This window comes from Lissotriton helveticus, chromosome 1_2 (assembly GCF_964261635.1).
Source record: "Lissotriton helveticus chromosome 1_2, aLisHel1.1, whole genome shotgun sequence".
Taxonomy (NCBI): Eukaryota; Metazoa; Chordata; class Amphibia; order Caudata; family Salamandridae; genus Lissotriton; species Lissotriton helveticus.
This window is the reverse complement of record NC_136058.1, coordinates 407,941,028-408,085,206: the sequence shown is the minus strand read 5'-3', so window position 1 is coordinate 408,085,206 and position 144,179 is coordinate 407,941,028. Positions and strand designations below refer to the sequence as shown.

General features: G+C 46.4%; 1 protein-coding gene across 1 annotated transcript; it reads left to right on the top strand.

The window, feature by feature from the left end:
• Nucleotides 1–74,398: 74,398 nt before the first annotated feature.
• On the top strand, nucleotides 74,399–131,737 carry LOC144806698 (uncharacterized). Its single transcript, XM_078672995.1, has 2 exons — nucleotides 74,399–74,548; nucleotides 128,638–131,737. Exon 2 carries the CDS (start codon nucleotides 129,552–129,554, stop codon nucleotides 130,719–130,721), a length of 1,170 nt encoding a protein of 389 aa, XP_078529121.1. The 5' UTR covers nucleotides 74,399–74,548; nucleotides 128,638–129,551; the 3' UTR covers nucleotides 130,722–131,737.
• Nucleotides 131,738–144,179: the final 12,442 nt, after the last annotated feature.

Genomic DNA, 144,179 nt, shown 5'->3' with positions numbered 1-144,179 from the left:
CCTCGCTTGAACCTGATTAAATCCGCGACGCGGTCTTTAACCTATCTAACGGCAAATCCCCGGGCCCAGACGGGCTCCCGGCCGAATTTTATAAAGCAGGCTCGGATATACTCATCCCAGAACTTCTGAGGATGTACGCTGCGGCAGCGGAGGATGCAGCCTTACCCTTAACGCTGAATGAAGCGACCCTGATTTCCATTCCTAAGCCTGACAGGGACTGTACACGGATGGGCTCTTACCGCCCACTGGCGCTGTTAAACACGGACTATAAAATATTGGCCTCCACACTAGCCCGGACACTGGCCCCCCATGTGCCCCGCCTGGTGCACCAAGACCAAAACGGCTTTGTCCCGACACGTCACACCTCCCACAATATCCGCCGCCTTTTCCGTATTCAGGAATATGCCACCCAACAGTGGCCCAGAGCAGGTTGCCTGATCCTAGACTTAGAGAAAGCCTTCGACTCGGTTGAGTGGCCGTACCTGGGAGCAGTTCTGGAAAAATTCCAACTGGGAGGAGGCTATGAAGCCATGGTAGGCCTACTGTATGACAAACCAACAGTGCGTGTCCGCACGGGCACGCTACTCTCGGACGCCATCCGGGTACGGAGAGGCACCAGACAGGTCTGCCCCCTGTCGCCTCTATTGTTCTCCCTGGCCATGGAACCCCTGGCTACAATCCTCAGGACCCAGGGACCTGAATGGGGAATCCCACTAGCGGATAGTCTGCACACAGTGTCGCTGTACGCCGATGACTTACTGCTGTACGTCCGAGACATAACAGACATCCCTGACTCCCTAGCCGACGTCTTTCGAACCTTCGAAGAGATGTCAGGGTTGCGAGTTAACTGGTCCAAATCGGGGGCTTTTTCCTTTAGTCCGGACACGCCGGAGTGCGATGTGCGCTTAGGCGGAGGTAGGTTGCAGTGGCATCCCACTACGTTCCGCTACCTGGGGATACGAATATATCGAAGCCCACTAGACATCTTGGAAGGGAATCTCCTGAGGGCCATCGCCTCGTTTCGGGCGCAGATTAAATTCTGGAACACCCTACCCCTCAACGTACCAAGCCGCGTAGCGCTTACTAAAATGATAGTGCTGCCTAGGCTACTATACTACTTCGCCAATATACCCATGTACGTGCCGAATAAAATATTTCGAGACCTGGAGGTTATGCTGCGTAACCTCATTTGGAACTCGGGCCGGCCCCGCGTGACGCTGACCAAGCTCTACATGCCTATGGAGTTGGGAGGCCTGGCGGTGCCTAATATGGAGCTATATTACCTGTCGGCACAGATGCAGTGGGCGACGGGGTGGCTTAGCGGCAAACACCTCGACGACACTACCTCAACCACTGCTGCCTGGACGCAACCGCAAATCTGCTGGCTGTTCCACCCGCTGACCCGAACCCCCTGCCCCGCGCAACTGCACCTGGCTGTGGCGCGCAAATGCTTCTTGTGATGCCTGAGACTCACCCGGACAACAAAGCCATACGCTCCAATACTACCCATCCTGGGCACTCCGGGACCAACAGACGCACTGACTGTGACCAGATTGGCTAGCTGGACGCAGGCAGGGGTGGACACTCTGGGCGACCTGTACACCGACGGAACACTACTTACTTTTGCGGAACTAGCCACTAGCACTGAACTCCCTGCAGGCCAGTTCCTGTTGCACGCAGCTCTCTTACGTACACTCACTACATCCTGGGGAGACATGACGGAAGAATTACCGATGCACAGCTTCATGCAATATCTGCATGGGGAACGGCTCACACGTAATCCATTGGCTGGCGCAGGCCCTACAGATGCACTCGCAGACACCCACGTTGTCGCTACGAGATAAATGGGCGACACAGGGGTAAGGCCTGGACTGATAAAGAATGGGCGACGATCTTGGCCGGACCGACATACATCCCGCGCAACCCCCGCTTTAAAATCATTCAGTTTTACATCTTACAGCGCGCTTATCTTACACCTGACAAGATAAATAGATACTTTGCAACCACTGGTGCCGCTTGCCCGCGCTGCTCCCTGCATGGAGCAGACCTTCTGCATATGCTGTGGCACTGCCCCGACATTCACGCATACTGGGACGAGGTCATAACGCTACTTACGCGTAGCACTAGCGAACAATTACCGCAAACATGGGAGGCGTGCATCTTGGGGCTGTATAAACGCACAAAACTAAACAAAGTACGGGAGCGCTTTTGGGACATGGGGCTCATAACGGCCAAACGCCTGCTTACCAAACACTGGAAGGCTGCGACTCCCCCCCACACTCGGCACTGGCGAGCCTCCTTCACCAACTGGGCGAGGGCGGAGAGCACGGTGCTCCTCCGAGAGGAAACGGCGGGACTCCGGAAGTTCCCTATCGCTCAGCTCTGGGATGACCTCCTCAAAGTATTCCAGCGCAAATGCCAAGAACGGGGGATCACTTGAGGAGACAGACCTCATCGCCCTTGTAACATCGCTCGCCCCCCGGGAGCGAATGCGGCCCTGTCACCCTCTCCCCCACCCCCTCACCTCTTCAGAAAACACGACCTACACTGCTGGACGCAGCCACCGGACATTCTCAGATACACGCTGGACACCCAAGCAGCACTGCACACCCACCATTGCCTCTGCTCTAGCCTACCTGGGACGACTGTATGTGCTGACAGGGAGTTACCCCCCCCCCCCGCCCCACGGGAGGACGGCCATCATGTTGATAGACGACGCCACCGCCTCATGACGGACTAACTTGCACTCCGACGGCTCCCCACAGGCAGAACCTGCCAGCCCCAACCTGGGAATGATACTCCCCCCCCACTACATACCTTGCAGTGCTAGATGCCTTGCCACGCCCCACCCCGCTGTTGCGGCCACCTATGTGCACTCGTGACGATCTCTCTCACTTTCCCCCCTCCCCCCCCCCCTTCCTACCCCAGGTTTTCCCCGCCATTGTATAGGCATAGGGGACAGTTTGTTCGCTGGTCATGTTCCCCGAACAGACCCTTTACTCAACCCGACCGAGGACACTACATACAACACGTCACAATCGGGAAGCGATGCCTTTTGACTATATGCTACTCACACTCTGCAGAGATGCGACGACACTTCCATGGCATGTGAAGAGTAGACTGGCACTCACGCTCGCGCATGCTAACTAAAGGCACGCTACGCGGCTTAACAACCACGGCCACGTCCACTGCCACCTCCCAACACCATCACTGGGAAGGAACACAGACATCGCATTACTGGCCATCTGAGCCTTGACCGGAATGGCTGCAGACCAACCCCGCCGCGCACACTCGCCTACTATTATGCCTCAGTGAGCTATACCACCACACATCTTGCCTATTCTTGGACAGCATTGCGAATGTGGTTCTGGTGGAAAATCACATACTAATCACCCCCCCTATTATCGGCTCACTACTAATGCCTCTCGGACCATCTGTGGGGACAAGGGAGATTGCTATCACGGCACCAATGCTGGGTACAAACAGAACACCCACTTTGGGCAGAAAAGACAAAATCCCAAGATCTATTGTTTATGTAACTAGATACCAGATGATCACATGCCCATGTACGTTAGTTTTGCCGCCGGACCCCCGGGTTGCCGGCTAAATGGCTGTGTCATCCAATTAGTAGTTTACATGCTTGTTCTCTGCTCGGCTGGCCCTGCGGGCCTTTACGGATATTTTGTAAGATGTACACCTTCCCGCATAATAAAGGTCTTCAAAAACCAAAAAAAAAAAAATCAAAGGCAGACGCATCTTGATTGGGATATCCTATAAGTAATGGGAGCGTTTCCTGTAATTCTAGACCCATACGCTTGGGTGAAACCTTCCTCCAATTTCTTCTCTCTTCAGCATCCAGACTGGACTGATTAGTGCGGACTAAACTAGTGAGGGTGATGCATCCAGGTCATCGGTAAATAATCTAGCACTTTCATGGTGTGGTCATTGTAGAAAATCAGATCCAACGTGTGGTCGGCTGCGTGGGTAGGTGCAATCACCATTTGTGCTAGATTTAGCCCGTTGAGAGTGTCAGCCAGTTGGAGGGCCTGTGGACAGTTAACCTTATCCATATGGACATTGAAGGCCCCAAGAAAAAGGAAATTAGAGTATTTTAAGGTAAGTCTGCAATCGTATCAAACAACTCCGTCCAATGAGAGGGCACGGAGTCTGGGGGTCTGTAGATGAACAGGCCCGCATAAGAGGAAGTAGGAGAGAATCTAACACTAAAAGAGATTGCCTCTAAAGATCCTGCCAACTCAATTTCTTTTGACAAGATGTCCTAATCCTTTCTAAGAATTACTGCTAGCCCACCCTCGCCTGTTACCGGCATGATTAGCTGTTACCATACTATAACCATTCCGAGATGGACAGACCTACATCGGGGTTGGAACTTTCTTTTAACCAAGTTTCGGTTAAAAACATGGCATCCCAAGACTTAGCTTCGAGCTTGAGCCAAATCTGGTCTGCATGTTTTGGCAGGGATCTGCAGTTGATTAAGCAGGCCTGCATGTGAAACCACGGTATCTGTGGATGTACTATAGATGGCTGCGGCGAAGCAGCAGCCATGCTCCTACTGCCATCTTTCCCTTGCCATCTCTCCAAAGAAAAAGCGCAGTAATCACATTGTGGCCTCAGGTCGTCTTTCCTTTCAGGTGGTTCAGTGATCTCTGTCGAGGGGCTGTTGTGGACGGATGTGATCATGTCTGTGATCCTTGAATAATAATCTAGTGGGCAGTAGCCCCTCTTGGGACATGGTCATCTTATCTGCCCAGTAGGCTAAACAGTAGCAGGTATCAGAGCTTCCTACCTGTTACCGACCCACTGTGTGTCATAAGTTATCGCATCACTATCCCTAATCCCTGGCCATGCAAGATCGGGCTGAAGATTTAGTGGGAACGGCACCCCCAGAGCACTAGGACAAGTTAGGCTCCCATCTTCTGTGCTGCTGTAGAGACCCTAGAACTTGGAATTCTACTTCATTCCCTAACCGGTGTCATTCTCTGCCATGCCAGCAGGGGCGCAGCATCCAGGGGTGGTATTTAGGGTGTTACATCTCACTAGTAAATGTATTTCAGCTAAATAGTTGGGCACAGGTGCTTACAGTCGGGTATGGTGAGATGTCTGTCGCATTTCGACAGGAGTTTTTATCTACACACCGACACAGACGCGCGCACACACTTTTCCCTTTCTGTTTTGAAAGTCTTCAACAATGTTGGTTGTTTTACAAAATAATGTGTTTTCTCTCACTTCGCATGTGTCTCCTTTCCATTGCCCCGTTAGGCACTCTCATGCACCCTGCTTGTCGTATAATGTATTTTAACATTATATATATGCTGGCTCCATTCATGGAAAATCTACAGCTCACCCCTCCAATCTTACTGCCCAAGATATGCTCCTGCCTGCCAGTGTCTCATTATTACCTATTTACTTCAGTGTCAATGAGGTGTGTGCTGTTTACGTGTGTGAGTGTCTTTTAGCCTGTGTGTTTGCTTATATGTGCATGTTTGTGTGCATCTATTTGAATATCTCTTTGTGGGTCTTATTTTTTTCTATTTGTATTTATGTGTTTATGGGTAGTTAGGTGTCTGTGTGTTCATGTGTGGTGTGTGTGTTTGTGGGTCTGTGCATCTCTTTGTATGTGTATTTCTTTGTGGAAGCACTCTTTCTGCCTTTATCAATGTAGATTACAGTAAATTACATTAGCACGCACTCATTTTTCTATGTATTCACAATCAATTAGTAGGATACCATTTTCAGTGTAAGGACTGTACTTGTAAATCATTATTTTTATCACAAACACAGATTGTTTATCCTCAACTCCAACTTTTAAACACAACACGTAAACTAGAGGCATAGCTTCCATTGGTGCAGCAGGTGCAGTGGCACCAGGGCCCACTGAACCCTAATTATTGCTGTATTTCACAGTTCAAACAGGGACCAAAGACGGCATTTCTTTCCTTTCTTTCACTTGGGCCCCTGACACACTGGCTACTGCCGTCATCTAGCCTTGCTGTATGCTGTATGAAAGAGTAAAGACTCGTTGGATATTGATCTACTCGTGAAATACACCTGCTTTAGAGTTGGAAATGATTATCAGCCCCCTCAGTGGCAGGAAGTTCCATTGAGGGGGTATGGCAGTGCCTACCAGGACTGAATGTGAACACAGCTAATTACAAGAGGCTGCCGGTGCATTACAGGTCCCATAAGGAAGCCACACGGCCATTCTTGCCCATCGCTATGGCCAATGATCAATGTCACAGTCATGCTGTTGTTAAGTTCTAGCCATTTCACTGACATTAGTTTCTCTTATCTCTACAGAACAGCATTCTAATTCATAAGGCAGTGAACTTAACGAACACTTAGGATTATCAGGTGAACTCTGTTATTGTTCCTTTGCTTTATGGGTGTCACTTTAGGATTTTTTCTTTATCTTAATTCACATTGCAGTAGTATCCAGTTGTAAGGTCCTGATGAAAGCAAGAGACAATTACTGTCGTTCACTTGCAGAAACATGTTGACCAAATATGCAGCTGGGTAGTCCAACATCTATTCGACTACCTTGCCTACTTTTTAGAGTAGACAAACGGGCAGCACCAGAATAAACTATTTAAAGTGCCCGTTTATCCTATTTTAAAGTCACTCACTCTTTTCATTCTTTGTTCCATCACTTTTTGTACACTGCAACACCAGTCACCCGTGTTTATACCATCTACACTACTAACATCACATTTGAGTGAGACCCTTACATCTCTAGGGAGGGATTCAATCCAGCTATGGTCCCTGAACCTGCGGGCTCTCACTGTGAGATGGTCCTTTAAGGAAACCCAAATGATGAAGGGCGGTTCCGTGTGGTGACTGATGGACATCCGGACCAAACACCATGAGTTGTCTTCTAGTTGGCTGACCCCTAGTTTAAGTACACTTGGGAGTTTAAGAGTATAATTTTCTGTCTTTGCTTTCTGGCTAATACTGTCAATAGGCATCACTATACATGTTGACCCCCTGACATTTTGTTGTGTTACTGGTGCATTACAGGTGCCTGTATATTCTAGGCCATGTCAAAACGTTTCGAAAACTTTATGAGAAACGGAGATCTCCGTATGTGCTGCAAACAAGTACACTATCCCGCCAAGATATTAAGGCATAAAGAGCCTTGTTCCTTGGGGAAGTTTACTTGCGAACCATAGAGACTCGAAGAGAGAGAGATAGCTAGATAGATATTTTCACTGAAAAAAGCAAAGGGTACAGGGACGAAATAGGTAGGAAATAGCATAAAAAACCTTAGAAATACACGGAAAAAAACAAAGGTTACAAGGGCCTTTTTCCTTAGGTTCACATTTTACACACTCAAAACCATAGAAACTGAGCAGTTATAGTTACCTGGGCTAACTCTAACTTACACTCCCCACAATGCACTGCTTATGAAGCGGGCAGAGAAACACATGAAAACATTGCTCCTGCCCGTAGAGCGCAGGATTGTAAGCTGCTCCCTACGGGTAGGAACAATACTGGCTCCCGCTGGCATCACCGGGGCTTTGGGACACCCCCCTGGCCCTCAACAATGATCATGTGGGTGCCCTGGGTGGGCTCAAGGGCACCCTATACCGGCAGGGCCATTTTTGTAAATCTTTCTTTATGCATGGTCAAGGCATATGCATGGTAAAGACTTGCGTGGTAACGGTGTTACGTGGTAAAGGTGTTACGTGGTAAAGGCATTTGTTGGAATGTATGACATTATAATTACTCTAATCCTGCACTATCTCTTGACTTGAAACTAAACCCATGGCCTTGATAAACTGAACATAGACAGCTCAAAAAAGGTGTAAAAGCAGGTTTAGTGGGAATGTCATGTCACATTGTCATCACATGCCATTTTCCCAGTGCATTGTACCATTTCCCCAGTTTCCCCCAGATAAATGGTGCTATGAACCGTATAGCACTACTCGCCACCACGTTTAGAGGGTGATCCATTTCTCTTCCTACCCTGGATGGAGAGTTACTCCAGCATTTTGTTGAAGTGAAACTCTAACTGTTTCCAGTGTCATAAAGAGTCAGATTGCAGTCTGTGAATGCTCACTTACTCCCAAGTTACCGTTCATTCACAATCTGGCACGGCGAAGCATGCGTGCGCTGCATTTACTAGTGTGTGATTCTACACATGCAAAACATGTACACCTGGCAGCAATCACCTGACTAATTTTGTTTTCAAACATTGTTGAAAGAGCTGCTTAGTCCTAAAAACTCTAACTCTTTGTGCATAAATAGAATAAGCTGTAAAAAACTCTTCTGGGGACACAGACAAGCCCACTGACACCAAGAGAGAAACAGTAGTAACACTTATTCACAGGCCCTGGAAAGCCCCTAGTCCTGCTCATCATACAGACCCATCTCCCTCCTAAACGCTCATGCTAAACTATTCACAGGCATTCTGGCACACAACTTAGTCCGTTCATAATGGCCTTATGACTGCAAGCCACAGCAGTGGTGAGATAATACTGTGCCATTAATAAAATGGATGCTTTCCAACAGTGAAAAGACACTGGACACAATGTCCGCCAAGGGCCCGATTTATATTTAGGTGGATGGTTTATTCTGTCATAAATGTGGCAGGTGTCCCGTCCACCCTATTAAAAGTGTATTATATCCTCTGGCAATTGTAATAAAGCGGACAGGATCTGTCATGTTTGAAGCAATAACCTGTCCGATAAACTAAGAATCAGGCCCCATGTCTGCACCAAGTGTTGTAGAAGGAGCAAGAGCCAGCATTATAGGAAGAGGGCCTCGAAGCAGATATAGTCCCAGACTCACTGAAGCACCTACCTGTTCACTTCCTCTGTTTATACCTCATAAGCACCTACCTGTACACCTGCTCTGTTTGTACCTCATAGGTACCTATATGTGCACCTCATCTGTTTATACCTCACTAGCACCCACCTGTGCACTATCTCTGTTTATAGCTAATAGGCCCCTTCCTGTGCACCTCCTCAGTTAGTACCTCCCAGGCGAGCTTCTGAAATGAAGCTTGTGAGCTCCGTACTGCCAACGACGGCCTCTTCACTATCAGGCCATTATCTGCATCTGCTCTGTGCATGCTTCAAGTGTGTCCCCTGCCACAGCTAACAATGAACCCTGTAGAGTGAGTACACAGACCAAGGGGAGGAGGGCGCTGAAGGACATGAAATGAGGTAAACCTGGATAAAAGAAAGATGGGAATGGAGAAATGTGACTTCACCTGTGCACAACAGACACCTCCTCCTGCTCAACCAAAGCCCTGTTGAGTCACAAAGTAGCATCCTGGCCGTCAGACAGACCACAATAAGTCAAATATCTTGTAAATGTTGAAAAACAAAAACAATTATTAATATGCACACTGTTGGATGCTTGATATTTCAGATAAATTATTGCTTGTGATGGATTCTCTATAAGGAATAAATGACTGATATTGTTGCATATTACATTTCATGAATTAATATTTCTTTGCCATATCTGTGTGCGCAATATAAAGACGGGCCATTAGAATTAACCCCTCATTCTGTTTCACAGAAAGCCCTGGAAGGAGCTGCTGATTGAAATACAACAGGATCTTAACTTTACCTACTTTAGGAAGAACTAAAGACTCACTTTTTAAGTTGTCTTTCAGAGCAGAATCAGTCAATAGTTCAAGGGAGATGGATATATATTACGCTGATAGAAAATCCACCTCAACTCAGGATAATGCTCCAGTCTTCCAGGTTAGAAGGATCCAGAAATGCTTGAGCCAGGAGGGCTGTAGAATGTGTTGAAGGTGACTTAGGGCCTTATTACGAGTGTGGCGGTCTTCCAATCGTACTACCACTGCGAAGGTACCAGGCAGACTGCCAAGCCCATTGTGAGCCCGCCGCCGGAATATGACCTAAATCCAGGGTGGGTGGGCGGTGCAGCAGCGGTCTCACGGCGGCTGTATTAGGCTCATTAGAGAGCCTTAACAGCATACCACCACCTTAAGACTGCCTGCAGCACGTTCCTGCACCATGTCATGCATGCCACTCTGTGCAGGAACAAGGGTGCAATTCCATGGGGTGGCGCAACATGTGCCCCGTGCATGCAACCCCAGAAGCAGAATCGGCCGGGGCCCTGTGAGGGCCCCCTTACCTGCATGTCCTTTATCCTTTTCATGGTGGGGTCCCGGCCATGAAAAGGGCGGTGAATATGCAGACCGTAATATGCTCGGCGATGTCGGCATTGGCACTGCCAACATATTCAGGGTGTTTGCAGACCGCCTCCACAGCGGGATCCTTGATCCTTGCGGGGTGGCGGTCTCAGGGCGGTCTCACCACCACACTCATAATACAGTAGTCAGACCGCTAGGATGGTGGCAGTTGGATCGCCACCGTGAGTACAGCGATCATGAGGGCCGTCGCACTCGTAGTAAGGCCCTTAATGAGCTGCATGGTAACGGCGGGAGTTGGCATTTGAACTGATCCAGTGTGAACAGGAAAGCATTGTGGAAAAAGGTGTCTGGAGTTACCTTTGTCATATATACTTCCTAAAGAGCTACCTTTGTCATGTATACTTCCTGAAGAGTTACCTTTGTTATACACTTCCTGAAGAGTTACCTTTGTCATACACTTCCTAAAGAGTTACCTTTGTTATACACTTCCTGAAGAGTTACCTTTGTTATACACTTCCTAAAGAGTTACCTTTGTTATACACTTCCTGAAGAGTTACCTTTGTTATACACTTCCAGAAGAGGTACCTTTGGTAGATACTTCCTGAAACTGAATTAAAGGCAGCGCTTCCTGATTCCTCTCTTTTTCCACAATCTGCTCTGTTTAAATGAAATCTTGTCCATGAGTATCTACCTAAAACTCTACCTGTAGCACGAGTGCTCTGTGGCTGCCCTTTCTTTAGTAAGTTACTCTGTGAATAATGGTAAATCACTGCCTTTTCAGAAGTAAATACAATGTGACATGTTCAACCGCAGTTTTAATGAAATAGCCATGTATGGTAAAATGTTCCTTACAAAATTTCAAATATGGTAGAGAAGAGATGTCTTCTACAGCTGGTTAAATATTGTGTATTCACATTGTATTACATTTGCATTTAGTAATATTGCATTTCTTTACATCCAACAGAAAATAAGCCTTAAATGCACGGATTGATTATGAATAATAAAGATAACACATCAAACCTGCAAAAATTATCAAAAATAAGGAGCTCCAAAAACATCAGTGCAATCAGAGGCAGATGACAGATCCAGGAAGACGCAGTCAAAGGCAATTCAGTGAGTGTCCGAGTCTGAGCTCTGCACCTCGACATCCCAAGATAAAGAAACGACCTCTACAAAATTAAGGCAACAAAACTGACAAACCACCTGCTGTATAAACAAGCGTGCAACACCAGCTTTGATCATGAGGCCGGTATGAGAGTTGGAGGAAGGTCTTGTGTCTATTTGGGATCCATAGCTTGGAACAAACTCCCTCTTCAGCTTTGAGCTATTAGTAACATGAAAATGTTTAAAAAAGGTTGAAAACTTTGCTTTTTGTCCATGTTTGAAACAAACAGATTTGCTTTCTTTTCTGACCTGTGCTTTGCCCCGGACACACATTGGAGTAGCTGTACACATTACAAGTCGCTTCATCATCATGATATGGCTAGAGCAGTGCTTCGCTATCTAAACTGGCAACAGACCAGCATTCAGTGCTCTAGGTGTATTGCAAACACTTTCTAGCCAAGCCACAGGAACCAGGGAAAAGCACAACGAAGTAGAGCCTAACAACTGAAGGCTAAAGGAAAGCGAAGATCTGCTCTCTGAAGTACAGAGTATTGTCCCAATTAGCACCTACCGGAACGAAGATTAAGCTTTACCCGCAAGCATGCGAAGCCATTATCCAATCTAAAGATGCAATCACCCACAAGGAAGCCTTACTGATATTATGAATGTGTCAGGTATTTAGTGAGCCTGGTATTTTATTGTTAAATTGGAAATCAAGTGTCCAAAATATCACACATATACATGGATTGTGAAATTAACGCAAGTGGTTTATTAACTATGCTGACCCTTCAGGAAACACGGTCAGGAGAAAAGTTGTGCGATTCCACTGAATATGTCAAGAACTTTAGCAAATTAGAAACCATAAAAGAGCATCAGCGAATACAAACAGGGGAAAAACCATACCATTGCAATGAATGTGTAAAGAGCTTCAGTCGGTTATCACTCCTCCAAACACATCAGAGAATACACACAGGGGAAAAACCATACCATTGCAAGGAATGTGGGAAGAGCTTCAATCACATTTCAAACCTCCACACACATCAGAGAAGACACACAGGGGGAAAACCATACCATTGCAGTGAATGTGTGAAGAGCTTTTGTCGGTTACAAGAACTCCAAAAACATCAGCGAACCCACACAGGGGAAAAACCATACCATTGCAAGGAATGTGTAAAGAGCTTCAAACAAATTTCACAGCTCCACACACATCAGAGAATACACACAGGGGGAAAACCATACCATTGCAATGAATGTGTAAAGAGCTTCGGTCAAATTTCAAACCTCACACACATCAGAAAATACACACAGGGGAAAAACCATACCATTGCAGTGAATGTGTGAAGAGCTTCAGTCGGTTAGCATATCTCCAAACACATCAGAAAATACACACAGGGGAAAAACCATACCATTGCAGTGAATGTGTGAAGAGCTTCTGTCGGTTACAGGAACTCCAAAAACATCAGCGAACACACACAGGGGAAAAACCATACCATTGCAAACAATGTGTAAAGAGCTTCAATCAAATTTCAAACCTCTACACACATCAGAGAATACACACAGGGGAAAAACCATACCATTGCAGTGAATGTGTGAAGAGTTTCAGTACGTTAGCAAAACTCCAAACACATCAGCGAACACACACAGGAGAAAAACCTTACCATTGCAGTGAATGTGTGAAGAGTTTCAATCAAATTTCACAGCTCCACACACATCAGAGAATACACACAGGGGAAAAACCATACCATTGCAAGGAATGTGTAAAGAGCTTCAAACAAATTTCACAGCTCCACACACATCAGAGAATACACACAGGGGAAAAACCATACCATTGCAGTGAATGTGTGAAGAGTTTCAGTACTTTAGCAAAACTCCAAACACATCAGCGAACACACACAGGCGAAAAACCATACCATTGCAAGGAATGTGTGAAGAGCTTCAGTCAATTATCAAGCCTCCATAGACATCATAGAATACACACAGGTAAAAAACCATACCATTGTAAGGAATGTGTGAAGAGCTTCAATCAAATTTCACAGCTCCACACACATCAGAGAATACACACAGGGGGAAAACCATACCATTGCAGTGAATGTGTGAAGAGCTTCTGTCGGTTACAAGAACTCCAAATTCATCAGCGAACCCACACAAAGGAAAAACCATACCATTGTAAGGAATGTGTAAAGAGCTTCAATCACATTTCACAGCTCCACACACATCAGAGAATACACACAGAGGGAAAACCCATACCATTGCAGTGAATGTGTGAAGAGTTTCAGTAAGTTAGCAGAACACCAAACAAATCAGCGAACACACACAGGGGAAAATCCATACCATTGCAGTGAATGTGTGAAGAGCTTCAGTCAAATCACATGTCTCCGCACACATCAGAGAATACACACAGGGGAAAAACCATACCAGTGCAGTGAATGTGTAAAAAGCTTCAGCCAGTTAACAGACCTCCAGAGACATCAGCGAATACACACTGGGGAAAACCCATACAATTGCAGTGAATGTGGAAGGAGTTTTAGGGTACAATCAAACCTCCACACACATCAGAGAACACACACAGGGGAAAAGCTATACCAGTGCAGTGAATGTGTAAAGAGCTTCAGTCAGTTAACAAACCTCCAGAGACATAAGCGAATACACACTGGGGAAAAACCATAAATTTGCAGTGAATGTGGAAGTAGTTTTAGGTTACAATCAAACCCCCACACACATCAGAAAACACACACAGGGGAAAAACCCTACCATTGCAATGAATGTGGCAGTAGTTTTACTTACTCTTCAGCATTAAGAAATCATCAGCGAGCTCACAAAGGGGAAACAAATCTTTTAAATGCCATGAATGCTTGAAACGCTGTAGTCCATTATCTATCCTAAACAGGCTTCAGCGAACACACGCAGAAGAAAAGCCTTCAAGTGCAATGTGAAGAAATTTAGTCAACTATCAAGCCTATGTAGACGTCAGCTTACACTCACTCTGTAAATACCGTACAACTGTAGTGAGTGTAGAAGTACCTTTAGGAAATCTTTCGCATTAAGGATTCATGCGTTAATGCACACAGAGAAAAAACTTTTGAGGTGTAGTGAATGTGTGAATATCTTCTGTCATTTATTAAACCTACGGATACATCAACTAACATACACAGAGTAAAAATGGGCATTGCAATGAATGTCAGAAGTGATTTTGTCAATTGCAAACACACCTGGGGTAAACCTTACAATTGCACTAAAAGTGTGACGAGCTTTTGTCAATTTCTGATCCTACATAGCCTCAGCGAACACACACCTTCATTTAACTCACTTAGAAATAATCCTAGAGATGCAGTGAATTCAAAAAGAACTTAAGAACATTAACAATAATATTGACTCATCTGAGGACATAGACAGGAGCAGAAAAGTGCAGTTATTGTGAGATGAAGGAATTACAGGAACAAGTATATAATCATGTGGGTTATTCAAATACCAGATGAATGAAGACTCAACTAGAAGAAATGAAGAAAACCAAAGATTTGTAGAATATTGAAAGTGTCTGTTCCCAGTGATTGTTCACTTCGGTACACATAGAAAAAACAACGTGATATAACAGACTAGCTCAATGTGGAATAAAAGAAAAGAAACACTGGTGGTTTTATTTGGCGATGAAGAGTTACAAAGAAAAACATCCAAGTGTAGGGATGAATATGATTCTGCCTGCACACATTGCTATATTACGATTACACATTGCTATATTACGATTCAGAAAAGGGGGTGGTGATGTCTGAATTAAGCAGACCACTCTTACCCAGTCCAAAGATCAGGGCTTGATCCATCACCGTTATTTAGCTCACTGCCCCATCCCAGCTCAGAACCTGGCTATATTAGCATAAGTGAGTTAGTTGCGAAAACGCCATTTTGCTGCTTTTGCACATGACACTACATCTCTGTTTTTATAAAGACAAACTGCTTGCTTTTCCTTCACATGAGAACGGTCTGTTCTTCATATCTCTAGACTCACACTGTGACCTCAAGTCTGCACAGAGTGTTCAAGGTTAAAATAACAATGTATGCCGTTGATGCAGGTTGATCGGCCCACGCTCTAGACACAACACAAACACAGCTGCTCATTTCTGAAACTCAGGTGCTTTTAATATTGCACTGCATGCATGAGACTAGCACTTGGAAAAAACCTTTCAATCGACAAAGAGCTGTGCTGATCTGGGATATGATTCACTTCACCTGACTTTCGAGGTATGGGGTTCCCGGTTTTAACCTCGAGATCTTCTATTATTATAATACCTAGCTCCTAGCAAGGGGAGGGTGGTACACAAGGCGCTATAGACCTGGTTCCACTATCATTATAATATAATTTCTCCCTTTGTATTTTATGGAATTGTAACAATGTTGATTGTATTGATTTTATGCATCTTTTTAGTTATGTTAGCAAAGATACTGCATCTTAGAGCACGTAGTTGAAATAAACATTTTAAACTATACCATCTCTCTGATTGCTCACGTTGTGGACATTTATGAGAATAAAAAGAGTGTTCTTGATTCCTACTATTCCTGAGAGGTCCCAAAGTCGCTTGTTCATTGGTAGCTTCGCTGTAGTACGGAGAATGAATGAGACACTGTTGCTAGTCGGATAGAGGTTCTGGGCACTGAGGTGGATTTTTGGTACACCACAATACACTGAGGTCCTGGTTTCCTGCGCATAGTTCTGTGCATGAGCAGAATTCCCGCAACATGGCGCCCAAAGTCTTGATTAGCGCTCGTATCTGTCCACTATACCCTCAACACCTTTTCCGGTTAATAGGCGTGACGGATTACCCTACCTATACGAATGTGTTATTGGTTAATTCAAGCATGAGATTTATAAAAAGGTTCACATTTTGAATTACTACCCTTTTTTGTACTGTAATTTATATAATTTTTTTTTCTTTATGTCCTCATGGATGATATTGACATAGCTCAGCATAGTAGGGCAACGCTCCTGCGTCTTCTGACGCAGTTTGGAGTACCAGGCAATGGTATGTCTGTTATCTTTTTGGTGAGTGCTGATTCGGCGTTCCCCTTTGAGCTTTCCTACTCTTGGGTCACGTTTGCTGCAATAAATGCGGATGAGGATACGTTTCATACATACACTCACACTGCGATTCCTGTGAGCTATGCTCCATATAGGACAGAAGAGATTCCAATTGCGGCATGGCAGCATCGTGTTTGGTTTAATGGCACCCTCCCCCACACCGTAACTCCGGTTCGGTTTGGTCTCTTGTCAATTCCTGGGGCCCCTTTGCCAGTCTTAGCCGGGTTCACACCATATCCACGTTATCTCAATGCCCCGATTGACGACTTGTGTCAACTTTATACCTCTTTTGTTGGGGTACATAGGGCTTTAGTATGTTTCTTGCAGCGGAACAAGTTGGACCGGCCGGGATGTCGATTAGTCCAGTCATGGTTAATTCGGTTAATTCGGTAATGTGCAAGCACCCTCAAACTAAGTTCGATATGCCTTATTGGCTTGCTGAGAAATTTGACCAACTGGAAGCAGTGTTTCCTAATACCACTCCTGTGGAAAAACATAGGATTCTCACAATTAGTTTGCAGAAAGACTTATTGCCAGAGGTAACAGATTGTGAGATTTGGGGTAAAGTATTTGCAGCAGAATATGCGAAGTGTTTCTGCACGCCGTCTATGAATGTCTTGCCCTCTGTGATCAAGCATGTTCCGGATGAGCACAGTGCGGAAGGCGGCTGTCGTGTTGGGAATGAGGCTCAGTGGAGTGTTTGACATAGTTGCTGATCTCAACTTTTGTAATGTAAAGGGAGATGCGGTTAACTTTCAGGTGTCGAATGCTTTGCGCCTTGTCCAAGATGTCGACAAACCCCGAGTGTTACCGTGAATTATTGCGGAGGCTTATAAGACCATTGGCCGCAATTCACCCGCAGACTCAGATAGCAAAGTCTACTAAAGACGACCATCCAAATTTTCCAAAACAGAATTGGAAGAATAAAAATCAGGGGGAGCTGCAATAGAAACAGGGGTCACGTCCGGCGTCGCCGATACCAGTGTCTACTGAGCGCACTTATGATTTGCACGACCACGCAAGAATTAGGTCTCCTGATAGATTTCAGGTTCCTGAGCAACGTTCTCCTCGTTCTTCACAGGAAACATTGCGCGCAAGCTGGTGGAGGAGAACACGGCGGGGGTCGGGGTGCCTCACAAGTACGTGAGCAGCCCCGCCCATCTGATGGTAAAGGCAAGCTGGAAGACTTGCCACGTTAACGCCCTCATTTTTAGAAAAAGAAAGTTGCTGCGTTAACCGTAAGGTATGCCACGGATAGTGAGAACACAGCTTCGGATACTGACATGGGCATTAACGCTGTTTGACAGCGCAGCGGAGGTTACAATAGTGCGGCAAGCACTGCATCCATATCTGAAGGCGACAGCAACTGACACTTTTATCACAATGGAAACTGCTGACAGTAGGGTGGCTCCCCCTGACAGACTATATGATATAGGTCCATATGTATCGAGGAACCAATTTGCGATTATGTAATAGCGATTTTTAAGAAATCGCTATTTCAGAATCGTAAATTGGTATGTATCAGGAAAATCGCAATTTTTTAGCAATTTCTTAATGTTCCTTAATTGCGAATTCGCAAATTGCGAATTCGCAATTAAGGAATACTTTCCCATTCATTTCTATGGGCCAGGAGACCCATAGGAAGGAATGGGAATTTATTCTCAATTTGCGATTCGCAATTTGCGAATCGCAAATTGAGAATAATTTCAAGGGTGCAGGGGTGTCCAAAGGACACCCTGTTGCACCCCTGAAATAAGCATAGGTGCACATGTGGTCACATGCCACTTTGGTGGTAATTTGCAATTCCTTAAGGCCATTTAGCAAATTTTGAGAAGAGTTCGAAGTGCAGATGTTTCCAAGATGGCCACCGGTCAAGCGCAATAGAGAGAGCACCCGTCCTACTCACAAACAGTGATTGAAGGTATTCCTCAGAACAAAGCTTTAATTAATTTTCTTAAAAAATGCCGACTCTGTAAGCGGCACCATGCGCGTGAATTTAAAAGCTACATGCGGTAAATAAGTGGAGAAGTGTGGCTCAAATGGTTAGAGCGGCAGACCCTGATGCAGAGATCTGGCCCGGGACCAGGGTTCAATTCCCGCCTCGGCGGGTCTTGGGCTCAATTTCCTCGGATCTGATAATTCTCGCCTCGGTGCCTATTCTAATCATGGGTCCCACTCTGCGACTCTGGGCAATAGCTTGCTTAATCTCCACAACGGCCCCAAAAGCGCTGGGATGCCTGGTTTCACCCTGGGGGTGCCCAGGAGTGGACACTCACAGGGAAAACCAGGAAGGGTTCCTAAGTGGTATACGGACAGCGCCGGGACACTACCTCAGGGAAGAAGCTGTGCGCTCTATAAATACCGGTACATTTACATTTATTTACATTTACATAAGTCTTGTTATAATTTTAGGAGCCGTGCGATAAAGACAAGCTATCCCGGTTACACCTTTAAAGAAAAGAATCAAGTATGTACAGCCCACCTCATGTAGGAAGCCGTCCGTTTGGACTTAGACGTGTTTCTCAGGTCGGATACAAATGTATCGATCTTTTTTCTTGACACAGGGAGCGTGTGCCCCTGCCGGGCTTGGTGATTGATGGTAATCAGGATATAGTAATTCAATCCAGTACCTACGCATTGACAAAGGTACGTTATATAGCAAACTGGTGGCAACAAACGAGGCTGGTGTTGGGTACACAAGATTATGGGTCCAATATTGTTGCAATTTCTTTTATCAGAACCTGCTTTTGAAAACAGAAGCACAGGCGAACCACTTGCCGCTATTAAGACTCTGACCCTGGAACAGAGGTAGGAATGAGTAAGATTGTATCTTCTTCGTCCTCCCTGCTTCTTGTACATAAATGAGTGGAGAAACTCAGACTTTTTCCTTCTATCACAGGCAGTCAACATAAAATGTCCTGTTTCACAGCTTGAGCCACTTCCTTGAATACAAAGATTCATAAAAAAGTTTTCCCTGAGCCTGACGATACCGTGAGAGGCCAGGACATCAGAGACCAACAGGTACATACTTTAGATCGTTTAGTGCAATACCAGAAAGAATAGAGGCTTCAAGCTAGATAATTAAAACTTTATTGTTTTTCTGCATTTTACACAGAAAAGTGACAAAGCCCTGACGACAGTCTGGGAACTGGTTTCCTTGGACTAGAAACACGTCGGCACATCTGAGGGAGCAATCAATATCACTAAGCATTTGAACTAGCTCTGGCTGGTTGTAAAAGTCATCCTTATTTTAGGACGGGCTCCTTCCTTTTGACTTTGTCTCTTCATTCTTTATGAATTCAGATTAACTTTTTTGAAAATTTCAATTGTTTGTGTTTGTATAGTGAATTTTTTGTGGAATGTATGATAATTGTGTATATGAATTGTAAATATTTTGTTTGTAAATAGTTAGATGTTGGAATTTAAATGTGTTGAATGTACAGTTTTTTCCTTTTTTGCGTAACTTTCAATTGAAGAATGAATTTTTCGGTATATATAAAAATACTGGGTCAAACTCAATAAGTTTGTGTTTTCCCTATGATCTGAAATAAGTTTTTGGAAATTATTTGGGTGTAGACATATTCTTGTGTTTTCTGGTTTTGGATTATCGACATTTAAATTCACATTGTCGAACATGTGCGGTACAGAACACCCACAGTTCAGCTCTCATTAACAGTCTGATGCGAAAAAGATTTAAGATCACACGAGACATTTCAAATGGCTTTTTTAGTCATAACTTGTCCTCCGTTAATAGTCAATGGACAGCTTTCCCTTGTGGCGTCAAACAAACAAACAACTATTTAAAAGATTGACCATGGGCTATAAAAACAGCCCAGGTGTCTTTGCCGCATGTGTCATCTCTTTCTTAGATGGCATTGATCCTGATGCGTACTCGTACATTGATGATATTTATCTAATGGACGACGAATTATGGCCGCATCTGTGTCGCATTGACCGCATCATAGTTATGTTTGCGGACTTCGGTTATAAATTTATCTTTGCAAAGTCAGACATTGCGGAGTTCACAGTGTTGTTCCTGGGCTCAACAATGAAGGTAGAGGTCTTACACCTCACTTCCTGGAGAAATGCGCATGTTTATGGTCTCCTACAACTCTGCTGGGATTTTTCGATTTCGGGCATACTTATATTCCTGATTATGCCCAGCGTATCAAACCTCTATATGCTTTGATACAACCAACTTTTACCAAGTCATGCTGGCTGCCTGAACAATCAGCTATTCTGCAATTTTCGCAGTCTGATCTTCTTGAATCTAAGTACTTATTGACTCATGATAACCACACTAACTTGGTAATAAGAATTGTGCCTGGTGCCGTGGGTGTCACGTACTTGACGTTTAATGAAGGAGACACAGTGCCTATCGCTTACAAGTCACACTTGTGCACTTCGGCTGAAAAGCGATTTTCTTCTGTCAATAAAGTCTTGACAGCTGTACAGATGGCGATTCTAAAAGAGAGAGCGCAGTCACAAGGAAAACACATGTTGGTTGTTACACCTTATACTGCATTTGAAGCAGTGATGAAAGCCAGTGTACCAAATTCTAAAGTTTTATATCATAATTGGATGCAATGGACAACTTCGTTGACATTTCCGGATGTCACATTTATCTTTGACCCCTCATTGCAAACTCAGGAGTTCTTACAGTATTAGTTTGTTCATCCTGCTCCTCTGTCCATGCGCACGCTTGAGGATTACCATTGTATCATTAACACTCACGGTGCGGCACAACCGGCGATAGGATCTAAGCATTCTTATTCAGTGGCCTGCGTAATCATGGCTGGTACCATGGGGAATGGAGAATGCAAGTCCGATGTCGTGAACACGCAGACATTAGGTGACTGCACCGCCCAGTTGGCAGAGCTACGTGCTCTAGTGCTTGGGTTAGTGAGAATGAGGGGTAAAAGGTCCCAATCCCTTACTAGCCGTTTTTTGAGCAATGGTCCCTCTTTTTTGTCAAGCTTGCCCTCGGCATGGGGAAATCCCTAACCCCCTATTATTGCAAAGTTTGAGAAAGGTGTGTCAGGGCAAGCTTTGTTTTTTATAGTCTATTATGGAAAAATTCCAATCGCACGAGACGGCTCGTACCGGCATTACACCAAAATCAGGGAATCCCTATTTATCCACAGAAAAGAACGACCAGATATACTTCTTCAACCTGATTCATAACGCCCTGAGGAAGCCCCATGCCGGATGGCCATGTAGGGGGTGAAACAAGTGTTGGCTGTTCTCCTACATACTATCACAAATATAGTAACACTTTATTAAAAAAAAAATGAACCATTGTGTGATTGGAATTTTTCCATAATAGACTATAAAACACAAAGCTTGCCCTGACACACCTTTCTCAAACTGTGCTCTAGTGTTTGCATTGAAGTTTGCTGACCCTCGTGTGACTACTTTAATTGTGAGTGACTCTTATTACTGTGTTCAGTCCTTCAATAAAAATGTATTCTTTTGGACTCTGAATGACTATCGTGATTCCAAAGGTGGCACAATTAAGCACAAGATGCTATGGGTTTGAGTGGCAGAAAGAAAGAACGTCTGCCTCTCGTAAATGTTATTCATACTCTTGATCACCAGCGTGTAGGAGTACACGCTGTTGGCAACAGTCTTGCTGATGAAGCAGCAAAGACCGCAGTAGCAACATATGTAGCAGCAGCAGTTACAAGGTCCAACAGTAAGAATGATGATGACATCTTGGCAGCTATAGCTGCTACAGAGATCGTTGATAATTACCCTAAGGGTTTCCCTTCTAAATACTCTTATCATTTAAGTCCTGATAAAGATCCCTATGTGAGAATTAACAATGTTGGTGACAGGCTGATTCCCGACGCGGACCGCAGGCTACCCTTGATAACAGTCGCTCACGAAGGCATAGCCTCGGCTCATGCCGACGTTTCAGCGTATGTCTCTATCTTACAGCAGCGTTACTGGTGGCGTGGATTGTATAAATACATTTGTGAATATGTCCTTTCTTGTTATGTATGTCAGCAGATTAAACCTTCAACTGCTGCACGGCCGCCACAAACTCAGCTGTACATATCTAATAGACCACTTGGTTGTGTTTATTTAGATCACTGCTGACCTTTTTCTGCTGATACTGCGTATAAGTATATCTTAAATGCAGTGGATTAATGCACACGTTTTCTCTGCATTTGGCCACAAAGGAGTTCTGATGCTCGAACTGTCATCAGAGATTTGCATGTCTTTGTGGGAATTATTGCATGTGGCACCTTCCATTCTGATCAGGTCCAGCGTTCACCTCTAAGGTGTACAAAGAAGCCATGGGATCTTTGGGGGTGCAGGTGAAATTTTTGTCTCCATACCGGCCTGAGGGCCATACTGTTGTGGTGCGAATGAACCGTGACTTAAAGCAATCTTTGACAGCTAGGATTTAGGTACTACGTGCACTAAATAATCTTCCTAGAAGATCTCTGGGTGGGCAGACCCCGTACGAAATGCTCTTTGGCATAAAAATGTTTGTCCCGGACCTTGATGGTCTAGACATGGCGGTGACAGACATACCCTTTGACGTAGATAATCATTCTGCTGTGTTACAGGACCTACAAGAGACTCGAGACAGTCTTGCAAAGGAACACTTGCCCTCCACATATGGAGCTGAAGCTGCTCTACAGATTCCAGTAGATTCCGGTAGTTAGCTGGCTACCCCGAGTCGGTGACCTGGTCTGTGAGAAGGTGGAGAACAAGAAGGAGTTCAGCCCCTCGTATCATGCACCCGTTCCAGTGCTTGGCATGCAGGGCACAAGAACATTCATTTTACCACCACTTCCTGGTCGCTAGGGAAACAGGTACGACTCCATTGACAATGTCAAACTTCAACGATTGGTCGATTCTTCTTAGTATGACTCCTGCTGTCTCTTGTCCAGCAATGCTGAGAAATTCTGTTTTGGCCTCTGCTGACACCAACATCCCTGACCTTGCTATAGAGATGTCCACAGTCACTAATCCATTATTAAATTCGCCAGCTGGCGATTCACATGAAGATACTGAGTATACATATCCCACGGATTTGTCATTGCCTGGTGTGTAAACAAGTCTAGCTGACAAGTCACATTTTTCCTTTGACTCTGACTCTATAACATCGAATGCACCATTGAGGTTTTCTATTTTTGTTACTTGGTTTAAAAGACATTTTTTGGTTCAACCTTGGAATTACATCTAGTTGGTTCTCATCTCCATTTTTTTGTTCATGTCGATTGGATTTGTGATGGTATTTTTCCGTCTGGTAAATGGACTCTATATAACTGAACGATCAAAAATCTGATTAATTGATGGAACTTTGGCCCCACACTCCTCATCATACATCATGAAAAGAGACCAGACTCTTGTCAACATCACAGCCTAGCCCGTGCTAGATGTTATTGTATGAGATGCTATAAAATTTCAAATTCATGGACCCACAGAGGTGGTTAATGTTCCTAATGTATTACGTGTTTCAATGGTGGATGTTGTGAAACAAAACATACGTTCTGATGATTGCGATGTCCAAGCCATTGAAGCTGTCTTTTCTGATTTGAAATATTATGCTGCCTTTGATGCTGAGGATTTATATTTAGACTCCACAAACTACGCCGACTTGTTCTGTTACCAACACTATGGCCTTCACTTTCTGCATAAGGCTAATATATTTAGAAATGTGGTTAATTACACCCAATGGGAACATTGTCCTACTCCCATAGAAGGCAGCTCAAATACCCTTTTGAATAAATTCACATTTTACTGACTTTGATCGGTCTTACCCGATTCGAAAGTGAGATTTACTCACTCAAAATTGTTGTATTCCAAATCCTTTATGCATCAGTTAGCAGTGGATGGCTACAAGCTATGGAAATATACCATAGATCTTAAATCTGTTTGGGGTTAGACCCTGGCAAGTGCAGGGCACTGAAGCTTTACACCGAGCATGTCTTATTCTCCTCCACATGTTGTTTTTAAATAGTACGATCTCACAAACAACTTGTCTTAGTTTGGCCACTTCAAAACACATGAATACCCCTAAAATTCCTAATCTGCATGCTTACCCTAATTGGAACAATCATACTGATAGATCCCTTGATGAATTACAATCTTTCATTTCAAATTCCTCCTTTAACATTTCGTCCCTGGATCCTGAGGGTTGGCTGTTGTAGCCAACAAGTTCTGATCTTTGTCAACATGGCTTTCTGGGTTTAGCCCCTGGCCTTACACAGGACAGAACTGATCCCTTTTTGAAACTTCCCATTCAGTTACCACCTAGTCAGTGGGGAAATGATGTCAAAATTGGCTGAAACATTCCACTCTTTCGTCTGTTAAACATCATTTATCTTTGTTCACCGACAATGTTAATTTAACTGATTTTGTTAAGGGTCCTGTGAGTGGAAGATCTAAAAGATATATATATGTGCGATTTACAATGAAGTTTGGAAACTGTCGCAGGTTGAGGCTGCTTCCCGTTTAAGAGCAATAGACCAAGCTAATTTAGAAAAAGTGCTTGCTCTCATTGATAATAGCATTAACACACTCTCTTCCAGGATTTACACCTTGGATAATATTGTTTCATCTGCTGTGGATATTGTGTAAGATGATGTTTCTGTTTTGTTCCATGGTCAAAATCAATTGTGGTCCATCACGCAGTTTGCATGGACCTTACAAACTTTAAAATCTGGGAAAGTGCCTTGGGACTACATTAATATTTCGCCAGTGTTTTTAACATTTAATTTAAGAGAAAAACAACAGTTCATGTCCATGAAGGATGCATCATATTCTTTATTGCAATAAAAAAATTAGAACCATTACCATTTTCTGTAGTCAAATCTAATTCAGCTGTTGGTTCATCCATGGTTTAATAACATTGGCTTTTTCTCTGTTTAAGTTTAGTTCATGTATGAAACACTATGCCCTGGGTAGATGTGAACCACTTGGTACCGCTTTTCGCCTTGAAGTTTGGTCTCTGCCCTTCTTATGCAGATGTCTGAGGGATGGCTAAGAGGTTTACTTAAAAGCGGAGGAGTGCACTTCCACACCTGATCATTCACTGGTATGCAAGAATGTTCAATTGCATGACACGTGTAATGTGGAGGCTCCGAATTTAGCTTGCATTTTGAAGGGAATTCCTGTTCCAGCTATCGTACCAACATTCACACTATTAGCTAACGGTAGATATTTGCTTTTAAATAATGAAGCTTGCTGCGTGATGTTGGCTGGAATTCCATACATTGTCACTGTTTCACAGCGAGTAGTTTGCTGTAAAAATTTGCTTTTCCCGCCCCCGCATGGGAGGCTTGATATCTCGATTTGGCCTTCCATTCCGACCCTGAAAGCGGAGTTCAACAAGTTGAACAGAATAAGAGCTTTATTGTCTCAAAAAGAAGTCGCTCTCACTTCTTCTCATGAAACATTTGTCCTTCATGTTACTAAAACGCGTACAGAAGTACACACGCTTCTAAATACGGATCTCCCACTTCATTTTGGTGCTTTAATCCCCACTATCTTTAATGCCTCAACCACTACAGGCCTGGCCCACTTTTTTAAAACTGTTAGCTCCAGCCTTGTGACCTCATTCCAAACTATATTTGGTGTGATACCGGCATTTTTTCATTCTATTTTTTCCAGCATCTTTGGTGGCTTCCCTCTAATTCTCGCGTTGGCTGCTGGTGTGCTGCTGTTGATTTGCTTGCTCAAAAATGGCTGCACTGTTTGTGTCAAGAGACAGCCGACCAAGGCTCACGCAGCTTCATGATCGAAAGCTTGAACACTGTGGAGTACTGCCATTGGTCACATGGGGCGTGGTATATGGATTATCATTTCGCTTTTCATACTTTACTTGTGCTCAGCCCTTGTTCCTTTGCCTGGATTGCCAATTCGAATGGCTATTAGAACTCTGTCTCTCAAATACTGTGTCTCCTGTTCCAGATTTTGACCATCTAATGAATTCCTTAGTGGCTCATGAGTTGGCCTGTTTTGGAATCGGGATTATGATCTGTGCAGCAGCACACTGAGTTTTACCGAATTGGGACATATATACGGCTGGGCATGACTTCCTGGAACGAAGTTATCTTGACGTAAACGCAAGTTGTCCTCTGATCGTGCTAGAGGCTCCTGCAATTGAAGAACATGTATGTTAATTTCCGTTACTAAACTAAATGGCGGAACTCTTTGCTGACAATAACAATGACTTCCTTTTGGAGGCTGTTGCGACATACTGTGTATACACGCTGATGGATTCGATTGGCAACGATCCAGCATGCGATGCATCACTCAAGTTTTTTGCTTCTCCCCGTGGTGTTATTTTTTTCTCACTTGCATTTTTTTTCTTTTTTAATAGACATTCTTTTCTTTTTGCCCCTTTCATTTCCTCGTGACCCATTTTTTGACAAGAATGAACTAATTTCTTTCTCGGATGAACTTGAACTCTGCATTCTTCTTATGTTTCTTTACGTGCATTGGCTCCATCAAGGGAGGGTGTATTGAGGATACGGTTCTGCCTGCACACATTGCTATGTTAGCATAAGTGAGTTAGTTGCTCAAACGCCATTTTGCTGCTTTTGCACACAACACTACATGTCTCTGTTTTGATAAAGGCAAACTGCTTGCTTTTCTTTCACATGAGAACGGTCTGTTTTTCACATCTCCAGACTCACACTGCGAGCTCAAGTCTGCACAAAGTGTTCAAGGTTAAAATAACAATGTATGCTGTGGATGCAGGTTGATCGGCCCCACGCTCTAAACACAACACGAACATAGCTGCTGATTTCTGAAACTCAGGTGCTTTTAATATTGCACTGCATGCATGAGACTAACACTTGGCAAAAACCTTTCAATCGATAAAGAGCTGTGCTGATCTGGGATGTGATTCACTTCACCTGACTTTGGAGGTATGGAGTTCCCGTTTTAACCTAGAGATCTTCTATTATTATAATCCCTAGCTCCTAGCAAGGGGAGGGTGGTACACAAGGCGCTATAGACCTGGTTCCACTATCATTACAATATGATTTCTCCCTTTGTATTTTATGGAATTGTAACAATGCTGATTGTATTGATTTTATGCATCTTTTTACTTATGGTAGCAAAGATACTGCATCTTAGAGCACGTAGTTGAAATAAACATTTTAAACTATACCGTGTCTCTGATTTCTCACGTTGTGGCCATTTATGAGAATAAAAATGAAAGAGTGTTCTTGATTCTCAGTATTCCTGAGAGGTCCCAAAGTCGCTTTTTCTGGGTTGTCTTCTCATTGGTAGCTTCGCTGTAGTACCCAGAAGGAATGAGGCACTGTTGCTAGTCGGATAGGGCTTCTGGGCACTGAGGTGGGTTTTTGTTACACCACCATACACTGAGGTCCTGGTTTCCTGCGCATAGTTCTGTGCATGAGCAGAATCCCCGCAACAAAAGCAGCTCTAGAAACAATGCTTGGACTAAGAAGGGTATTTCCAGCTAACTTTAGGGATTAGTGATAAAACCTATAAACTCAAGACACTTGGACTGAGTCCCTGCAAGAAGAACTAATTTAACAAGCACACACTGGTGAATAGTCACAGCTGATTGTAGTGTTTGGTTGTATTCTACAACAGTAATGATTCAGTGACAGCGGCCAGAGAACAGTGTCCAAAAGCAAAGTGAAAGGAGAAGAATGTGAACTGTCACACTCGGATATATTGCTTGCAGTACACAACATTTACCACCCAAGCCCAATCGCGGAACAAGTGAAAGGATCAGAATGAGAGCTGCGACTCTCTGTGTTAATGCTTGCAGTGCACTGCATTTACCACCCAAGCCCTGACATGGAAGAATGAAAGGAGAAGAATGTGAGCTGTGTCTCTCATGGTTAATGCTTGCAGTGCACTGCATTTACCACCCAGGCCCTGACATGAAAGAATGAAAAGAGAAGAATGTGATCTGCGACTCTCAGGGTTAATGCTTGCAGTGCACTGCATTTACCACCCAGGCCCTGACATGAAAGAATGAAAGGAGAAAAATGAGAGCTGTGACTCTCAGGGTTAATGCTTGAAGTGCACTGCATTCACCACCCAGGCCCTGACATGGAAGAATGAAAGGAGAAGAATTTAAGCTGTGACTCTCAGGGTTAATGCTTGCTTTGCATGGCATTCACCACCCAAGACCTGACGCTGAACAAGTGAAAGGATCAGAAGGAGAGCTGCGACTCTCCGTGTTAATGCTTGCAGTGCACTGCATTTACCACCCAGGCCCTGACATGGAAGAATGAAAGGAGAAGAATGTGAGCTGTGACTCTCAGGGTTAATGCTTGCAGTGCACTGCATTCACCACCCAAGCCCTGACATGAAAGAATGAAAGGAGAAGAATGAGAGCTGTGACTCTCAGGGTTAATGCTTGCAGTGCACTGCATTTACCACCCAAGCCCTGACATGAAAGAATGAAAGGAGAAGAATGTGAGCTGTGACTCTCAGGGTTAATGCTTGAAGTGCACTGCATTCACCACCCAGGCCCTGACATGGAAGAATGAAAGGAGAAGAATGTAAGCTGTGACTCTCAGGGTTAATGCTTGCTTTGCATGGCATTCACCACCCAAGACCTGACGCTGAACAAGTGAAAGGATCAGAAGGAGAGCTGCGACTCTCCGTGTTAATGCTTGCAGTGCACTGCATTTACCACCCAGGCCCTGACATGGAAGAATGAAAGGAGAAGAATGTGAGCTGTGACTCTCAGGGTTAATGCTTGCAGTGCACTGCATTCACCACCCAGGCCCTGACATGGAAGAATGAAAGGAGAAGAATGAGAGCTGTGACTCTCAGGGTTAATGCTTGCAGTGCACTGCATTTACCACCCAAACCCTGACATGGAAGAATGAAAGGAGAAGAATGTGAGCTTTGACTCTCAGGGTTAATGCTTGCAGTGCACTGCATTTACCACCCAAGTCCTGATGTGGAAGAAGTGACTCCATTGTCCATCGTTGTGTCTGTAAATGCACCCATCATAGTGGCCCTTTACCAGAGGTGTTTATCATCAAGATTGATCTTTACGCACCGCTGACTATGTAGCTTATGCACGATTAGATGGATTGTATATACCAGAGGTGTTTATCATCAAGCTGGACCTTAACTCACCGCTGACTGTAAGTGACTCATGGTTAGATAGATTTTATACAACAGAGGTGTTTATCATTTATTTTGTTTATTTATTATATTTTGGTCATTTATTGGGTGCAGCGAATCATCCCCAGGGGGATCTTTTGGCGCATGAGAAGAGAACAATCTATTGACAGTGGGAACCAGATTAAAAAAGCCAGGTTTTAAGCAGTTTCTTAAATTGAAAGAAACTGGAACAGGCACAGGGCTCTTCGGGGAGAGAGTTCCAATAACTGGGTGCCAGATAAGAAAAGGCTAGCCCACCCATGTTTTTCTTCCTTATTCTTTGAGTACAGAGCAGGTTGCGGTTGCTGGATTGAAGCTGTGTTACGAGTTGATAACAATCAATTTTTTTTTTGTCAGATATAATGGCCCCATACCCTGGAGGGCCTTGAAAACCATGCACAACAGCTTAAAGATGGCTCGTTTTCTAATAGGGAGCCATGCAGTTGGTGAAATAGACGTAAAGAGGGGGTTCGAGCAGGCTTATTGAGGGCAAGACGGGCTGCCGTATTTTGAGCCACTTGAAGTTTGGCCGCCAAGTCCTCTCTTACTCCCACCAACAAAGAGTTGCCGTAGTCCAGTCGACTAACTAGGAGTGACTGGATAAGAGTCTTTCTGGCATTTAGCGGGATCCACTGAAAGATTTTTCTGAGCATCCTCATGGTACCAAAACACGTGCCAGACACGGTCTTCACCTGCTCTTCCATGGATAATTTGTTGTCAATTTTGATACCCAGGTTCTTAGCCCATCCTCTAAGGGGATTCTGGGGTCCATATCTCCTCCGCCTTGCCAAACAGTAATATCTCTGTTTTCGAGGAGTTGAGTTGGAGGAAATTCTTCTTTATCCAGCTTGCGATGCTGATCGTGTAGTTTATAAATTTAATTTCGGGTACTGAAGGTTTAGCCTCAATGGGGACTATCACCTGTGTGTCGTCTGCATAGGATATAGTTTCAAAAGCAAAATTCCTAATGATTGCAGCTAAGGGGGACACATATATATGGAACAAGGTAGGGCTCAATATTGAGCCTTGTGGGACTCCTTTATCTACCAAAGTGGTTTTTGACACAAAAGAGTCCACCTGGACACTCTGTGTTCTATCAAACAGATAGTTCTGAATCCATTCAAGGGCCATGCCTCTGACACCAATCTCTCGGAGCCTGTCCAACAGGATGCAATGAGATCAAGCAGCACTAACATCACAGGGATATCCTTGTCCAGAGACATTCTTAAAGTGTCAGTAACCTCCAACAAAGCGGGGAAGCAAGGAAATCGGTCAAAATTCTGTAAATCCGTAGGGTCCGCTAATGCCTTTTTAAGCAAAGGTTTAATACGAGCAAATTTCCAATTTTGTGGCACCGTTGCTGTCCCTTTTGAGATGTTACAAACTTGAGCAAGCACATAAGATAAGACTGGGGTTAGTTCAGACATAACAGCAGGCGGCACCGGGTCTAGCGGGGAACCGGATTTCACCTGCGTTAATAACAGGCTTACCTGTTCCCCTGAGATGTTGGGAAAAGATTCTAGGCTCGAAGGACAGTGGTTTTCAGGCACAGGGACCTTTTCAAGAGCTACCTCTACAGGCCCAAAGGCGCGATAGATCACGTTCATTTTTTTAGTAAAGTAGCTCCCTAGATCCTCACATAATTCTTGGGTGGATGGCGGGAGTGGGTTGTTAGACCTCGGGTTTGTGATTTCCTTTAGGATAGAAAAGAGCTCCGGAGAGGAATTCCTAGCTTCCATAATGCGGGAGCCTAGGTAGGATCGCCTAGCTATGTTACAGCGGTTTAGATAGGCTCTATGAGCCACTCGGTAGCGCGATTCCTCATGCTCCAAGTTGGATTTCCTCTATTTTCTTTCTATCACCCTGCATGAAGCCTTTACTCTCTTGAAGACTATCTCAATACCAGGGGGCAGGAGCTGCCCTTGCCTGAATATTTACCCTCTTTAAAGGTGCAATAGAGTCGAGGCCATCCGTTATAGAGGCATCGAACATTTCTAAGGCAGTCTGGGATGGATATGGACCCGACTAAACGCAGCGGAAGTTACCTTTTTCCAGGATCTACGCAACTCCTTGTGAGTGTGTGGGGGGCCGGGCAGTTTTTTCAACGCCCAAGAAAAATGTAGTGCCAAGTGATCAGTCCAGCCCAACTTTAGGGGGGATTCGGCAACTAACTCAGGGATGCTGGTGAAAATCATGTACAACACATGTCCAGCCACATGTGTAGGGCTAGTGACTCTAGGGGACAGTTCAAGAGTTTCCATCACTGCTACCAGACAGACAGATTCTGTATTGGAGAGAACCTCCAGAGGATGATTGAAGTCCCCTACCAATAGAAACCTGTTGGTCTGTAACGTATAAGGGGCCAGAGGTTCTAGCAGTGCTGAACAAAACTCCTTCTTGATACCTCCTGGGGGGTGATATGCTAGAGCTCCCCCTACTCAATCTCTTGGCGGGGATGCACTCTGAAGACCAATAGCTCGATATTGGGGGAAGATAGTGTATCAAGAGTCTATATGATTAGGAGGGCGAGTGGGAATGGCCAAACCTCCACCCCGTTTTCTTGCTCTTACCAGCCGGACCACAGCATAATCTTCTGGAAAAGCCATTGCCAAAGCTGGCGTTGCTTCATTATTCAGCCAGGTTTCCGTGAAAAGGCAGATGTCTGGCCAGGTCTCGTCCAATAGGTCCCAAATTTCCACCACATGTTTTGGGATAGAACGCGCATTCAGATAAACCCCTTAAATGGTAATGCTAGGCCCATCCCGGTCTGTCTCTCACTTTCCAGTGTCCTGCACCCTTCCAGTAGGACTGGGGATGGAACATAATAGTGGACTAAGGGGAGTATGCATGACTTCCCCCTATGTCCATCCACAATCGGGGCACTTCTCTAAGGTGCCAGCATCTACTACTTGCAGGTTAATTCTCCCCCCTGCACAAGCTGAGGCAACCCCATATTCCATCAACCTCTCCTTAGGGTACACCAGCCTGGGAGCCTGAGGTCCCTGTGGAATAACGGGCAGCATCCCCTGGCAGCCGGCAGCGTCCAGGCGCAGACGGGCGCAGACGGGCTTGCCTTAGGTGCGACTTCGGTTGGCCAGTGACACGCCCGCTGCACGTGGCAGGAAATGCAGTGATTTTATACCTGGGAGGACTGTCCACTAGAGCGCTAACCGTTAGAGTGGCGCCCCGCAGGTATGAAAGACTATGGGCGTGCTCTCTCCACTCAATCAATCGGAAATCCGATTGCGGTGGTCCGGAGAGCAGTCCAAACAATGCGCGAAACGTAATCAGGTAAGAGGCAGTTTAGATGAAAGGCAGTGCTAGGTTAAAACAAATGTCACATCTGAAACATATAATGCTAAAAACAAATTAACAGAAGATTCCTACTCAGGCTGCTTCCTTCTCTCATTGAGCGGGATATTGGTCACCACTGGCTGTGTAAATGAGTCACGGTCAGATGAATTGTATATAACAAAGGTGTTTATCTTCGAGCTGGATCTTGGATCACCGCTGGGTATGTATATAAGTCACGGTGAGTTGAAATGTATATAACAGAAGTGTTTATCATCGAGCTGGATATTGACTCATCAACCGTTGATTATGTAACGGATTCACTATTAGATGGATTGTATGCAACAAAGGTGCTTATAATTGAGCTTGATCTTGGCTCACCACTGGCTGTGGAAATGAGTCGGGGTTAGATGAATTGTATATAACAAAGGTGTTTATCATCTAGCTAGATCTTGACTCAACGCTGGCTATGTAAGTAATTCATGGTTAGATTAATTGTATAAATATATGTTATGAGTTTCTTATTTACAGAGACACTTTCAACCAAATTCTAACTGGTTATAGGACAGAATCAATGCATGACGGCAACATTATTGATAGGAACTATAGTGGAATGGAGGAGCTCAGTACAAAGAGCTTCTCATAAATCTATGAGCACCAAGTAAGGGTGAAGGGTCAGCAGTTATAAAGTAATGGTTATTTGATTTTTTGTTTTTTGTTGAAACGCTCCTGCAAAGGTCATAATCCAGAATGTTGCTCCTCCTAGGTCTCGGACTAACTCATCGTTTTATACTTTTTCTCATAGTATGAGAGGCTCTTTTTCTGAGCCCCTGTTTGTTCGTACAGTGATAAAGTCCTAGCAAAGGCTATCTATAGAGCTACTTCACTGTGATTACTGAGTAAGATCTTCTTACACCTTTGCCAAGTTACCTGTAAAAGAGAATGTTATGAGTTTGTCTAGGGGCTAGTAATTCCATAGTTCTATGGGTGCTTAACTATAAATATTATATATATATTTATATATTTATACACTGAAAAAAAAAACAACGTTTACAGGGACGTTCTAGTTAGGAAATAGAATTAAAAAAACCTGAGAAATTAGCTAAAAAAAAAAAGGTTACAGGGACGGTATAGTTCGGTTCACAATTTATACACAAAACCATAGAAATTCAGCAGTAACGGTTAGAGTTATCTCAAGAAATAATAACTCGTGCCCTCGGGTAACTATAACTTGCGCGCCCACCATGCAGTTTTCTTATCAATAATTTCACTGCAAATTATATCATCAATAATGGCATAGAAGTTATCATGAATGATGTAATATGTGGGGTAATTAGCAGTGCATGGCCAGGGTGCGAGTTATAGTTACTTTAGGGCACTGCACCAGATACTCCATGCCTCCGGCATGAACCAACATTGCTCCCGCTCGCAGGGAGAAGCTAAAAATGCTGCTCCCTGCATGCAAGAGCAATTTTTCATCTGTTTCTCTGCCTACTTCACAGCAGGTAGGGAAGCAATTGTAAAGTTTGCTCCCAGCAGCCAGGTGCATTTTTTTAATGCTCCTGCCTGCTGGGCGCAGACATAGTGTTTGTTCTCGCTTTTGCAGGAGCTTTAAAATTGCTCCCACGAAGCAAGAGCAAACACCGGTTTCCATGTCAGGACAAGTGCGGGCAGGGAAACTGCTATGCTCTGGGTGTGGGCACCCCAGGGCATAGCCAAGCCAGCAATGGAGTATGGGGTCCCCTGGCTTATTAATGGCCCTGGGAGGACTACATGTTGCTACATTCCGATTTGCTTTTACAGCCTAACCCCAGGATGGGATCCCTGGGGCTGAAATTGACCTGGGTAGGGGGAAGCATTTCCCCTTCCTTCATGATTTTTGCTTTGTGCCTGGGATGCCCCCCTTTTAGATCTGAAATCGGCCCGGGGAGGTGGGCTGCATTGCTCCCCTCATTACAATTACGGCTGGGCCCCAGGTAATGGGGTTCCCCGGTCTGAAATTGGCCCAGGATGGGGGCATCTGTCCCCTCCGCTCTGGTTTGGATAGCTAGGCCCCGTGGGTGTTGTGGTCCCCGGGGCTGAAATCAGCCCAGGAGAGGGGCCACATGCCCCCTCCCCTGAAGTTTGGATGGCTGGGGAGTGGTGGTCTCCAGGGCCATAACTGGTCTGGGGAAGTGGGGCCATGTGTGCGCCCTCTCTCTTAATTCTGAAGCTTATTATCCCCCAGGATCTGGCCCTCCCGGGGGCATTATAAAAAACAAGCAGGCCTCTCATTTCAGCTCCTTCCTGGAAAGTTTTGAGGTGATTCATCAGGCGGGGGCCGAGAAAAGCAGGGGTCTCCCCCTTGTATTTTCCATAGACTTCTTTAAACAGTGCTGTAGTAAAAACTGCTGAACAGCATTGCACTAACTTTGGCCTGAAGCTAGATCTTGGCCCGCAGATTTAGCGTTTTAGTTATTTTGTGTAAATCCGATCAGTAGTTTTTGAGAAATGAAGCGTCAAAAATAATTGTATATTTAGGCAGTTGGTGTCCAGATGTGCTCTGATTAACCAAATTAAGAGGAAGTAGTCAATCCTGATTGGTTGGTTTCAACCTGAACAATACGTTTTGGCAGCCTTTATCATGCTCAGGGATATAATAAATTAATTAAACAAGCATTTTCAATGCAATAGGTTTTGCATCTGCAAGAGTTTAAGCTATAAGCATTGTAAATGACAATGCCTGTTATTTATCTTTTAAGAAACAAACGTAACTAAAAGGGATTATCATGTACAATGCCAATAACACAAACTCTCGTAAATGCGAGACCTAGTGCACTGGGAATGGGAACCAGCAGAGAGATATAGGGAAAGAGAAAGATGGAAAGAGCGAAGGAACGAGTACACATGTGGAGACAGAGAGAAAGAGTGAAAACATTGTGACCGTAGATAAATTTCATTCTACTGAAACTAAACGCAAATGTAAAACTTCAAAACATGAAAAGCATAATTATTCCACTTACCTTGGAGAAGTTGATTTAAGGGAGTAATGAAGCCCATGGCTGACTTGGTGACCAGTTGCAAACGGAGTTGCAGTTTCAAAAGTGCAAGACACTGTAAATAATTTAGAATAACACTGAAAGCGTGATTTGCGGGAGCTAAAGCAACCCAAGACTGGGTAACCAAAGCTGTTTTCATTGGCCCATATAAGTCCTGCAGTGGAGCAGCGAGCACTAGGATTGGCTGATGGCTTTCAAGCCAATCATAGTAGCTCTCCACAAAAAGTCTGGGCAACCATTAGAGGGTGAAAGACACCGCTTCATTGGTTGTCACCCAAAATAATGAAAATTACAGACAAATGACTTCGTATAGAGTCATTCTTATGGAGAGTCTGTGAAAAGTAGGGACGGTTAGTCACCATGGTTTTTGATGGGATTTGTGTGCAGAAATCCCATGCACCACGGCCACTACGGTGGTGATGAGAAGTCAGTTGCAGGGGCGGATCTAGGCTCATGGTGGCCCTGGGCAGAGAGCATAGGTAGGGGGCCCTGGAAGAGGGGGTCGGGGTGGGACAGAGCCCCCCGGAGCTCAGGAAGGGGTTCAGGGTGTTTGGAAGTGGAACAGAGCCGGAGGTCGCCAAATCCCTGCCATAGGGGCGGCCAGGCAAATATGTATCCATCCTTAGAGGATTATTATATTAAGGATATATATTGGCGTGGCGGCCCCTGGGGTTTGGGGGCCCTGTGCAGGTGCACAGCTTGCACATGCCTAAAGCCGGCCCTGTCAGTTGTTATTCAGGATGCGATTGCAGTTGCAACCACCTCCGCTGTTTCTTTTGTGTTGTTTTGTGGCCACAATTTTAGCTGCTATGGTGATAGGAGTGTAAAAGGACACACATGATGATTTGTATGAGAGAGGCCTGGGCATGAATGACTTTTCGTGGTTATGTGTGGCACTGAATAGGCAACTGTATGCAAGAAGGCGCATTTACAGATTACTAGTGGTACATTGCTTGTGTGTTACTGTGCCTGAAGTGCAAGGCCGTTGGATTTTGGTGTTCTGCACACATGCAAGGAAGGGGGCAGAGGGGGAGCTGAAAATGACAGAATGCTGGCTTTGCGCTTCCTTTGTCTCGGTCTGCGTTGTACATCCCTGTGCCGTGAATGCTTCAGTACTGGCAGCAGGCTCCTGCTCACCTCTCCCATCCTACACTGGCACCACCAACCTCTATGCTCTGTGAAGAGGTGGTGACTAAGAATAGTACAAAACAAATATACACATTTTCAAAAATGCTTTATTATCGCTATATAGGCAGCACCCAAACAAACTGTTTTCTGGTGCAAAATGGCTTTGTTTGGCTTATATGACACTGTTATTTATTGCTGAAACATCAAGTTACTATTTGATGAGATTAGGAACGGGAATGACTGCCTTGAATGGAGAAGTAGAAACGGGCGCCCTGCGAAACATGACGCGCGGTTCCGGTGTGGAGAAAAGTAATACGGGTGTGGATATAACGGAGACCTGGACAAAGGTAGACTGCGGGGTAGAACTTGGATGGGCCTGTCCTCCAGGCTACCTCATAAAACATGCTCCTCGAGCATCTGGCAGAGGGGGGTGGAATAGGCTATATTTTTAAAGACTCAATTTCTCTTACACAGCTGGCGGTAAAAGAAGTTCTGGGGTTTGAGCTCATGGGCTTTTCCATCATGGCCCAGGGCGGCACTCTAGTAAAAGGTCTTTTATGTTACAGACCGCCCTCTTCAACCACCACGGCCCTTTAGCCATTGAGTGATCTGATTTACGACCTTTCGAACTCTCACACTAGATTTTTAGTGTTAGGTGACTTTAACCTCAGGCCTTCTGGCCCTCAAGATCTGGCATATAGAGAACTTTGCCAAGCATGTAGCAATATACAACTTGCACAGCTGGTTACGTCACCTACTCATGTTAAAGGGCATACTTTAGATCTTGTATTTGCCGATAAGGATCTAGTTATAGTTGGAGAGGTCGTGGATCAATGCTGAACTGACCATGCACTGGTCTTAATGGCTATCTCCTTGCCCGGTTCGTTAAGGACAGGTTACTCGGGTGTTACCAAGATCAGTAGGCAATGGTCTCGTCTTCTGAAGCAACCGATTAGACCTACTTTGCTGCCCAGACCATCTATGGTGAAGGATAGTGTGGACAAGAGCTACTCGGTCCTTTGCCAGCAGATTTCGACATCCCTGGATGAGCTGGTTCCACTAAGGAAGGTGAGGGACAGACCTAGAGGAACTAACGCTTGGTTCACTGATGACCTTGGACAGCATAAACTTCGCTGTAAACAGGCGGAACGACTCTGGAGGAGAGAATACAAAGAATCAGACAAGGTCGCATATAAAGTGGCCTGGCAGGAATACAAGGTTCAGTTAAAGAAGGCCAAAGCCCAATTTCTGGCAGACACGCTGGACAAGGCCTCTAACAAGTCGCAGGCCTTGTTCAAATTGGTCGATAATCTAGCCAATCCATCCTGTACTGTACCAGCCATCCCCGTCTCTCAGGAGCTGTGCGATTCTCTGGCATCTGCGTTGAGGAGAAGATCAGGACAATTTTGACCGGTCTGCAGTCTTCTGATCAGCCCACATCTTCCTTGACTTCCCTTGCAGAACCCCTCCTTCCTGCGGGTTCTAAGAAGGACTATAATCGGGAGGGTCTCCCTCAGCTGTCTCGTTTTCCTAGTCCTTCCTTGGAAGAGTTCTGTCTTTTGGCTAACGGTGTGTCTTCAGGATCACCGCTTGATCCTATGCCACATAAGATCTGGAAGACTTTCCAAGATGAGCTGTTTCCTCCGCTTCACACCATCTGTTGCCAGTCATTGAGCACAGCAGTAGTCCCAGATAGCTGGAAGTTGGCGATAGTGAAACCATTGCTGAAGAAGGTTTCTTTGGACCCTTCAAGCCCGGCCAACTACAGGCCCATTTCGCTTCTACCATTTATAATAAAAGTTGTAGAGAAATGGGTCACGAGAGTACTATCCAGCTTTCTGGAAAATAACTCCTGCCTGGATACATCACAATTCGGCTTCAGGCCGGCTCACGGCACTGAGGCTGCATTGGTCACCGTGTTGGACGATCTACGAGCGCGTGTCGACATGGGCAAGTCAGCATTTCTTGTGCTGCTTGACATGTCGGCCGCGTTCGACACGGTGGACCATGCAGTACTATTGAGCCGTCTTCAGAGCACAGGAGTAACCGGCTTGGCTTTGAGATGCTTAACATCATATCTCAGTAACAGACAGCAGGCAGTGGCGTTACCACCTTTTCGATCTGCCATACGACAAGTGAATCAGGGTGTCCCCCAGGGGTCAGCGATCAGTCCGATCCTTTTCAATCTTTATCTTCGACCCCTGTTAGACCTGATAAAGTCATTCGGCATATCCGTCATCAACTATGCCGATGACACTCAATTGATTTTCTCACTTGAGGGCACTAAAGCAGTATCGAGGGACACTTTCCACTGCTGTATGTCGGCAACAGCCGAGTGGTTGCGAGTTAACTCGCTTCAATTTAATGGATCTAAAACGGAGGTTCTCCACTGCTCCCTAGATCGTACCCCTCGCCCGCTTCCGGACGATTTCTGGCCTACATCCACCTTAGGTACGGTAGAGGCCGCCGAATCGGCCCGTAATCTAGGAGTTCTGTTTGAACCTAACCTGCAGCTTGGTGCCTCTGTGAACAGGACCACGGCGACATGTATGGGCCTACTTCGCACCCTACGTAAGATCTTACCGCTCCTCCCCATAGAGGCCAGGGCAGAGGTAGTGCGCAGCTCTATTCTTAGTCGATTAGACTACTGCAATGCACTACTTCTGGGAGCCCCTAAAATTTTGATCCTAAAGCTGCAGAGGATCCAAAACATGGCGGCCAAACTGGCTCTATCCCGCCCTCGCTCTGCTTCTTCTTCTCCTGCATTGGCCAATCTTCATTGGTTACCCGTCCAACAGAGAATTGCCTTTAGGGCTTTGTGCCTTGTCTTTAAGGCTCTGCATGGACAGGGACCGATACCGCTCCAAAATCTTTTTTCCTGGTATCATGCTGCCAGACTTCTGAGATCCTCCTCCGCGTTCCTAGTGACGGTCCCTAGGATTAACAGAGTGAGGATGGGTGGCCGTGCTTTTAGCTGCACAGCCGCCACACTTTGGAACACCCTCCCGCTGACGCTCAGGAGTAGACAAGCTCTCACCTCTTTTAAAAAGGATCTCAAGACCTTCCTGTTTCCCAGAGCAATGCAATTGTGGTCTACCTGTAGGATTGATGTGGTCTCAGCGCCAGGATACCCTTTGGGTGGCAGCCGCGCTTAACAAGCAATAAATACATACATACATACATGCATATAAAAGCAGTAGTCCCCAGAGGAGCATATATACAACTACAGCGTGACAAAACTGTAGTTGGCCGGTGCTCCCGAGAGAAAACCGCAAGTGATGTTACAGGAGTGCCAACCAATCAGAAGCCAACAAAGAAGAGTGATGGAGGAGTAACCAATGGCAAGCAGCCAGGTGGGATCACACTCCTTGTAATGATTACAGCAGGTCTTGCAGACAGCGCATGCACTGATGCTCAACCTAAGAAATATGTTATGGAGCAGAGTGGGCACACCCGAAAGGAACCCCCCCCTTTACAGGCTGGCCACAACATGGACAACAGGCCGTGGCAGCCGTTACAGGACTCTTGGACATGGAGCCAATTGAAATGAAAAGATGGCAACAGTTACAACATGAATGATTTGTGGATGGTACCACACTAATGTTAGGAATTGTCTGTTTTAAGGTGATTTTACCCTGTGAAATTAAAGGATGCTAACTGTTACAATATAAATCATTTGTTGTCTGTTCTAAGGTTTTCTAAGCTGATTTTACCCTGTGAAAAATGCTGACCCGCTAATGATATTTCATGAATCATGTTTAAGAGAAAACAGTTTTCTCATGATTTTCTCAGAGGGGTTATGGGAGGTGCTCCAAGAGCTAAAATGAGAGCATGTTTCCTGTAAATCCACACTGTCTTTCTCAGCCATGTGAGAATAAAGTCTGACATTTTCAGTAAATCGTGTACTTCCAGCAGGAGCAGCGAATGTCAGCTGATATACAGTGTTCTACTGCAGCCTCCCAGAGTGTTCTAAAGAACGACTAGAGCGCTAACAGTGTTTCTTATGACAAAACTTTAGCACACCTGAAGCCATCTTGATTGAATCAAACTGATGAACCTAAAAACATTTCATTTAAAAAGGAACAAAAAGAGGCAGTTCATTTTGTCATAGACATTATGGTTAGTGCTGTAGAAAGCAAAATTAGAAAACCTTTTAAATGAGTTCTCAAATATCTTCTTCTATTTCATTAAAGCGTTTTGGCATGCAGACTGAAACATGTACTTTCAACGCCAGCAGCAGACTGCCAGTTAACTCCCTGGCGATCAGCAGCTGTACCACAGTGTTCTAATGAGCAACTAGAGTACTAACTTTCTGAAATTATTCCAAAAGTGTGGCACAGCTGAAATTCATCTTGATGGAATTGAAGTGGAAAACTGGAAGCACTTTCTACTGAGGATACTGAAGTAAGGTAAACAATTTCTAGCTATCGAAAAGGAAAGTTTAGATTCTATTAAGGACAAAGTGGCGATGATTATGCATATCTTTCATCACTTTATTAATTCATCAGCATTCAAAGAACATCTTAATAAAAAACAGCCTTAACTACATTTCCCATGAACCACCAACGAATCCAAGAAAGGCATCGAGCAGCGCAGAGGAAGCATGGAATCCTAGGAGCAGCATCGAGCAGCGCAGAGGGAGCATGGAATCCTAGGAGCAGCATCGAGCAGCGCGGAGGGAGTGGGGAATCCAAGGAGTGTAATCAAGCAGCGCAGAGGGGTGAAGGAAGTTACCCGTTTAGGATCACCCGGGTCACTAATGACCACCTCTCAGCCTACCACACAAAATGAAGAGTCGGTCACACGGTAGAGAATACAAACCAATAACTGTTTATCCAAAGAACACTCAGAGCAGAGCCCGGTCTGCCCAGTCGCTAGGAGTGCTGCAGAAGGACTGACATCATCCAGCATAAAGATAGATTATGTACATTTCAGAACCAATGAAGGCCCGCCCATCATGGAATTTTCCAAGCAGATGTAGCTAAACAGTGAAATACAAGGAGTAAGTTTTTATTCTGAGACCGGGCACACATTATCTGCTATTCAAGGTCTTTCTGCCCGTCCCTGCCACTGGACAAGTGGGAGAAGGCCTCTACCTGGTGGGAAAAGTATGCGCTAATAAGAACAGCTCCTCATCCATGCACATGAAGCCCTCCACGGTGCCGGACCAGTGCACCTCAACAGACGACTCAGCTTCTACACCCCCACCCACAAGCTCCGTTCTGCCGACCTCGCCGCTGTCCCCCGCATCCGAAGAACGACAGCCGGAGGCAGATCCTTCTCCCACCTTGCAGCCAAGACCTGGAACACCCTCCCCACCAACCTCCGGCAGACCCGAGACCAACTGGCCTTCAGAAGACTACTCTAGACCTGGCTCTTCGATCAGTAACAACGGCTTCGACAAAGTTACCCAGGGCCCCAAATACACATTGAAAAGAGTGAGGGACAGCCCTGAGGGAATCCATATTTAAGGGTCTTTGGACCCGAAGTAAAAGGAGCAACGAAAACAGCCTTAGATCTGTCCCCAAGATATGATTTAAGCCAAGACAGAGCTTTCCCTTGAGTTCTAATCTTCAACAGCCTTTGCCGCAGGATAGAATGCGAGAACGTGTCAAACGCTGATAACAAATCCAATTCTACAACCGTAGCCGATACACCCTGAACCAGATTAGACTTGATAAATTCAGAGATCTCCAGTAAGGCCAACTCTGTACTGTAACCTGTACACTGCGTATCATGGAAAAGGGAGTTTGATTCCAGAAAAAGGGAAAGCTGTCTATTAGCCATCTTTTCCAGCATTTTGGCTACTGTGGGAAGAATTGAAAGTGGTCTGAATTTGCTAAGAGTTTTGGGGTCAGCATTAGTTTTGTTAACAGTGGTACCAGGAGGGACTGTTTCACCCCTTCAGAACAAACAGCAGACTTCCGTGAGGCGTTCAGCAGTTTGTTCAAAATGTGGTTAACAAACAGCAAAGCTGATTTCAGGATTTCAGGGAGGCAACAGTCTCAGGGCAAGCTGAACTTGCAGATGGAAGAATATATAGGTCTAGATCTTTCATATATTACTTAATCAGGTTGTCACCCTATTTAGGGACTCACATTTCTGACAGAAGAGTGACACGGGGCCCGATTCACAGAACTAACTTAATTCTGGGAGTTTTTAAGGACCAGTTAAAGGTGAATTGCTAAATTACCTTTCTTGCTGATTATGGACCACACATGTGTCCTAACCACATCTGTTAGATCGATCCAACTCTTTTAAGAGAGAAAAGCGCTTTAATCCTGTGGGCTTGCTTCACAGAACTAACTTAAGACAATATCCTAAACTTACTACTTTTGGTATTCACAGAACGTACTTACTACTTTTGATAGGATAGAGCCATGTCTTCAACTTCTTCCTGAGCTGCAGCAAGTTCTCCATCTGCCTGAGTTCAGTTGGGAGTTTATTCCAGGCCAGTGCAGCTGCAATACTAAAGGCCCTTCCTCCTGATTTAGCTCTTTTAAATCTAGACACTCTTACCAGCTTCGCTGATGAGGAGCGGAGGATGCGCTACGCAGCGTACTTTAAAACGGCTGCTTAGAAACATGTTGTGTTTGGTGTCAAACACCTTGGAATCATACCTCCTGCGGGGGAGGTATGATTCCACACTCTAGAGGGACTTATGTGAAACACCGGTACACCCGGTACCAGCTTTTTCGACCTGGGCATCACAAAATTGATGATGCCAGGCACAGACACAAGTCTGCCCTCCTGCTGCTGAGCCAAGCCTGACAATAGTTTCCTGTGACCACCTCCAAGACAGGCCTTAGTGTATTGGGGCTGGGTGGATGCACTTTTAGAGTGCCAGAAAGTCTGCACTGGGAGCACATTTGGTGTTCCCATGCATAGTCCAGCTTAAACCGGTTGCAGCAGCCATTGGCTCCTGCTCTGGTGGGAAACTGGACAAAAAACATGGGTGTAGCCTCCCCTTTGTCCTAACCCTCCCCTAGGAGCGTCCCTAGAGTTAGCCCAATGCCTTCCCTGGGTATAAAGTGGGAAACCTGACTACAGGACTTTGGATTTTAAGAGGACTAAACTCTGCAAGCAGAAACCAAGTACTTCAATGGTCTACGCTTCGCTGGACGATAGAAGAATCTCCCTTGGAGTAAAGGAGTTACTCCCCTGCATCAGCAGGCACCTAAAAGCATCTGACCAGTTTGCATCACCCGAGCTCCTGAGGACTCCGCAGATTTCTGCAACACAGGAGGTGGGTTCCCGAGCATCTCTGAGGTCGATCTGCTCTCAAAAACAAATGAAACGAGGCCCAAAATCCATTTTATAGTACAATTAGCATAAAAGGCCAATGTAGCATGTCAAAAGTCTTCTATACCTATAGCAAAAGTAGGGCAGTTGGGCTGTGGAAATCATGCACATGTGAGGGTATAATGTGGAGGTGCCGGAGACAATTATGAGCGCTCTTATTAGGCATAAAGCCATTTTGATCATCATGCAGTAGTGTTCGGACGACATTATGTAATCTCAAGGCTATTACGTTTGTACAGGCTTTAGTTTCGATATTATTAATTACTGAAATTGAATTATAGAAGGCACCAAGTTGTGGGGACTTATGCGGCTTCAGAGTAACTGAAATAACCCCCCTCACAAGAAGTCAGAAAGCATGCAATTCACAAAGGCCCCTTGAAACATCAACTTTAAATGCAGAATAACCAGAAATGCACATTTCTTGAAGAATTTAATAGTACACCCCTTGGGACCTGGGCCCTCCCTTGACAGTGCCCACACTGAAAGATATTTTATGGTGGGATTTTGAAGTTTAGCAGGAGAGGGATGTACACAAAAATATAATATTTCGTAGTAATGGGTGAATGTCTCTGTAATATCTGTACTTGACCCTCAGCGGATAAAATCGAAGGGACAATTCTTGACATATGGCCTTTGTTTGGAAGCCAGTACAAAAATTCCCAGCCTGGTCACCGACTTCATACTTTGTGAATATAACTAACTTGTCCATCCAGTAATATGAATCTTCTGCTTTAGTGTGGTTCTCGGATTTTAAAGGAGTTGAGCTAACTACCCATTTTTATATCTTTGTTGAATTTACTTTAATTTCCCTTGTTTTTAATACTGTGCATTATTCCCTTATACTTGCACCTTAATTGTCGACTCACCGCTGCTTTAGCGGGTCCGGTTCTGGGGGTTCCGATACCAGGGGAATCGGCCGCCATCTTGGGAGTGGTTGGGACGCCTCTGGGCGCCACTCTAGTGGTTCGCAGTCACGCGCTCTCCCTTCTTAAGGCGGTTCTTCGAGGGGGTCAGCCTGGACAAGGTACCCTTGCTCTTCAGAGCATTCTGAGGACTTGCATTTGACTCGCATCTGCAAGCGCTGTGTTGTAGGTGCGCTGCGCTTTTAAACTACCCGTTTTTATATCTATGTTGAATTTACTTTAATTTCCCTTGTTTTTAATACTGTGCATTATTCCCTTATACTTGCACCTTAATTGTCGACTCACCGCTGCTTTAACGGGTCCGGTTCTGGGGGATCCGATACCAGGGGAATCGGCTGCCATCTTGGGAGTGGTTGGGACGCTTCTGGGCGCCACTCGGAGCGGTCTAGTGGTTTGCAGTCACGCGTGCTCCCTTTTTAAACCAGTTCTCGGCGCGCAGCGGTATCACGCAGCGGGAGCGCCCTCATCGCGCCTGAATCAAGCCAGAGTCCTGCCCGTCTGCGCCCGTCATCGCCAAGTCGGTGCGAGGCATGGCGTGGCGGTACTCTTTTGGCGATATCCTCTGCAGGTAATGCCGCCGGTACTTGTATACTCTCGGGATGAGTTGTTAGGTTTTAAGCGGTCTCCCCATGCTGTAAACTTGGGCTTGTTAGTCCCCTTTGCGGCCCCTATATTTGCGCCTGTGGGGCCTGGTCTCTTGCTGCCTCCTCCCCGATTCTCGCCCTGCCGGAGTCCTCTTCGGTTAAGCCCCCTCGTAGTAGACCCTCTGTCTCCCATGACATTACTGTTTGGAGTCTCAATATCAGATCCCTCCCAAAACACTATGCAGAACTTCATGATCTCATAAGCGACGCGTTGCCAGATGTTTTTTTCATGACAGAAACATGGCTCCAAGATGCCGACACGGCAGTCGTCATTCTTGCACTCCCCCCTGATTATTCCATTTTTACACACAATCGAGCATCTAGGGGTGGTGGCATTGCTGTAGCCGTAAAGTCCTGCTACCCTTGTGATTGGAGGGTGGTGGATCTCGCAGGGTGTGAAAGTGCTTTTTTCAGAATTTCTATTAGCCATCAGTTCACTTTGTCGGGTCTTTTAATCTATCGCCCTCCTGGCTTTGACACGGCCTTTAGAAAGGCACTCCCGGATTGTGTCAGTTCTTTGGCATTGGGCTGCGCAAATTTTTGCATTCTTGGTGATCTCAATCTTCACTTCGATTGCGGCCGTATGCCCGCTATCGGTAGTATCTTGGCTGATTTGGAGGCCCTTCAGCTTAAACAACTGGTCACCTCCCCCAATCACGGGCCATACTCTTGACCCATTCTTCACGAATTTATCCAGGGCCAAGGTAGTCAGGCCCAGCCCAGTAGCTTGGACTGATCATTTTTTACTGAAAATTTTTCTTGCGACTAAAGAGCATCCATTTAAGCCCCTGGATAGAGAAGTGTTCAAACGTCACTGGAAGAAACTCAAATTGGAAGACTTTCATCATCTCCTGGAGGTCAACCCACTGGGCGCTTATCTTAATGTTGAATCTGGGTATGACGCATTTTGTGATTGTGTTTCTCGCGCCTTAGATGTTCTGATACCTGCTGCCTGGACTAAATGTCGTTCCAGAGAACCCAGCCCATGGTACGACAGTTCCCTGGCGCTGCTAAAAAAAGCTTGCAAACAGGCAGAAAGGGACTGGCGGAAATCCTACGAGGCTGATAAAAAATGTGTGTATTTCTCTAAAATTAAATCTTATCACAGAGCGGTGTGTAGAGCTCGTTCAGCCTACTACTCCCAGGAATTTGGAAATAGTCTCAATCCTTCTAAGCTAATTTTTAAAGTCCTTAAGGACCTGACGGCTAAAAAAGCCACTGTGGCAGAAATCTGCTCTGTGGATCACTGTGAAAATCTGGCTGCTTTTTTTATGGAAAAGGTCCAAGCTATTTATCGTGCTTTCCCCATCTTCAAGCAGGTAGTGGAGCCTCCTAGTCTTACATTTGCTACTGGAGTAACTTTAGCTTCACTGCCTAGTCTGTCGATGGAGACTTTCCACAAGCTGGCCTGTAAAATCAAATCAGGCTCGCCAGATGATCCCCTGAGGCCTGCTGAGTTCAGAGAGTCTGCCGCTGTTTGTCTCCCTCCAGTGTGTCATCTCATCAATCCCTCTCTCGCCTCGGGTGATGTCCCTGTAAAGTGGAAACAGGCTGTGGTGACACCTATTCTCAAGAAGGTGACTTTAGACCCTCGTAAATTTGAGAGCTATCGCCCAATCTCTCTCCTCCCCTGGGCCGCCAAAATTGTGGAGGCCCACGTGAATGTGGTGTTGTCCGAACATCTGGCGAGGGCGTGCATACTGGATCCTTCCCAGAATGGGTTCCGCGCTGGTCACAGCACGGAAACGGCCCTGCTCTCAATGACGGAACATCTTCGTTCCGTGCTCGACTCTGGTCAGACTGCGGCACTGGTTTTACTCGACCTTAGTGCCGCGTTTGACACGGTCTCGCACAGAATCCTACTCCAACACCTTCGAGAGGCAGGTGTTGAGGGTACCGCACTCGAGTGGTACCATTCCTTCCTTGCTGACAGGTCCTTCAAGGTTGCCACCCCGCCGTTTGCATCCAAATTCTATCCCCTGGAGCTGGGTGTGCCGCAGGGTTCATCGCTGAGCCCCACATTATTCAATCTCTATGTGAGGCCGCTGGCTGCTGTCGTCAAGCAGTGGGGTATGACTATGGTCTCCTATGCTGACGACACGCAGCTGGCGGTCGCCTTGAGTGGGGACTCCGACCTTGATGCCCCCAGATTTCGGGATGGACTCTTGGCAGTAGCTAGCTGGATGAATTCCAACTGTCTCCAGCTTAATGCTAAAAAAACGGAGGTCCTGATAGTGGGTAAGCGAACGGATCTTTGGGGCGACATGTGGTGGCCCCCTGAGCTGGGTGTAACTCCTATTCCAGTCTCAGAGGTAAAGAACCAGGGGGTTTGGTTAGATCCTGCCCTCAGTTTTTGCGGCCACACTAAAAAAGTAGCGGCCACCTGTTTTGGCATCCTACGAGGGCTGAGACCTATTCTGAGGTTCTTTGATGCTTCTACTAGGCAGTTGATTATACAAGCATCCATACTATCTAGGCTTGACTATGCCAGCTCATTATTGCTGGGGGCCAACAGGCTGAAATCGCCCGGATGCAACGTATCCAGAATGCTGCAGCTAGAGCCCTGGTGGGGTTACCAAGGTTCTGCTCTGCTGAGAGTACCATCCGCTCTCTACACTGGCTTCCTATGGCACAAAGGATCTATTTTAAGACCCTGTGCCTGTCCTTCAAGATCCTCAAGTTGGCCTCTCCCCAGATTCTTGATAATCTCTTGAGGCCTTATGTGCCCTCGCGCCCCCTGAGATCTTTGGACCAAAACCTGGTCGTGGTTCCAAGGTTTAGACTATGTAGAGCAGGAGGTCGCTCCTTCCAGGTCCTGGCTGCAAAACTGTGGTACTCTCTTCCGTCTGACATTCGTGAAATTGATTAGTTGCTGAAATTTAGGAGGGCTATCAAAAGGTATTTGTTCCCTCATAGTCCTTAGGTTCTAGATCTCTGCGTCCCTGTTCTTGCACGGCTGTGTTGTGTTTGGGTACTCTTTCAGAAGTGCCGGGACGGCCTTTGGCTGGGGCAGCTGTGCGCTATAAAAGTGTTATTAACATAACATAATATAATGTTTGCATTCACCTCCCTCTTTTCTACCTGAATAATTTGGTCTTCTAGGTCAGTATTCTCCCTCCTCCAATTTTCGAGCTTACCCCTAACCTGAGCCATGGTATTTCCTCTAGACACTACCTTGAATGCTTCCCAAGCTGTAACTGCTGAGGAGACTGAACCCGCAATAATGAAAAAATAATCTATTATCTTATTCCGCAGATGTTTCACAAGAGTATCATCTAACATTCAAACACCATTTACCCTTCAACTCCCATTGTCAATGTCAGGAGGTGTATCGGACCGGTGAATGATCGGAGAACCCACTGGAGAGAATGACATGTTTACCTTTGTCGTCTACGTGAACTATCTGTACTGAAATGGGAAGGACCTACAGAGGCAAATGGAGAATGGCGACCCCCGTGGACCACTGAGTAAATCCTGGATGATTGACATGGTGTATACATCCTACCCAGGAACACACACTTTGTTCCTAGTAAATGAGTCTCTTGAAGTAACAGGATATCAGGGGTGTGATGTTCAACAAACAACATAACGGCCCCCTCTTAATTTTAGTATTCAAACTATTATCAGTTCATGACTTTATACTATATCCCATCTCACAGTCTGACAACAATTTGTTAGTCATTAGAATCAAAGTGATCCTGTACAACTCGGGGGAGCATGTGCCTGGTAACCCGAACAAAATGAAACCCTGAAGAATCTAAACTAAAATCCACACCCCTAACACCCCCACCCTATATTTCCACGCTAGAAGCATCAGTCACCCCAAATCATATGTAATAATCACATGTGAAACTCAATGGCAAAAAGTGAAAATAGAAACAAGCAAGCAAAAGGATTGATGCACTTTGAATGAAGAGTCCCCTTTCTTTTCTCTTTCAGGGGCTTTGTATTGTGCAGAAAAGCTGAACATGAAGTCAGTCCTTTCCCAATGGTCTCTGTTGCCACATGCGTGTTATTTCCCCTGAACCCCCGGGTATGGTGAAGACGGTCTACAGCAGGAGCAACTTCTACCCCCAATGACTTATGGTGTGCTAGATTCTTTGATGCCTCATCGGTTTTCGTAGTGTACTTTGCGGGATGAAGATATTTCATCAGACGCCCTTTCAATCCCCCGGATGTGTCAGCTGAAAACATGTCAAAGGAAATATCTTGACCCAGCACAGTGGAGCAGAGGTCCTATCCTTCACGCCCATTTGTAACACCAAGAGCATCTGTGAGAAAGAGCCTCCTTTGACATGGTTATCCCTGTTTTTTGCTACCGGGTTTTGATGTGGTTTCAATTGTAGTGCACAGGGTCTCCCGTGCCAGTGCTTTTTCCCAAAACATATCCACAATTGCTATGTCTGCCCCCTGTAAGTCACTAGTAAATGGTACCCTGCGTACCCAGGGCCTGGGAGCTGAAGAGGGTCCCCTCGTACCCTCCTCAGTGGGACCATGCCACTGCCCTTGCAGCTTGCATGCCCCTGTGAGAGCGTAAACAACAAGGTTGGCATAGCACTCTACTTGGGTGCCATGCCAGACAACACTGCCTGAAGGTATAGGTAATCTTGATATGTCATGGAAGGGGTTGATTCAGTTAAGGACCTCAGAGGCTGGAATCTATAATACTTTTCTCACAACAATATTACCTCTGACACCATGGATGAACATTTCTTTTTGCCACAACAGTCCCTTTTATTGACTTTGGGCTATCAAACAATTAATTTTAGAATTATTTTACACATTTTTATACATAATGGTATTCACCTTCGTTTCTGAATGTTTGTCAATTCAACTCTCCTAGTTACAAATCATACATGACATATAAGACAAAAAACATTCACGATTATGTGTTTGAATAACTGTACAACATATATACATTGGAATCAAACATTAAACAGACTCATTTGCATTTAGTTAGTTGCTGAATAGATCAGTGGGTGATAATCTTCTCCACCCTGTCCTACTGATACTTTTGGAGATGTCTGACGGGGGTTGCACTTCTCTGCCCCTCAATCTCATCTATTTGTATAGTCCTATATAGGGTCTGGGATTGTACTTCTCCAAATTATGCTTAGAGGATTTTAGTCTCTATGGCTCTTTGTTCCCAAATGGGAATCCAGAATGCATAAAAGTCCTCCAGGCCTCTATGTTGTTACCAACGCGTTTCGACTGCCTTGTGTTAGGACCAGAAGTGTTTTTCATGGGCAGTCTTCCTCAGGGCTGTATGCTTTGTCTGTAGGACATCAAATTACACCCGTGTTAATTTCCATAAAAGGCCGTTTATCGAGCACCCATGCAGCGGAAGTAAACCGAATACAGAAACACCAGGACAGAACACGCCATCGAGCCCGAAAAATTCACAACTGGGAAAACGGATTTGTGCACCAACTATGGAAATTAACACAGGTGTAATTTGTTGTAAGCGGCTACTCTGCACACAGTAGAAGTGCGAGCAAAGTCACATATGGAGTACTAGGACCCTCTCCCGTCTCCCAGTGATAAGATTCAGCTAGGTGTGAGTGAAACTTCAGCACAGACCTCTAAATGTGTGAGTGTCACTCATGATGAGTGAGACTTGAAGGCTCTGATGTGTGCATGTCGCATCTGATGTCACTGCAGAGGCAACAAGTGCAATTGGCCTGACGGTGCTACGAAGCCTTCCTTCAACCGCACATTGATGGTGTGTGGACGAGGAGTGACTCAAGCTAGGAGGGAGGGTTACCACCTGACCTGTCTTTTATAGGAATGGCATGGTCAGTATTTTCTTGTCCCGGCCAGTACAAAAGTAGGAAGATTACTTAAAGCTGGCATTTTTCCTCTAATCAGTGCAAACTTATAATATCAAATATAAGCAGAAATCACTTTAAAATGTGATCTAGAGCTGCCTTAATGAATCCTGACTGAGAGTTAAAGTAAATAAAGACAACAAAGCCATGTTAAAAATGAATCAAACACTTGTATTCAAAGTCTTATTGAAGAATAATATCCGGGCCTTTGCAAAATCTCAAAACATGACCAAAAGGCAGGTGGTAACTCTAACAAGAGCCTGTATGAAGGAGTCTGACATTAGTTAGTGATGGAATACCCTCTCATCCTCAGACCCGGCACCGTTCACTCATTGCCATGACACCATCCACTGAGGGAGAAATCTGTGAGAGTCAAACCCGATTGTTCTGTCTCATGAATGTATTGAGACTGCAATTTACTTTATTTTGTTTTATAAGTGAAATTTTGGGGGGAGTGAGTGGGTAAAAAATGCAGAGAAATGCAAAACTTAATTTGGGGCAAATCGTTGGAAAGTTGTTTGAATACACACAGCCCTATCAAATATAAAGAATTACCCACAGAAACAGGAAAAATAGAAAAACAGAAAAACGTTGACTAGTTTAATTCTAGCAGTTTTCTTACATTTTCATCTATTTAATGAAATTCAGGCTGTCATTTCCAATTCACTCTTAAAGACTGGAGGCGCTGGTTCCGTCAGCGGCCACCAGAGGGCGCGGCTCGCCTGCTGATGAAACCCACTGAGCTGCACATTGGATGAAAGGGAGAAGGGTTTCCTCTTCCGGGTCAGCGGCGGCAGAGACAGCACCAGCAGCTGCGGTGACATCAATTCCGGCCTCTCCTGGTGTTTGCAGCCTGCTCCAGAGGAGGAAGGAGCCCTGTCTGGAGAGCAGTTACCTCCATCTTCAGACCCCCACAGACCCCAGATCTGCCCCTCCCCTCTGACCCCAGATCTGCCCCCCCAGCCTCAGGAGGAGGAGAGAGTCTGGACATGTCTGCACAGGTGTCTGCTCAGGTAGGAGATTGTCAGCACCTTCTGCTGTGTTTGTAGAAATATACTGAATAATCCTGGAGGGAATCTCTGCAGGAGACGCACGGAGCTGGGCTCATCTATCCTGGGCCCCTAGGGCTGAGCTGGGCTCTTCTATCCGGGGCCCCAAGGGCTGAGCTGGCCTCTTCTATCCGGGGCCCTGGTGCTGATCTGGGCTCTTCTATCCTGGGGCCCTGAGGCTGAGCTGGGCTCTTCTATCCGGGGGCCCCTGGAGATGAGCTGAGCTCTTGTATCCGGGGCCCCCTGGGGCTGAGCTGGGCTCTTCTATCCGGGGGACTCCGGGGCTGAGTGTGAGAAGTTGGCCTGGTAGGGGATGTTTCCAATTCTGGAACCACCTACTACCTGACCAAACAATCCCCTTATGGTGTCTGGTTGTAAGTCAACCTTATTAGACAAGCTATCCTAGGGGTAGCATGGACTAAGCAGCCTAAAGGCTTAACTTAAGAGGTCGTGTTAAGCGAGCTGTTTTACCACATACAATCCTGTAATACCAAATGAAAGGACACCACACAAGTATATATTATAAAAATATATGTGTTTATTACTAAAAACAATCCCCAGTATTCTTTATGAATAAAGGGGCACAAGCGTTAAATCAAAAAGCACTGTTTAAACATACAAGTTGCACAATTATGGATGAGGGCGGGTGGCCACTCAAACCATATACTAAACAAGTGGTATAAGAAAGGCCACTCGAACAGTGGTTAGGCCTAGGGCCTAGGGAATCGCTGGGAGCAGTCAGGACAAGCAATGCTGAAGTCGGGAATGGCCCTCGGGATTCGGGAGATGTGCGGAAAGCGCACGCATGCACCAATGTTAACCAATGGTGCGTAAAAGTCAAAGAGTTAAAGTTTAAGGACACTTCCGCTGAACCTAGAGGAACAAAACTTAACACACAGACCCTAGAGGTGTGCACCAGTGTGGGAACACCGGCGGAGCAAAGTTACCTCACCCACAGGAAGTGGGTGCACAGGGTCGAAGTGGCGTCGGGTTTTGACACGCAGGCTCTTGGTGCTTGGAGCTGAAAGGGCTGCCGGCGGGTTAAAGATGAAGTGTCCGGTGGAGTCCAAGGGTGGACTCAAGTTGTAGAGTACCTGAAAGCAGAGGGGACAGAGTCTGGGTCACTCAGCAGTGACCAGGGTGGAACCAGGATGGAACCAGGCAATGTCGGGCGCAATCAGGTGGTCGTCGAGGAGCTTCTCTCCGCTGTCACGTGGGCTCTGGGGCATCTGCGACGTCCAGGAGCAGGTCACGATCTGTCCCACGCAGGCTCTCACCGTCGGTGCAGTCGGCTTCAAGTTTGGAGCAAACAAGCCTTGGTAAGAGCAATCCACGCAGGATCGGAAGATTGCTTCTCACTCGGACCAGGAAGGTCAGAGTCGGGGCTCCTTTTCAGGGGAGCTGGTGTGGATCTGGAGCAACCAGATTCACGAGTCTTCTTAGGTAGTTCGTCGGCACAGGGACCACAAGCCAGCTGGCAAGTGACCGGGCCAACGCGTTGAGCCAAATCGTGCCAAAGGGCCCCACGCAGCACTCGTCGAGTGTGGAGGGCTGAACTTCGGCTCAGGAGTAGCTCAGGGTGGGGGCTTCTCAAACCCCGGTGTACAGCTTCGAGGGTCACTCGTGGGCTGCACGGTCAGCGTCTCGTGGTCACTTCAAGATGGCGTGCCCCACGCTTCCGGTCGCCTCCACGGGTCTCAGCTTTGCAGGGACTGTGGATCGGGCTGTTAGAAGCTGGGCAGGCTTGATCTCGTCGATCTCAGTCGCTCGAGTTCTGGCGGGAACTGCAACTAAGTAGACGTCGAGGGCTGGATGGTGCCTGCTGCTGCAGGGTGGTCACTCCTTGACCACAAGGGAGATTCTTCGGGCTTCCACGTTGAGATGGAGGGCGAAGGGTCCAGAATATCGTTTCACATGTTTCTTCCAGGAAATCTGATGTGCATTGGCACTGCTCCCACTCTTATTCAAATCTGGTGGGCGTGATTACCTGCTAGGTCCCCTCCTATGGGTGGGACCCAGGAAGTGGGTGGATACACCCCCTTCCTTTGATCCAGGCCGCCCTGGCACGAGGGCTGGAGTGCCCCAGAACCGGTTTGGCCGGATTATGCAAGGGGCAGCCTTGTGCGCCCCAGGCAGTGTCTGGTTTCTTTCAAACCTCCCTGCTACAATACACTATCTCCTGTCTGGAGGGCGGTGACACCCTCCTGTGACAGGAAACCCTTTGTCCAGGACCCCCTTGACTGGGTTTCGGTCAGCTCCAGGGGTCCAGACATTTGTCTGTGGCAGAGGCATCCATTTTGTGGATCTTAAGGCCTTTGGAGAAATCAACCGCATTAAAGTGAAGTAACATGTCTTACCCCTCTAGAGGGGTGGAATGCCATCCCCGTCGCCAGAACTGGCGAGGGGATGGTATTCCAAAGCGTATGACACCTTACACGACATGTTTTGATAAAGCCAAACCAGAGTTGCTAAATAACCGCGAGGATTATAAGGCACTTAATAGTATATGGTATGGCATTATCCTGAAACAGCTTAGGGATTTGTTCCCGACGGCTGCAGACAGGCTCAGCTCATGCTAGAGCTCCATCTCACATAAAAACCATGCACCCAGCCTCCAGGATTGGTGAGGCCTGTCTATAGGAGTGGCTCACAGGTTTACATGTGTCCAGATATAGGTTTAGACATAGGTATACTATATCTAAGCAAGGGGTGTGTACACCACCTTACCCCAGCTGAGTGATCAGCCAGTTGTGTCAATTTAAGAACCAGCCAGGGGTGGCAAAAGATATGCTGCAGCCCCTGGTAGGCCTTAGTGGCTCCTGTGCCCTGTGCACCTATAGTGCATTCTACAGGGGCTGACAAGGAGTCCATTTCCAATTGGTATGTGCCTATAGCACATGTGTCATTAATTTAGTGAGAGAACAGCAGGCTGGGGGTCTGATCAGCAGGCCCACAGCCTCAGTAGTCGAAAACCAGTGAAGCAAAAAGCAAAAATTTGGGGTGACCATAGGATAGCAGACCCTACTCTCCTACACAACCCCCCCCCAAACGCAGGGACATTAAACTAACCTTGACCAGATAAGTCTTCATGTTCTAAGTGGAAGTACCTGGAGAGACCATCTGCATTACCATGGTCAGTCCCTGGGCGGTGCTCCACTGTAAAGTCCATCCCCTGTAGGGAAATGGACCACCTGAGCAGTTTGGGATTTTCACCCTTCATCTGATTAAGCCATAAGAGGGGCTTATGGTCTGTTTGCACCAGGAAGTGAGTTCCAAACAAGTAGGACCTCAACTTCTTTAATGCCCAAACCACAGCAAAGGCCTCCCTCTCAATGGCTGACCAACGTTTTTCTCTTGGGGTTAGCCTCCTGCTAATGAAAGCAATTGGCTGGTCTTGACCATCTTGATTAAGTTGTGAGAGTACAGCTCCCACCCCCAACTCAGAAGCATCTGTCTGAACAATGAACTGTTTGGAGTAGTCAGGACTCTTTAGGATAGGTGCAGAGCACATGGCCTTCTTCAGGTCTTCAAATGCCTCTGACAGCTAACTGTCCACTGAACCTTTTTTGGCATCTTCTTGGATGTCAAGTCATTTAATGGTGTCACTATAGACCCATAGTTTTTCACAAACTTTCTGTAATACCCAGTCAGGCCCAAGAAGGCTCTGACTTGTGTCTGGGTAACTGGAGGAGCCCAGTCCTGTATGGCCTGGATTTTGCTTTCCAGTGGCTGAACCTGGCCTCCACCTACTAGGTGGCCCAGGTATACAACCTTACTCTGCCCTATCTGGCACTTTGTGGCCTTGATAGTTAGGCCTGCCTTTTGCAGGGCCTCCAAAACTTTCTTCAGGTGGATCAGGTGATCCTCCCAGGTGGAGCTAAAGACAGCAATATCATCCAGATAAGCTGCACAAAAGTCATCCAACCCAGTAAGGACTTGGTTCACCAACCTTTGGAAAGTGGCAGGTGCATTCTTCAAACCAAAGGGCATTACCACAAACTGATAATGCCCACTAGGGGTAGAGAATGCTGTCTTGGCCTTTGACTCCTCAGCTAGTCTGATTTGCCAGTAGCCAGCTGTCAGATCAAATGTGCTCAGAAACTTGGCAGAAGCCAATCTGTCAATGAGCTCATCTGCTCTTGGAATGGGGTGAGCATCTGTCCTAGTGACAGCATTGAGACCCCTGTAATCCACGCAAAACCTCATTTCTCTCTTACCATCTTGGGTATGAGGTTTTGGCACCAGGACTACTGGGCTGGCCCATGGGCTCTCTGATGGCTCAATCACTCCAAGCTCCAACATCTTTTGCACCTCAGCCTTGATGCAATCCCTGACATGATCAGGTTGCCTGTAGATCTTATTCTTGACAGGCAGACTGTCACCAGTGTCCACAACATGGGTACACCAGTCAGTTTGGCTGGGTGTGAGTGAAAACATTTGCCTGTGAGCCTGCAAAACTTGTCTGCAGTCCCTCTGTTGCTGGTCAGTGAGGCTGCCTGCCAAGGCTACTCCATCAACTGAACCATCATCAGGGTTCTGAGAAAGCAGGTCTGGGAGAGGGTCACTCTCTTCCTCCTGTTCCCCATCTGTGGCCATGAGCAAGCTCATGTCCTCCCTGTCCACAAATGCTTTCAAGCGATTCACATGGATTACCCTGTGAGGGCTCCTGGGTGTTCCAAAGTCTACCAAGTAGGTGACTTCCCCTTTCTTCTCAATAATAGGATAGGGTCCACTCCATTTGTCTTGGAGTGCTGCTGGAGCCACTGGCTCCAGTACCCATACCTTCTGTCCTGGTTGGAACTCTACCAGTACAGCCTTTTGGTCATGCCAAGCTTTCTGCAATTCTTGGCTGGCCTCCAGGTTTTTGGATGCTCTTTCCATGTACTCAGCCATCCTGGAGCGGAGACCAAGTACATAGTCCACTATGTCTAGTTTGGGCTTTTTGAGAGGTAACTCCCATCCTTCCTTCACCAAACACAATGGACCTCTCACAGGGTGGCCAAACAAAAGTTCAAAAGGGCTGTAGCCAACCCCCTTCTGTGGGACCTCTCTGTAAGCAAAGAGCAGGCAGGGTAAAAGAATGTCCCATTTCCGCCTGAGCTTCTCTGGTAATCCTTTTATCATGCCTTTAAGGGTCTTGTTAAATCTCTCCACAAGCCCATTGCATTGTGGATGATATGGGGTGGTAAACTTATAGTTTACTCCACATTCCTTCCACATTGCTTTTAGATAGCTGGACATAAAATTTGTCCCTCTATCTGATAGTACCTCCTTAGGAAAGCCCACTCTTGAGAAAACTGCAATGAGGGCTTTTGCCACCACAGGTGCTGTGGTGGTCCTTAGGGGAATAGCCTCTGGGTACCTGGTGGCATGATCCACTACCACCAGTATGAATCTGTTCCCAGATGCTGTTTGGGGGTCCATTGGACCCACAATATCAATTCCAACTCTCTCAAAGGGGACCCCCACCACAGGTAGTGGTATTAGGGGGGCCTTTGTTGTGCCACCTGACTTACCACTGGCTTGGCAAGTGACACAGGAGCGACAAAACTCCTTGACATCCTCTGACATGTGAGGCCAGTGAAAGTGTGGAACAAGCCTGTCCCACGTCTTGTTCTGGCCTAAGTGTCCTGCAAGGGGAATATCATGGGCCAAGGTAAGGAGGAATCCCCTAAACTGCAGAGGTATCACCAACCTCCTGGTCATGCCAGGCTTGGGGGCTCTAGCCTCTGAGTAAAGGAGTCCCTCATCCCAATACACAGTATGGGTACCTTGGGCATCCCCAGCAGCCTCAGCAGCAGCCTGCTGTCTGAGGGGTTCAAGGGAAGGGCAATCTAATTGAGCCTGCCTCAGGTCTGCCCTTGAGGGTCCCCCTGTCCCCAGAAACTCAACCTGGTCAGGTTCAAGCTCCTCAGAGACAGTCTCCTCTTGGACTGCAGAATCAGTTTCCTCTGAAACCTGATCCTCAACCTGGGGCAAGGTGGAAGGCGAGGCCTTTCCTCTCTTGCTCCTTCTCTTGGGCTGTGGCTGGTCTATTGTCTCAAGATCCACCACTGGTTCAGGAAGGCACTTCTTAGCCTGAGCCCTTGTCATGGCAAGGACATGCTCTGAAATCCCTAGCATTTCTGCATGAGTCCTGTACTCCACTTCTGACCATGCTGAGCTTTCAAGGTCATTGCCTAACAGACAGTCTACTGGTAGGTCTGCACTCACCACAACTTTCTTTAGGCCATCAACCCCTCCCCAGGAGAAGTTCACAACTGCCACACTATGGGAGGTAGTGGAGTTGCTTGCATTGGTTACTAGGTAGCTCTCTCCTAGTACAATCTGTCCAGGGTCCACAAAGCCAGGGGTCACCATGGTGACACTAGCACATGTGTCCCTGTAAGCTTGAGCCAGTTTCTCATTTATTAAGGGAGTCTGCCTGTATTTGCCCAGGTTAGTGGGGCTTACTGCAGTGGGCAACTCAATGTCCACATCATACAGGAGAACTGCCTGTGTAGGGACTCTGACTAGGCCAGATCCTACTTCAATACCCAGGGTCAACCCAGCTACACCCTTGGACTGTGTTCCACCACTGCTTACTGTACTTGGGGTTGCAGTTGCTTTAGGAGCTGTAGTGGTGGGAACTGGATTTGCCTTGGTGCACTCACTGCCCCAGTGTGAAACTGATTTGCAGGTATTGCACCAAGGTGTCTTTGGACCTTTGTTCTTCTTCTTCTTGTTACCAGTTTGGGAACCACCCTCCTTACTATTAGTTTGGGGGCCTGAAGACTTCTGGTCTTTTTCTTTATCTTTCTGATTCTGATTACCACCCTTCTGGTCTGTTTTCTTCTGGTCACCACCTTGGTTCTGGGGTTTCTGCTTAATCCTTGTTCTGACCCATTTGTCTGCCTTCTTTCCCAATTCTTGGGGAGAGGTCAGATCAGAGTCAATAAGGTATTGATGCAACAGCTGGTTTGTACAGTTATTAAGGATCTGTTCTCTCATCATAAGATTGTACAATCCTGTATAGTCTGAAACTTTACTTCCCTGTAACCAACCCTCCAAAGCCTTAGTGGCACACTCCACAAAATCAGTCCAGTCTTCAGTCTGTGCTTTCTGGGTGTCTCTGAACAACAACCTGTATTGCTCAGTGGTTAGGCCATACCCTTCAATGAGAGCACTCTTCAAAACAGAGTAGTTTTTGGCATCCTCAGGTCTAACTGTGAGGAGCCTGTCCCTCCCTTTCTCAGAAAAGGAGTACCACAAAATTGCAGCCCACTGATTCTCAGGAACCTGCTGTACCATGCAGGCTCTCTCAAGAGCAGTCATCCATTTGTGGATGTCATCCCCTTCTTTAAAGGGGGGCACAATTTTGGTCAGGTTTCTATTATCATAGGCCCTGTCTTTTTCTCTTGGAAAATTGCTGCCACCAGTGACATCTAAGCCACTTAATTTCTGCTCTCTTGCCAAGGCAAGTTTAGCTTGAGCTAAGGTAAGCTTAGCTTGACTCAGGGCTACCTCCTCTCTCTCTATCTGGAGTCTGACAGCCCTCATTCTAGCCCTATGCTCAGCTTTCTGAGAAGCACTCATGCCTCTCTCTGATTCTCTGGAGGCACTAGAAAGATGAGAGTCCCCTGAGGGAGATCTCACTCTTCTGTTGCCTGGGGGAATCATATGTTGGGTTCTGGGGAGGTGCTGGCCCTCTCCATTCCCCAGTAGGTCCAAGTTGGCCTGGCTAAGCCTACCAACTGGAACCTGGCTACCCTGATCCTGTACTCCTAAGTCCTCAACATCTGAGTCCTCATCCAAGTCATCATCATCCTCCTCTTCAAGGGGATCAACTGCAGGGGGGTTCCCTCCAGTTCCTGTATCTAGGGAAGCTGCTTTTGCCTTCTCTAAGTCATCCTGTTCTAGGATTTCTACCAGGATTAGGCAGGTGGGGCTTCTGCCCCTTTTTAACCCTCTTGCTTTGCACAAGGCAATCAAGTCTCTGCGGGTTAGTTTGTCATATCCAAAAGTTGCCTGGGTAGGGTCAACTGTCACAGGACTAGACCCTGAGGCCTTTCCTGTGTCAGACATGGTTACTAGTGAGGTGTAAGTGGTGCACTTACCTACACTAAGTGTTTTCCTACTGGACCTTGCTAGTGAGTTGTAGTCAGGGGTGTGCTACTCCCTTCAACCTACAACTACTAAGTTCAGTAGAACTTAATATGCTAAGCTTTTGATTTTATATGTACCTAGAGGTACTTGATGTGATCTTTCAATTTGATATAAAGATTGCAATGGTAAAACAACAGCAAGCTCAAATCCGCACCGCTGCCACCAATGTGAGAAGTTGGCCTGGTAGGGGATGTTTCCAATTCTGGAACCACCTACTACCTGACCAAACAATCCCCTTATGGTGTCTGGTTGTAAGTCAACCTTATTAGACAAGCTATCCTAGGGGTAGCATGGACTAAGCAGCCTAAAGGCTTAACTTAAGAGGTCGTGTTAAGCGAGCTGTTTTACCACATACAATCCTGTAATACCAAATGAAAGGACACCACACAAGTATATATTATAAAAATATATGTGTTTATTACTAAAAACAATCCCCAGTATTCTTTATGAATAAAGGGGCACAAGCGTTAAATCAAAAAGCACTGTTTAAACATACAAGTTGCACAATTATGGATGAGGGCGGGTGGCCACTCAAACCATATACTAAACAAGTGGTATAAGAAAGGCCACTCGAACAGTGGTTAGGCCTAGGGCCTAGGGAATCGCTGGGAGCAGTCAGGACAAGCAATGCTGAAGTCGGGAATGGCCCTCGGGATTCGGGAGATGTGCGGAAAGCGCACGCATGCACCAATGTTAACCAATGGTGCGTAAAAGTCAAAGAGTTAAAGTTTAAGGACACTTCCGCTGAACCTAGAGGAACAAAACTTAACACACAGACCCTAGAGGTGTGCACCAGTGTGGGAACACCGGCGGAGCAAAGTTACCTCACCCACAGGAAGTGGGTGCACAGGGTCGAAGTGGCGTCGGGTTTTGACACGCAGGCTCTTGGTGCTTGGAGCTGAAAGGGCTGCAGGCGGGTTAAAGATGAAGTGTCCGGTGGAGTCCAAGGGTGGACTCAAGTTGTAGAGTACCTGAAAGCAGAGGGGACAGAGTCTGGGTCACTCAGCAGTGACCAGGGTGGAACCAGGATGGAACCAGGCAATGTCGGGCGCAATCAGGTGGTCGTCGAGGAGCTTCTCTCCGCTGTCACGTGGGCTCTGGGGCATCTGCGACGTCCAGGAGCAGGTCACGATCTGTCCCACGCAGGCTCTCACCGTCGGTGCAGTCGGCTTCAAGTTTGGAGCAAACAAGCCTTGGTAAGAGCAATCCACGCAGGATCGGAAGATTGCTTCTCACTCGGACCAGGAAGGTCAGAGTCGGGGCTCCTTTTCAGGGGAGCTGGTGTGGATCTGGAGCAACCAGATTCACGAGTCTTCTTAGGTAGTTCGTCGGCACAGGGACCACAAGCCAGCTGGCAAGTGACCGGGCCAACGCGTTGAGCCAAATCGTGCCAAAGGGCCCCACGCAGCACTCGTCGAGTGTGGAGGGCTGAACTTCGGCTCAGGAGTAGCTCAGGGTGGGGGCTTCTCAAACCCCGGTGTACAGCTTCGAGGGTCACTCGTGGGCTGCACGGTCAGCGTCTCATGTCACTTCAAGATGGCGTGCCCCACGCTTCCGGTCGCCTCCACGGGTCTCAGCTTTGCAGGGACTGTGGATCGGGCTGTTAGAAGCTGGGCAGGCTTGATCTCGTCGATCTCAGTCGCTCGAGTTCCGGCGGGAACTGCAACTAAGTAGACGTCGAGGGCTGGATGGTGCCTGCTGCTGCAGGGTGGTCACTCCTTGACCACAAGGGAGATTCTTCGGGCTTCCACGTTGAGATGGAGGGCGAAGGGTCCAGAATATCGTTTCAAATGTTTCTTCCAGGAAATCTGATGTGCATTGGCACTGCTCCCACTCTTATTCGAATCTGGTGGGCGTGATTACCTGCTAGGTCCCCTCCTATGGGTGGGACCCAGGAAGTGGGTGGATACACCCCCTTCCTTTGATCCAGGCCGTCCTGGCACGAGGGCTGGAGTGCCCCAGAACCGGTTTGGCCGGATTATGCAAGGGGCAGCCTTGTGCGCCCCAGGCAGTGTCTGGTTTCTTTCAAACCTCCCTGCTACAATACACTATCTCCTGTCTGGAGGGCGGTGACACCCTCCTGTGGCAGGAAACCCTTTGTCCAGGACCCCCTTGACTGGGTTTCGGTCAGCTCCAGGGGTCCAGACATTTGTCTGTGGCAGAGGCATCCATTTTGTGGATCTTAAGGCCTTTGGAGAAATCAACCGCATTAAAGTGAAGTAACATGTCTTACCCCTCTAGAGGGGTGGAATGCCATCCCCGTCGCCAGAACTGGCGAGGGGATGGTATTCCAAAGCGTATGACACCTTACACGACATGTTTTGATAAAGCCAAACCAGAGTTGCTAAATAACCGCGAGGATTATAAGGCACTTAATAGTATATGGTATGGCATTATCCTGAAACAGCTTAGGGATTTGTTCCCGACGGCTGCAGACAGGCTCAGCTCATGCTAGAGCTCCATCTCACATAAAAACCATGCACCCAGCCTCCAGGATTGGTGAGGCCTGTCTATAGGAGTGGCTCACAGGTTTACATGTGTCCAGATATAGGTTTAGACATAGGTATACTATATCTAAGCAAGGGGTGTGTACACCACCTTACCCCAGCTGAGTGATCAGCCAGTTGTGTCAATTTAAGAACCAGCCAGGGGTGGCAAAAGATATGCTGCAGCCCCTGGTAGGCCTTAGTGGCTCCTGTGCCCTGTGCACCTATAGTGCATTCTACAGGGGCTGACAAGGAGTCCATTTCCAATTGGTATGTGCCTATAGCACATGTGTCATTAATTTAGTGAGAGAACAGCAGGCTGGGGGTCTGATCAGCAGGCCCACAGCCTCAGTAGTCGAAAACCAGTGAAGCAAAAAGCAAAAATTTGGGGTGACCATAGGATAGCAGACCCTACTCTCCTACACTGAGTTGGGCTCTTCTATCCGGGGGTCCCTGGGGCTGATCTGGCCTCTTCTATACGGGTCCCCTGGGGCTGAGCTGGGCTCTTCTATCTGGGGCCCCTGGGGCTGGGCTTGGCACTTCTATCCAGGGGCCCCTGGGGATGAGCTGGGCTCTTCTATCCAAGGGCCCCTGGGGCTGAGCTGGGCTCTTCTATCCAGGCCCCCTGGGGCTGAGATGAGCTCTTCTATCCAGGGCCCCTGGGGCTGAGCTGGGCTCTTCTATCCTGGGCCCCTAGGGCTGAGCTGGGCTCTTCTATCCGGGGGCCCTGGGGCTGAGGGCTGAGCTGGGCTCTTCTATCCGGGGGCCCCCGGGGCTGAGCTGGGCTCTTCTATCCTGGGGCTGAGCTGGGCTCTTCTCTCTGGTGCCCCTGGGCCTGAGCTGGGCTCTTCTATCCGGGGGCTGAGCTGGGCTCTTCTCTCTGGTGCCCCTGGGCCTGAGCTGGGCTCTTCTATCCGGGGGCTGAGCTGGGCTCTTCTCTCTGGTGCCCCTGGGACTGAGCTTGGCTCTTCTATCCGGAGGTATAGGGTTTCCAATTTAGTTATGATAGCCTTTGGAAGGTCTAATATCTCTAGTTACGGGATCTGCGCAGGCTCTCTTTCTGCATTTTTCTCTCTATTTCCTTCCAAATATCTCCAAAAGCGGTATGATTGTCTATTCTGCGGATAGATCTCCACATATCGAGGTAAGATAAGCCTAAAAAACATGTCAATATCAGGCAAAGTCATAGTACAAGAACTAATAGCTCCTTCAACATCTTCATAAAAAGCAGCCGGATTTTTCGGCAGATCAGGCAAAGCAGCTTTAAGAGCCATGACATCCGCTCTACTTCTAGTAGTATGAACCCAATTGTAAACAAAATATACCTCCGCATCAGCTGATTCTTTACTATCATCCGTTCCCGCACCCCTAGGGGGGACATATAAAGGCGCAGCTTCATGCATTGGTTTCCCATGAACCACATTATCCTTATCTGTCCCTGGGTCTGCCTCCTGCGACACAGGGGTCTGGGTTGTTTGTTCAGGCGTAGCGGCTGCCTTTTTCTCCGCTCGGAAACGGAATGCATCAGTTCATAGTTTAACCACGTGGCTAATTAAATCGCCCACCTGGGAAGGGAGAAAAAGACCGTCACTCAATTGTTTCTGATCACGTTTTATATCAGCAGTGTTAGACCTGGCAACATTGGCGTGGGTCTCCCTTCCATTTTTGCTGTTGTTAGATGCTTTGGGCACTGTGCCATTGCTGTCCAGTGCCACAGTGCAAGTGCTTCCTATTGTAAATGAACGTATTAATCAGTGTTTCCATGATTGGCTGGTTTGGTTTACCTGTCAGACCCTAGTACAGTGGTAAGATCTGCCATTGCAGAGCCTGCGTGCAGACTGGTACTGTAATGCTGACTGGGCAAGTGCACCCACTTGCCAGTCGCTAAACCTTCCATTTTCTTCATATCAGACACCCCTATGTTAGGCACAAGGGCAGGGTGCATTTTAAGTATAAGGTAGGATAAGCCCTGGTGTGTGTGGCATGTCCTAATAGTGAATTACAGCCATTTTCGTTTTTTTGCACTATTGCAAGGCTACCTGTTCTCCGTAGGCCAGACTGAGCAGTTAGATTATTACATCTTATAATCCTAACTGACTCAGAGAACATGGAAGAAATTCAAGTTTAGTATGCCTGAACTCAGAATGATAAAATGCATATTTTAGTGAAGTTGATTTAAACATTCTGTGTTTGAAAATACCACTTTTAGAAAGTAGGTATTTTCTTGTCTAACCTTCCAAACCTGCCTCTGCTAGGTTGTGTATTCCTTGTCTGGAGTTTGGGAGTGACAGGGCTGGGGATTCCAGGAGACAGAATGAGTCAGCCCAGTGGTGAATAGAGAGATTTGCATCCAGATGGGAAGGAGCAGTTGCACCTGAACCTTGTATAGGGCTGTGCCTGCCTTCCACAATGCCGGCTCCACCTCCTGGGGTGCAGCTGAAGTCTCTGCCCTGCACAGTGAAGAAGAGAAGGAATCCTGTCAACAAAGTGGTCCAAGGCTGTGCTTTCCCTCCACAATGCGGGCTCCACGTCATGTGGGGAGTCTGATGTTTCTGCCCTGCACTGTGAAAGGAAAGAAGGAGTCATGTATACAGAGTGCTCCAGAACTGGTTTGGACAGGCCCCTCTGCCTCAGAGGACATAGGGTTTTGGGGTATAAATATTGGGACCCTGATCCCAAGAAATAAGATCTCTTTTAAATTACAAGAAGAAACCTTTGCTGAGGAGAGGAACCTGAAGAAACTGAGGAGAGACTATCCCTAAGCTGAAGTGCTGCTTGGGGGATTGGCTGCCGTGGTTGCCTGATTGCCAAAGAAAGGAGAAAGAACTTTATGTGCTTCATTTTCAACTTGTGAAGGATCTTCAAGGGCTTGGAAAAGAGCTTGCCTCCTGCTGAAGTCTCAGGGACAACAGACTTCAACCCCCAGCTCCCCAGAGTTCTTTGGAAGTGCCTACTGCTGTTTTGGGGCCTTCTGAGGGACTGCATGTCGCAAGGAGCTGGAAGCACGATTCAACGAGGAAGTAGTGTGTCACATTCGCTGCTGCTTCCGTCACATCTTGGATGTCGGCGCTGTAGCTGTCGTTTTGCACCGCATCGAGAGAAGCGTCTCGCAACGAAGAGGAAGTGTGTCGCGGTCGCTGCTGCTGCCGTCGTATTGTGAATGTCGGCGCTGTAGCTGTCGTATTGCACCACATTGAGAGAAGTGTCTCGCAATGAGGAAGAAGCGTGTCGCCATCGCTGCTGCTGCCATCGCATCGTGAGTGTTGGTGCAGTAGCTGTCGTATTGCACCACATTGAGGAAAGTGCCTCGCATCACCTGGAGAAGCGTGCCGCCGTCAGAGCTGCTGCCGTCACATCTTGGATGTCGCAGCTGTAGTTGTCTAGACACTCCTGAGGCACAGCCGGGAGCCTAGTTTAACGCGCTAAAGCAGAAATTTTAGAAAATTTTAAAAATTGTGTGATACCTTGTATTTTTAATTCTGCACACTCCTACCTCGATTCAGGAGGTTTCTGTTGACATCCCTGACCCCTGCGCAGCCGAGCTAAAACGCTGCCCAGGACAGGCTTCTTTCTGCCGCCATCAGCGAGCCTGACCTCAGGCCACGCCCATCTGCGCGAGACCACGCCCCCCGTGACTACTTAAACAGAGCTGACTACGAGCTCGCCCAGATCTAGACACTCCTGAGGCACAGCCGGGAGCTTAGTTTAACGCGCTAAAGCAGAAATTTTAGAAAATTTTAAAAATTGTGTGATACCTTGTATTTTTAACTCTGCACACTCCTACCTCGATTCAGGAGGTTTCTGTTGGCATCCCTGACCCCCGCGCAGCCGAGCTAAAACGCTGCCCGGGACAGGCTTCTTTCTGCCGCCATCAGCGAGCCTGACCTCAGGCCACGCCCATCTGCACGAGGCCACGCCCCTAAATACCCCTATAAGAACATGTGCTTCCCACGTACGCGCAGCGGACGGGCACAGCGGGCACGCCGTCTGCGCGCTGAAGGCGCGCCTAAGGCAAGCCCGTCTGGGCCCAGACGGCGCTAGGCCCAGCCACTATGCCCCACTCTCCAGCGGATCGAACCACCTACACCAGAGACAGGCTCCTTGCACTTAACCCCCCGAAAAACTCCAAACGTAACTATATCTATCCAGGAGAAAAACCATTCATTAACTGTGACCTCTGCTATCCAGCCCCTGCCGTCGTAGAATGCTGTGGCCTACAGCTCGGCCTCCTTAACTGTAGGTCCCTCCCAAAACATTCTCACGAAATCAACCTCCTAATACACGATCAAGCCATCGATATTCTGTTCCTCACGGAAACGTGGCTCACCCCCTGCTCTGATTCTGACATTGTCAATGCTCTACCACCTGGCTACCAAATCCACTCACAGAATAGACCCCTCGGCAGAGGAGGTGGTCTGGCAATCATCTACAGAGAGCGATTCTCGTGCAGAACCAATGATGGTAAGATCGACGACTGTGAAAGCTGCCACTTTGCTTTACAGATATCCCCTGTATCCTCCCTTTCCGGTTTACTGATATACCGCCCGCCTGGAGCCCCAGCCAAATTCTCAAGCGCCCTCGTCGATATAATCTCCCAGATGGCAACCACCTCTTCCAATTTCCTAATCCTGGGAGACTTGAACCTCCATCTACTAGACCCCAGGGACATAACGGCTTCCGAACTTCTGCTGGACCTCACGTCTTTTGGCATCCGACTAGTGAACTCAGAGCCCACCCATGACAAGGGACACCTTTTGGACCCTATCTTCACCAACATCTCCGACCTCAAAACCCACACCCCCCTTCCCCTACCCTGGACAGACCATTTCCTTATACCCATTTACTGGCATCTCGTTGTCCCACCGACCCTACCGGCCAAAACCCGGGTCACTGACCGACGCTGGCACAAACTTTCACCAGAAAAATGGGCTGCCACTCTCAGGGTCACTTCTCCTCCCTTGGCCTCTGACCCAGTTACTGCAGTCACCCAGTTCAACTCCTGGCTTTTGCAATCACTTGACGATCTCCTCCCCAAAACTACCACCCTAAAATGAGTCAAAAGAGTGAACCCGGCTCCCTGGTACACTCCCGATCTTAACCTCTTACGAAAGGAATGCAAAAGAACAGAGCGCTCTTGGAGGAAGGATAAATCCATAGGTAAAAAAGCCGCCTTCCGCACCTCCGTAAAAAACTACAAAATCGCCCTACACAGTACCAAAAGCGCATATTTTGATGAAAGGATAAAAAACTCCACCTGCTCTGCTAGGGAAACCTTCATCATTTTAAAAGAACTGCTCAAAGACCCAGATCCGCGACCAGAGAAACTTCCAGACCCTAACACCTCGGAAGAGAAATGTCTCAAACTGGCCAAATTCTTCGACGAGAAAATCCAGAAAATTCTCGAATCCCTACCCCCTGTTGACCCCAGTTTCATTGAGGAGAACTGCACTTATTCGACCCCAACCACCACCCAACTAAGTTCTGTGTGACACGAGATTAACAACAGCCTAAGGCACACGCCGAGCGGTGAGATGATTACAGAATGAGCAGTTACCCCTGACGAAGGGCTGGAAATATGCCCGAAATGCATTGGGTTCTCTAATAAAGATATGCTGCTCTGAAATATCCTGTGTATTTGGATCGTATTTACGTATGAAGTCTGGATGGGCACACGTGAATATGAGAAGCATTCCTGATACACCACGTCATATATGTGGATGAGTAAAAAAGAAAAGTATACTGTGGACTATATAGCGGATTACACTGGACAATTGGAAATAGGGTTTAAATGGAGAAAGTTTGGTTGGATAAGTTATCCACTAATGCAGTGCGTCTGGGAGTGGAGCGTGATTTTTGCGCTCCCCACAGCATTCATATGGACTATAGCAATGCCATCTATCTGGGTGCTCCCGAAACAACCCTCAACAAACTGCAAAGGATCCAGAGCGCCGCGGCTCGGATTCTCACCAACACTCCGGCAAGATCCTCGGCTAAACCAGCACTGAAGCTTCTTCACTGGCCCCCAGTGAGGGAACGCGACAAATTTAAGGCCCTCTGTCTGTCCCATAAACTCCTGCGGGATAAAGGCCCCCCAATCCTCAAAAAATTCATCAGGCCCTACAAAGCCACAAGATCTCTTCGATCTGACTATGAACACCTTATCACTATTTTCAGAGTGAAGAGAGCTCGCACTGGCGGTCGGCGTTTTTCTGTCAACGCGGCCCGCCTGTGGAATGCCCTCCCCCGTAATCTAAGGATGGAACCAGATTACTTCCGATTCAGGAAACTTCTGAAAACTCACCTGTTCCCCTGATTTCCACTTTCTTCCCTCCCCATCATGTCACCCTCCTGGCTGTCTTGATCTTAGCGCTGGGATGCTTACGGGTTACTACGCGCTTTACAAAACCCTAAATAAATAAAAATAAATAAATAGTTGTCGCATTGTGCGGAAGACTCTCACAATGTCTGAGAAGAGTGTCGCAGCCGAGGCTGTTGCCGTCGCATCGCTGAACAAGGGTGTCGCGGCTGCAGCAGAAGCATCGAATCGAGATTTCGCGCATCATCGGAGAAGCATACCGCATCTTTAAGATCTTCACGTCTTTATTTCTTTGCACCGGAACTTTGCCGCATTTCCATCGCTGCAACATTGCTTGTTGTGGAAGTGCAACGCATCGTAAGGTACATTGACGCAAAGTGTTGCATCTTAAGAACTGAACTGAACTAAGCTAAAACTACAATTTTTAAGTACAGTATTGTGGGTTTTTGTCGTTTATGGTCTGGTGTCAAATCTTTATAAAGAATACTTATTTTTGTATATAAAACCTAGTGTGGTGCCCATCTGTAGTGTTGTCACTGGATTACTGTATCTGTTCACAAATGCTTTACATCCTGCTTCTGAGATCAGCCTGTCTGCTTGTGCCAAGCTACCAAGGGGGTGAGCCGGGGTTATTTTAGCAGTGTATCCCCTTACCCTGACTAGAGGCAAGGGTCCCTATTTGTCACAAGTACCTACCTGTGCCAACTAGAGACCCCCAAATCTAACAAGCAGACTCTAATTCGTCGGAATTTTTCATAAAACGCCCAATTACTTCTCCAGTAAATGACTCTGTGAAATATAACTGCTCTGACTCCGGCAATTGCTGAATATCTGCTATAATGTCCGGACAGAAGCGTCACCACGAGCTGCTTTACGAGCAGATCTAAGAGCGGCTGCACGGTCAGCGGGCAAAATTGAACGAGTGTGTCGTTAGGGTCTAATTCCTTCCCTTTCTGACCTGGGGAAGATTTGTCATCATCAGACTCATTCGCGGGGCAGAGGGAAAAGTATATGGTGTCGGAGATCGATCTAATAGAATTGAATCATCCTGAGGTTGATTAAGTAGAGGATAAAGAGGGGGCCGGACTGGGTAGTGGCCATTTACCTGTAGACGGCGCTCCGTATCCTCTTTCTCCTTTATTTCCTAAATTTCTTTATTTTTCATCTCTATCACTTTTGCATAAATATGTCTGCGTGGTTCTTTGTCTGCTGGTGCTCGTTCTCTCTTCACTCTCTCATGCGCTTCTTTCTCCCACATTCGTACACAGTCAAACATATCTTGTCTACTTTTGTGCTTAAAGACACACTGTTCCACATACAGAATTTTTCTAATATCGAATGACCCATTTATTGGCCATCATAAATCAGGATCCTTCCTAGTATATTTATTCCATAGTGCACTATACATTATGGAAGAAATACCATCTTTAATGTATTTATGCCTATATAGTGTTCCCTCAGGGGGAGCCGGCTGATTTCATTCTGAATCCATATTGGTACCTCCAAGAAAGCAACACATCCTTCGGAGCATGCTCGAAACAGGCATGCCAAAAATATTATAGTATATATAATATTATAACGAAGAAATACGTAACGCAAATTGTACCGTTCAAGAATTCAAAAATTAGAGAAAAATCTCCACATTGCCTGCCTATATAAATTGCAATTTATATATTAACCCAAACCAAACCAGAAACTTGGCCAAACAAATCAAGAAGTGTTGCATCTAAAGACCTTACCAAACAAAAGTCTCCAGCCTCCAACTGCCAAGCTCTAAATCAACCAAATGGTCACTGTAAGAAGAACGCCAAAGGGAACTCGAAGGTTACAGGTATGATTGAAATATTTTTTTTAAAATCACGCACTAGCTATCACTCGAAATTAGCAGCATGGAGTGAAGAGTCACTTACATAAATATTCGTCACAAAGATACAGTGGCTATTAACCAGACTGGTTTCTCAAGACCACTTCGTACTATCACATCTGTTCATCTTAGAACAAACAGTCCCGACACCATCACTATCATTGGCTTTTTAATTTCCACATTGCAATACGTCCCTCGCTCACTCGAATTCTTGAAATCACGATACTCACACTCTCATTTGTAGGACGACATACGTTGGTTTCCACGGTTCTCAATCTTCTCTAATGATCAGCGGAATAATACTGATAGAACAAGACACTTGTGTCACGTTTTAATTCGAACTAATTTGTATGAATACACAATGCTTCACTCTGTACGCTGAAAATTGGTTGTTCTCACTATTACCAAGTCACGTTATTTGATTAATACGCTGTGAATTCAACTACGAAAACACAAATGCTCCACTATGTTCTATTTTGTATCTACCCCAGCCCTGATGAGTCGCATTGCTATGCGATGAAACACGTGTCGGCTGGATACACAAGAAATTAAAAAAGATTGTCTTTAATACTATGTTTTCTCTGACAGCTTATTTTACAATTATTTGCTTACTTCCTGCTCATGTTTGATATGTTTTAGAGATACTGAATAATATTTACTCTCTGGTTGTGTGCAATGGGCACTTGTTTGATGTTCGTAAAGTTTGTTCAATGAACAGACTCACCACGAGGGGTTATAGGGCTTATCCCCTCGCTCATTCGCACCAACACTTGATACTGCAGAAACTTGAAACAACCTAGCGTTAATTTTGCAGAGCGCCCTATCCCCTAACCCTTAAAAACCCTTTTCTTCTGTTACACTTTGGGTTTTATATTGAGCCCTGTACACTTTTGGGGAACCCCTGATCTCTGTGCATAGAATCACCACCTAGTAAGCATACCATATACAAAGCCAGATTCATACAGCACCAATGTACATTTTGAAGGGCTTCTCATAGTGAACCCACTTCGGCACAGAATTTGACTCACTTTAGTCAAATCCAGGAATCAGCAGAAACAGGCAAAGGCTTTAACCACTTTCTCCAGGAAACATAAGTTTGACTTCTCTCTCAGAAAAGACTGTATGCTCTTTCGAGGGCATTTTAATCGGAGAAACAGCACAGTGTGAAAATCAGGAGACTGAAGGTACTCATAGGAACTCAAGCGAGGAACCACTTTGTGACCATTGTAAAGTTGAACAACACTGACATGAAGTGCAATTAAACTGAAACAAACATTTCATTTCTTTTTGCAGAGATCAGCACTCCTCTGGTCTGAATGCTGATAGTATAGCGCCTCCACTGCTTCCAGGCGCTTTCATCTCTGAGCTAAGAACATGCTCCTCCCCCTTAGTCCAGATGAGCGCTCATGTATGGGCTTCACATAGCTCAAGGTTTTGAGATTCTTAGGAGCCAAAACAAACTATTCTATTGATGGCCTCACAGGAAGTGATTTCACATAACATTTGACTTTGATAATGTCAGAGGAAGAGACATTAGTGAAATTATAGGAATGATGAGTACACAGGTAACATCCAAATCATTAATCCAGACATCTAAATTGATATTACACCAAAAGTATAATCTGTGCAGCCGAAAGGTGAAATATTGAAAATGTAGTGATATCAAAATGTCTGACAGTGGGTTTGCTGAACACTAAGAAGTGAATAGTGTCCCCCTCTTTAGTTGTAAACGGCTACTCTGTACACAGTAGAAGTGCGAGCAAAGTCTCATATGGAGTACTTGGACCCTCTCCCGTTTCCCAGTGATAAGATTCAGCTAGGTGTGAGTGAAACTTCAGCACAGACCTCTAAATGTGTGAGTGTCACTCATGATGAGTGAGACCTGAAGGCTCTGATGTGTGCATGTCGCATCTGATGTCACTGCCCAGGCAACAAATGCAACTTGCCTGACGGTGCTACGAAGCCCTCCTTCAACCGCACATTGATGGTGCGTGGACAAGGAGTGACTCAAGCTATAAGAGAGGGTTACCACCTGACCAGTCTTTTATAGGAATGGCATGGTCAGTATTTTCTTGTCCCGGCCAGTACAAAAGTAGGAAGATTACTTAAAGCTGGCATTTTTCCTCTAATCAGTGCAAACTTATAATATCAAATATAAGCAGAAATCACTTTAAAATGTGTTCTAGAGCTGCCTTAATGAATCCTGACTGAGAGTTAAAGTAAATAAAGACAACAAAGACATGTTGAAAATGAATACAAACACTTTTATTGAAAGTCTTATTGAAGAATAATATCCGGCCCTTTGCAAAATCTTAAAACATGACCAAAAGGCAAGTGGTACCTCTAATAAGAGCCTGTATGTAGGAGTCTGACATTAGTTAGTGATGGAATACCCTCTCATCCTCAGACCCGGCACCGGTCACTCACTGCCATGACACCATCCACTGAGGGAGAAATCTGTGAGAGTCAAACCCGATTGTTCTGTCTCATGAATGTATTGAGACTGCAATTTACTTTATTTTGTTTTATAAGTGAAACTTTGGGGGGAGTGAGTGGGTAAAAAATGCAGAGAAATGCAAAACTTAATTTGGGGCAAATCGTTGGAAAGTTGTTTGAATACACACAGCCCTATCAAGTATAAAGAATTACCCACAGAAACAGGAAAAATAGAAAAACAGAAAAACGTTGACTAGTTTAATTCTAGCAGTTTTCTTACATTTTCATGTATTTAATGAAATTCAGGCTTTCTTTTCCAATTCACTCTTAAAGACTGGAGTCGGTGGTTCCGTCAGCTGCCACCAGAGGGTGCTCCTTGCCTGTTAATGAAACACTGAGCTGCACATTGGGTGAAAGGGAGAAGGGTTTCCTCTTCCGGGTCAGCGGCGGCAGAGACAGCACCAGTAGCGGTGGTTACATAAATTCCGGCCTCTCTTTGTGTGTGTTCAGCCTGCTGCAGAGGAGGAAGGAGCCCTGTCTGGTGTGCAGTTACCTCCATCTTCAGACCCCCTCAAACCCCAGATCTGCCCCCCGGCCCCCCCAGGAGGCGGAGAGAGCCTGGACATGTCTGAACAGGTCTCTGCTCAGGTAAGAGATTGTCAGCACCTTCTGCTGTGTTTGTAGAAATAGACTGAATAATCCTGGAGGGAATCTCTGCAGGAGCCGGGCTGAGCTGGGCCCTTCTATCCGGGGCCCCTGGGGCTGAGCTGGGCTCTTCTATCTGGAGGCCCCTGGGGCTGAGCTGGGCTCTTCTATCCGGGGGGTCCCTGGAGCTGAGCTGGACTCTTCTATTCGGGGCCCCTGGGGCTGAGCTGGGCTCTTCTATCCGGGTGCCTCTGGGGGCTGAGCTGGGCTCTTCTATCCGGGGGTCCCTGAGGCTGAGCTGGGCTTTTCTATCCCGGGCCCCTGGGGCTGAGCTGGGCTCTTCTATCCGGGGGTCCTGGGGCTGAGCTGGGCTCTTCTATCCGGGGCCCCAGGGCCTGAGCTGGGCTCTTCTAACCCGGGGGCCCCTGGGGGGCTGAGCTGGGCTCTTCTATCTGGGGGCCTCTGGGGCTGGGCTGGGCTCTTCTATCTGGGGGCCTCTGGGGCTGGGCTGGGCTCTTCTATCCGGGGGCCTCTGGGGCTGAGCTGGGCTCTTCTATCCGGGGCCCCTGTGGCTGAGCTGGGCCCTTCTATCCGGGGCCACTGGGCTGATCCCGGCCCTTCTATCCGGGGGCCCGTGGGCTGAGCTGGGCTCTTCTATCTGGGGGCCCCTGGGGCTGAGCTAGGCTGTTCTATCTGGGGGCCCCTGGGGCTGAGCTGGGCTCTTCTATCCGTGGGCCCCTGGGGCTGAGCTGGGCTCTTCTATCCGTGGGCCCTGGGGGGCTTTCCTTCTGCCCTGGGGGTTGTTTGTTGGCATCATGTGTGTTAAAGAGGGGATCTGTGCACTGCACTGCACCCTACTGCACTCCAATAATATGCGCACGCTGCAATGCATCTCACTGCACTATGAGAAGTCTGTGCACTGCATCTTACTGCACTGTGAGGAATCTGTACACACTGCACTGCAACTGGCTGCACTATGAGTAATCTCTGCACAGTATCTCACTGAACGATGGAAATCACTGCATGCTGCACTGCATTTTACTGCATGAGGAATATGTGCTGCTGCATTGCATCTTTACAACACTGTGAAGAATATTTGCCCTCTACACTGCATCTTACTGCAATGTGAGAAATCTGTCCACGCAGCCCTGCATCATACAACACTGTAAGAAATCTCTGTAGGCTGCACTGTATATACTGCACTCTGACCAGTCTGTACATGCTGCACTGCATCTTACTGCACTATGAATAATCTATGCACACTGCATTGTTTCTTATTGTACTGTGAGGATTCTATGCGCACTGCACTGCATCTTACTACACTGTGAGAAACCTGTGTACACTGCATTATACTACTATAAGAAATCTGTGCACACGTCACTGCATCTTACAGCACTATGAGGAAACTGTGCACATTGTACTGCATCTTACAGCACTATGAGAAGTATGTGCCACTGCACTGAGAGAAATCTGTGCACACTGCACTGCATTGTACTGCAATGAGTAATCTATGCACACTGCACTGCAACTGGCTGCACTATGAGTAATCTCTGCACAGTATCTCACTGAACGATGGAAATCACTGCATGCTGCACTGCATTTTACTGCATGAGGAATATGTGCTGCTGCATTGCATCTTTACAACACTGTGAAGAATCTTTGCACTCTACGCTGCATCTTACTGTAATGTGAGAAATCTGTCCACGCGGCCCTGCATCATACAACACTGTGAGAAATCTCTACAAGCTGCACTGTATATACTGCACTATGAGCAGTCTGGACATGCTGCACTGCATCTTACTGCACTATCAATTATCTATGCACACTGCATTGTTACTTACTGTACTGTGAGGATTCTATGTGCACTGCACTGCATCTTACTACACTGTGAGAAACCTGTGCACACTGCATCCTACTACAATAAGAAATCTGCGCACACATCACTGCATCTTACAGCACTATGAGAAGTATGTGCCACTGCACTGAGAGAAATCTGTGCACACTGCACTGCATTGTACTGCAATGAGCAATCTATGCACACTGCACTGCAGTTTAGTGTTCTATGAGAAATCTGTGCACACTGTGCTACGTCTTATTCCTCTATGAGAAATCTGTTCACACTGCAGTGTAACGTAGGACACTCTGAGAAACATGTGAATGGTTCACCTCCTCTCTCTGCACTATGAGGAATCTGTGCACGCTGCAGTGCATCTTACAGTACTTTGAGGAATCCGTAGTACTGCAATGCTATTTACTGCACTATGAGAAATCTGTGCACACTGCACTGCATCTGACTGCATTATGAGGAGTCTGTGCAGTGCACTGCATCTTAGTGCACTATGACAAGTCTATGTCAGTGTACTGCACTGTATCTAACTGCACTGTGTGAAATCTGTGCACACTGCACTGCACCTTGCTGCACTATAAGGAATGGTGTCACTGCACTTAGTCTTACCACACTATGAGAAATCACTGCAAGGAGGTGGACTGAGCTGGGTTCTTCTACCTGGGGACCTCTGGGAGGGTGAAGGGGCTTTCCCTCCGGCCCTGGGGACTTTTGTGGTCATTATGTGTGTTTAAGGGTGCATTTGTGCACACTGCACTGCATCTTACTGCACTATGAGAAACCTTTCACACTGCACTGCATCTTACTGCACTATGAGAAACCTGTCACACTGTACTACTTTTTACTGCACTATGAGAAATCTGTGCACACTGCACTGCATCTTACTGCGCTATGAGAAACCTGTCACACTGCACTGCATCTTACTGCACTATGAGAAATCTGTGCACACTGCACTGCATCTTACTGCACTATGAGAAACCTGTCACACTGCACTGCATATTACTGCACTATGAGAAACCTGTCACACTGTACTACTTTTTACTGCACTATGAGAAATCTGTGCACACTGCACTGCATCTTACTGCACTATGAGAAACCTGTCACACTGCACTGCATCTTACTGCACTATGAGAAATCTGTGCACACTGCACTGCATCTTACTGCACTATGAGAAACCTGTCACACTGCACTGCATATTACTGCACTATGAGAAACCTGTCACACTGTACTACTTTTTACTGCACTATGAGAAATCTGTGCACACTGCACTGCATCTTACTGCACTATGAGAAACCTGTCACACTGCACTGCATATTACTGCACTATGAGAAACCTGTCACACTGCACTACTTTTTACTGCACTATGAGAAATCTGTGCACACTGCACTCCATCATACTACAATATGAGGCATCTGTGCACACTGTACTGCACCTTGCTGCACTATAAGGAATCTGTGTCACTGCACTTCGTCTTACCCCACTATGAGAAATCACTGAATGGGGTGGACTGAGCTGGGTTCTTCTACCTGGGGACCTCTGGGAGGGAGAAGGGGCTTTCCCTCCGGCCCTGGGGACTTTTGTGGTCATTATGTGTGTTTAAGGGTGCATTTGTGCACACTGCACTGCATCTTACTGCACTGTGAGAAACCTGTCACACTGCACTGCATCTTACTGCACTATGAGAAACCTGTCACACTGCACTGCATCTTACTGCACTATGAGAAACCTGTCACACTGCACTGCATCTTACTGCACTATGAGAAATCTGTGCACACTGCACTGCATCTTACTGCACTATGAGAAACCTGTCACACTGCACTGCATATTACTGCACTATGAGAAACCTGTCACACTGTACTACTTTTTACTGCACTATGAGAAATCTGTGCACACTGCACTGCATATTACTGCACTATGAGAAACCTGTCACACTGCACTACTTTTTACTGCACTATGAGAAATCTGTGCACACTGCACTCCATCATACTACAATATGAGGGATCTGTGCACACTGTACTGCATCTCACAGCACTATGAGAAACCTGTCACACTGCACTGCATATTACTGCACTATGAGAAACCCGTCACACTGTACTACTTTTTACTGCACTATGAGAAACCTGTCACACTGCACTGCATCTTACTGCACTATAAGAAACCTGTCACACTGCACTGCATCTCACTGCACTATGAGAAATCTGTGCACACTGCACTGCATCTTACTGCTCTATAAGAAACCTGTCAAACTGCACTGCATCTTACTGCACTATGAGAAACCTGTCACACGGCACTGCATCATACTCCACTATGAGAAATCTGTGCACACTGCCCTGCATCGTACTGCACTGGGTGGAATCAGTGCATGCTGCACGGCTATTTGCACTATGAGTGATCTGTGCATGCTGCCATGCATTGTACTGCACTATGAGTAATCTGTGCCCCCTGCACTGTGAGAAATTGGTGCACATTGCTCCGCTTTTTACTGCACTTTGAAGAGGATGTCTGTGAAAACGGCACTGCTTTTTGCTACTTTGTGAGAAATTTGTGCTCAGCTTACTAATAATCTCTGAGAACCTAGAAAATCTGTATATTGCATTGCTTTTCCTTGCTCTGTGAGGGCTGTTGGCAGGAAAGCTAATGTGCACACACTGCACTGCTTTTTATTACACTGTGAGGGGGGTTTAAAATCAAAGAGGAAATCTGTGCGGACTGCTCTGCCTTTGACTATTCTGTGCAGGGTGTTTAGAGCCCATCTGTGGTCTGCAAACGGAATCACTTTTTACTACAGTCCGAGGGGCGTTTAAAAAATAGAAAATCTGGGCGCGCTGCATCGCTCTTTACTCCTCACTGGGAAAAAGCTGTCCATACTGCACTTCCTTCAACTACACTTAGGGGCACACAGCGCAGCTCAGCAAGCCACCTGGCTGCGCTGTGTGATAGGGACGGGCAAGAATGCGCTGTATCTAACATTCTACGGTGCAGTCCTGTCTTTTCCCTGCGCTGATGCACAATGTGCTCCTAGTGCCAAAGCAGGCACCCCTGCCCCATGGTGCAAGCTGCACAAAAACAATCCCTTGAGGGATTTTGCTATGTGTGCTGCAGTATCCAGTACACATGGAAAGAAGACGCAACGAGGAGAAATAAAGATACTTCTCTTAGTTATGCCTCACCTGGGGAGACTCAGCATTTTGACGCATTCTCAAGTCTACCAGTGGTGCTAAATGTAGGAATGCGCCAAAATCCATGGGTGGATGTGTGGGAACAACCACGCCCCACCCATGGAATGGAACACCTCTCGAGGGAAGAGTAACACAGCGCAGTGATTTACGCTGCGTGGTGTGACTCTAGATTTATCAAGCCGCGCAGGGCCATGCAAGGTGGCCTGGCAAGGCTTGATAAATATAACTTAAGAGTTGCGTCTCTCTTGCGTTCCATTGCATGGGCCGCGCAGGGCCATGCAAGGTGGCCTGGCGTGGCTTGATAAATATAACTTAAGAGTTGCATCTCTCTTGCGTTCCGTTGCATGGGCCGCGCAGGGCTATGCAAGGTGGCCTTGTGTGGCGTGATAAATATAACTTAAGAGTTGTGTCTCTCTTGCATTCCATTGCATGGGTCGCGCAGGGCCATGCAAGGTGGCCTTGCGTGACTTGATAAATATAACTTAAGAGTTGCGTCTCTCTTGCGTTCCATTGCATGGGCCGCGCAGGGCCATGCAAGGTGGCCTTGCATAGCTTGATAAATATAACTTAAGAGTTGTGTGTCTCTTGCATTCCATTGCATGGGCCGCGCAGGGCCATGCAAGGTGCCCTTGTGTGTCTTGATAAATATAACTTAAGAGTTGCGTCCCTCTTGCGTTCCATTGCATGGGCTTTCAGAAGTCATGATCTGTGCACATTGCGTTGTTATTTACTGCCTTACGAGGGGCGTTTACAGAAGAAGAAATCTGTTCCCTGCACTATTTTCTAACTGCACTAGAAGCAGTGTTTACATCTACAGCAGGAAATCTATTTTACAACAGAATGAGGAGTGTTTACAGAAGAGTAATTCTGTACACACTGCACCCCTGTCTACTACAACATGAGGTGCCTTTACAGAGAGTTTGTGTAAACACTGCACTGCTTTTACCTGTACTATGAGGGGCCGTAACAGGAAGAAATCTATGTGCAGTGCTTTGCTATTTATTACACTATGAGGGACATTTACAGATGAAAACTGAACACTGCCCTGACTTTTTCCAACAAAATGAGAAGTGTTTACAAAAGAAGAAATCTGTGTACAAAACACTTCTTTTTACTGCAGTATAAGGGGTCCTAACTGACCTGTAAGGTGCCCTGATCTGAACTCGCACTAAGACAAGTGTGTAGAGTAGATAATATCTGTACACTGATCTTCACTCACACTCCGAGGGGCATTTACTGTGGAGCCTTTTATAAACTGCACCTCTTATTACTGAGACTGATTTAGTTATTTATTTATTTATTTATTTACTGCAAAGGTTACAGTAACGTTATAATTAGGTGAATATGTCAATGATAACATTAATGTTTTGAAGTTACCTGGGACCCGTGAGCAAGAAGTCTGTTTACTTCGAAACGCGCTGAGTGCTTGTTTTTCGTGTGCCAATAAAATACCGCACTGAGCACTATTTGGGCCTCGGCTCTGGTTTTTTTGTGGAACCATCACGCTGTAACCAGGAGTTGTGCATAAAGAGGGGGTGGCGATCCCGCCGAGTGCCCGCCACGACGAGTGGCTTTAGCACGCCAAATCGGGTGTATGAAATATATATGAATACCTAAACCCTGTCAAGGGTTTGCATGAGCAAATGTAAAAGAGGGTGACTGACACCGGCAGCTGGGGCTCACGGTTCGATCCCCAGCAGCAGGTTAGCCCAGCACCATGTGACTCTGGGCAATAGCTTGCTTAATCTTCCCGACGGCGCCCAGTGACGGGATGCCTCAGGGTAGCTGTGCGCTTTACAAATACTGGATTTACATTTAAAAAGAAACAAAAAAAGTCACGGTATAGAGAACGTGGATTTTCGCTCTCTACACCACTCTCCATCACAGCGGAGAGGAAGTGTGTTTACTAGGCACGGCAGGAGGTGAAACCGAAGGGGTGTCCCTTACCAAAAAAAGCGTTCAAGAACTGAACGCACAGGAAAGCTCCTTCACTGCAGAGCAGCAGAATCGAACCCTTTCGAGTCTGCAGGAGGGCTCCCTGGTTCAGCAGTGATCCTGCCACTGAACGACCTGGAAGTGGGAAGGCACTCCGTATCAGCGGAGGGCTGCTGATTACAAAAAGAAATGAACTGACAAGAGCTCCGTCACAGCAGAGCTGAAGAAGGCTGAATCCAACCATCCACAGGAACCAAAGATTGATCTCTAAACAAAGAGTCTGACTCCACCGGCTCTCTAACGATTGACAAGCACCAGCTCTCTCCAGGGGAGGGGTTTATGTAGGCAGTCCCAAACCTTGGAGAAGATGCAGTTGCTGCCCCAATGCCATATGTGAGCTGTGATTCTCCCGTTGCAACATTCAGTTCACAATCATACGACATTTTCTGTCTCTCAGCATTCCTGTTGAGGTGCTTCTACCCTTTCCTCTTCTGCTACGGAGGACCATAACAGTCAGTGACATCACCCATGACATCATCCAGTGAGTGTAAGTGTTTCGTAAACATTTCTGAGACTTAGAGATATATGCTAAGCTACAGCGTGAGTTAAATTACTATTCTTTCTGTACTAGTAATTAGTCATACTATTTCCAACATCTCCTCTGAGTGGTTGTGTGACTGTCTGTATCAGTGTGTAAGTGGATGTCTGAGTGGCTGTATGAGTGTGTGAGTGACTGCATGGATGAATTAGTGGGTATGTGAGTGGCTGCATGGGTGAGTTAGTGGGTATGTGAGTGGCTGCATGGGTGAGTTAGTGGGTATGTGAGTGGCTGCATGGGTGAGTTAGTGGGTATGTGAGTGGCTGCATGGGTGAGTTAGTGGGTATGTGAGTGGCTGCATGGGAGAGTTAGTGGGTATGTGAGTGGCTGCATGGGTGAGTTAGTGGCTGTGTGAGTGGCTGCATGGGTGAGTTAGTGGCTGTGTGAGTGGTTGAATTGGTGAGGGAGTGGTTGAATTGGTGAGGGAGTGGTTGTGTGAGTGAGTGGATAGCTGTTTGAGGGTGTGTATAGGTAAGTGATTGGTTGTGAGTGACTGTACTTTTTTTATACACACTTAATTGGTTTTATCCTTTTTATCCCCAATACAGAAAATATATTTGCATTCAATGTTACAGTACATTTGGAATGATATATCACATTTTGTAACTTCTTGCAGTTAATCTGTAGCTGTTACGAGATATTACATAACTTGTACGGTTTGATGTGTTTGTACAGTCTCCATTGAAACCTAGGAGAAAAAGGCTATCTATACTAGCTTGTGTAATTTTTGAACATCTAAACTATCCCTCCTCTCAACCCTTTCTATTGGCTCACCCCATCTGAAATTCTCAGTTATATAGTCCATCCAGATTTCCCTGCTTTGCCCGTCATTGCGTGTGTAGTGTTTGGGAGTTGGAGAACACTACTACTCGTATATATCACTTGGGGTCCGACATTATGAGGGGATGGGTTGCATACAAACGATGATTACCATATTATACATCTTGTTCTTAAGGGGTGGGTGCCGGTTCAATGGCCCTGAGTGCTTCTAATAATATGTCCCATTCCATTGATATTGGAGTCTTACGTTGGCCTTGGGCCTCCTCTTGTCTAATGGCAGTGTTCTCCGCACTACCCCATCTCACCACCTCATTGTACCAGCTGTAAACTGTTGGGGCACTCGCCGATTTCTACCGCATGGTGATGGCGCATTTAGCAATTAGTACTGCCAAGTCAGTGTATCACATTTGCAACTTCTGCGACTTAGGGCGGCGGAATTGCTGTTGTGGTGTTTATACTTTGGATAACCCCATCCCAGAATCCAGTTAGTGTAGGGCACTCCCATAACATGTGGAAGATATTGGCGTTTTGCAGTCTTCCACATGTTATGGGAGTGCCCTACACTAACTGGATTCTGGGATGGGGTTATCCAAAGTATAAACACCACAACAGCAATTCCTATTGTGAAAACAGCAAACAGTTCTATACTAGGCCTCCGCCAACGCCCTAAGTCGAAATCCATTACTTTAGTTCTTGAACTGTATTTTTGGGACTATTAGTGTATTTTACCCTGCGCCGACACTACCGCTTTTTAATCTGCGCCGCATTCATTTATATACTGTATTTTCACTTACTTGATCGCACTCGCCTCTGTCCTCGGTCCGCCACGGTTTGTGCCAATTGTACGGAGGGACTAGGAGGCGTTAGTCGCACTTCTTGTCGTCAGCTTGCCAACCGGAAGTGTAATTCGCATTCCAGCCTCTGATCACCAGCCTTTCAGCCCTACAAAAGCGGGGCTGGGCAGCGGACGTGCGCAGCGGCACGCCAAAGGCAAACCTGTCTGCGCCCGTCTGCACCAGACAGCTGTCAGCTGCCTGGACCCCTGCCCGTTTTGTCTTTAAAACTTAGTTTATTTTGCCTTTTATTCGCTTAAATAGTTGCCATCAAAATGTCTTTTCTCAAATATTCTAGTCAGGAGCTGAAAGATCTCAACCCTTTATTATCTAAACAGTTAGCCAGACTTGAAGCTGGTACAAATAGTGGGGTACATATGATGCCCATTCCTAATTTACCAGTTCTCCGCTGTGAAACTCAAGTTTCTTGTACATCTACGCACACCAAAACCTCCAGTCCACTAAAAGCACTATATTATAATGCACGCTCTATTCCTAAACATGCTGTTGAAGAATGGAGTCTTATTGACTCTGAATCACATGATATCTGTTTTATAACGGAAACCTGGTTAAAGAGCATGCCTGGATGTGGCCATTGCGTTTCCTCCACAATATCACATAATAAGAGTGGACAGAGAGAAGAATAGGGGAGGTGGCCTACTCATAGCCACAACTCCGGAAGTTAACATCTCCTCCCTAGAGTCCATAAGCACAAACAAAATGGAATTATGTATCTTTAAAATGGGAGGTCTGTTGGGAGGAAAATGGAGAGGAGCATTAGCGTACAGACCTCCAGGTCCCAAAAATGACTTTCCATATAAGCTATTCGAGCTTATTGCTCCACATGTATTAGCCTCCAACACTTTTCTTCTGCTAAGTGATTTTAACTGTCATGTAGAACTATTACATGACCCTGACACGGATCAGTTATTCACAAGTCTCAGCACCTTGGAATTAGTCCAATTAGTAAATGGGCCTACGCATATTGCGGGTCATACGCTTGACCTATTGTTAACCAACTCTACAGTGGTCAAGGTTGAGTCTCCACTACCTCTATTGTGGACGGATCATTTTTTATTAAAATTTGTTATTCTAGATCGTACTATCAATGCGGTCCCCTGTAGAGAAGTGGTTCGGAGACGATCCTCGCGTAAAATCACCTTACCTCTATTTACTACTACCTTCAGGTCAGCTTTACCTAACACAATTGATAACATTGATCAATGTGCGATTTCTCTAGATAGAACAATAACAAATGCTTTGGATAAAATTGCTCCTCTCTCCAGAGTTACAATTAAAGCCCGAGCCACTCCGTGATTTACTGAACAACTAAAGCTAGTGCAGCTCGCCTGCAGGACTGCGGAGCGAAAATGGAGGAAAACTAAAGACCCAATAGATCGTAAATCATATAAAGAGGCTCACCATAAGTATATGGAAAACATAAGACAAACAAGAAAATGATTTCTCCTTAGCCGTATTGAGAGGGCTACAAATTCTAACAAGGAGCTCTATCAAATTTTGAAGGAATTCTCTACCACGCCTGTTCAGACACAACCTTCTACCTCTCAGGACTGGGTAGATTCACTTTCAACATTTTTTGTTGATAAGATCATGGCTAGCCATAATTCCTTCCCTGCACAAGATATTAATAATGATATGGGAAATCGTTCTGTAACTACTTTTGATCCCTTTCATATTTTGGAAGAATTTACTCTTTGCCACCGAAATATTTTCCTACTGTAGCTCCAGCCCTCTTGAACTGCCTCACTGATCTATTCAACAAATTATTGTTAGAATCAGAATTTCCCAAAATATGGAAAACTGCCAGTGTTAGGCATATATTAAAAAAATCTAGTGCAGACCCAAAACTTCTCTCTAACTATCGTCCTATATCTTTGCTGCCTCATTTCAGTAAGATGCTTGAGTCACTGGTTAACAAACAGCTCATGTTTCATCTTGAGAGCTATGGATTGCTTGACCCCTCACAATCTGGCTTTAGGGAAGCCCACAGTACCAAAATAGCTTTGCTGGAGGTATCTGATAATATCCGGCTTGCACTAGACAAGGGACAGTCATCTATCCTCGTTCTGCTAGACTTATCTGCAGCGTTCAACACCATCTCCCATAGCATTCTTGAACGTCGGCTTTGGGAGATTGGTGTCAGAGGTAAGGCTTTACAGTGGCTCAAAAATTGATCGAACTGCGATAGTGAGGTACTGGGTTTTTAAGAACCGGCACAGAACCGGTAACCCAGCGGTGCCAGGGCACACCCAGAGACCTCGGGTTCTTTCCTGATCCGGACCACAGAAACTCAGAGTCTTCTAGGTGAAGTCAAAGATCGGTTTATTGGCTGCAACCAAGGTAACAAGTGTCCTAGTAATACACCACACGGGGAGTATATTCTCAGGAGACTGCTCGAATTCACAAAGTCAGGCTTCTCTTCTTATACACAGTTTCTAGCTTCAGGCAAACATTCTTCGAAGTTGTAGTATGTTATTTACAGTTATTGGTTACAAGAAAAAACAGAGTCATGATGACATGTACATATTTCACGTCGTGCTGCCCACAACAAATCATTTCGGCAAGGCCTAACATTTCATCAGATATCGCTGGACCCTCAATAAAAACAGGCACCTCCCCATCATAAAGTAAGTGAAGAAAAGGAGTGGAGATAGATGTGAGCGAGATAGGGCAGGTGTGCGCGCTGAAATGGTTTTATGGCTTGTTGAGCCTTGATGTTATCTTGTTCGGCCACTGGGAGGGGAACTGACCTAACGAGTTCGGCCTGAGGCATTGGTTTCTACTTGTACAGGTCACAGGAAAGTCGATTAAGGTGTACGTGTCCTTGTGGGATCGAATTCAGCTGGATTAAGGCCTATGTACAGGGCAACACACCAAATGGCGGCTATATACAAAATGGAAGCCAAGGGTTCAGGATATTAATGATGATTTCGAGAAGAAATCATCACCTGAATGCGACGAAAATGCTTGTACATACTGTACTCGCCATTCTCGGTCTTTTGACACTAAATTCGTCGTATTCCAATAAAGGTTTTATTCCTATTACTGGGATGAGTACCCGTTTTCGGATTTTCAGTACCACAAACCCTCCTTTTGCCCTTACATAGGCAATTAATCTATCCTCATGTTAGTCTGAGTCCAGATCTATATTCTTAAAGTCATTGAGATGTTGCTGTAACATCATCCTAGTACTTAGTTCATCTCTTGACACAGGCTTCCTTATACATGATGTGACACAGAGGCCACATATTGCAGGAGCACACTGTATGCACAGACAGAACAGGAAAAGGATGGCTAAGATTATCCCAATGACCATTAGAATTTTCCATCCCCAGGCGGATATCAGTTCCCAGAACCAACCCGTTAACGACCAATCTCCTTTATCCACATGAATGGATTCGGAAATCTTATGTAGTTTGGAGATGGCCTGATACACTGTCGGAGCGTTATCTGGGATAGAAATGCAACAGCTAGATTGGATTAATCTGCATACACCACCTCGGTCTGCAAGTATGACATCTAGGGCGACCCTGTTCTGAAGGGTCATAAGACGATCCGACTGGAGCTCAGCAGTTAAGTTACTAAGGGCACCGGCAGTTTCAATCACGGTGGACTCGACTACCCTTGTCAATTGCCTTATATTCCTGCTGTTAGCCATAGATCCCCAGAATGGCAAAAAACCCTTAGCAAAGACTCCAAATTCTTGACCTGCAGTGTCTTCTTTACTGAAGACACCTCTAACTATCCTTGTCCGGTGGTAGTCTGCCGCTGCTGTGTAGGTGGGAGGCAACAGGAATGACACAAAACATGAGCCCGAAAAGTCAGGGGGCAACCATGTATAGGCTCTATCGTGACAAATGAAATCGGTACCCTTTGCTGCTAGAAATGCAGGGGAAATCTGTGACCCAAAAACATATGTTTCTGTACAGACACTGTTTCCTAACTGAGCTCTTGGATTCCTGCCAGTACCTTGCAGACACAGATTACCTCGATGGGATACAATCCAGATCGGGAAAGACTTCGTGGCTTGCTGTTTCTCATTCACGGTAATTCCATACCCAATCACGTTCCAACCTACATATGCAAGTATCTCATCATTGGGAGGATTTACATAAAGAGTTATATCTCTAACCATGTCCATTATGCCTTTCACTAGGGCGCTAGTCTTGGGGTTGTCCTTTACAGAACGTAGGGGTTGGTTTTCGCGTGCATATATGAACATTGTTCTGTATGCCCACACAGAGCCATTGTGACTAAAGGGCAGAACTAGATAAGGGATACCCTTATCCATAGTGTGAGGCATAAGTCCACAAACCCAGCAGTTTGTTGTGTTTATTACTAGCTGGTGCTGGTGCTGGTGCAGGAGCTGAATGAAGGAGTTATTAATGAATTCTAGTGTTCTATTGGATTCGTGGTCAGGAAGGGGATGGAAAGAATGAGGGGAAACAGTAGTAGGAGGTATGGGCGATGCCGTGGGTGTAAATGTTACACGAAACGAGAATATGACGTAACTTATTAAAAATATCATCATACTGAATAACATACAAATGCATAATATTATAAAAATTTTCTTTGACATTGTTTCGCATAATTGATGCTTAAAGTTCGTTCGTTTGGCAGGTCTCTCCACATCGTGAAACTCCATCCTCTCTAAAAGTGCTGCCCGCGATGAGGAGGTTGATTCTGCTAAAGGATGCTTCTGTCAGTCTAGGGCAACTCCCTTGGACCAACCAGAACCACCGACCTAACGTCGTTGGCTGCACTTTCCAAAGACTTTAGCCAATCGCGGCCCTAGCAGTGTGAACCCGGATGGCGGTTCGAAAAACAAAAATAAGCAAGTTTCCTAAATGGGAGAGCTGCACTTTCAAAAATAGTACTTAGGGGGAAAAAATATCTTTTTTATTAGTCCATGGATTCTTTTAGTCTCAAGTTTGCAAAAGAAATTACTTTACTTATTCATTTTTCCTCGGTCTCAAATTGTAACGTTGCGTTCCAGGTATAGTCTGGTCCTGAAACAAAAGGTCAGGTTCTGCAGTGTTCAACAGTTCAGGCGGTGGCACAATCCTGTGCGAAATGTTCTCATTTTCTGGTTCAGAGTCAGAGCTACTTTCGTGCAAATTGTTAAAAGGTACGGTATTTGGATCAGTATCACGTTCTGGATCAGTGCCACCTGTCTTGACCCATTGGTCAGTAGGCAGGGGGAAAGGTATCTTCTTGCAATGGATCCCGTGGACCCAGTTGGTTTTTCCTTCCACCCGAACCGCAGATCTTGTAGAGAGAAGGACGAGGTGAGGCCCGGTCCACCTGGGCTGGTCGTTCTTCGTCCTTTGAAAATTCTTTACCAGTATCCACGAACCAGGATCAATGTCGTGGCCCGGAGTGTCAGAGACCGGAGGCAGAGTGTTGTGGACCTGTTGATGCAAAACACGCAATTTAGCCGTCAATTCATACAGATAATCGAGCAAAACAGGGTGTTCCAGTTCACTAAATTTCGTGGGCCTAGGCACTCCCCAAATGTTGGCTGGCCGGCCAAAAACAATCTCGTAAGGGCTGAGTTTCACTCGTGAATGCACAGTCATTCTAGTGGACAGGAGTGCTAAAGGTAGAGCGTCAGGCCATTTAAGGCCTGTGCTCGCTTGGATTTTGGCCAGTTTAAGTTTTAACGTGCCATTGTAGCATTCTACTAGTCCATCTGATTGGGGGTGATTTGCAGCGTGGAACTTCTGTCTAATACCCAACCCTTCACACACTCTCTTCATCACACGACCCACAAATTCACTTCCATTATCAGACCAGACCATTCTAGGCATTCCGAACCTCGGGAAGTACTCTTCACCAGGGCTTTTGCTGTGGACAGGGCAGTATTGTCTTTGAGGGGATAGGCTTCTACCCATTTTGAGAAAGCACAAACAACAACGAGCACATATTTTAAATTGTTGCACCTCTCCATGTGGATGAAATCTAGCTGCAAAACCTCGAACGGATACGTAGGAGGTGCAAAGTGACCAGCTGGAGTTGGAGTTCCCCTACCTGGGTTGTGTTTCAAACAAACCATGCAATTTTTTACAACATTCTCTGCACACTTGGGAATCCCTGAATTCTTCCATACTGGGGCCAACAACTCGCAAATCCCCTTCACGCCGATATGAGCCATTCCATGAGCCATTGTAACTACTGCAAGAACGTATGCATCGGGTAACAACCATCTCTGGTGCTCTGATAATTCAATCCAACACCCATTTGAATGCATTCTACCCGTACTTTCTCTCCACGTGCTCAATTCGTTCTCTGTGGCCTCGGCTTGAATGGACTTCACTCTCTCTATGGTGTCTTCACATATTCCAACCTCACCAGTCCCTCTTGCAGGGCCTGCTACATACATTCGGCTCATTACATTTCTCACCGTCTCTTTCGCGATTTCGTCAGCAAATGCATTTCCACGACCAACATCATCAGTCACCTTCTTGTGAGCACTACATTTCACAATCGCCATTTGTAGGGGCAGGGTCAGTGATTCAAGAAGCTCATTCACCAACTGACCATGCTGAATCTTTGCTCCATGCGAAGTCAGGAACCCTCGTTCTCTCCACAATCGTCCAAAACTGTGAACCACACCAAACGCATATTGACTGTCAGTATAGATAGTCACTTTCATTCCTTTAGACAACACACATGCTCTCGCGAGTGCAACGAGTTCAGCTGCTTGCGCTGAACCATGTGGCACACGTGCAGTTTCAACAACTGTGTGTAATGTCGTGACAGCATATGCTGCAGTCGTTTCACCATTCGGGAGCCTGAAGCATGAACCATCTACCCATAATGTACCATCACATTCGGTAAGAGGAGTGTCGGACAAGTCTATTCTCCCTTTCGTCTCTTCCTCTGTTCTAAGGAAACAATCGTGCTGTCCTGACACATCTGATCCTTCTGCGGTGGTAACAATGTAGCTAGGTTCAATCTACTGCACCTTTTTATGCGCAAATGACTTGCTAGTAAGGTCAATTCATAACTAGACAATCGAGCACTAGTTAGGTGCTGTGTCCTAGTTCTATTTAGTAACGTCTCTACTGCATGTGGAACCATCACGACTAGTGTGTTATTCATTACCAGACCAGCAGACTGTCGAATAGAAACAGCTGCTGCTGCTGTGGCTCTTAGACAACTTGGCAATGCTTTGGCTACCAGATCCAAAGTCGCCGAAAAGTAAGCGCATGGACGCTGTCTACCTCCAAACAACTGAGTCAACACAGATAATGCACAACCGTCCTTCTCATGGACATACAGTGTGAAAGGCTTACTGTAGTCGGGGGTACCCAACACAGGAGCCGAACACAATGCTGCGCGTAGTTCGAGAAAACTTTTCTGACACTCTTCAGACCAAGGTACAGGATTGGGCGTATTTTTGTATGTCAATGCCACCAAAGGTTTGGCTAATAACGAGAAATTTGGAATCCACTGTCTGCAGTACGAGGTAATGCCCAAGAAAGCATGCACTTCTCTCTGTGTTGTAGGTACATTCAATTTCGCTATTGCCTTAATTTTTTCTGGGGTCAGTTTCCTTCCCTCCTTCGATAAGAGGTGACCTAAGTAGGTCACTTCTTGTCGGCAATATTGGAGCTTGGAAAGTGACACCTTGTGATGTAAATCACACAAATGATGCAATAGTGACAGTGTGGCCTTTTTACAAATTTCCGCATTGTCTGCAGCAATGAGTAAATCGTCCACATACTGTACAAGAGCGGCACCTTTAGGCAAAACAATCGTATCAAGCTGTGTTTTTAGAGCTTGGCTGTATATTGACGGGCTTTCACAGTAGCCTTGAGGAGCGCGTTTGAAGCGGAAACTGCGACCTCCTAGAGTGAAGGAAAAAATGTCCCTGCTCTCCTCAGCAATCGGGATGCTGAAGAAAGCATTCTTCAGGTCAATCACCGAGAACCAAGAGGCAGAAGCTGGGATCATAGTCAATAATGTGGTAATGTCGGGGACAACTAGAAATTGTGGCACAACTATTTTATTCACTTCTCTAAGGTCGATCATAAATCTGTAAACAGGTGGCTTGGAAGGGTCAGTTCGTTTTAAAACAGGCAGAACTGGACTGTTGCAAACGTTTCCTCTTGTTTCCTCAATCACGTCCTTTGCAATTAGCTCGTAAACGATCGCTAGCAAGGCTTTTTCACCCTCTCTAGAAATTCGGTATTGGGGAATTCGTGGCATTTTAACATTGGCTTTTAAAGTTACAATATAGGGTGGAATTTCTAAAAGACCCACATCATTAGGACCGGTGGCCCATAGGATATCGGGTAGAAATGACAATTCTGCTGGAAGCTTATCTCTCGATAGGTACATGGGAGAAACCACTTTCTTACCTAAAGTAAGTTCTACTCCTGAAGGAGAACAATACAAAGTCGCATACAATCTTTTTAGCAAGTCCAATCCTAACAAGTTTTCACCACAACCTGTTGTCATAATAAGGGGTGCTTCCAATTCACAAGGACCAACAGAAAGAGACAAAGGGTCAGAAATCGGATTTCTATCCGGGGCGCCAGAAAAACCTATAGAAACATTAATTTCGCCAGACAAAGGTGCGCCAGGGAGTTTGGAGTGCATAATAGAACTCTTTGTAGCACCAGTATCCAAGAGAAAAGGTTCTGACACACCTGATGTAATAACCTCAACGTATGGTCCACTCTGATCTACTGGAACTGAAACAACTCCCTCTCTTTGTCCAAGGCTGTCCTAGCAATCATTATTGCTCCATTGTTCGCTTTCTGCATAGTAATCATCAGTATAGAACTGAGCTGTCCTACTTGATGCGTTATTCTGCTGATCGAATTTATTCATAGAATTCTGTGGTGGAAGAGACTGCGCATTTTGGGGGACGTTTCCACGTCCTCTACCTCTAGGTGATTGCTGAACACCTCTACCTCTTACGTGTGAGACACCATTTGCACGTTGTAACAAGATAGGGCAATTATACTTAAAATAACCTTCTTCCTTGCAATACAGACACTGGTTGGGGCCTACAGTGACACGTGGCTGATTATACTCGGTTCTTTGCCAATTTCTCTGATACTGTTGAGAATGCTGAAAATTATTCTGATAGTTGTTCTGACCACCGTGATTCTGGCCATTACTAGCGCCACGTGGCGGATAAGCTTGCTGTAATAAAACCTTTGTTTTTAACTCTCTCGTTTTCTTGTCTGCCTTATCCTTCTCATCTTTGTCTCTGTTTTCGTAATATTGGGCAGTAGCCAATATCTGTGTCGAAGACGAGACAGCCCAAGAACTTTCTGAATCCTTTATCTTTTTACATAATTCTGGAAGTAAATTGTGCACAAATTTATCGACAAATAATCGCTGGCCACCTTCAGTGGTCATATCCTGACCGCCGTGATCGACAAACGTTTCTTCAAACCTGGTGAAGAAATCTGAGACAGTTTCGTCTTTCTTTTGCTTACATGCTGATAATTTGTCCCAATTTACACGTATTGCAGGCATTATCGTTTTCATGTACTCGACTATTTTACTAGGTAGTTCTGCTACCAAAGGCTCAGGCTTGGCACCACCAACTTGTCGGGCGTCTGCAATAGCAATGTTAGCCCATGAATCACCTAATTCTTGATCATGATCTGTATGACGTATTTTATTCCATAAAGGCTGCGGAACAACGTTCCCAAATAACATGTAGATATCGGCTAAATTCATTATACATGACCCAGCAGTCTGTGACAACTCTTTGTAATACCCTGCAGGATTTTTACGCGGATCAGGTAACGTCTGTTTGAGGGCTAAAACTTCAGCTCGCTTCCATGGGACATGTACCCAAACACGCTGAAAGTGTGGCAGAACAGGCGGTACAGCGGTTGAGTCACCCTCCCTCCATTGTGGGGGTACTTCTCTCATGGGGTATTGACATGCCTTTTTCCTACTAGATGTACCAGATTCAGATGATGACCCAGAATTACTTCCTTTACTTCGGTATGATAACAATATCTCAACTGCTTTTTCGACATCAGGACCTACAATCATGCCGTCCCCAAACTTAAACCGTACATGACACAACTCTTGCAGGTTGCTTTCTTGACCATTGTCTTCCAAATCCTCACACAGAAAAACACACATCTGTTCAAAAACATATCTCTGTGTTGGTGCATCCCATTGACGAAACACTTCCATGACAGATTCTATATCATATCTTGCGGTATCCATAGCCCATTTCCGTGCTAACCTATTCAATGAATCTCTCTCCTGATAATCAGGCATTTGGCTTCGTAACTATCTTCGTCCCATATTAGGGGTCGTTTTAGGCGACCGAAAAAGTGGTGAAGGAATGTTAGTAACAATGCTGGCCATTTTATGCCAAACGGAAGGTGAAAGCGGAGGAAGAACTGGTGAAAAAACAGAGTCAGGCAAAGCAGAAACAGAGGCATTTGTAGAACGAGCATCAGGAGAAATAGAAGGTGTGCTAGGCGAAGTTGTAGAAGGAGCATTAGGAGAAGTAGATGTGATTGGTGAGCCTTGAGGAGACTGTACCAGAGAGACAGAAGCCAGCTGAAGAGCAGCTGGTGAGTGCTGTAAAGGAGCAGGCATAACAGCTACCAGAGGTGCAACTAAAGGTTGCGGAGGTGCTGTGGCATTTTGTGCATAGGGTGGTGACGAACTTAGCAAATGTGCCATTAATGGATCTTTTTCACGCTCTTTTGCTGTCTCTTGCTGAAGAGACGGTAAAACAGGATAGCATTTATCTATTGCCATTTTACGTTGCCTGTGCAACTGCTCACTTATCTGCTCTTCTTCATTGTCTTTAAATTTCATCGCGGCTTGTATTACTGAAATACTCCTTTCTCTCTTATTTTTCTTCTCTAATTTAATTTCCTTTTGTTTGGCCTCCTTACGCCATAGGCGGAACGAGTCAAACATCGATGGCCGGGCTTTCTTTTTGAACAGTTTGACCTCAAGATTATCTAGAATTTCTGCGTCAAAACTACCGTATTGGGGCCATTTTAGAACACCGTCGTTTCTGGTGTATTTAATCCACACCTCATTATATGCGATGAGACCTACTCCGTGCTTGACATATAACTCATATGTTGGAGTTCCAACCGGAGGAACCGGACACGAGTCCTCCAATCGGGAGTCCCTATTATTATTACCAATACAAAACAAGTTCCTAAGTCTAAGACCAGGCATGTTCGCTCACTAGTCTAGTTCCAAACTTCGAAGGATTATCGATTACGATTATTTCTTGTGAATACACAAGTCCCTCGGTTTTGGTGCTTGCATGTACCAACACAAAACTCAAAATACCCAAACTCAAGAATCACCTAAGGACTGGGAGACGCTCCACTTATACTTAACTGAAATATCGATGACGTCACTCAGAAGACTCGTCTTAGTGTTTCGCTCTACCAAACTTCAAGGGTCCAAATCAGGGCGATAGCCAAGGCAGCAGTCCTCTGTAGCCGTCGGGAAGCGGGGAACCTCGCAGCAAAGACCTTCGGACCACGTCGACATGCAGGGGTCGCTGAAGTGGTTGGCCGTCCTCTGGAATTTCCACACGAAGCTCCTCACGATCCTCTGGCTGACTGGTACCACTGGAATCGCCTCAAACGTTGGGCGCCAACTGAGGTACTGGGTTTTTAAGAACCGGCACAGAACCGGTAACCCAGCGGTGCCAGGGCACACCCAGAGACCTCGGGTTCTTTCCTGATCCGGACCACAAAAACTCAGAGTCTTCTAGGTGAAGTCAAAGATCGGTTTATTGGCTGCAACCAAGGTAACAAGTGTCCTAGTAATACACCACACGGGGAGTATATTCTCAGGAGACTGCTCGAATTCACAAAGTCAGGCTTCTCTTCTTATACACAGTTTCTAGCTTCAGGCAAACATTCTTCGAAGTTGTAGTATGTTATTTACAGTTATTGGTTACAAGAAAAAACAGAGTCATGATGACATGTACATATTTCACGTCGTGCTGCCCACAACAAATCATTTCAGCAAGGCCTAACATTTCATCAGATATCGCTGGACCCTCAATAAAAACGGGCACCTCCCCATCATAAAGTAAGTGAAGAAAAGGAGTGGAGATAGATGTGAGCGAGATAGGGCAGGTGTGCGCGCTGAAATGGTTTTATGGCTTGTTGAGCCTTGATGTTATCTTGTTCGGCCACTGGGAGGGGAACTGACCTAACGAGTTCGGCCTGAGGCAATGGTTTCTACTTGTACAGGTCACAGGAAAGTCGATTAAGGTGTACGTGTCCTTATGGGATCGAATTCAGCTGGATTAAGGCCTATGTACAGGGCAACACACCAAATGGCGGCTATATACAAAATGGAAGCCAAGGGTTCAGGATATTAATGATGATTTCGAGGTGAAATCATCACCTGAATGCGACGAAAATGCTTGTACATACTGTACTCGCCATTCTCGGTCTTTTGACACTAAATTCGTCGTATTCCAATAAAGTTTTTATTCCTATTACTGGGATGAGTACCCGTTTTCGGATTGGCGGAATTGCTGTTGTGGTGTTTATACTTTGGAGAACCCCATCCCAGAATCCAGTTAGTGTAGGGCACTCCCATAACATGTGGAAGATATCGGCGTTTTGCAGTCTTCCACATGTTATGGGAGTGCCCTACACTAACTGGATTCTGGGATGGGGTTATCCAAAGTATAAACACCACAACAGCAATTCCTATTGTGAAAACAGCGAACAGTTCTATACTAGGCCTCTGCCGCCGCCGTAAGTCGAAATCCATTACTTTAGTTCTTGAACTGTATTTTTGGGACTATTAGTGTATTTTACCCTGCGCCGACACTACCGCTTTTTAATCTGCGCCGGATTCATTTATATACTGTATTTTCACTTACTTGATCGCACTCGCCTCTGTCCTCGGTCCGCCACGGTTTGTGCTGATTGTACGGAGGGACTAGGAGGCGTTAGTCGCACTTCTGGTTGTCAGCTTGCCAACCGGAAGTGTAATTCGCATTCCAGCCTCTGATCACCAGCCTTTCAGCCCTACAAAAGCGGGGCTGGGCAGCGGACGTGCGCAGCGGCACGCCAAAGGCAAACCTGTCTGCGCCCGTCCGCACCAGACAGCTGTCAGCTGCCTGGACCCCTGCCCGTTTTGTCTTTAAAACTTAGTTTATTTTGCCTTTTATTCTCTTAAATAGTTGACATCAAACTGTCTTTTCTCAAATATTCTAGTCAGGAGCTGAAAGATCTCAACCCTTTATTATCTAAACAGTTAGCCAGACTTGAAGCTGGTACAACTAGTGGGGTACATATGATGGCCATTCCTAATTTACAAGTTCTCCACTGTGAAACTCAAGTTTGTTGTACATCTACGCACACCAAAACCTCCAGTCCACTAAAAGCACTATATTTTAATGCACACACTATTCCTAAACATGCTGTTGAAGAATGGAGTCTTATTGACTCTGAATCACATGATATCTGTTTTATAACGGAAACCTGGTTACATGAGCATGCCTGGATGTGGCCATTGCGTTTCCTCCACAATATTACATAATAAGAGTGGACAGAGAGAAGAATAGGGGAGGTGGCCTACTCATAGCCACAACTCCGGAAGTTAACATCTCCTCCCTAGAGTCCATAAGCACAAACAAAATGGAATTATGTATCTTTAAAATGGGAGGTCTGTTGGGAGGAAAATGGAGAGGAGCATTAGCGTACAGACCTCCAGGTCCCAAAAATGACTTTCCATATAAGCTATTCGAGCTTATTGCTCCACATGTATTAGCCTCCAACACTTTCCTTCTGCTAAGTGATTTTAACTGTCATGTAGAACTATTACATGACCCTGACACGGATCAGTTAATCTCAAGTCTCAGCACCTTGGAATTAGTCCAATTAGTAAATGGGCCTACGCATATTGCGGGTCATACGCTTGACCTATTGTTAACAAACTCTACAGTGGTCAAGGTTGAGTCTCCACTACCACTATTGTGGACGGATAATTTTTTATTAAAATTTGTTATTCTAGATCGTACTATCAATGCGGTCCCCTGTAGGGAAGTGGTTCGGAGACGATCCTGGCGTAAAATCACCTTACCTCTATTTACTACTACCTTCAGGTCAGCTTTACCTAACACAATTGATAACATTGATCAATGTGCGATTTCTCTAGATAGAACAATAACAAATGCTTTGGATAAAATTGCTCCTCTCTCCAGAGTTACAATTAAATCCCGAGCCACTCCGTGATTTACTGAACAACTAAAGCTAGTGCAGCTCGCCTGCAGGACTGCGGAGCGAAAATGGAGTAAAACTAAAGACCCAATAGATCGTAAATCATATAAAGAGGCTCACCATAAGTATATGGAAAACATAAGACAAACAAGAAAATGATTTCTCCTTAGCCGTATTGAGAGGGCTGCAAATTCTAACAAGGAGCTCTATCAAATTTTGAAGGAATTCTCTACCACGCCTGTTCAGACACAACCTTCTACCTCTCAGGACTGGGTAGATTCACTTTCAACATTTTTTGTTGATAAGATCATGGCTAGCCATAATTCCTTCCCTGCACAAGATATTAATAATGATATGGGAAATCGTTCTGTAACTACTTTTGATCCCTTTCATATTTTGGAAGAATTTACTCTTTGCCACCGAAATATTTTCCTACTGTAGCTCCAGCCCTCTTGAAGTGCCTCACTGATCTATTCAACAAATTATTGTTAGAATCAGAATTTCCCAAAATATGGAAAACTGCCAGTGTTAGGCATATATTAAAAAAATCTAGTGCAGACCCAAAACTTCTCTCTAATTATCGTCCTATATCTTTGCTGCCTCATTTCAGTAAGATGCTTGAGTCACTGGTTAACAAACAGCTCATGTTTCATCTTGAGAGCTATGGATTGCTTGACCCCTCACAATCTGGCTTTAGGGAAGCCCACAGTACCAAAATAGCTTTGCTGGAGGTATCTGATAATATCCGGCTTGCACTAGACAAGGGACAGTCATCTATCCTCGTTCTGCTAGACTTATCTGCAGCGTTCAACACCATCTCCCATAGCATTCTTGAACGTCGGCTTTGGGAGATTGGTGTCAGAGGTAAGGCTTTACAGTGGCTCAAAAATGGATCGAACTGCGATAGTACAGGTAGGAAATACCAGCTCCTGTAGTAGATTAGTCAGGATGGGAGTACCACAGGGCTCTTTCTTGAGTCCCACACTCTTTAACCTTTATGTGACCTTTATGGCCAAAGTGATTAAATCAGATGGTTTTGATGTTGTGTCGTATGCTGACGACACTCAGATCCTGGTCACTTTTGGTCCAGACCGATCACACCCCTGCTGACACATCGCTGCTGACACATCTCTGCTGATGCCGCTGCTGACACAGCACTGCTGACACAGCACTGCTGACACAGCACTGCTGACACACCACTGCTGACACGACACTGCTGACACAACACTGCTGACACATCCCTGCTGACACATCACTGCTGACACACCAATGCTGACATGCAACTGCTGACACCACTGCTGTCACACCACTGCTGATATGCCGCTGCTGACACATTACTGCTGAAACACCGCTGTGTACACATCACTGCTGGCACATCATTGCTGACACATCGCTGCTGATGCACCGCTGCTGACACACCACTGCTGATACACCACTGCTGTAACAATGCTGCTGACACATCACTGCTGACACACCACTGCTGACACGCCGCTGTTGACACCACTGCTGACACACCGCTGCTGACACACCGCTGCTGACACATAACTGCTGACACACCACTGCTGACACGCCGCTGCTGACACGCTGCTGCTGACATGCCGCTGCTGACACACCCCTGCTGACTCATCACTGCTGCTGACACACCACTGCTCTGCACTTCACTGCTGACACACCACTGCTGACACACCACAGCTGTTCACCCCAGTGATGAAAGCGGAATTAAATGCAGCCAAATTTGGAAGAGGTGGGCTTGCACAGCACATCATATAGAGAACACAGAACTGAGTGTCAGTAAACAATCCAGCAAAATTAAAAAGAATGCATGTCAGAGAGGAGGCAATGGAGAGGTGAGGGGCACTGGTGGAAGGTGGGAGTAAGGGAATCCTGCAGAAGGAATTCAAGGGTATAATAAATTCACATATAAAACCACATCTCTCGGGTTCTTTTCTTTTAAAACAAAAGCAAAAGGCACATACAAATGTTACCAGGGTTGCAGCGGGCACTTCCGGCACTACAGCTATCCCTGGCGCTAAGACATATAGATGGTATAGGAAATCAGGGTGGTGTCGATGAAAAGACGGCGGGCTGGCACAGAGTCAATAGCATGGCCTTCCTGTATAACTGACAGAAGCAGGACTTGAACCTCCCTCTGCTCACACAGAAATCCTAACATTTTAGTAATAAACTATTGACAGCTTGCACTCGATTCTCAGTGGGATGGTCCACATGTGGAAAGAAAATGTTTTGTCCACAAATCAAGATACCAAGTCCAATGGTAAAAAAAAAATCCCCTAAGTATGCCTTGAATGCTGTGCTAATCGCATATTTCTCAGGGTAATATAGCAATAGGTAATGTCATGTGGCATCTTGCATGCACTCCTGTGCATAAATGCAGATAGTGTAAAGGAGACTAGAGCCCAAGCCTCTCGTGAAAATGCATTTGTATACCCTGATGCAAAAACAGTATTTTCCCTACACTCCTGCCAGATCCAGGGCTTGAAGGGGTCAGACTGGAGTTTGGGAATTGCTACAAATATATATGTTTCTGTGCATTCACAAACTTACAAGGCAACCCATGCATACTAACAGATTCCAGAAGGTGTGGCTGGAATGTCTGCAAGTTAACATAAACTGAGACCTTCTTCTCCATGTTTTAATGTTCTTCATGTGACGCAATGAGCAGTCCCTTTACTGTTTATTGGGTTTCAAGGATAACATATACATAAAATATCTGCTAAAGAGATAAATATAAATGTGTGTACTAAAATTAAGTCCGATGCCAGTGCAGGGTTTTCCACCCAGCACTTACAATTTCCTTCAGTGGAACAAAGTAACTGTTGGACTTGGGCCTTCTGGCAGGTTCACCCCTGAACTTTTTGCCTTGAATTATAGTGATTTCTGGTCTTTGCGCACTTTGACACTGTGGCGCAGTGTAGAGTGCGTGCGCACTTTGAGTGCCTGTGGTGAGATAGGCCTGCCCTCCCATAGGAATGCATGGGGAATGTATGTGTCCCTGGTAGTTCCTGATGCGTGGGGAGTGCAGGCTCGAGTTTGATATGTGTGAACTCGTGAGAATGAATGCTGCGAGATGGTGTGTGCAGCTTGTATGTGTCTAGTGGGGAAGTGCCATTCCTAGACATGGCTGTACGTGTGCTGTGAGGGTGCTGGAGCGTGATTGGCTGGAGCTGGCTGGCATGCCAGGCTCCAGGAAGTCTGGATGGGTCTGCCCGGTGCTGAGTGGGATATTAGCATGCTGATGGCTGGGGAGGAGTGTACCTGTGTCCTGAATGAGGCTGGGTTTTCCCCTGACAATGCTGGCTCCATCCCCCTAGGGAACGTCTGATGACCCAAGCCCTGCCAGTGAATAGAGAGGGTGGTTGAGCCCATCAACAGTACTCCCAGAACAGCTGTGACTGGTTCTTCCCCCACCCTGCACCTACAGACAAAGGATTGCTCTGCATAAAAGGAGGCTGTGACCTCTTGTCAAATGTTCTTGGGCCCGATTCACAGAATAAATTTAAGACTCAATCCTAAACTTACTACTATTTTGGTATTCACAGAATGAACTTACTACTTTTGGTATTCACAGAAGTTAGGATTTTATCTTAAGTTTGTCTTAAGACAGACTTAAGACAGACTTAAGACAGACTTAAGACAAAATCCTAACTTCTGTGAATACCAAAAGTAGTAAGTTCATTCTGTGAATACCAAAATAGTAGTAAGTTTAGGATTGAGTCTTAAGTTCATTCTGTGAATCGGGCCCATAGTTCCCAACTTGAATCTTCCCAGGGGCGTGCTGCTGCTTGGGCTCAGGGAAAGGCTTGCCTCCCTGAGCCCTGCCCAGCCCCTGGACTGCTGAGATGCTGGATTGCCAAAGGACTTTGTTGCTGTCTGTGCCTTCCTAGCGCCTGGGAGCGCTGTATTTTCCGTCCTAGCGCTTGGGAGCGCTTTATCCTGCATATAGCGCTGGAAGCGCTGTATTTCTGCCCACAGCGCTTGTGAGCGCTGTTTATTCGAGCCGGTGCCCACCCGGCATTTTCCCCGTTCTGAGAAGGGCCCCTGGGCCCCAGCGAGTGCCTACCTCGCTTGGGGCCAGATGTAGGTAAATATATTTTACCGACTCATAAATACCGAATTTTACCGATTCGGTATTTATGAATCGGTAAAATATAAGGAGGGAGATGTAGGTAAATCCAGATGTGGATTTACCGAATCTGTAAAAGTCGGTATTTACCGATTCGGTAAATACCGACCGGTAATGCCCATTCATTCCTATGGGCTTTGAAGCCCATAGGAATGAATGGGCATTACCGATTCGGTATTTACCGAATCGGTAAATGCCGAATTTCACAAGGGTGCAGGGGGTGTCACTTTGACACCCTCTAGCACCCCTAAAACAGGTTCGGGTGCCATGTGGCAGGCATACCTGCCCTAAGGGCAGGTCTGCCTGTCATATGGCACAGGTATGCATGCCCACATGTGCATGCACACCGGAATCGGTATTTTACCATCAAATTGAATTTGATGGTAAAATACCGATTCTGTAAGGCTTGTGGGACTCAGAAGAGTCCCACCTACATCTCAAAATTACCGAATCGGTAAAAATACCGATTCGGTAATTTACAGAATCGGTAAATTTACCGATCGGTAAATTTACCGATTCTGCCCCCTACATCTCAAAATCCATTTACCGGTCGGTAACAGCCGAAATCGGCCGTTACCGACCGGTAAAAGCCTACCTACATCTGGCCCTTGATTGCTTATTATTTAATCTCTCGAGGGAGGCCACCCCTCTTCAATGCCCCCGAGATTCACCGCCGCGGCCCGAGCGCCGCAAAACAGGAAGCCAGGCACTACAGTGCCTGACTCGGGGCGGGACTTCCGTTTTTGCGGGGAAGTCCCGCCCGCCGCTGCACTGTGATTGGATGCCCGCTCCGCCGACAGAGAAGGATGGCCGCCTGCTGCCCGGGCTCCCGTGAGCTGTTGGGAGCACCGGTGGACCAGCAGAAAGCCGCCCGAAAGGTTGCGGGGCTCCCAGGACCAGGAGGGAGCCCCGGAAGAAGACCGCCGCCTGCAGACAGGAGCCGAGCCCCAGCAGCCAGCCCGGTGAGTGCGAGAGAGGAGGAGCGCCGGAAGAAGACCGCCCCTCCCCTCCAGAGCGAGCCCGGTTGTGTTAAGAGGCCCGTGAGGCCTCAAGTGATTTCGGGTCCCCCGAGAGGGACTCCGCCAATGTTCCGAGCCCGAGAGGCTCTTGGGCCATAATTTCCTTCGAGTCCCCCGAGAGGGACTCCGCCCATTTTTGCCCACGAGCCCCGAGAGGCTCGTTGACTAGTTTGGCCATATCGAGTCCCCAGAGGGGGGACTCCAGCGGAGGCCCCCACCCTATTCACGAGCCCTGAGAGGCTCCAACGTTCTTTGAGAGCCCGAGAGGCTCAGGGGGCATTCTTGTTTTACGAGCCCAGAGAGGCTAAAGTGCCAATTATTTCGAGAGCCAGATGGCTCAATGTGGCGCAGTATTCCTGAGGGGCTAGTGAGAGCCCCAGGCGAGATTTGTTCCCCAGCTGCCCAGCAGTTAGTGGGCAGCTGCACCATTTAGGTCTTTCTCTTTTAGGGACATGTGCTCTGGACTTTAGGAGTGAGGCGCACTCCTTCATCCCTGGTCTTTTCCCAGCTGCCCAGCACTTAGTGCCAGCTGCAGCGTTTAGGCCCCCTGTTCTGTCCCTCAGCTGCCCAGCAAGTAGTGGGCAGCTGCTACGTTTAGGTCTTGGCGCAGGGCCGCAACCTGGACTTTGTGAGTTCTGCGCTAAAGGTGATTTATGCGCTAACTGAGGTTTAGATGCTGTTATGATCTATGTCCTATTGTTTTTGGGTGTTAGGAAATGTACAATGTGTAGTATGTTTTGCGCACCCTGTGTTCTGCACCTCTGAATGTGTTGATAATGCGTCATGTGCCTCCTTCCTTACACCTCTGAATGTATGCATTGCATCATGTGTTATGTTCTTACACCCCTACAGGTATTGTGATACTTAGGTGGTTGTTTTCTTCCTAGTACAGGTGGTGCTAGTGAGGTCCTGGTTACCAGTAGTTACTGGGTGTGTGCTCTATTTTTATATTGTGCTACAGTGATTTTCTGTTATGGTCTAAGTGATATTCCAAGGGCTTGATACTGAGCTCGCCCCCTGACCAGAGTCCCAGGACCAGTGGACTCTATTGTGCCTTCCCTGACAAATTGCTGGGACTTGTCTGATCTCCCTGGGCCCCTGGGGCCTCGCTGAAGTGTACCTCGCTCACTCCCCTTGGCAGCTCGTGCCCGGCCGCCCGTCCAAGCCTCGAGCCACGCCGCTCTCCCCTGAGCCACGCCGCTTCGCTGGGCCGCCCGCATCCTGCCTCCCCCTCCTCTTCTGAGCCGCACACATTGGTCGCCCCAGAGAAACGCTTGTAGCTAGCCAGTCGCCCGCTAAAGCCTACTAAGGAGGTCACTCGCATTATCCCGCGCAACCAGGACGGAAGGTACTGTCCGATAGGCTCTATGTTCTAAGTTCTAGGCCTACAAGTATTGTATTGCTAGTTCTAAAAGTGCTGATTCCTGACAGTGGTCCAGGTGGCCCTGTCTTGTAAATATCCCCTGTAAATTCTGCCCGTGCCTCTGGCACATTGTAAAGTGTGTGTTTTATCTAATGTGTTTTGGTGTTATACAAAGGCTATTTTTATATAACCTTGTGTGGAGTTTCCTTTGTGGTGGGTCCTGGGTGTTGTTGCTGGGGTGCGTGCGCAAATACTTAACTTACATCGCTTCCAAGTTTAGCCTTGCTGCTCGCGCCACGTTACCTAGAGGGTGAGCAGGGGTTATCTTGGCGTGTAACTCCCTTGCCCTGACTTGGGAGTGGTGGTCTCTGACTGACTTTGGCGAAAGCCCTGGCCAGCCAGGGATCCCATTTCCAAAATTGGCGGCAAGCGGTGAGGATAAGGATTTGTGTTTGCGTTGTACCACAGTGGCAACTGGCCGCACTAGAAAACTCTGCATTTTAGATAAATCACATTGTGGGGATTATTTTGTTAAGGTTGCTGAAAATGTCATTTCTGTGGAAATGTGTTTCTTGTGCACTTTGAGTTAGGTGTCCCTAGCTCGGGAGGGTAGATCATCCCCTTAAGTGCAGTGTGTTTTCTGGATTCACCAGAAGGGTGGGATCCAGTGGTGGCAGCATAAGTGTGTCCAGTGCATGTGTCCCCCGTCCCTGTCCTGGAGTAATGGTACCTGTGTCAAGTGTGGTCAGGTTGAGAAGTAAGGGGTGGTAGAAACTGCCTTACCAGTCTGGGGAGGGGTGTGTGTGGATGAATGGTGTGTGGCACTGGACGTGTTTGTGAGTTCTCTGGATGGGGAGCTTGCTGAATGCTTGTGTACTCTTGTTTTGCTTAGATACCTAAGTCCTGTGTGTTGAACTTTTCCCAAAAATGTCTGCAGACAGTGGAGCCTGCTTTTTGATTTCTGTGGTCTGTTGAGAGACAGAATTTTGGAGTTGGTAATGTTCTGGGAGGAGAGAGGCATAGGGGATGGAGTGATTCCAAAAGGAGTGTCTGAGGTGTCTTCCAGCCCAATGTGGTGGAAGAAGTTCAGTGTAGCCCAGCTAGGTCTCGGTGTAGGGGCTCATGTCCTGTCTCAAGAGGAGAAGGAGTGGGTGGGACTGCATGTCTCCACGTGCCCAAAACCCAGTGTCAGGGCCTGGAATGTTTCTGAAGGGAACGTCAGGTCGGGGGCCAAGGCTGTACCAATAGGTCATTTAAGGAGGATCTTCCAGAGTGTCTGGAGAACGTGGAACCTCTGTAAACAGGGTTTCAGTAGTTCTGGTGTCTGGCAGTACCGCTCCAGTTGGGAGGGTGCAGAAGTCCAGATGGAGGGGTGCGAGGGGGATAGGTTCCCCAGTGGAAGAGCCAGTGGGTCAGGGGCCAGCCAGAAGGGTTGTGTCGCCAGGGAGTGACCATGGTGAGGCCACTTCTGTCCTGAGTGTCAGGCACACTTGTACACAACACATTAGTTGTGTCACCCTCAAAGAAGTCCTGGTGCGCCAGGCATCTGACCAAAGGGGTACGTCCCTCGGTTGGGGAGCCAGTAGCCGGTGTTTCCGGATCTGGACGTAAGGGCAACTGTATGTAGTGTCCTGAAGTTACAAGAAGGAACTCCTGCCTGAAGAGAAGGAACCGGGTAAGCTGTATGGGGATTGACCTGCAGTGGTTGCCTTGCTGCTGAAGGAGGAGAGAAAGTCTTAGATTTTTGTTTTCAACTTGTGGAAGTCCTGGTGTGCCAGGCATCTAACCAAAGGGTAGCGTCCCTAGGTTGGGGAGCCAGGTTCAGGTGGTTGCCTGTCCTGGATGGCAGGGCGACTGTAGCCAGTGTCCTGGCCGGTTTGTCTTCTAGGGGTACTCCTGTGAACACAGGTGGGGCTCATCTTAAGTGAAGAGACCCTGTGTTTCCAAGAAGGGGTGGTACAGGCCTAGCAGGGATCTTTAGGGTTCTTGGCTGAGTGTTGTGGTACTACCCTGAGAGCAGGTGGGGCCTACCTTAATTGGAGGGACCCTGTTCTACAGTGGGAGGGTGCAGAACTCTGGAAGGGGGTCAGAGGGAGTCTGACCGCTGTGCGTCCGGTGAATGTGGATCCCAGGTGGGAGAGTTGTGTTCTGGAGAGTGCTTCAGAAGTAGAGGTAGGGTGGGGCAATCGTGCCCGTGACCTCTGGTCAGCCTGAGGGTACGGACCCTAGGTTGAAGGATCAGTGGTAGTTTGGAACTACACTGAGAAAGGGAGTGGAGAATGGCTATTGTAGGCCAGGGGTTACTACCCCCCACTCTGTGGATTGGCAGGGACCAGTGGTATCTGGGTGGCCTAGGGCCTGGTCCTAGCCGTGGACAGCTAAGGAGTACCAGTGGGGTAGCCTAGTTGGGCCTGTTTTTTTTTAAGTATGTGCTTGTCTTATGGATCAACGTGGCGTAGAACCGGAGGGTGTCCCTGCTGTGCGGGCCCGCGTCCGTGTTCTATCGCCCCAAGCAGGGAAGTCCATCACGGTGGTGATTGGCCTACCCTGCGTTTTGGCTGGAAGGGGGTTGTGTTGGACTTGGGCCTTCTGGCAGGTTCACCCCTGAACTTTTTGCCTTGAATTATAGTGATTTCTGGTCTTTGCGCACTTTGACACTGTGGCGCAGTGTAAAGTGCGTGCGCACTTTGAGTGCCTGTTGTGAGATAGGTCTGCCCTCCCACAGGAATGCATGGGGAATGTATATGTCCCTGGTAGTTCCTGATGCGTGGGGAGTGCAGGCTCGAGTTTGGTATGTGTGAACTCGTGAGAATGAATGCTGCAAGATGGTGTGTGCAGCTTGTATGTGTCTAGTGGGGAAGTGCCATTCCTAGACATGGCTGTACGTGTGCTGTGAGGGTGCTGGAGCGTGATTGGCTGGAGCTGGCTGGCATGCCAGGCTCCAGGAAGTCTGGATGGGTCTGCCCGGTGGTGAGTGGGAGATTACTATGCTGATGGCTGGGGAGGAGTGTACCTGTGTCCTGAATGAGGCTGGGTTTTCCCCTGACTATGCTGGCTCCACCCCCCTGGGGAGCGACTGATGACCCAAGCCCTGCCAGTGAATAGAGAGGGTGGTTGAGCCCATCAACAGTACTCCCAGACCAGCTGCGACTGGTTCTTCCCCCACCCTGCACCTTTAGACAAAGGATTGCTCTGTATAAAAGGAGGCTGTGACCTCTTGTCAAATGTTCTTGTTCCCAACTTGAATCTTGCCAGGGGCGTGCTGCTGCTTGGGCTCAAGGGAAGGCTTGCCTCCCTGAGCCCTGCCCAGCCCCTGGACTGCTGAGATGCTGGATTGCCAAAGGACTTTGTTGCTGTCTGTGCCTTCCTGTCGCCTGGGAGCGCTGTATTTCCCGTCCTAGCGCTTGGGAGCGCTTTATCCTGCATATAGCGCTGTATTTCTGCCCACAGCGCTTGGGAGCGCTGTTTATTCGAGCCGGTGCCCACCCGGCATTTTCCCCGTTCTGAGAAGGGCCCCTGGGCCCCAGCGAGTGCCTACCTCGCTTGATTGCTTATTATTTAATCTCTCGAGGGAGGCCACCCCTCTTCAATGCCCCCGAGATTCACCGCCGCGGCCCGAGCGCCGCAAAACAGGAAGCCAGGCACTACGGTGCCTGACTCGGGGCGGGACTTCCGTTTTTGAGGGGAAGTCCCGCCCGCCGCTGCACTGTGATTGGCTGCCCGCTCCGCCGGCAGAAAAGGATGGCCGCCTGCTGCCCGGGCTCCCGTGAGCTGTTGGGAGCACCGGTGGACCAGCAGAAAGCCGCCCGAAAGGTTGCGGGGCTCCCAGGACCAGGAGGGAGCCCCGGAAGAAGACCGCCGCCTGCAGACAGGAGCCCGAGCCCCAGCAGCCAGCCCGGTGAGTGCGAGAGAGGAGGAGCGCCGGAAGAAGACCGCCCCTCCCCTCCAGAGCGAGCCCGGTTGTGTTAAGAGGCCCGTGAGGCCTCAAGTGATTTCGGGTCCCCCGAGAGGGACTCCGCCAGTGTTCCGAGCCCGAGAGGCTCTTGGGCCATAATTTCCTTCGAGTCCCCCGAGAGGGACTCCGCCCATTTTTACCCACGAGCCCCGAGAGGCTCGGTGACTAGTTTGGCCATATCGAGTCCCCAGAGGGGGGACTCCAGCGAAGGCCCCCACCCTATTCACGAGCCCTGAGAGGCTCCAACGTTCTTTGAGAGCCCGAGAGGCTCAGGGGGCATTCTTGTTTGACGAGCCCAGAGAGGCTAAAGTGCCAATTATTTCGAGAGCCAGATGGCTCAATGTGGCGCAGTATTCCTGAGGGGCTAGTGAGAGCCCCAGGCGAGATTTGTTCCCCAGCTGCCCAGCAGTTAGTGGGCAGATGCACCATTTAGGTCTTTCTCTTTTAGGGACATGTGCTCTGGACTTTAGGAGTGAGGCGCACTCCTTCATCCCTGGTCTTTTCCCAGCTGCGCAGCACTTAGTGCCAGCTGCAGCGTTTAGGCCCCCTGTTCTGTCCCTCAGCTGCCCAGCAAGTAGTGGGCAGCTGCTACGTTTAGGTCTTGGCGCAGGGCCGCAACCTGGACTTTGTGAGTTCTGCGCTAAAGGTGATTTATGCGCTAACTGAGGTTTAGATGCTGTTATGATCTATGTCCTATTGCTTTTGGGTGTTAGGAAATGTACAATGTGTAGTATGTTTTGCGCACCCTGTGTTCTGCACCTCTGAATGTGTTGTTGATACATCATGTGCCTTGTTCCTTACACCGCAGAACGTGTGTTGATGCGTCATGTGTTTCTCTTACACCTCTGAATGGGTAGATTATTCATCATGTGTTCTCCTGCGCTGCACCTCTGAATGTGTTGATAATGCGTCATGTGCCTCCTTCCTTACACCTCTGAATGTATGCATTGCATCATGTGTTTTGTCCCCAGGTCTATGCCCCTACTTGTATTGTGATACTGAGGTGGTTGTTTTCTTCCTAGTACAGGTGGTGCTAGTGAGGTCCTGGTTACCAGTAGTTACTGGTTGTGTGCTCTATTTTTATATTGTGCTACAGTGATTTTCTGTTATGGTCTAAGTGATATTCCAAGGGCTTGATACTGAGCTCGCCCCTGACCAGAGTCCCAGGACCAGTGGACTCTATTGTGCCTTCCCTGACAAAATGCTGGGACTTGTCTGATCTCCCTGGGCCCCTGGGGCCTCGCTGAAGTGTGCCTCGCTCACTCCCCTTGGCAGCTCGTGCCCGGCCGCCCGTCCTAGCCTCGAGCCGCGCCGCTCTCCCCTGAGCCGCGCCGCTTCGCTGGGCCGCCCGCATCCTGCCTCCCCCTCCTCTTCTAAGCCGCACACATTGGTCGCCCCAGAGAAACGCTTGTAGCTGCCGGTCGCCCGCTAAAGCCTACTAAGGAGGTCACTCGCATTATCCCGTGCAACCAGGACGGAAGGTACTGTCCGATAGGCTCTATGTTCTAAGTTCTAGGCCTACAAGTATTGTATTGCTAGTTCTAAAAGTGCTGATTCCTGACAGTGGTCCAGGTGGCCCTGTCTTGTAAATATTCCCTGTAAATTCTGCCCGTACCTCTGGCACATTGTAAAGTGTGTGTTTTATCTAATGTGTTTTGGTGTAATACAAAGGATATTTTTATATAACCTTGTGTGGAGTTTCCTTTGTGGTGGGTCCTGGGTGTTGTTGCTGGGGTGCGTGCGCAAATACTTAACTTACATCGCCTCCAAGTTTAGCCTTGCTGCTCGCGCCACGTTACCTAGAGGGTGAGCAGGGGTTATCTTGGCGTGTAACTCCCTTGCCCTGACTTGGGAGTGGTGGTCTCTGACTGACTTTGGCGAAAGCCCTGGCCAGCCAGGGATCCCATTTCCAACAGTAACGTTTCCAAAATGGCCCAACACCTTTCTTGAACGCTACAGATGTTTTTGTTTAATGGAATATTATACCTGTTAACTGCCTTCTAGGGCTAGCGTTAAAAGTGAGGTGTAGTAATCCAGGAAACAGCTTGAATTTAAAAGGTTTATTCAACAGCACAGCATAAGATCCTAGTACAGCAGCATCAAGGTTAAACTGCTAGAAAGTGCAGAATGCTACATGAGGAAAACTCTGTTCAGAACATGGAATGGAGACAGAAACATAACATGTCACATGCAGTTAAAGGAACAGTTTTACAATACTAAATAATAAATAAAAGCTATGTCAGAATGTAACACATCCCCCTCATTAATAAAACAACATACAAATGTATTATACAAAATTTTGTAAAGAAGTGGGTCTTCTTCGGACACGTGTATCATTTTTGACTCTTGAAGCCACTGAGTCAGAGAAAGAATTATCGTTTGTTTCAACACTGTCTAAATCACCACGAGACTGAAACAGAACATCATTCTGCATGGGACATTTGGCAACTTTACTCACGTTCCAAACTTTGCCATCTTGAGTAATGACAGAATTACTGAAAACTTTTTTAATTTGCATAGGTCTGCCATACTTACTCATGCCTTTGCTGACCATGAAAGGTTTCAAGATCTTAACCCAATCACCAACCCCCAAATCATGCTCTTTGGTTTTCCACCTTTTATTGTACCACAAAGCTGACTTGCTTTGCTTGCAACAAACCTTGCTGGCAATTTTTCCAATGTCAACTTCATCTTTAGTTAAATTTTTGCATTTCTCCTTAAACCACCAGGGACATATATCTGAAGCAGGATCTCTTCCTTTAAGTAGTTTGAAAGGACTAACTTCCGTGGTGGTATCAGAAGTTATGCGATAAGTCCAAAGCTTCTCTCTAAGCACATTCAACCAATTACTATTCTCTTTAACAGCATCAGCAACAAAACCCTTTAATACTCGGTTAAAGCGTTCAAACTGTCCGTTCTCATGTGGTTCATAAAGAGATGTCCGAATGTGTTTAATATTGCAACCTTTTAAAAATGATTGCATTTCAGCCGAAACTAGCTGCACACCATTGTCAGACACTAACACTGAGGAAGATCCTTCTCTCGCAAAAACTTCTTTGAAAAAGGAAATAACTACCTCAGAAGTAACTTTAGCCACAAATTTCACTTCTGGCCACTTAGAATGATAATCTATCATGACTAGTGCAAAACGTGATGTTTCTGGCAAAATATGGAAAGGGCCCGAAATATCAAATGCTATCTTGTTCCAAGGAAATTCTGGCCATTGCACGGCTTTGAGAGGTGGAACATGCAATTTAAGCATTTTATCATTAAAACAACACTCACTACACTCCCTCACTGTGCGGTCAACAAATCTGTCCATCCCTGGCCACCAAAAATTTAACCTTATTAAACGCTTCATGGCTGAAATCCCAGGATGGGTTTTATGAGCTAACTGAAGTATCAGTTCTTGTATGCATCAAGGTTAAACTGCTAGAAAGTGCAGAATGCTACATGAGGAAAACTCTGTTCAGAACATGGAATGCAGACAGAAACATAACATGTCAAATGCAGTTAAAGGAACAGTTTTACAATAGTAAATAATAAATAAAAGCTATGTCAGAATGTAACATGAGGTCAGTCTTGGGATTATCTGAAGTGTGTATATGTTAGTGTATTTAGTGTGTTTTGTCATGTGCTTATTGTCTTTGTGATCTGAATTGTGTGTGGCGTATGTTTTAGTGTGTTATTTACAACAAGGGGTGGTGATGGACAGAGTCTCTGAATTAAGCAGAGTACTCTCACCCAGTCAAGAGATCAGGGCTAGATCCAACACCGTTTTTTAGCTCATTGCACCATCCCAGTTTCAGAACCTGGCTGTATGCAAATTAGTCTGTCCCTGGCCCAGTGCATCATGGGAACAGGGCAGACCAGACTACAAAAGCCAATTCTTACACTGGGAAGGAAACAAGCTTCCGGGGGTCTGCTTAATTCAGACACTCTGTTCATCACCACCCCCTTTTCTGAATCGTATGTTTTAGTGTGGGCTTCCCGTTCCTGTGGTTACAAGGTATGGAGTTAATAGTATACATTTACGGCAGGGTCCCCTTATGCTGGTTATAGGTTGATGGTAGGATAAAGGATAGAGAGAGGTGGAGAAGAAAAGTAGGAATAAGTGTAGGAGAAGGATAGCACAGGAGTAAATCAAACAATGCAATTCGGGTTGTCTGTTTACATTTTTTAAAGGCATTGTAATTTACAATGTCAATAGCTCAAAATAATGTAATTGCGAGACCTGTTGCATTGCAAATGCTTGCTTATAGTGTTTTCTGCCGTCTTCCCTCAGTTGTAGGTTGTAAAACATTTTCAAGAATCCCCACACTCTTGTTTGTCTTCAGACTCCCTGAGGGCTGAACTGGCATCCAGATAATTAACATGGTAAGGGCCTGTCGGCAGCGAACATGTCCAGGGCTTGTACACATACACTGTCTGCTGTCTAGGCAAATGCCCTTCACAACCAGGCGGCTAAAGAGGGCGGGAATAGTCAGAAGCTAGGGATGGAAAATCCTCTGATCCTGCTCGCAGGCCAGTCGCTACCCACGCTGCTGCACGGCTCTGCCTGTCTTTGCCTGCCTCGCTACCACTTCCTGCATTATTTTGTCTTTTCTGTGCCCGAACTTGTTTACTTTCACCTAACTTGTATTTTTTGCCTTACTTGTCTCTCCTTCCTGTATGCCAAGTTCTCCCTCGGCCCCCCCTGTCGTCCCTCGCCCGTTTTTCCCGCCAACGTTTTTACTGCCGCTGCATCCCTGCAGCCCCGCATGCAAACACGCCGTTGAACTCTGGGACCTACTGGACTCCAACACCTCAGACGTCACCTTCCTGACGGAGACCTGGGTGAACCTGTCCTTGGCACCCGGCATCGCCATAGCCATCCCGGAAAGCTACACGATCACCCGCAAGGGCCGCACCAAAGGAGTAGGAGGAGGAATCGCCATCGTCCACGGGAACCCTCTCAAAATCTCAACAAACACCGAAGACACCCACAGCACTGCTGAACACCTGGACTTCCAAATCCACACCGACCCCAACACCATCCTCAGAGGAACCCTCATCTATAGACCCCTGGACCCCGACCACAGTTCAGCGACTCCATCGCCGACTTCATCAGCACACACTCCCTCGCCTCCACAGACTACATCCTCGTCGGGGACTTGAAATTCTACCTGGAGAACAACAACGACTCCAACTCTTCCACCCTGATCGACAACCTCAACAACCTCGGACTCAGACAACTCGTCACAACACCCACCCACTCCACCAGCCACACGCTTGAACCCATCTTCACCGCAAGATCACGGTAAACATCCTTTAATATGAAACTTTGACAACGCACTACCATTACAACGCGGTCATTACAACGCAAACCATTGCATTGGGGGGCGCTCTAGGATAGGGAATAGGTTAATTTACTATCCAATAACCTTCCCTAGTATCCACGGGGGCTGGAGTTGGAATAGTAAATTAAACTATTCACTATCCAACACCCAAAAGCGCTATGCGTTGTAATTGTATGCGATGTAAAAACCGCGTTGTAAAGGTATGCGTGGTAAAAGTTTGCGTTGTAATGTCATACATCCCAAGATCACACGTCTCCGTCAATAACACCAGCACACTCCACTCCACTGGATCGACCATCGCTGCATCCACTTCCCCTTCTGGAAACCAACCACGCACCACCGCACTCAACAGTCTCCCCGCCGCTACTGGAACAAAGTCACTGTGGACCAGCTAACCACTACCCTCGCCCTGAGCCCACCTGCAGATCCTACCGGCGCCCTACGCCGACGCCCGCAACCTCAGACAGTGGATCGACAACTGCGCCAACACCCTTGCCCTGCTCAAGAAACCCTCCAACAGCCACACCAGAAAGAAAGCAAGCTGGTTCTCCGAAGACCTCCAGACCTCCAAGCACTTATCCGTGAACGAACACCAAAAAGCTACTCAGCCCACAAGAACGCCACCCACTGACACCACCACCTCATCAGATCCGCCAAACGAGCATCCTTCAAAGACCGCCTAAGCAACAACGCACACAACAGAAAAGAGCTCTTCAACATCGTGAAGGAACACTCCAACCCCAGCTCCGACACCAGCGACATCCCACCGTCGCAAAACGTAGACGACTCGCTGGTCACCATCTTCCACCGCAAGATCGCAGACATCCATGACAGCTTCGATGCCGCGACTGCCCCGGCAACTACTGAGACCCAGCCCCCACGAACTCCACCCACACCAACCACCTGACCTCTGGGACCAACATTAACTACGACGATACCATCAAGATCATGAACTCTGTCCACTCCGGATCCCTGTCAGACCCATGCCCACGCCACATCTTCAACAAAGCCAGCACCACCATCGCACCCCATCTTCAGAAAGCCATCAACATCTCCTTCGAGACAGCAACCTTCCCGGAGAGCTGGAAGCACGCCGAGATCAATGCCTTACTCAAGAAACCCAAGGCGGACCCCAAGGACTTCAAGAACTTCCGACCCATTCTCTGCTCCGTTTCCAAGCAAATGTCATCGAGAAGGCCGTCAACAAACAATTGACCAGATTTCTCGAGGAGAACAGCATCCTGGACCCGTCCCAGTCCAGGTTCCGCAGCAACCACAGCACCGAAACTGCCCTCATCCCCGCCACCGACGACATCAGGACCCTACTAGACAACAGAGAAATCGCAGCCCTCATCCTCCTGGACCTGTCAGCCCCCTTCGACATGGTCTGCCACCGCACACTACAAACACGCCCCCACGACGCCGGTATCCAAGAGAAGGCCCTGGACTGGACCACTTCCTTCCTCTCCGGCAGAACACAGTGCATCCGCCTCCCTCCCTTCCGCTCCAAAGCCGCCGAGATCATCTGTGGCATACCCCAGGGCTCATCCCTCAGCCCAACGCTGTTCAACATCTACATGGCACTGCTCGCCCATGCCGCTCGACTGCATGACCTAAACATCATCTCCTACTCCGATGACACCCAGCTCGTCCTCTCCCTCACCAAAGACCCCCTGGCCGCCGAAACCAACATCCACGAAGGAATGAAAGCCATTGCCAAATGGATGAGAAACAGCTGACTGAAGCTGAACTCGGAGAAGACGGAGGTCCTCATCCTCGGATCCACTCCCTCGGCCTGGGACGACTACTGGTGGCTGACCGCTCTAGGAACTGCACTAACGCCCACCGACCATGCATGTAACCTTGGGGTCATCCTCGAATCGACCTTCTCCATGACAAAGCAGGTCAACGTCGTCTCTTCCTCCTGCTTGAACACCCTCCGCATGCTCCGCCGGATCTACAAGCGGATCCCCACCGCAACGAGAAGGACGGTCACCCAGGCCCTTGTCAGCAGCAGACTGGACTACGGAAATTACCTCTTCGCAGGAGCCTCGGCCACACTCCTTAAACGGCTCCAATGCATCCAGAACACCTCAGCATGCCTGATCCTTGACATCCCTCACCACAGCCACATCACACCCCACCTAAGAGACCTACACTGGCTCCCCGTCAACAAGAGGATAACCTTCAAGATCCTCACTCACGCACACAAGGCACTCCACAGCACTGGACCAGCATACCTCAACAGCCGACTCAGTTTCTACACCCCACCCCGCCAGCTCCACTCCACCGACCACACCCTCGCCACTGTCCCCCATATATGTACCTCGCGCCAAGACATGGAACGAATCACTGACAGAATATTGACCTACAAAATATCAAACTACAGAAATATCGATGCAGGAATATCGAAGGCAAGAATATCGACATACTATCTACAACATGTTAAGTACAAAAATATCGAGAAAAAAAATATCAGTGTTAAAATAATCGTAATTAAAAATGTCAGGTTTTTTCGGTAAACAAAATGTATAAAATAAAGTAAATAATACTTATAAATAAAATAAACATAGTTAAAAATATTTACTAATGTTTAAATTGAATAAATAATACATATATAATAATAAAACATTAATTACACATATACATAAAATATATAATATATACTTACTTAATAATATGTTTTAATAATTATTTTAATAACTTATATATTATTAAAAAATATTATAAATTACAAATACATCTACACACTTAAAACAATAACATAAATAAAAAGTAAATAATTATGTTTAATACGCTAAAATAATTAAATATACTATCAATATTTATAAAATTCATTATATACTACATTATCTAAAATAATACAAATAATATTAAATAGCTGAAGAAATAAAATTACTATTCAAAGTCCCAAAAAAACGACAGTAATTAAAATGTTGGATAGCGTAGGGCTTAAAATTACTATTCACACTCCAGAAAATGCAACAGTAGGAAAAGCGTTGGATAGCGTAGGGGTAAAATTTACTATTCTCACTCCAGAGAGTGCAACAGGCGGGAAAGCATTGGCTAGCTTAGGTGTACAAATTACTATTCCAACTCCAGGGAGTGCAACAGTAGGGAAAGCGTTGGATAGCGTAGAGGTAACAATTACTATTCCCAATCCAGTGCAACACTAGGGAAAGCATTGGATGGCGTAGGAGTAAAAATGGCTATTCCCACTCCAGAGAGTGCAACAGTAGGGAAAGCGTTGGATAGTGTAGGGGTAAAAATGACTATTCCCACTTCAGAGAGTGCAACAGTAGCAAAAACAATGGATAGCGTAGGGGTAAAAATTACTAGTCCCACTCCGCAGAGTGCAACAGTAGGGAAAGCGTTGGATAGCGTAGGGGTAAAAATTACTATTCCAACTCCAGAGAGTGCAACAGCAGGGAAGGCGTTGGATAGCGTAGGGGTAAAAATTGCTATTCCAACTCCAGAGAGTGCAACAGTAGGGAAAGCGTTGGATGGTGTAGGGGTAAAAATTACTATTCCCACTCCAGAGAGTGCAACTGTAGGGAAAGTGTTGAATAGCGTAGGGGTACAAATTACTATTCCAACTCCAGAGAGTGCAACAGTAGGGAAAGCGTTGGAAATCGTAAGGGTAAAAATTACTATTCCAACTCCAGAGAGTGCAACTGTAGGGAAAGCGTTGGATAGCGTAAGGGTAAAAATTACTATTCCAACTCCAGAGAGTGCAACAGTAAGGAAAGCATTGGATAGTGTAGGGGTAAAAATTACTATTCCAACTCGAGAGGGTGCAACATAAGAGAAAGTGTTGGATAGAGTAAAAGTTAAATATAACATACTTATAAATAATTTTTGTATTTAAAATAATTAATAATTTAGTTTTTTAAATAACTCTACATCATTTACAAAAACCCATTAATAATTATTAAAAACATAACTACAATTGATAATTAATTAACAGTAAATTAATAATAAATATTAATTAATATATATTAATGACCAAATAATAAATATTGAACAATAACAAATTTTTCATAACAAAAACATATTAATTATTAAAAATTGATTAACACTTAAAAAAATTAAACAATACAATGCTTTTTTATACCCAAAAATACTTTTTATGAAACATTAATTACCAATTAATAAAACATAATTTCCAATGAATAACAATTAATTACCAATTAAAAATATTAATTGCCATTTAAAAAAAGTAATTACCAATTAAAAAATTGAATTGCCAAATAAAAACATTGATTACCAATTAATAAATTAATTTAACATTTTAAAAATATTTACCAATTAATAATTAATGAAAAAATAATAATTATCAAAACCAATAAATAAAAATAAATCATTACTTAATTACAATTAAATTACTTCCCAACCAATTCCCCTGTAAATCCATAACCCGCTACAGAACTTAAACGCAAAAATTAATTAAAATTAATTTATAATTATAAAAAATTAGTAATTAATTTAGTATAATTAAATTACTTCCCACCCTATTTCCCTATATTTAGGCACAACCCGCTCCGGTATTAAAACACAAAATTGACTTAAAAATAACATTATTAACATATAAAAATAGTACACATATAATATAAAACAAGTAAAATACTTAACAAAAAACATATAACACATACATATTAAATACATAATAAAATACATAACAATAATACAAATATCGATATTAGTAACATCAAGATTAGTAACATCATCAATCCATTCCTGTTGTCCCAACACTTGGCGCTGTAGCTGTGTCAGTTGCATTGCTTGCTCTTTATGCTATGGCACCAGCGAGTATATTATCTTTAACGGTGGTGGCAAGTTTATCATGGTCTGCTTTCAGAAGAGTGAATCCTGTTGTTGAGCCAATTTGGTGCTCTATGGATTTTCTTGCGTCCCGAACTTCCTGTAGGATTTAATCTAGTTTGTCGGGTTCTGAAGTCATGTTTGTTGGTGGGACACAGCTCAAGGAAGGCTGATGAGAGGTGGGGGTCCGTATCCTCCGTTTGTTGTTTGCCTGTAGTTGTGGTCGTCTCCGGGACTTTCCTTTTGGGGCGTCCCATTTTTATTTGTTTCCCTGCACTGCACCAGGAGGCCACACAGCGTGCCTACGGGTAGAAGTGTCTATTTGGGCGCAATGTCTCTGTTATTGCACGGGGTGATGCACTGACATCGGCAGCAGCTCAGTATGGTCTGTCGTATGTATGGTTCTAGCCTGAACCAGTGGGCCCCTGTAGGCGATTCTGTGTATACTCTCCGGGCGGATGCAAGCTCTGTTGAGGCGGCACTCCAGGAATACATCGGACCGTTTTTAGAGACCACTACATATTGAAGCATAGACATTGGTGGAAGATTGAGAAGGAGGAGGATTACTGGACCAAGTGTAGCTTTTGAAGTATTGGAGGCCCTTCACTGGGAGTTGCTATATTATACTCTCGCCATACTGTTCCGGTGTTTGATACATCCTGTAGCAAACCAAGAATATGTGCAAGATATAAGAATAGAGGCTTCCGAATTTCGAGTAATTGTCACACTAGAAAGGATTGATGGGGTTTAATCCCCGCAGATGCTGAGATTGGTGTTTACACCTAGCTGAGGACTGTCTGGCAAATCTGTTTTCTATATCTAAAGATGCATATCGGCACCTATAAAGAAGGTGCTTATACCTATTGTTGGAGTGTGTGTTTTTACCTTTCCCGGGTTGAGTGGCATCTTTTCCCCCCATACTTTGGGGCATTATATCTGGCAGGTCCTGATGAAGGTGGCATTCTATCAGCTTGCAGCCACCGATACGTGTCGACCACGGCCTATATAACATCCTGCCCTTGTGCAGTTTCTGTCTTTGATCATCACAGTTACTTTGTTATTCTGTAATTGTGTTCCCCAGATATATTATGAATGTGAAGGTGTGTCTGGATTTGTGTGAGTTGGGTATGAAAGGGGTGGTGTGATGTTTCTGGTTGTTTTTTCTGGGCTTTCATGTTTGATTATATGTATTGTTTTTCTTATTTATGTTGATCTGTGACTTTACTATGTTTAAATATGTTATTTGTAAAAATATTTATGGATTTGTATAAGCTATGAAAAAATATTTTGATAAAATGAAATGAAAATAAAAAACTGTATATTTTTCAGATACGTCGTTATAATTTTCTCTGAGTGGGTTCACACACCAGCTTGGGCGCTCACAGTTGACCTTTGGGAATAATTCCTATGCATAAATAAATGTGGTCATGAGGGAGATTTTTTCTTAGGTCTGTTTATTTTCCCCTCTTCTCCCTGACCTTGTTCTGTATCTTTAGAGGGGGTCCCCTTACTTTTTTGCAATGTCTTCGGTAGTTTCCTCCAACTCACATCCCCCACCCCACTGTGTCATTGCACAGGTAGCTGACAAATGAACCCTCTACTTTTAAGTTGGTGATTCTCTTTCAGGCAGTTAGTTCGGTTCCATTCTCGAGTTGCCCCCTGTTGTATGCGGTGTCCACTCTGTCCCAAGCCTGAAGTACCTCCTGGAGCGCCTTTTTTCACCCTCCAGTGTGTGCGTGCTGCAATGGGGGAGGAGCTCAGTGACCTAAGTTGGTAGGTGCAGCAGAGTGTCTTGCTTCCCTCAGTAGGCCATATGATGCGTAACTCTTCACACAGTGGGGATTCCACCGCCCAGCGTCAGGGAAGGCCCATGTTTAAGGGCAGTATCCTGGGGCCTACTCAACATGTTTGTGTATATAAAGTAGTAGGAGGGTGGATGGGGGAGAACTGAGAGTCTCTACTCACCGTTTTTCTTTCGTGGTCTAGCATAGCCACTGCATGTGTGTTTGTCCCAGGCCAGTCACAATGTAGGACAGGGCCCAGGTGTCGCCCCAAAGTGCTGCCGGGCCGCCGTTAGTCCTGTGCAGAAGGGGTGTTTGGGTATTTCACATACCCAGGGGGAGCTTGCAGGTCTTCGCTCACCCACTGGAGATCGCAGCCAAGTCTGGTGTTGCGCAGGGGCGAGGTTGTGAGCTGTACCGTGCACTGTGCCAGTTTACTGGCCTCTGTTGCCAGCCATCTGACCCCCGGGGCCCCACTTAGGCCTGCCTCCACTCTCCAGCCTCCTGCTCGTCATCTGTCCAGTGGTCCCAGGAGTTCAGTACAATGCAGGTTTGGGGGAGGGTGGATACAACATTCGGCAACCGAAGCGGGAGAGGCGCGGGCTTGCTCTGTGTGTCATGCCAGGGATGGGTCCAGAGTCCTTGGTGATGCTGCTTCCAGGGTCCTAACCGGCACCCAGGGCTTTCCCGACAACCCCGTAATGCAGGGGTCCCCTGTCGGTCAATTGCCATATCTTTCTGTGCCATCCTAGCCTTCGTGCTCTCTCAGACCGGTGCTGTCTCCCGTATCGGGAGCGGGTGAATTGGTTAGGCCCTAAATGGCGTTGGCACCGGCCTCCGTTGCCGGCCCTCCATCCCCGAAGCCCTGCACAGGTCTGCCTCCCTTTGCTTGTCCCCCCTCTGGTGAGCCCAGGAGTTCAGTACAATGTAGTTCTGGGGGGGAGAGTGGACACAGCCTTCCGCCACTAAAGCAGGAGCGGCGCGGGTTCGCGCAGTGCGTTATGCCGGGGACGGGTCCGGCGGCCTCGGTGATGCAGCTCTCAGGGTCCTTGCCCGCACCCATGGTTAACTCTATAGCCCGGAATGCAGGGGTCCCCAACTGGTTGGATTATCGTACCTCTCTGTGCCGTCCTTGTCTCCGTGATCTCTCAAACCTGTGCTGTCTCACCCGTATCGGAATCAGGCGAATTGGTTAGGCCTCAAATGTCGTCAGCACAGTCTCTTTGTTTGGCTGCCCACAGGTCGCATCGACTGTTTTGGTGTGGGCATATCATCCGCCTTCCGCTGTGCAGTCACACTTCTCTCGTCTGGGTGTAGGATGCGTCATAACAATGCCGGATTTAGCAGCATTAGTTGGTCCGGGCGTGGAGCTCTCTCAGAGTGTGTCCCCTATACACAGCAGTTGGTCACGCTCCCGTGGTTGTGAGTGACTGTATTGGAGAGGGAATGTCTGTGTGAGTGGCTGTAAGGGTGTGTGAATGGTAGTATGGATGTGTGAATAGTTATGTAAGTGGTTATGTGGGAGTGTGAGTGGTTGTATGGGGGAGTGAGAGGCTGTCAGTGACTGTATGGGTCAATGAGAGACTATGTCAGTGGCTGTATGAGTAAGTGAGTGGGTGTATGGGTGGCTGAATGGTAAATACGTTGGTGTGTGAGTAGTTGTATTGGTGAGTAAGTGGCAGTGTGAGTAGCTTTATAGGGGAGTATCTGGGTGTATGAGTACCTGTATGGGTGAGTGAGTGGCAGTGTGAGTTTCTGTATGGGTGATTGAGTAGGTGTGAGAGTAGATGTAAGGGTGTATGAGTGGATGTGTAAGTGTATGTATATCTGTACATGTGAGTGGTTGTATTGGTGAGTGAATGGGAGCATGAGTGGCTATATGGGTGACTTAGTGGGTATGTAAGTGGCTGTGTGAGTGAGTGGATTTGTGAGTGACTCTTTGGATGAGTCATTGGTTGTGTGAGTGCTGGTATGGGTCTGTGAATTGGTATGTGAGGGGTTGTGTGGGGTTGGGAGTGGGTGTATGAGAGGTTCTGTGGGATGGGAGTGGGTGTGTGAGTGGTTGTGTGGACGTTGTCATTAGCGATGTCACTGACCATGTTTAGCAGCATGACCATCTCGCAGCAGCACCTTGCAGCTCTCCTCCATGGTCAGCGGACAGCCCTGCCTCAGCGCCTGGGCCCCCTCTACATGCTGTATTCAAAAGAAACAATTGCTGGACGGAATGCCAGACACTGGAAACATTCACCCCCAGTCACAAGGATCTGGGTTTAATCCATCATTGTTTTGCTCACCACACCACGACAGTTTGGACCCAGCCATGTGCAAATCAGTCTCAACCCTGTTCCTTGTGGGAACAGTCCAGCCCAAACTGCCATGGACTGGAAACAAGCATCCTGGGACCGGTTTCAGGGCATCACCCTTCATCAGCCAGGCTAGCTTGAATCCAGTGGTGTAGTGAGCATGGGACCTACGTCTGGGCATACCCTTCCCACTTAGGGTGTCATATTCAAAAGAAACAATTGATGGACAGAATGCTGGACACTGCAAACATACACCCGCAGCAACAAAGATCTGGGTTAAATCCATTATTCTTTTGCTCACCACCTCAGTTTGGACCCAACCATATGCAAATCAGTCTCAACCCTGTTCCTTGTGGGAACAGTCCAGCCCGAACTGACAAGCCAGGTCCTCCCTGGACCGGAAACAAGCATCCTGGGACCGGTTGCAGGGCATCAGCCAGGTTAGCTTGAATCCAGTGGTGTAGTGAGCACGGCACCCGTGTCTGGGCATACCCTTCCCACTTAGGGTGACATATTCCATCAATTGTTGTTGGTGACGGCGACCTCTGTGCTCTGTCCTTGTGTATAGTTAAAGCACTGTTCAGTGATCTCTGTTGAGGGGCTGTTGGGGACAGATATGATTATGTCAGTGATTCTTGAATGCTAATCTAGTGGGCATTAGGCCCTTTTGTGAGATGGGCACCTTTCTGCTCAGTCGCTAAAAAGTAGCAGGTATCAGAGCTTTCTGCCTGTTACCGACCCACTGTGTGTCTTAAGTTATCGCGTCGCCGTCCCTCATCCCTGGCCAAGCAAGATCGGGCTGAAGATTTAGTGGGAATGGCCCCCCTAGAGCACCAGGCCAAGTTAGGCAATTATCCTCTGTGCTGCTGTAGAGACCCTAGTACTTGAAATTCTACTTCATTCCCTTTTCGGTGTCATTCTCTGCCATGCCAGTAGGGACGCAGCTTCCGGGGGTGGTATTTGGGGCGTTACATCTCACTAGTAAATGTATTTTCAGCTAAATAGTTGGGCACAGGTGCTTTTAGTCGGGCATGGTGAGATGTCTGTTGCATTTCAACAGGAATTTTTATCGACACACACTTTTCCCTTTCTGTTTTGAAAGTCTTTAACAATGTTGGTTGTATGACAAAATAACGTGTTTTCTCTCAATCCGCATGTGTCTCCTTTCCATTGCCCCGTTAGGCCCTCTCATGCACATTATAACTCAGCTCCATTCATGGAAACTCTACAGCTCACCCCCTCCAATCTTACTGCCCAAGCCACGCTCCTGCCTGCCAGTGTCTCATTATTACCTATTTACTTCAGTGTCAATGAGGTGTCTGCTGGTTTACATGTGAGTGTCTTTTAGCCTGTGTGTTTGTTTATGTGTGCATGTTTGTGCGCGTCTATTTGAATATCTGTTTGTGGGTGTTAGTTTGTTTCTATTTGTATATATGTGTTTGTGTGCACCATTGTGGGTAGTTAGGTGTCTGTATGTTCATGTTTGGTGTGTGTTTGTGGGTCTGTGCATCTCTTTGTATGTGTATTTCTTTGTGGGAGCACTCCTTTCTGTCTTTATCAATGTGCTTAACCTCTTCCTTAGAAGATAGAAATCCTCTTTTAATTAGGTGTTCCCTATGCCTGCCCTATACATTAAAGCACACATTAAATTACATTAGCACACACAATTTTCTATGTATTCACAATCAATTATTTGGATATGATTTTCAGTGTAAAAACTGTACTTGTAAATCATTATTGTTATCACAAACACAGATTGTTTATCCTCCACTCCAACTTTCAAACACAATGCGTAAAATAGAGACATAGCTTCCATTGGTGCAGCAGGTGCCGTCGCACCAGAGTCCACTGAACTCTAATTATTGCTGGATTTTACAGTTTAACACGGTCTTGTCATAACTTTTGGACAACTTAACTAGATATGGTGATCTCCTGTATGTGGTGCAAGTACACCATATTAAGGAGTTAAGAGCCCTGTTCCTTGGGGAAGTTTACTTGCGAACCATAGAGGCTCGAAGGGGGAGCAGCCATAAAGACAAGCCCAGAGCAGTCTGGAGGTCGGCTACCGTGTACCCTCTAATGCCCTCACTACAAGTAGCCTCTTTGTTTACTATGGGAAATATGCAATCCAGAAATATCGAGAATCTATTTACTTTAACGCTGAAAACTGCCAACATTTCTGGGTGAAAATTTGGGAGAATTGAGGAATTACCAGCGGAATTGAGGCAGTATATCACAAAACGTGTAATAGGCGAATATATATATATATATATATATATATATATATATAGAGAGAGAGAGAGAGAGAAAAAGAGAAAGTTATTTTTACTGAACAAAACAAAGGTTACAGGGACGTTTACTTAGGTTAGATTTTACACACGAAACTATAGAAACTGAGCAGTTATAGTTACCTGGGCTGACAATAATTTACACTCCCCACAATGCACAGCTTATAAAGCGGGCAGAGAAACACATGAAAAAATTATGTCCTGCCCGTAGAGCGCAGGATTTTAAGCTGCTCCCTATGGGTAGGAACAATACTGGCTCCCGCTGGCGTCATGGGGACTTTGGGGGCAATCAACATTGATCATGTGGGTGCCCTGGATGGGCTCAAGGGCACCCACCATTTACTGGCAGGGCCATTTTTTTTAAATCATTCATTATGCATGGTCAAGGCATATGCATGGTAAAGGTGTTACGTAGTAAAGGCATACGTGTTAATGGCATTGCAGGGTAAAGGCATACATGTTAAAGGCATTTGTTGGCAGCTATGACATTATAATTAGTCTAATCCTGCACTATCTCTTGACTTGAAACTAAACCCTGGGCCTTGATAAACTGAACACAGACAGCTCAAAAAAAAGTGTAAAAGCAGGTTTAGTGGAAATGTCATGTCACATTGTCATCACATGCCATTTTCCCAGTGCATTGTACCATTTCCCCAGCTTTCCCCAGATAAATGGTGCTATGAACCGTATAGCACTACTCGCCAGTACGTTTAGAGGGTGATCCATTTCTCTTCCTACCCTGGAGGGGGAGTTACTCCCGCATTTTGTTGAAGTTGAAGTGAAACTCTAACTGTTTCCAGTGTCAAAAATAGTCAGATTGGGGTCTGTGAATGCTCACTTGCTCACAAACTGACAAGGTGAATCATGCATGCAGTACAGCTACTAGTGTGTGATTCTGCACGTGCAAAACATGTACACCTGGCAGCTATCATCTGACTAGTTTTGTTTTCAAAATTTTTTTAAAGAGCTGAGGACACAGACAAGCCCACTGACACCAAGAGAGAAACAGTAATAACAGTTATTCACAGACCCTGACAAAACCCCTAGGCCTGCTCATCATGAGATCAATCTCCCTCCCAAACATTCTTGCTCAACTATTCACAGGCATTCTGGCACACAACTTAGTCCGTTCATAATGGCCTTATTGCTGCAAGCCACAGCAGTGGTGAGTTAATATCGTGCTGTTAATAAAATTGATAATTTCCAACACTGTGAAGACACTGGATGTAGGAAGGTGGATATCTGACTATATGGTTACCCCAACTCATTTCTTTTCACCGCTATTCACTTCACGCAGTAGCATAAACTATGGTCCTGAGGAAGCAGTAGGAGACCAATAGGCTCTATATTCACTGCAGAAACATGTCGACCGAATATCAATTCTAGTAGTTATTTGTTTACACTACTATGCACTGTTTTTAGTTTTGAGAGCGGATAGGACCTCAATAAAATTGTTTGTCCATTTCCACTACCCAATTTTAAACATTTTTTGCACTTAGCACATATTACTTTTATCACTTTTGACACTGCTAGTCAGTTTACCCCCTGATACCATAGTACACCACACTCACATTTGAGACATCTTGTTAGACTAGGCTACTACCCGCCTAATCTACTGTGGGTGAAACCACTTTTCTTCAGGATGAAGGATCCCAAATGATGTAGGGCGGTACAGGTTGGTAATCTGATGGGAATAATTATTTCACCACGATTCACCCTTAGTGGATTTCGCGGCTGTACCTTTTGACACACAGATAATTTTTGGGATAGTTTGCTTTTTGACCCATTGTTATCCTATTTGTTGGTATTCATAGTGGGAAGGGATGATAACAATGCTAGGTCGATAAATATTCCCTTTGACCCCCTTGTATTCTTTTTATACCCCAACTTTTTGCCTTGTGTTTTGCTGGTTTTTGACTTAGTTGGCCTGGGATCCTGCTATTCGGGGCTCCAGGCTATCTGCTCTCCCTATAAAATGGACTCCATGTACTTTAGGTACATACCAGGTTGGGTATTGGGTCATCTCTGTGAGCCCCTGTGTAATGTACCATAGGTACCCAGGGCATAGGTGCATCCAAGGCCTACCAGGGGCTGAAGCATGTATTATGCCACCCCTGGCTGGCCATCCAAACTGACACCACAGGCTGATCACTCAGCTTGAGTAAGGTGGTGTAATCACCCCTTACTTAGATATAGTATACCTATATCTACCTTTATATATAGACACATATGCACCTATAAGTCACTCCCATGGTAGGCCTCGACAATCCTCAAAGCAGAGTGCTTGGTTTTATGTGAGAGGGTGCCCTAGCATGAGCTGAGCCCCTCTGCAGCTTTCAGAACCATGTCCTTATAGCTGTTCTATGATATAGCTATACCATATACTCTTAAGTGCATTATAATCCTCATGGTTAAATGCTAAATTTGGTGTGGCTTTATCAAAACATGTGGTGTAAGGTGTCAAACACTTTGGAATACTACCGCCCCCACCAATTCTGGCAGCAGGGGTAGCATTCCACCCTTCTAGAGGGAAAAGACATGTATGTTACTGCTTTACCCGGTTAAAGTTAAACAGAGCTTCAGCATAAAAAAATGGATGCTGCTGCCACAGACACGAGTCTGAACTCCTGCTGCTGGACGAAACTCCAGCAAGGGAGGCCTGGAAAATGAGTTTCCTGTCGAGGGAGGTGCTAGCACCTCCCCAGACAGCCTATAGTGTATTGGGGCAGGGTGGGTTGAATGGAACAATGCTTTTCCAGACACTGCATGGGGCACACAAGATGCTCCATGCATAGCCCGGTTCAAACCAGTTACTGGGGCACTCCAGCCCCGCTCTGGCGCGATACTGGACAAAGGGAAAGGGGTGTAACCACCCCCTTCCCAGGTCCACCCATAGGAGGGACCTAGCGGGTAATCCAGCCCATTTACTTACTATAAAGATAGGTGCTGTGTCCCCAGGACTTTAGATTATCCTGGAACGAAACTCTGAAATGAAACTCTTGGACCTTCGACATTCTATACCGACTAGAAGACTGAAGACATCTCCCTTGTGGTCAAGGAGTGACCACCCTGTGTAAACAGAGAGCCCTGTCTTTAGTAACAAGCAAGGTAAAGGCGGCAGTTGGCATTTGAGCTAATCCAGTGTGAACAGGAAAGCATTGCGGAAAAAGATTTCCGGAGTTACCTTTGTCATATATACTTCCTGAAGAGTTACCTTTGTTATACAGTTCATAAAGAGTTACCTTTGTTATTCACTTCCTGAAGAGTTACCTTTGTCATACACTTCTTGAAGAGCTACCTAAGGTAGATACTTCCTGAAACTGAATTAACAGCAGCGCTTCCTGATTCCTCTCTTTTTCCACAATCTGTTCTGTTTAAATGAAATCTTATCCATGTGTATCTACCCAAAACTGTACCTCTAGCACGAGTGCTCTGTAGCTGCCCTTTCCTTAGTAATTTACTCTGAACAATGGTAAATCACTGCCTTCTCAGAAGTAAATAAGATGTGACATGTCCAACCACATTTTTATTAAATATCCATGTATGGTAAAATGTTCCTTACTATATTTCAAATTTGGTAGAGAAGAGATGTCTTATCCAGCTGGTTAAATATTGTGTATTCACATTCTATTACATTTGCATTTAGTAATATTACATTTCTTTAAATCCAACAGAAAATAGGCCTTAAATGCACGGATTGATTATGAATAATGAAGATAACACATCAAACCTGCAAAAATTACCAAAAATTAGGAGCTCCAAAAACATCAATGCATCAGAGGCAGAGGACAGATCCAGGACGACGCAGTCAAAGGCAATTCAGTGAGTGTCCGAGTCTGAGCTCTGCACCTCGACACCCCAAGACGAAGAAATGACCTCAACAAAATTAAGCCAACAAAACTGACAAACCACCTGCTGTATAATCAAGCGTCCAACACCAGCTTTGATCATGAGGCCGGTATGAGAGTTGGAGGAAGGTCTCGTGTCTATTTGGGATCCGTAGCTTGGAACAAACTCCCTCTTCAGCTTTGAGCTGTTAGCAACATGATAATGTTTAAAAAAAGGTTGAAAACTTGGCTTTTTGTCCATGTTTCAAACAACCGGATTTGCTTTCTTTTCTGACCTGTACTTTGCCCCGGGACACTCTTTGGAGTAGCTGTGCACATTACGAGTCGCTTCACCATCATGATATGGCTAGAGCAGTGCTTCGCTATCTAAACTGGCAACAGACCAGCATTCAGTGCTCTAGGTGTATTGTTAAGTCTTTCTAGCCAAACCACAGGCACCAGGGAAAAGCACAACGAAGTGGAGCCTAACAACTGAAGGCTAAAGGAAAGCGGAGATCTGCTCTCTGAAGTACAGAGTATTGTCCCAATTTGCACCTACCGGAAGGAAGATTAAGCTTTACCCGCAAGCATGCAAAGCCATTATCCAATCTAAAGATGCAATCACCCACACGGAAGCCTTACTGATATTATGAATGTGACAGGTATTTAGTGAGTCTTGTATTTTATTGTTAAATCGGAAATCAAAATATAACACACATACAGGGAATGTGAAAATAACGCAAGTAAGTAGTTTATTAACTATGCTGACCCTTCAGGAAACACGGTCAGGAAAAAAATCATGCAATTCCACTGAATATGTCAAGAACTTTAGCCAATTAGAAACCATAAAAGAGCATCAGCGAATACAAACAGGGGAAAAACCATACCATTGCACTGAATGTGTAAAGAGCTTCAGTCAAATTGCAAACCTCCACACACATCAGAGAATACACACAGGGGAAAAAGCATACCATTGCAAGGAATGTGTAAAGAGCTTCAATCAAATTGCAAACCTCCACAGACATCAGAGAATACACACAGGGGAAAAACCATACCATTGCAGTGAATGTGCCAAGAGTTTCAGTACGTTAGCAGAACTCCAAACACATCAGCGAACACACACAGGGGAAAAACCATACCATTGCAAGGAATGTGGAAAGAACTTCAATCAGATTTCACAGCTACACGTACATCAGAAAATACACACAGGGGAAAAACCATACGATTGCAGTGAATGTGTGAAGAGCTTCAGTCGGTTACAAGAACTCCAAACACATCAGCGAACACACACAGGGGAAAAACCATACCATTGCAAAGAATGTGTAAAGAGCTTCAGTCAATTATCACACCTCCGCAGACATCAGAGAATACACACAGGGGAAAAAACATACAATTGCAGTGAATGTGTGAAGAGTTTCAGTACGTTAACAGAACTCCAAACACATCAGCGAACACACACAGGGGAAAAACCTTACCATTGCAGTGAATGTGTGAAGAGCTTCAGTCAAAATACTGGCCTCCACAGACATCAGAGAATACACACAGGGGAAAAACCATACCATTGCAGTGAATGTGTGCAGAGCTTCAGTCGGTTAGCACATCTCCAAACACATCAGCGAACACACACAGGGGAAAAACCATACCATTGCGGTGAATGTGTAAAGAGCTTCAGTCAGTTAACAGGCCTCTGGAGACATCAACGAATACACACTGAGGAAAAACCATACCATTGCGGTGAATGTGGAAGTAGCTTTAGGGATCTATCAAACCTCCACACACATCAGAGAACACACACAGGGGAAAAACCATACCATTGCAGTGAATGTGTAAAGAGCTTCAGTCGAAATACAGACCTCCACAGACATCAGAGAATACACACAGGGGAAAACCATACCATTGCAGTGAATGTGTGCAGAGCTTCAGTCGGTTAGCACATCTCCAAACACATCAGAGAACACACACAGGGGAAAAACCATACCATTGCAAGGAATGTGTGCAGAGCTTCAGTCGGTTAACAGACCTCCGGAGACATCAACGAATACACACTGAGGAAAAACCATACCATTGCGGTGAATGTGGAAGTAGCTTTAGGGATCTATCAAACCTCCACACACATCAGAGAGCACACACAGGGGAAAAACATACCATTGCAAGAATGTGGCAGTAGTTTTACTTACTCTTCAGCATTAAGAAATCATCAGCGAGCTCACAAAGAGGAAAAGAATCTTTTAAATGCTATGAATGCTTGAAAAGCTGCAGTCCATTATCACTCCTAAGCAGGCATCAGCGAACACACACAGAAGAAAAGCCTTCAAATGTAATGAATGTGAGAAGAAATGTAGTCAATTATCAAGCCTATGTAGACATCAGCTTACACACACTCTGTAAATACCGTACAACTGTAGTGAGTGTAGAAGTACCTTTAGGTCATCTTTTGCATTAAGGATTCATCCGTTAATGCACACAGAGAAAAATCCTTTCAGGTGCAGTGAATGTGTGAATGTCTTCTGTCAGTTATTAGACCTACGAATACATCAACTAACACACACAGAGTAAAAAAGAGCATTGCAATGAATGTCAGAAGTGATTTTGTCAATTGTGAACACACCTGGGGTAAACCTTACAATTGCACTAAAATTGTGATGAGCTTTTGTCAATTTCTGGTCCTACATAGCCTCAGCGTACACACACCTTCATTTAACTCACTTAGAATAATTCCTAGAGATGCAGTGAATTCAGAAAAAAAATAAGAACATTAACAATATTATTGACTCATCTGAGGACATAGACAGGAGCAGAACAGTGCAGTTATTGTGAGATGAAAGAATTACAGGAACAAATATATTAATATGTGGGATATTCAAATACCAGATGAATGAAGACTCGACTAGAAGAAAAGAAGAAAACCAAAGATTTGTAGAATAATAAAAGTGTCTGTTCCCAGTGATTGTTCACTTCTCTACACATAGAAAAAACAACGTGATATAACAGGAAATCCACCAGGAGACTAGCACAATATGGAATAAAAGAAAAGAAACACTGGTGGTTTTTATTTAGCGATGAAGAGTTACAAAGAAAAACATCCAAGTGTTACTGTTCATGCTACCTGTAAAAGTGTAGGGATGAATACGATTCTGCCTGCACATATTGCTATATTAGTATAAGTGAGTTAGTTGCTCAAACGCCATTTTGCTGCTTTTGCACATGACACTACATGTCTCTGTTTTTATAAAGGCAAACTGCTTGCTTTTCCTTCACATGAGAATGATCTGTTTTTCACATCTCTGGACTCACACTGCGACCTCAAGTCTGCACAAAGTGTTCAAGGTTAAAATAACACATGTATGCTGTTGATGCAGGTTGATCGGCCCACGCTCTAAACACAACACAAACACAGCTGCTCATTTCTGAAACTCAGGTGCTTTTAATATTGCACTGCATGCATGAGACTAACACTTGGAAAAAACCTTTCCATCAACAAAGAGCTGTACTGATCTGGGATGTGATTCACTTCACCTGACTTTGGAGAGCTAGAAGAGCAGTAACGCATTACATGGAAAGAACTAAGGAGCACAGAAAAACAAATCAGTTATTTGTGCCCTTCGCAAGCAGTTTCCTGGGTAGACCAGCAACAAAGGAACCATCGCTCGATGGATCGCAGAAACTATACAATTCTGCCACAAACAGGCAGGCCAAGAACTAGCAGAGGGGGCACGAGCCCACTCTACCAGGAAGAAGGAAGAAGGATCTGGGTCATCACACACACGGTTGGCTGTGACATTTCTGCTATAAGCAGCAGTAGCTACATAATCATGCATGCATTACTAAACCGTGTGTTCTCTCCATATTTGTTTGATTATTTGTTATAAAAGTCAAGCTCATTTAATTTACTGCACCCTTGTGCACACTGCAGTACCTTGCATGCTCACTGTACTTTGCTGTAGTACACACTGCTGAGCAATACATGGTTCCTTGAGTCCAAATTAGCGCCGTGGCAAGCCACGCATCCCTAAACACCACTATTGTAATACCTCTGCTGAGCATTGCATGCTTCCAGTCAGTCGCTCACGGCTGAACTTGCCTACTTCTACGCACTGTAATGGGGCAATCACTGCTGAGCCAAACATGCTTCATATATTGGGTAGTTGTGCACACTGCTGAACCACGCGTGCTTCATCTTCATTTCGGTTGTGCCCACACTGATGAGCCACAAATCATTTCTATTTGGCACAATTGTGCACACCCTCTGCTGCGCCTTTCTTAACCAGGTATTCTTACGATACTTTGCAGTTGTGCACACTGCTAAGCTGTGCCCTCAATGCATCCTGTAGCCAACCGTGCACCAATCTCTCTTGCCTTGCAAGCTTCGTTTAAGGTGCAGTTGTGCATAGTGCTAAGTCTTAAATGCTTAGTGTGAAAATAATGCTTGTATACTGCTGAGCCATGCTTTCTTTTTACACAGTACAATTGTACGCACACTTTAGTACCATACATGCTTTATATAGTGTGCTGTGCTGCAGAGTATAAACAGTTACGCCTCGCATGCTTCCTGTATGGTGCAGTTCTGCACACTGTTAACTCCTACTTGGTTTGCTGTACAGTGCAGTTGTGCACTACAATACAGTACAATTGTGCACACTGTTGCGCCATCCTGCTTTCAACCCGTGTGCTAGTCACACACACACACACACCACACCCCCACATACATCTTGTATGGATCCATTCAGATATATTTGTGCTCTGATTGCTGCGTCATGCATGCCTCTTAAGGGTTTTTGCAGACAGACTGCTGAGCCATGCATCCTTCAGATATATTTGTGCTCTGATTGCTGAGTCATGAATGCCTCTTTAGGGTTGTTGCAGACAGACTGCTGAGCCATGCATCCTTCAGATATATTTGTGCTCTGATTGCTGCGTCATGCATGCATCTTCAGGGTTTTTGCAGACAGACTGCTGAGCCATGCATTATTTAGTCCCTGCAAGATACTGTATCGCTCAAGCATTATCCAGTGCTTTCACACAACGGGTGCAATCTGGGCCAAGGGTGGCGGCGGCGCGTGTACTGATTTGACAAAGACATTCATCCACTCACAACGGTGCTACAATCGCCTCTTAGCTTGGATGGTGCTTGCATTGCTTTTGTTGCAGTTTATCCAAGAGTGCTGCTCACAACGGGGCATGAGACTGAGCATGGTTAGTTGTGTGCTCCTGGAAGCCTTCAGTGGTTTCCAGGAGGAGAGAACAACTTAGCGCTTTGACCTAGTGTACGCAATAATAATTATACATTAACAATAATAACAACTACTGAAATTATTTTAATAACTGCAACAAAAACACAAAGAGAGCTCAGTTTACATATCCTCCCATTCTGAACACACAATGTTTTTGAAGTTCTTTATTGCAGCTAATAAGACTGGAATTTTTGTCAATGCCCCCATTTTGGGTCCCATTAGCTTTTCTTCTTGCTCTTCAATTGAAGGGCAGGAAGAAAAGATAATGGGACCAGAAAACAAGCTATTGTTTATGCCTGGCGTTCTCCTGGTGTTCCTCGTTCACCCCCTTCACTTCTACCTTTTCTTGTTCGTCTTGACGTCTCTCTAACGTTATAGGAAATGAAAAGGATTTATAGAGTGCAAACAAATGCCCAAAGGTGTCAAGGCGCTGACAGCAATTATCCCTAAAGAAGGAAAAGAAGATGGAAATAGAAATTCCATGGTCTCAAGCCCCGAAAGCATCCATGACAGAATAAAAAGTCAGGTTTTTAACCCCCTTAGCGCGCCGTAGAATCCGACGCGGTGTGGAGGTTTCCGTGTGCGGGCGGGGCTGTGTCGGCCAACGGACGTGCGCAGCAATACGGAGGTAGTGCTCACAACGGCCGTTGGCCGACTCACGCAACGAACAGGTTAAGGCCTTACGAAATGGGGTGTGAGCCTGAAGACTGAAGATGGAACGGAGAAGGGAGTTCCATAGCTTGAATATGGCCACGGAAAATGCTCTGGACTCCCCAACTTGCCTTTTGGTATTTACGAACAACACAAGATTTTGACTTGAGGACTGAAGCTGTCTGGAGGGAATATATCATTGAAACATGTCTTTAATATCTCCATGCCCATTTTATGCAGTGCCTTGTGAACGATGCATAAAGTTTGAAGGTAACAGGTTTGTCACAGGTAGCCAATTGAGCTTCAGAATCTCTGCCAAAACTGTTTGAGATTTAGGAATATCAAAAATCAATCTTGCCGCCGCATTTTGGACCAGCTGCAGTTTGGCTATAACAGTCTTGTTGATAGCCAGGTGGAGCGCATTGCAGTAGTCTAACCGGGATGAGATCAGTGCCCCGGCCACTTGCTTACGTGCCGGGAGGGAAATGTAAGGATCTCTCCTTCTCCAGATGCCCTTTTTCTTCCTTCCCTCGCACTTTTTCTTCCTTGGCTTTCCCTCTCTCTCGTATCTGTACTGCTGTTCCTCGTTCCCATCTTGTCACCCCCACTGTGCTTTCCGCCCATTGAATACGGACCACGAGGGCTTCAGGAGGAACCATGGCTGGTGACGGCGACCTCTGTGCTGTGTCCTTGTGTATAGACCTATTTATTTAACCCCTTCACTGCGGCGGCTATTCCGCCGCAGTGCTAAGGGGGTGGGGCGGCCGCGCGGCGGACGCATGCTGGTGACGGAACCGCTCCGTCACCAGCGTCGGTTGAGCTGTGCTCGTGACGGAGCGGTTCCGTCACGGCCCGCCCCGCTCAATAGAACGCTCAGCGCAGGCGCGTAATTCGCGCCGCACATGAGCGTTCTATCAAGCTGGGCGGGCCATGACGGAACCGCTCCGTCATCAGCACAGCGCGACCGCGGCTGATGACGGAGCGGTTCCGTCATCAGCATGGGAGGGGTTAAGTGATCAGTCTTTTAAAAACAAAACCATTAAACCAATGACATTTATAATAGTACTACTGCATACTTAAATAAACACGTAAAATCATTAGTAGCATTTTTACACAGTTGGGCTACAACATGCTTCTATACCTCAATTATTTAAAATTTCGTTTAAAATGGAGATTTGGGAGTTCTTGTCTTTGTGACAGATTATTGTGATCTCCACGGAGTTTCAGCCAATTTCCTTTAAATACACATTTAAAAGTTTCACCCCCCTGCACTGTTCAGTGGTCTCTGAGGGGCTGTTGTAGACGGATGTGATCATGTCTGTGATCCTTGAATACTAATTTAGTGGGAAGTAGCCCCTTTTGGAACATGGTCTTCTTGTCTGCTCAGTGGGCTAAAAATAGGCTTCCTGCCTGTTACCGACCTACTGGGTGTCTTAAGTTATCGTGTCACCATCCCTAATCCCTGGCCAAGCAAGATCAGGCTGCAGATTTAGTGGGAACGGCCCCCCTAGAGCACCAGGCCAAGTTAGGCACCCATCCTCTGTGCTGCTGTAGAGACCCTAGTACTTGAAATTCTACTTCATTCCCTATTCAGTGTTATTCTCTGTCATGCCAGCAGTAAATGTAAAATGTATTTTCAGCTAAATAGTTGGGGACAGGTGCTTTCAGTCGGGTATGGTGAGATGTCTGTCATATTTCAACAGGAATTTTTATCGACACACACTTTTTCCTTTCTGTTTTGAAAGTCTTTAAGAATGTTGGTTGTATTACAAAATAACGTGTTTTCTCTCACTCCGCATGTGTCTCCTTTCCATTGCCCCGTTAGGCCCTCTCATGCACCCTGCTTGTCATATAATGCATTTTAACATTATAACTCAGCTCCATTCATAAAAAATCTGCAGCTCACCCCCTCCAATCTTACTGCCCAAGCCACGCTCCTGCCTGCCAGTGCCTCATTATTACCTATTTACTTCAGTGTCAATGAGGTGTCTGCTGGTTTACATGTCAGTGTCTTTTAGCCTGTGTGTTTGTTTATGTGTGCATGTTTGTGTGCGTCTATTTGAATATCTGTTTGTGGGTGTTAGTTTGTTTCTATTTGTATTTATGTGTTTGTGTGCACCATTGTGGGTAGTTAGTGTCTGTATGTTCATGTTTAATGTGTGTTTGTGGGTCTGTGCATCTCTTTTTATGTGTATTTCTTTGTGGGAGCACTCTTTTCTGTCTTTATCAAGCAATCAATCAGGACACTTGTAAAGCACACTACATACCCGTGAGGGTCTCAAGGCGCTGGGGGGGGACACTGCTACTGATCAAAGAGCCAGGTCTTGAGTAGTCTTCTGAAGGCCAGTAGGTCATGGGTCTGCCGTAGGTTGGTGGGGAGGATGTTGCAGGTCTTGGCCGCGAGGTGGGAGAAGGATCTGTCTCCGACAGTGTGATAGTGGACACTGCTGAGCCATACATTCTTCAGATATATTTGTGTTCTGATTGCTGAGTAATGCATGCCTCTTAAGGGTTTTTGCAGACAGACTGCTGAGCCATGCATCCTTCAGATATATTTGTGCTCTGATTGCTGAGCCATGCATACCTGTTTAGGGTTTTTGCAGACAGACTGCTGAGCCGTGCATCCTTCAGATATTTTTGTGCTCTGATTGCTGAATCATGCATGCCTCTTAAGGGTTTTTGCAGACAGACTGCTGAGCCACGCGTTGTTCAGATATATTTGTGGTCTGATTGCTGAGTCATGCATGCTTCTTAAGGATTTTTGCAGACAGGCTGCTGAGCAATGCATTCTTCAGATGTATTTGATGCATTCTTCAGATCTATTTGTGCTCTGTTTGCAGGGTCATGCATACCTCTTAACCGTTTTTGCAAACATACAGCTGAGCAATGCGTTCTTCAGATCTATTCATGCTCTGATTGCTGAGTCATGAATGCCTCTTAAGGGTTTTTGCAAACAAACTGCTGAGCCATGCTTTCTTCAGATATATTTGTGCTCTGATTGCAGGGTCATGCATACCTCTTAAGGGTTTTTGCAAACAAACTGCTGAGCCATGCATTCTTCAGATATATTTGTGCTCTGATTGCAGGGTCATGCATACCTCTTAAGGGTTTTTGCAAACAAACTGCTGAGCTATGCATTCTTCAGATATATTTGTGCTCTGATTGCTGAGTCATGCATGCCTATTAAGGGTTTTTGCAGACAGACTTTTGAGCCATCCATCCTTCAGATATATTTGTGGTATGATTGCTGAGTCATGCTTGCCTCTTAAGGGTTTTTGCAGACAGACTGCTGAGCCATGCATCCTTCAGATATATTTGTGCTCTGATTGCTGAATCATGCATGCCTCTTAAGGATTTTTGCAGACAGGCTGCTGAGCCATGCATTCTTCAGATTTATTTGTGCTCTGATTGCTGCGTCATGCATGCATCTTCAGGGTTTTTGCAGACAGACTGCTGAGCCATGCATTCTTCAGTCCCTGCAAGATACTGTATCGCGCAAGCATTATCCAGTGCTTTCACACAACGGGTGCAATCCAGGCCAAGGGTGGCGGCGGCGCGTGTACTGATTTGACAAAGACATTCATCCACTCACAACGGTGCTACAATCGCCTCTTAGCTTGGATGGTGCTTGCATTGCTTTCGTTGCAGTTTATCCAAGAGTGCTGCTCACAACGGGGCATGAGACTGAGCATGGTTTGTTGTGTGCTCCTGGAAGCCTTCAGTGGTTTCCAGGAGGAGAGAACAACTTAGCGCTTTGATTCTTCCTTCGAGACCTAGTGTACGCAATAATAATTATACATTAACAATAATAACAACTACTGAAATTATTTTAATAACTGCAACAACAACACAAAGAGAGCTCAGTTTACATATCCTCCCATTCTGAACACACAATGCTTTTTAAATTCTTTATTGCAGCTAATAAGACTGGCATTTTTGTCTCTGCCCCCATTTCTGGTCCCATTATCTTTTCTTCTTGCCCTTCTATTGAAGGGCTGGAAGAAAACCTAATGGGACCAGAAAACAAGCTATTGTTTACGGCTGGCGTTCTCCTGGTGTTCCTCGTTCACCCCCTTCACTTTACATTTTCCTGTTCGCCTTGACGTCTCTCTAACATTATAGGAAATGAAAAGGATTTATAGAGCGCAAACAAATGCCCAAAGGTGTCAAGGCGCTGACAGCAATTCTCCCTAAAGAAGGAAAAGAACACGGAAATAGAAATTCCATGGTCTCAAGCCCCGAAAGCATCCATGACAGAATAAAAAGTCAGGTTTTTAACCCCTTTAGCGCGGCATAGATTCCGTCGCGGTGCGGACGTTTCTCTGCGCGGGCGGGGCTGTGTCGGCCAACGGACGTGCGCAGCACTACGGAGGTAGTGCTCGTGACGGCTGGAGATGGAACGGAGAAGGGAGTTCCATAGCTTGAATACGGCCACGGAAAAGGCTCTGGACTCCCCAACTTGCCTTTTGGTATTTAGGAACAATTACATGATTTTGACTTGAGGATTGAAGCTGTCCGGAGGGAATATATCATTGAAACATGTCTTTAATATCTCCTTTCCCACAATGCATAAAGTTTGATGGTAATAGGTTTGTCACAGGTAGCCAATTGAGCTTCAGAATCTCTGCCAAAACTGATTGAGATTTAGGAATATCAAAAATCAATCATACAGCCGCATTTTCGACCGGCTGCAGTTTGGCTATTACAGTCTTGTTGATAGCCAGGTGGAGCGCATTGCAGTAGTCTAACCGGGATGAGATCAGTGCCCGGGCCACTTGCTTACGTGCCGGGAGGGAAATGTAAGGATCTCCACTTCTCCAGGCGCCCTTTACTAACTGCTGTACACCCACATTTGTGGGATAGAAGGGACTGATGATATTAAGTGCCAGTTCTGGACAGACCATTATCTGATTATGTTCTCTCTTTGTTTAGAGGACCATATCTCACGAAAGGCCGGAATACCTCTAGCCAAGATAGAGAGACCTTGGTCCCGAATTCTTAAAACCTCTCCTCTGCCGAACATCATAGGCAAGGACTTTAAGCTTGGCCACACAGCCGAAGAGAGTTATACTCTCTTCTGCCAGTCCGTATCGAGCTCGCTGGACAAGCTTGCACCCCTTCGGAAGTCACGAGGGAGGGTGAATCGAGCTAGTCCCTGGTACACGAGCGAATTACGCCAGCTTAAACTTGACTGCAAACGCACAGAAAGGGCCTGGAGGAGACAGTACTTGGACCCGGAGAAAATTGTCTTCAGGACCGCCATGCAAAAATACAAGGCTCAGATCAAGTTGGCCAAAGTGACCTATCTTGAATCCACCCTGAATCAGGCCCCTAACAAGGCACAGGCCCTCTTTAAAATTGTCAGGGACCTTGCCCACCCTACGTGTGTGGCCAGTACTGTCCCTTCATCGCAAGCTCTTTGTGACTCACTTGCTGATGCCTTCGAGGAGAAAACCCGTAAAATCCTGGAGGGTTTGCAGGATCCAGTCGGGTCCATCACTGGTCTGGGAGCTCTGGAGGAGGTGGCCAGTCGACCCCTGCAGAGGGCTGCTCACCTCTGTTTGGAAGCTCCGACCACGCCTTCCAGTCGACCCCGACCAGAGGATCAGGCCCTCAGTCTGGGAGCTCCGGTGATTGAGGCCAGTCGACCCCAGCTGAGTAGCTTTTTCCTTTCCTCCTCGGACCCGGCCCTCAGCCTGGGAGCTCCGGCGATTGTGGCCAGTCGACCCCAGCTGAGTGGCTTCTCCCCTCCCTCCTTGGACCCGGCTCTCAGTCTGGGAGCTCCGGCGATTGAGGCCAGTCGACCCCAGCTGAGTAGCTTTTTCCTTCCCTCCTCGGTTCCGGCCCTCAGTCTGGGAGCTCCGGCGTCTGAGGCCAGTCGACCCCAGCTGAGTAGCTCTTCCCCTCGCTTCTTGGATCCGGCCCCCAGCTTGGGAGCTCCGGCGATCGAGGCCAGTCGACCCCAGCTGAGTAGCTTCTCCCCTCCCTCCTCGGATCCGGCCTTCAGCCTGGGAGCTCCGGCGATTGTGGCCAGTCGACCCCAGCTGAGAAGCTTTCCCCTTCCTTCCTTGGAGGAGTTTGGCAGTCTAGCCCTAACGATCTCTTCCGGCTCGCCTCTTGATCCTCTTCCTTCAAAACTCTGGAAGGTGTTTCAGGAGGATCTCTTTCAGCCCTTGCATTCCATCTGCTGCCAGTCGTTTGAAACAGGGACGGTACCGGGCTGCTGGAAGAAGGCAGTGGTATCTCCGCTTCTAAAAAAACCTACGCTTGACCCTGCTTGCCTTTCCAACTACCGACCAATTTCCCTGCTTCCTTTTCCAGTTAAAATCATGGAAAAATTGGTTACCCGCACTCTGTCCGGCTTTTTAGAAGGGAACACCTGGCTGGACGAGACACAATTCGGTTTTCGCCCAGCTCATGGGACGGAATCCGCGTTGGTGACCGTGTTAGACAATCTGCGGGCGCGAGTCGACAGTGGTCGGGCAGCCTTCTTGGTGCTGCTCGACATGTCGGCCGCGTTCGACACGGTCAGCCACCCCACCTTGATTTCGAGGCTGGAAGAGTGCGGGGTCAAAGATAAGGCCAGGGACTGGTTAATCTCCTACCTGGAAAACCATCAGCAACGGGTCTCGCTCCCTCCCTTCAGTTCAGAGGAGCGGAGAGTAGGACAAGGAGTACCTCAGGGCTCGGCCATCAGCCCTATACTCTTTAATATTTACCTCCGCTCTCTAGTCCAGCTCATTAAATCATTTGGGATCTCTGCATTTAATTATGCGGATGATACCCAGCTGGTCTTTTCTCTGGAGGGACAGGATGCAGTCCCATTGGAGACCTTCCATCGGTGCATGCAGGCGACAGCGGAATGGCTCCGTTTGAACTCATTACAGTTCAATGGAACTAACACAGAGGTCCTGTACTGCTCCAACGACCGAGTTCCCCGAGATCTCCCAGATGACTTCTGGCCTCCGTCATTCTCAGAGTCGGTGTCAGCCGCACGATCGGCACGAAATCTGGGTGTGACTTTTGGGCCCAATCTGCAGTTGGACCTCACGTAAATAAAACCACCTCAACGTGCTTGATGTTGATCCGTATGCTGCGCAAGGTCTTACCCCTCCTCCCTGAGCAAGCCAGACCCGAAGTAGTGCGAAGTACCATCCTAAGTCGACTTGACTACTGTAACGCACTACTTCTGGAGGCCCCGGTAACACTTCTGGGCAAGCTCCAAAGGGTGCAAAATATGGCTGCCAAACTTGCCCTCTCCCGCCCTTACTACAGCTCTGCAACGGCGGCGCTACAGGAACTCCACTGGCTGCCGGTCCATTCACGCGTTCGCTATAAAGCAGCGTGCATTGTGTTCAGGGCTATCCATGGCCTGGGCCCAATCCCTTTGCAGAGAATGTTTGCCTGGTACCTCCCATCCCGAGCTTTACGCTCCTCTTCATCCAGGCTACTAGTAGTTCCACGTTTCCAGAGAGTGAGGATGGGTGGCCGATCGTTTAGAGTAGCGGCGGCCAAACTCTGGAACTCCCTGCCTTTATCCCTGAGAAGCCTGGAGGATCTTTTAGCCTTTAGAAAGGCGTTGAAAACCCACCTCTTCCCTAGAACAGGCTAGGCTGCTGAATCTGCTGGATTTTGGGTCGAAGCGCCAGGATGCCCTTGGTGGTGACAGGTTGCGCTATAGAAGTATACCACAATACAATTTTACTTCCTTCCCTCGCACTTTTTCTTCCTTGGCTTTCTCTCTCTCTTGTATCTGTACTGATGTTCCTCGTTTCCATCTGGTCACCCCGACTGCGCTTCCCGCCCATTGAATACGGATCAGGAGGGCTTCAGAAGGAACCATGGCTCTCTCCTTGTGTATAGACCTATTTATTTAAGTGATCACTCTTTTAAAAACAAAAACCATTAAACCAATGACCTTCATATTAGTACTACTGCATACTTATATAAACATGTAAAATCATTAGTAGCATTTTTACACGGTTGGGCTACAACATACTTTTATACATCAATTATTTAACATTTCGTTTAAAATGGAGATTTGGGAGTTCTTGTCTTTGTGACAGATTATTGGGATCTCCACGGAGTTTCAGCCAATTTCCTTTAAATACGCATTTAAAAGTTTCACCCCCCTGCACTGTTCAGTGATCTCTGAGGGGCTGTTGTGGATGGATGTGATCATGTCTGTGATCCTTGAATACTAATTTAGTGGGAAGTAGCCCCTTTTGGAACATGGTCTTCTTGTCTGCTCAGTGGGCTAAAAGAGCTTCCTGCCTGTTACCGACCCACTGGGTGTCTTAAGTTATCGCGTCGCCATCCCTCATCCCTGGCCAAATAAGATCAGGCTGCAGATTTAGTGGGAACGGCCCCCCTAGAGCACCAGGCCAAGTTAGGCACCCATCCTCTGTGCTGCTGTAGAGACCCTAGTACTTGGAATTCTACTTCATTCCCTATTCGGTGTCATTCTCTGCCATGCCAGCAGTAAATGTAAATGTATTTTCAGCTAAATAGTTGGGCATAGGTGCTTTTAGTCGGGTATGGTGAGATGTCTGTCATATTTCAACAGGAATTTTTATCGACACACACTTTTCCCTTTCTGTTTTGAAAGTCTTTAAGAATGTTGGTTGTATTACAAAAAAACGTGTTTTCTCTCACTCCGCATGTGTCTCCTTTCCATTGCACCGTTAGGCCCTCTCATGCACCCTGCTTGTCATATAATGCATTTTAACATTATAACTCAGCTCCATTCATAAAAAATCTGCAGCTCACCCGCTCCAATCTTACTGCCCAAGCCACGCTCCTGCCTGCCAGTGTCTCATTATTACCTATTTACTTCAGTGTCAATGAGGTGTCTGCTGGTTTACATGTCAGTGTCTTTTAGCCTGTGTGTGCATGTTTGTGTGCGTCTATTTAAATATCAGTTTGTGGGTGTTAGTTTGTTTCTATTTGTATTTATGTGTTTGTGTGCACCATTGTGGGTAGTTAGGTGTCTGTATGTTCATGTTTGGTGTGTGTTTGTGGGTCTGTGCATCTCTTTGTATGTGTATTTCTTTGTGGGAGCACTCTTTTCTGTCTTTATCAAGCAATCAATCAGGACACTTGTAAAGCGCACTACATACTCGTGAGGGTCTCAAGGCGCTGGAGGGGGGGGGACGCTGTTACTGATCAAAGAGCCAGGTCTTGAGTAGTCTTCTGAAGGCCAGTAGGTCTTGGGTCTGTCTTAGGTTGGTGGGGAGGATGTTCCAGGTCTTGGCGGCGAGGCGGGAGAAGGATCTGTCTCCGGCTGTTGTTCTTCAAATGCGGGGGACAGCGGCGAGGGCGAGGTCGGCAGAGCGGAGCTTGCGGGTGGGGGTGTAGAAACTGAGCCGTCTGTTGAGAAACGCTGGGCCGGTGTCGTGGAGGGCTATCAATGTGCTTAACCTCTTCCTTAGAAGATAGAAATCCTCTTTTAATGAGGTATTCCCTATGCCTGCCCTATACATGAAAACACACATTAAATTACATTAG

What these genes read in the sequence shown, in the direction of transcription:
- LOC144806698 (XM_078672995.1), top strand. Translation starts at nt 129,552, where the DNA reads ATGCTGACCCTTCAGGAAACACGGTCAGGAAAAAAATCATGCAATTCC.